We start from the raw sequence: 105,085 nt of genomic DNA, 5'->3' as shown, positions 1-105,085 counted from the left end.
CTAGTCTAGGGCTTCATTTTGGTTCAAAAATCACGAAAAACGGTTGAGAAACGAGTGAGAAAACTCGAGTTGCAGGTTTCCCAGTTTTCCGGCGCCGGCGACGGCGCCGGAGACTGAACGGAGAAGGTGACGGAATATTCCGTCAGAGTTGATGGAATATTCCTAACGCCGTTAACGGAATCTGTCAAAACTGACGGAATATTCCTAACGGCGTCAGTTGACGCCGTCAGTGTGCGCCGCACGTGCCTGCGCGTGGCCGGCGCGTGTGGCCGTGCCTTGGCCGGCGCATGGGGGCGCGTGCGGCGGAGGAAAATTTTTCTAAAAATATGGTTATGATCCTGAGGTTGTGTAGAGCACGTTGGTATATTCATTTGTCCATTTTGAGCAATGTATGAGAAGTTATTACGAGAAGTTGGTTATGTGCTTTAAAGTTAACGTTTTTATAGTTATTTCGCATATAGGTGACACGTACCCCGAGGACGAGCGTTCGCACTCGAGGCGGGGGGGCTACGACCCTTCCACATACCAGTGAGTGGGCTTTTGTTTTCCGTATATACCTATATACATTTATATTCCTAGAAACTGTTTAAAAAGGGTTATTTATGTTATGCCATGCACTTTATTATTATTATCGTTTATGCATAATTGCATGCATTAGTAGTGGCTTGCATATACATATGCATATTGGGTGCTGCGGACGCACAGGTAAGTGTCAGGTAAGTGATATTCATATTTACTTTCAGCAGTAGTTTGAGATGCTTAGAGAGCTCATAACCTGCACCCCCGGTGTTAGTGCTCCCGCCCAAAGTAGGGCACAGTCCTTCACGTGATGTTCACCTCCCGCACCACACGCTCAGCTTGGATCCAAGTTAGGTGCACAGTCTTGTCGTACAGACCACATTAGGTGGTTCTGACTCGTAGGTGACCCGCGATTATTCGCACAGCCTTCACGTGATCGTAGCACTAGAGCGTATATATATGTTACACCCAGGCCTGTCGTACAGACCACATTAGGTGGTTCTGACTCGTAGGTGACCCGCGATTATTCGCACAGCCTTCACGTGATCGTAGCACTAGAGCGTATATATATGTTACACCCAGGCCTGTCGTACAGACCACTTTAGGTGGTTCCGACTCGTGGGCAGGTTCAGTTGTTGAGTTTGAGATTTGAGCTCTATATGCAGCCGTACAGGTCACGTTAGGTGACTCCGGCTGCCAGATTGCATGTTATTGACATACTTTATACCTGAGCACTTGCATTGTATTATGAGGTTCTGACATGGCATATTCTGGAGCATGATTGGCTCACCCTTGAGCATGTTTGGCATATCTATACTTACGTATATATGTTTATTTCTGGGAAGTATACAGGTTTTACGGCGAGGGGTTAGAATGTATTTTGCTAAATGGTTTTCAAAGAGCTTTGTTTTTGCCCACTCACGCTTTTGTTTTGCGCCCCTCCAGGTTCTAGTTGATTAGCAGTTTCGGTGGTATTCTCAGAGGATTCTCCCGGCTTTTCTGACAGATACTCACCAGCGTAGGGTCACCTTTGGGTGTACTTATGTCGCAACTTTCTTTTGGACTGCTGTAGACCTGCTCTGAAATTGTCTTTCACTTACGCTAACACTTGTTTAGTACTTTGTATGCTAGTTTTTAATTATTCGTACTTTTATATTATTACTTTATTGGCTTCCGCACGTGCACATGGCTACGTCACCTTCGTGTGACGGCCAGCACGCTCCGATCACGGTCGGGGTGTGTCATAAGATCTCTAGGAAAAGGATCTGGCGAGGATCCTTTTCCCTAACCCACGTCAATTACCGGATCCTTTTCCCTAACCCACGTCCATTACCGAATCCTTTTCCCTAACCCACGTCCGTTTACTTACTGTCATGTTAATTATTACGCTTTACAATACTATACTAGCAATTGTATGCATGTGCTTATTAAAGTTTTGAAAATAAATTTTACAAAAAGAAATGGCCCTTCAAGCATTTTGGTGACAACCTTGAAACGATTTTTCGTCGCTGTCATATATTTAGCAATTATTTATGGATAATTGTTTTGTCATTCAAAGTTTATTGTATTTGGGAGAAAGACTTGAAAGACAAAATGAGGGCAACTGATATGGATACTTGGTTGTGAAGCTTTGAAAAAAATAGTAAAATTATTTTGCGTTTAATTTACTATATTGTTCATAATTTTTATTTTGATTTTAATTTCGTTAACAGGGTTAATTTAATATTTTCAACTTTTTTTGTTAACAATTTTTTTTTATTAATAGATAATTTAGGGCATGTTTGGTATCTTAATAAAAAAAGGATTCATTTTCAAAAATATTTCTTAAGCACAGTTGTTTATAAGACCTAAAACCTTGTTTGATATGATATTCAAAATAGGAACAGATCAGATAAAAAGAGAAGAGGAGAGAGAGATGAGTTAAAAAAAAAAAAAGAATTAAAACCGACTTTTTGTGTTTTTCCCACAAGTAGACTAGTTTTTCAAGTTGGTTTTGAGTCCATTTTTAACAGTCTGACGAAATGAGGATTATTGACTTGAGAGTCAAATTATATGTTGAGAGTTTTAACGAAAAGTCTGCGATACTGTTTATTTTAACGAAAAATCATATTTTTACATTAAAAAGTCAAATTTGGTACTATTCATTTTTCCTTTTATTTTGTCATTATCGTTAAAACTCAAAGCTTTCAAATCATTTTTATTAGTTTTTCTTTATATTTTTGAGTTAAAAAATTTGTGTACAAGTTGAATACCAAAAAAATCCGTAGATACTCGATATGATTCCAAGAAAGAAGATTTAATTTTGAGTAAATATACTACCCTAATCAATTTCACGTGTGTATCGTGTATGATCATTGGCACTTGACGACAAAAACGACTCGTCCTTCGCTTAAAGGGAGGGACCCCAAAACCAGGAATATGACCCTCTTCAGATCCTATTTGTGGAGATTCGGAAGATTAATCAATAGTGTTTGTTCATTGTATATCGCGGTTAAAAATTATTTTTAATTTTTAATTTAAAATTGAATATAAATAGTATCTAACGAAAATTGGTCACACGATGTACGATGAATGAATACGAATGATTAATCCTCAGATCCTCATCCTTCTCCCCAAATCCAAACCTTCTCAATTATTTCACTTTACACACTTTTTTGACTGGTAATATCTAATATTAGGGATACTAAACTTGTAGATAAAGTTTGCAAATTAAATTTTATGTCACTAACAGGAATGAGCACGTTTATCAATATTTATGTAATAATTTAATAATTAACTTTTATATCATTTAATTTACAAATTTAATCTCCATTGCATTGCCCAAATCGAAAAACATCCTCAACCCCATCAACATAATCCCATACCAAAAGCACTCCTCTTAATTGCGTTTTGCACCTCTTTTTCTTTGAAACTTGTTGCATTTCTGGATTTTTGTTTTTCCAACCATATTTAGAGCTAGTTTGGTATTGCTATACTTTGAAAAAAAACTGCTTCTGTTGTGCTGTGAGAATAAGCAGCAGAGTGTTAGGTAAACTTTTTTGTAAAAGTGCTTTTGAAAAAAAAAAAAGCAGTATTATAATGTTTGATAAACTTTTATGTAAAACAGATATGAAAAAAAAAACTAGTTTTTCAAAGCTGGGTTTTGCAGCTTTGTGTTTTTGGCTTTTTTTTCACCTAAAACTGTGAAAAAAAATTGAAGCTGAATGTTTACTAAACATAAAAAAGCTCCCAGCTTTTTTTGATAGCCACTTTTTTTAGAATAAGCTCAGTACCAAACTAGGACTTATTATCACACGATGTATAATTTGGAGGTCACTATCTCGACTAAGCTATCTCGCCTATTAGGGAAGCTGAATTGAGAAAGTGTTGCCAAAACGAGTTGAAAGCAGTTAGTTCGATTGGTTTACATACAATGCACCGTATGTTGTCTACAACTTTACTTTTGATTTCTTCGATTCGTCATAAAATTTGTTGAATGAGAGGACAACGTTCGCATGTTATTAAATAACACCACACATGGTATCTCCGATCAATAAGAAAAAGATCAAAATTGAAGGATTAAGAGATCGTCGATGACTTGAGAAAATTGTAGGATTAGAAACTTGTGACATAATCTAATGTACTTGTAAGATCAACATTTTAATCCCACCAACCATTGACCCAAAAAAAAAAAAAAAAAAACAGAGAAAAGGGAGTCTTCTTTTGGAAAAGAAAATAGTACGTAGTATGAATCCAAATTAATAGTTGAAGACCTTGTTTAGCATGTCAAACGTAGAAAGGTTCATTGCTTTATTATTTGAAAATGTCTTCTTTGTGCACTTGCTTGAACTAATAGTCAAATAAGTGATATTAGAACTAGGAGGCTTGTATTAATCTCAGTTGGTTTTAAAATAGATGAAATTGTAACAATGTTTCCTCATCTTTAATGTAATTGGAGTAGAGGTCTATGAACTAAAAATCCATAACTATTGGTCTCTTAAATCTTTCAAACGTGCAGCTATTGTCATATTCGTCAACTCTATTTGAACTTCCGTCAAAATGAGTCATGTGCCACACACGTGATGTTGAATCAAGGGGCAAATATGAAAAACAAAATGAGAAAAATTGTAGCAAAGGTCCCTCAACTTTAACCTAATTGGAGAAATAGTTCCTTAACTTAAACCCAATTGGAGCAATGATCCATCAACTTTAACCCAATTGTAGCAATGATCATTCCAACATGACTCATTTTGAAGGAATTCTGATTGAATTGACGAAAAATACCAGTCTTTTTGATGAATTAGAGACCAAATGGTCATGAATTTTTAGTTGAGAGACCATTGTTTTAATTGGGTTAAAGTTGATGAATTATTGCTACAATCTTCTCTTTAGATTATGGTATTATTGAAATTTGGATGAACCAAGGTGCATAGGAAAATAGGTATGAATTAAGCCAGTCGAGTTCGAGTATCTCTATTTTGATAAAAAAAAAAATTATGAATTCAAATAAAATTTCTCAAAAGTAATAAAAAATTATATTACTGTATTTTTCAGTCTTCGGAGTCACAGGGCGGCATTAGGTAAATTTGCACCAATTATGCAGTGATCATTTAAATATAAACAAAAGAACATTCTAATCTTGTAAATTGAAAGTACACCTAAGTGCGTACCCAAGTTTTTGCCTAGAGCCCTCCTCAAGTTCGAAACATCCTTCCGTAATTTAGATTAGATTAAAATAGGGTAAAGTACAAAAAACTGCCTTAATTATTGGGATCATGACAGTTTCATACCTTATCTTTTAAAATTGACAATGTCATACCGTATCTTATGAATTTGTGACAATGTCATACCTCCGTCAATTTTTCTGTTAGTTTTTCTGTTAAATGCTGACGTGGCAAGTGATAGGGACCACTTTCTATTAAAATATTATTAGAAACTAAAAAAAAAAAAATTAATATTTTTTAAATATTAAAATATAAATAAAAGTAAAATTAAAAAAAAAAGAGTAAAGTACAAAAAACTACCTCAATTATTAGGGTCACGACAGTTTCATACCTCATCTTTTAAAATTGACAATGTCATACCGTATCTTACGAATTTTTGACAATGTCATACCTCTATCAATTTTTCTGTTAAGTACTGACGTGGCTTGATTCGGAACCTACTTTCTATTAAAAACTAAAAAACAATTATTTAATATTTTTTAAATATTAAAATAATAATAAAAAGCAGAAGGAAAAAAAAAAAAAAACCCCTCATTTCGTCCCTCCCCTCCCCCTTCCTCTCTCCTCTCTCCTCTCCCCATCTTCATCTTATTCCCCCACCTACAAATCCCAACAAAAAAAAAAATAAAAAATAAAATCCAATTTGTCTTCCCCCCACACCCACACCCACACCCGCCCACACTCTTCTACCTCCTGCAACCCAGAAAAAAAAAAAAAAAAAAAAACCCCAGATCCCGTCGGCAGGAAGATGGGTGAACAGAGAAGGTGGAGGATGGGTGCGGAAGAGGATGTGGAGAATAGATGAAAGTGGTGGATTTGGGGTTTGATGGGTTTTCAAAATTTTTTTTTGTTTTTTTCCTTCTTTTTCTTCCATAGGGGAGTTGACGGTTTAAAAAAAAAAAAAATTTCCTTCCTTCTTCTTCTTCTTCTTCTTCTTCTTCCTCTTCTTCTTCTTCTTCTTCTTCCGCAGGGAGGGTGTTGATGGGTTTTGAAATTTTTTTTTATTTTTTCTTCCTCTCCTCCTTTTCTTCCTCTTCTTCTTCTTCCTCCTTCTCCTTCTCCCTTCTTTATTTCCTCTTCTTCCTCCTCCTCCTCCTCCTCCTTCTTGTTCTTCCGCAAGGGGTTGTTGGGTTTTCAAAATTTTTTTAATTTTTTTATTTTTTTGGGTTTGCAGGTGGGGGGAAGAAAATGAAGATGGGGAGAAGAGAGAGGAGGAGGAGGGGGAGGGGGAGGGGAGGGACGAACTGATGGTTTTTTTTTTTTCTCTACTTTTTATTATTATTTTAATATTTAAAAAATATTAAAAATTTGTTTTTTAGTTTTTAATAATTTTTTAATAGAAAGTATGTCTCCAATCAAGTCACGTCAGTACTTAACAGAAAAATTAACAGAAAAATTGACGGAGGTATGACATTGTCACAAATTCGTAAGATGCGGTATGACATTGTCAATTTCAAAAGATGAGGTATGAAACTGTTGTGACCCCAATAATTGAGGTAGTTTTTTGTACTTTACCTTTTTTTTTTAAATTTTACTTTTATTTATTATTTTAATATTTAAAAAATATTAAATATTTTTTTAGTTTTTAATAATATTTTATTAATTTTTTAATAGAAAGTGGTCTCCGTCTCTTGCCACGTCAGCATTTAATAGAAAAACTAACAGAAAAATTAACGGAGGTATGACATTGTCACAAATTCGTAAGATGCGGTATGACATTGTCAATTTTAAAAGATGAGATATGAAACTGTCGTGACCCCAATAGTTGAGGTAGTTTTTGTACTTTACCCATTAAAATATTACTCGAAATTAAATCCCGTATCCGGAATGTAAAGCCATGCACAAAGGCTGAAATGACCATTAGTTCTTCTTTGTTTTCCCGTTAAATTGAAAACTGATATAATTACCAAACGGCCCAAAAGAATATCCCAAGAAGACTAGTTTAACTTCATCAATTTGCGAGTAATATAATTTGCTCAAATATTTGGCATTTTATTTGCTGCAATTAGCATGACAAGAATGGAATTGTTCAACTTTCCTTGGGATCTCATTAAGCTCCCATGACAGAAAAATAGCAAGATATACAGAACTAGGGAAAAGGCAGATGATTACGACTAAAAATGGCGATAATCATGCCGGTTTATCCAAATTACAGTACTGAACGTTCTCGGATAATTAAGTTTTTCGGGGACAAGAAAATTACAATGCTAGATTAGCTAGTGATATAACAAGTGTCCTATCTGTATGCTAATACAGATCAAACTAGCTAACCAGAAATATTCTGTTCAGTCCTTCCCTAACAATTTAAAGTGAAAAAGGCGACTTTCCTCAACTTTCTCTAGGGTTTCTCCTCATCTGACTGAGAGCATGGCGGTCCGGGTACAGAATCAACAAAGAACTCCTCCACTGATGCAAGGTAAAGCCAGTAAGTTATGTTTGAACCCGTCCGACCAATATTATTAACCTGTAAAAACTATATATAAAATAAAATAAAAAGTAGAATAACTGATGCAACTCCAATTACCTATATCCTCTGGCTCTGGGGAGTCGAGTAAAATTTCAGAATCAGACGGTAGAAATGGGGAACCGGGATAGTTTCCCAAGGCTCCTAAATCTGCACAGAAAATCAAGGCAATGAAATAACTAAACCGTCAGATATAAGAATTATGCAAAAGCAGCTTCATTTCAGTATTCATGCTTGGATCCGACATGTTACTTTATGTGCCTACACATGTAAGACTGAAATGGTGTAAGCCTTTCAAACAGCTTTAAATGTACCAAAATATTTGCTGCAACAAAACCTGCAGTTTCATGTTTACTCAGAAAACCCTTGCGTAATTTAAAAGCTAGTAGAAAAAGGAATGTTAAAAATTAAGTTCCGATGAATACAGAAAGTTACATTCTTGTTATACCATCGGAGAAAGATATGAAATGCTTGTATCAGATATTGGAACTTAGAATATGCATGCTTCTGCTAAATTTTGGAGATAACTCAAGCGTGTCTAGATGGAAATTGCAACTAACAATAGACACAGTTTTACCTATGTATCAAAATTTTATACAGAGATCTCTACAATAGCAGAAAATCATATATTCTATGCTAGGTACTTCAAATGCTTTATGGCCGGAAAAAGTATTAACACTTAATGACCGTCTTAAATGATCCAAATAACCTTCAATTTCAAAAATATAATGTAAATCTGCCAATTGCTCAACACTACAAATTACCTCCCAAGTTTGACAAATCTGCTGTAAGATCTGATAAGCTGAAATTCCACTGAATTTGGTCCAGCGATCTCAAAGAATCCCGAGAATTTCCAGCTCCACCATCAGGTGCAAGTTGCAATCCAACAGAACTTGCCACATCAGATGTAAATGGTGTATCAAGTGCTGTGTCTACTCCCATTCCAGATATTTCTGAAGCAGAGAACGGGAAGTGACCACTCGATGCAACTGATGTAGGACTTACAGGCATCTCCGATATGGGTGACATGGCGCTGTTTGGTGGAATGACAGGAACCACATCAGCACCACTGCAGTCCATCATAATACTTCAAAAAGAATAGATTAACAAAAAATAGTGGCCATTAGAAAAACTTTTATCTACCAAAACAGGATACAGGTGCACGAGACAAGGCAATGTCATCCAATACACTTGTTCCATAAGGAAAAGAAACTGTTTGAACCAATGTAATTCCTAAAAGAATGGGAAAAAGAGGAGGGGGGGGGGGGGGGAGTGGTTTATCAGAGGAACAAAAAGTGTCTCTAAGGTTTAGGTAACAAATTATTTGTCATATTAAATGAGTAATCAAAGAGAGAAAAATTCTCACTCATTCCCAGAATTCATCCGCATGGGATGAAAGTTGCTTGGTGCAGGTACTCCGTTAACTACATGACAGTTAGATATTGCACATCCCATGGAATCGACATGGGGCTGACCTGCTGCTGGCATTGGAGGTTGCTGAAGGACGGGGTATCCCATAGGTAAGTTGTTAACTGCACTGCAAACAAGTGGCAATGAATACTAAAGACTATCACATAAAAATATCTTACTACAGATTGCCACAAACTGACAGGCATATATAGATCCTTATACCCCACACAACTTAAAGACATAATAATCCTTTGACAATCACTAATGAGAATAACATTGAAACCTTAAAAGTCAAACGAGAGTTCATCCAGAGTTCTTAAAAATGGAAGCATAGCTCTGTTAGCATTGAGGAACCAAATTATGATTCCTATGCATCCACCAAAAGAGATGGACATAAAGTAGAGCTAACAGAATGAATTCATGCATTTAACTTTATCCCACCATGTTGCTGCAAGCTGAAAACTCACCAGGCATAGGATGGATCCCATTTTGTATAGGGGCCAAAGGAACCTTCGGAGGCATGGGATTATACTTCAAGAGATGATAGTGATGTTCCAGTAAATGATTGAAAAGGAGGATTTGTTTTTTCAATTTTAGCCTTATGTAATAGGCCCTGAAAAAGTCAGCATTTTCTTCTTCCAACTTCTGCCATACTGTATCAACAAATCAAAATAAAGAAAGTCAGCATTTTCTCCCAACTCACGATCACAACTAAAAAGATAAACATGTAGCGTATCAGGGTTACATATTTAATCCATTGACCCCTCATTGATAGAGAAGAGACGATTATGTATAGCACTAGCAAAATGTCTAGTTATAAATCATAACATGTACAATTCCACTAAATGTAATGGCAGTAACGACAGTACAAATACTTAAAAATAGGTTTCGAGTTGCCTACCCAAAGTTGTAAATCCAGGATCTATCCTTGCCCGAGTCAAGAGCGTTTTAACTACCTCATCTCTATTCATATATAATTGTAAACACCGCTCTATTAGATTCTGGACCTAAAACATTCATTTAACAGAATGTATCATAGCACAGATGAGAAACAGATTAGTCACGCTACTCCACAAACATTATTCAGAAAAGGAAACAAAGTAAGACATACGGAACATAATAGACAATGTAGAAAAGGAAAGAAAAGATTGCCAAAAAAAGTAATATATCCTCACAAGTTCAATATCTTGGCGTGATACTTTCTTGTTATCATTGCCTGAAGTGGATGCTGAAGCTGAATCTGTTGCGGGAGCCTCATTACTTTGGTTTTTCACTTGGTCACCTTGTGAATCATGTAAAACTTGAGTTGATGATTGATTTTCTTGCGTGCTCTGTGAATCCGAAAATAGGACTTTCTCTTTAGTCAAGAGAGAGATGTGCAAACAACCAGGTATGACACGCTAACAATGCGAAGAATTATGAAGTGGCACCTGTAAGTTCTTCATTTCATCTGAATGCAGGTGGAACACATGTCTTCAGTATGGCTCCGGTATTCTCCAAGCTAAAGGTTGTCTTTGCGATACCAATACTCTCACACTTATAAAAAACACCAATAACTATTCCATCAGTAAACAATACATATTCCAGATTTTAAGCATTTAGTTTATAAGTTTCTATGCGTATAAACGAGCAAAGATGCATTTTTAAATTCGAAACACTCATTCAAAGTCTTCCTCCAACGAGTCAGAGCAAAGCATTAACTAAAATTGGAAGTCCTTGTGTTGTGCTTTATCTACTTTGGTTTGGAAAATCCGCGAGTTTGAGCTTTCAAATACACAACAAGCACATGTAACAAGTCATTTCTCAAGGTGCCTATATTCTACCATTATAAGGCACTTATTGTCCCGCTAAAAACATCGAAAACGTATATAGATATATTTCCAGCTCATACAAGTTCTTTCGAAATCTTCGGTGTTTTCACTTCTGAGCAACAAAATTGAATCAAAAGCTTACATGGAATTTTCTGTTTTTGCCATACTCTTTAGATAGCAAAGAAATGCAGCGTTTTTTTTTAATTTTTTTTTTACCACAAAACGCCTAATCTTTAATATTTATGCAACAATTTTACACCCTAAATAACTGAAAAACTCTACAGAAATCATAAATAATTGAAAATACAGAAATTATGTGCATCCTTCAAGATCTCAGGACAACCAAGATTTTCAAAACCAATTAGTTTCAATCAGATCTCAGTCAAGTCCAAACCTTTTAGCCAATTTGCCACCTTTACACATTACATACAAGCTTAACCATTAAAATAAACTAATTTAATCATATAATTCAACTTAATAAACCATTAAAAAATTGGAGACAGAAAGACCTAGACAGAGAATACAATAAATTCAAAAAGAATCAATAGAAAAAGGAAATAGAAAGTGAAGATCCAGCACAAAATAAACTATACTACCTTAAAATCCCAGTTACAAAATCTCCAAGAAAACAAAACCGACACACTTTATTTCGACAAATTAAGGGAACCCAGTTCCAGAATCTCCCAGAAAACGGAAAAGACACTTTATTTCGACGAATTAAGAAAACCCAGTTCCCTTTTCAAGCTGAAGAGTCAACAAACATCGAACAGACACCTCTCTCTCTCTCTCTCTCTCTCTCTCTCTCTAGAAAAAGCTTGAGCAAGTACAAAAAGAAACAGACTTGGAAGCTCAAATTACAGACTATGGCTTCTACGTAGCTGGTATTAGTTCGAGATTACTTCCATTATATTTAAATAATAAAAAATAGAGGCGGAGGAGGAGGAGGAGGAAGAAGGAGTTGGGAGTTGAAAGGTTGCAGCAAGATAGCTATGGCATTAGCATGAGAGAGACTATTGTAAAGAAACAAAAAGAAGGAGAATAAGAAAAAGGAGTTGGGATTTGAGATGATATTTGGGTTTGGCTTTTATACTATTGGGCTTTCTATTTTCAAACTTATTTTTCCTCGAAATTTAGGCGAGAAATTATCTTGAAATAGAAATGTTTAAATGAATAAAATATAAATTATCAAGCTGAGTAAAATATTATTGGGAAACACTAGTAACTTTTACTCGGAAATTCTCGTTTTACTTCATTTCCTCTGTATATCATCTTGTAAGACTTCTTGATCAAAACTGTCTGACTTCTTGATCATCCTTTGAAGATTAGTTATAGGGAAAATCAATTAAATAAAAAATTGTTTAATCCTTCAATTAATGTTTTCAAAATTTTAGTTCTATGTGAGAAATATAATTTGTCTATTTATCAGACCATCATCTAAATAAAATGTCTACTTATAGGAGTCAAATTCAATTGATGATTGATGTGACAATCTAAACTAAATTATCAAATGTTATTTTATTATTTAAATAGAGTTTTAAAGTTTTGATTATTAAAAAAAAAGTTGATACAAAACTATTATTGGTAAAATGTTAATGGAATAAGTGACTACCATTAAAATGAATTAAAAAGAAATTTGACATTGATATCAATTTGACTCCAAAGCACAAAGCCTTCAAATCCGTCTGCAAATAACATTTTGGTTTGAGAGACTTTTGATGTTAAATATGCACAGTAGCATTCCACAGAAGATTTTGATATCTCCTTTAAAGATGCTCTTAGGTTATCTAACGACTTCCATTTTAGCAATCTTTTATATATATGATCTTTAAATGATTAACAAAAAAAATAGACTGAGTTCGAACCATTGTGAAACATTTCTGAAGAAGAAGAATAACTGAAAATGTAAAACAAAGAAAGTTTCTTTATTTATTTAGGAGTTTATAGGCTTGGGCCATGGGCTCTTCACAATTGTACGGAGTTTATTTTCTATTGGTTACAACGATAAATTTGCAATATGGAGAGAAGAAAATAAATTAATATTAAAATTGTTATCAAGAAATTCAAGTTACATCACACTTATAAACAAAGAAAAATAACATTCGATCGTTGTACTAACACACTATTTATCTATTATTTATTTTCATAAAAAATATAAATATATCATTTATTTAGTTGTGTAAATAAAAAGAGTTAATGGAGCCACATAAATGATAATGCGTCACTATTCACGACTCACGAGGCCTCTGTGGTGCAGGCAATTGTCATGGCTCACGAGAGCACCCTTTGTTTTCCCAAATCTTCTTTTATTTACTAAAATTTAATTTTTCTTTCTTTGAAATTGAATTCAATTTTTTTTTTTTGTCAATATATTCTTTTTGTTATTTTGTTACTCATTTAATTATGTAGTGCTCTTGGCTGCTTTTTTTTTTTTTTTTTTCCTCTAATGTTGTGTTGTTTATGAATGGAATTGACAAACCTTCTGCCAATGATACTTGGTTAAAATTGAGTATGACAAAACTAAAATATTCAATGCGAGGTTTATTTACTTCTCAATTTTTGTGTGTTATAAAACGAGTGATGTGTGAGGAATAAAAATGATACATATACTTTGTATACATATTTATGGTACGTAAGCATATCATTGTGTAAGCTAAATATGAGGAGAGCACCGTAGCATCAGTGAGACTAGTGATATTGATCCATTGAAATTTTGGCACACGTACAACTAAAACACATCTGCTACTGCTATCCAACGTCTCATTGAATAAGTTGTAGAACTACTCACACATGTTATACATTTCTCGAAAGTTACTGCACGTTAAGAGTTCAGTATTACTCACACATGTTCACACATATAATTTCAGAGCGAGCATTTGTAGACGTGAAGCTCAAGCTTGAATATCAAAGCAGATCCCAGAAACCCTAGTTCTAAACCTAAGTCCTAATCACTAGAATTCATACGTACTTAATCAACTTTCAACCAAAAAATCATTCCACGGTTCCTCGTTGTCATTCTTCTAATTCTATTCTCGTAATCAAATAACACATAAAACTCATATACTCTTTCCTAAGGGAGAGGGATAAAAAAAGAGCTTCATTAATCAAACCTGAATTACAAGAGTAATGTTATTCATACCATGTTTTCGTACCACATTTTCATACCATCTTAGATGGCATTTAACAACCACATCATTTGAATTAATCAGATTTTTAAATTTAGTTCATTATTTAATAAACTAATAATTAAGAAAAACTAGTTAATTAAATTATGATTGTGGTATACGAGAAGTCTTTCTCCTTCATTTCCTTGGGTTTTGCAAATTTTTCAAATGATATGGATGTCCACATCAAATATCACCTAAGATGGTATAAATGTGGTACAAAAACATAGTATGCATAGCAATACTCGAATTACAATGATCGTATGCGTGCATGCACAAAAGGTGGCTAAAAAAATTTGAATAAATTATACGAAAAAACTCCGAACAAGAAAAAACAGAAAAAGAGCGATACATGCCAAAGACATGAGCTTAATAGTCAAATAATCAGATAAGTCTTAGCTAACTAATGAATCATCAACCATGGAGAGGACCTGAATCTAACCACACAGAGAACCGCTTTAAGGAGGAGAATTATCTCCCCTCTTAATCTCTCATCTTCCCTTTCCTTATATTTGAATGATTACGGTTAAGTCACCTTAACATCTTATATTGATTTTTTTTTTTTATAAAAACAGTAAGACGAAAAGCAATATGTGAAGGGAGGGAAGAAAAAGTGATCAAAATCCTACTCCCTCAAACAAACCAACATAAGACCGATCAAGCAAGCATCTTAATAGGAAATACATTCGAAAGAAACGAACAAAAGTAGAAAGACATCGTGGGAGTGTGGCCATGCATCATTTAAAATTGGATTCAAAAGGCAATGCATAATCTACACTATGTGGAACATTCTTTGTTAACTAAAAAGGGTAAAAGATATTTTTGTTTTCTATCACAATAAATAAGTTAATAACAGTAATGTAATTTCATAAAATAAAATTTTGTTGTTTTTTTAAATCTCACTTATAAGTGATTTTATCATCTCTAATTTAAAAAAATAAAAATAAATAAAAAAAACAAATCTCTCTTCTTTTTTCTCCATTCCCACGTTCTCATTCTCTTTCTCTCTCCTTCCATTTTAAACACAAAAGTAAAAAATTTCCTACACTTTATTTGTGGGCATATACTAGTATAGACAAAGAACAAAAAAAATATGAGATTTGCGGTGTGGACTTGTGGACCGACCTCTATAAGAAAGAAAAAAGCGACCATCTTAATAATTAAAGAAGATATAAGGAAATGACAAGAGTGATTGTAATAATGCATGCAAGCAAATCCAAGTTGTTGATTGTTGTTTGTTTCACTCATTTTTTCTGAATACACATGCACTACACAGCATGGTGCATATATAATAATTATTTAATTAACATATCATATTTTTATTTTTGTTCAAGACAAACGTCTGATATCCAATTTTAACATACGTTTAGGGAAGTACGTAAATTTGGTAACATACACTTTTGCAAACTTAGGACATAAATATAATCATCCTTGTATTTGGTTTTGTAATTTTCTTAAGAGATATATGCCTAGAATAAGTTTTGATACGTATTATTTATAAATCTGACGAGGATTTTTTTTTTTTTTTGTAATTTTATTTAATAAAAAGGGAGTGCCAATTATAAAACTGTGGTCCAACCATGGAAAAAATCTCATAGCCCATCAAGCTGATTTCTCCATTGTAAATTTGTAAATATATGCTTCAAGATATTATTCTGCAAATGAGACGACAGGACCACATTTGTAGTTTATATACAATCATACTGAAATGAATTATGGCGGTTTGAAGACGACTTAGCCATTTTGGTCGTATGTAGATTCTGGATCCCAACTCGAGGAAATCTCCAACTCTTACTAAAACTCATGAGTCACTGCAAAACTCCAATTCTATACAGACTAATTCATGACAATTTATTCTGCATAATATAACGCAACTGGAAATCAGATAGAAGTTTTTATGAGAAAAATGCAAAAGTCATGGGAATCACTTTTTATTTATTTATTTTAATGTGAATAAATTATTCTTATGTAATAGCATCTCCTAGTGTCACTGCAACTCATCATTTTTTTTTTTTTTGTTTAAAATTAGTGCGGAGGTCTCATATTCGAAATAATATGTCTGTTTATTTAGTTTGCAATTTTTACAAATTTCCTTTCATAAAAGTACTGTCATAAAATTTAGTAGGGTGATCATAAAGTTTAACTAGTAATTGTGGTTTATGTTGTTTAAAATTAATGAGGAGGTCCCGGATTCGAAACACTATATGCGTTTTTTACTCTCTAGTTTTTATGAATTTCTTTTCGTAAGAGTATAAGTTAGAAGTTTAATAAAAAACAATGATTTTTGTTGTTTAAAATTAATAAATTAGTTCGAGGTCTTTTGGTTCCCTTCTCTCAATACAAAAGTAAATTAGTTTTTTAGCGTTTCTAAATTATTGAGTTTGAAGTGTTTTTCTAAATATAATTTTATCAAAGTCTTATGTGTAAAAACAGATAGTTTTTCTTATATGAAATTAGGGCACATTTTTAACGTCGTTTGGGCGCCTCCAAAATTTTAGGACCAGCCCTGCTCATCATATACAACGTTATTAATCCACATGTGATTACATACTTTATTTGAAAGTGTACTTAGAATATAGCAAAAAATGATTTAAGATAATTAAAAAAACGTATCTGATAGCAGTTAAAATAATAATAAAAAAGAGAGTTAAAAGTGCTTATATCGGAGTTAAAAAATCATTAAAATCGGAGCTAAAATAACCGTTAAATTGTGATTTTTCGTTTATAACCATCGAAAACTTTTGTTCCGTTATGTAATCTCTTAATGTTTATTTTTTACGATTTTTTATGTATGCAATCTCGGAGTGTGTACAAATAAATGTGACAGTTGGATCATTGAAAAAAGTTTCGTAGAATGTATATCGTGTCAAAACGGTAGATTAAACAAACTCTTAGAGTTAATATTATACTTCCAATAAGTATAAAATAAGATTTTGCGATATCCACTGGTGTAAATATTTTAAATTGAAGATCGAATTCGTTCATTTCATTCTTATAGAGTCGAGGAGTGTAGCTGTAAAAAAATATCAAAACCAAAACTAAAATAACTATTAAAATGTGATTTTTCATTTATAACTGTCGAAAACTTTTGTTTTGTTACCTAATCTCTGAATGTTTTTTTTTTTTGTGATTTTTTATGTATGCAATCTTGTATTATTTACAAATAAGTTTGATGTTTAGATCATACAAATTAGTTTCGTAGAATGCATATCTCCATTAAATTTGCCTAAATTTTGAAGCGGAAAAGTAATTTGTGCTAAATTTTTATTTATGTTTTTCAAGTATTGATTATACAATATTTAGTTTGTATGATGACATTTTCATTGTATAATTATCTTTTTGTTTCTTTATCGCATATTTTACATGGGTTATTATCTATTAAACCAAACAATTATTTATTTAATTTTTAAAAACGTATTCTATTTAAATACATAATATTTATTAAACCAAACAATTATTATTTTATTTTTTAAAATCGTAACAAAATTTTGGGGGGATTTTTGCCGTCATTTTTTGTGACATCCCGTCCCGGGATTATTAAAACGTACTAGTGAAATGACATTTTAGCCCCTAGTTCGTTTCGTTATTTTGTTGGTGGGTGGTGTGGTGTTGGCATGTGTTGGGCCACACACACACATACACTGTCCCTATCTCCCTCTCCCTCTGTCTTCTCCCTGTCTCTCTCTCCCCCGAGCTCCCATTTCCACTGTAAACGTACGGACACACACCAAGAACCATTATACCGTAGCAGATCGAGGAAACCAAGGGTGCAGTTGTGATCGTGAGGTTGAGGGGAGCACGAATATACCCTTTTCAGGTAAAAACATCGACGTTTTCACGTCGATTTCTTAAACTCCGATTTGAGTACTGTTCATGCAACATTAATTTACTTAGTTTTTGGACATTTGAAGCTTGTAGATGTGTTGGTGAGGTCCCAAGGAGCTTGGGAGTGCATCGTTGGACTGATTTGGACGTCGAAATCACGAACTGTAAGTTTGGCCGAATTTTCATATTTTGGAAAGTTTGATTCCGTTGTTTTTAGGCTCTAAAACTAGTCCAACGTGGTAGTTGAGGTTTAGGGCTTCATTTTGGTATAAAATACGTGAAAAATGGTTGAAAAACGACGGAGAATAGTGAGTTTTAAACTTTCCCAGTTTTCCGGTGGCCGGAGTCCGGCGAGGTTAGATCGGAGAAGAAAGGAGAATATTCCGTTAAGTTTAACGGAATATTCCTAACGGCAGTGACGGCGTCAGTTAGGTTTAACGGAATATTCCGTCAGTTTAACGGAATATTCATGACGGCGTCTGTTGACACCGTCAGTGTGCATGGCACGTGGCCGCGCGTGGGGGGCGCGTAGGTCCATGCCTTGGCCGGCGCGTGGGGGCGCGTGCGGCGGAGGAAAATTATTCTAAAAATATGGTTATGATCCTGAGGTTGTGTAGAGCACGTTGGTATATTCATTTGTCCATTTTGAGCAATGTATGAGAAGTTATTACGAGAAGTTGGTTATGTGCTTTAAAGTTAACGTTTTTATAGTTGTTTCGCATCTAGGTGACACGTACCCCGAGGACGAGCGTGCACACGCGAGGCAGGGGGGCTACGACCCTTCTACATACCAGTGAGTGGGCTTTTGTTTTCCGTATATACCTATATACATTTATATTCCCAGAAATTGATTTAAAAAGGGTTATTTGCCTTATGCCATGCATGTTATTATTATCGTTTATGCATCATTGCACGCATTAGTAGTGGCATACATATATATGCATATTGGGTGCTGTGGACGCACAGGTAAGTGCCAGGTAAGTGGTATTCATATTTACTTTCAGCAGTAGTTTGAGAGACTTAGAGAGCTCATAACCTGCACCCCCGGTGTTAGTGCTCCCGCCCAGAGTAGGGCACAGTCCTTCACGTGATGTTCACCTCCCGCACCACACGCTCAGCTTGGATCCAAGTTAGGTGCATAGGCCTGTCGTACAGACCACATTAGGTGGTTCCGACTCGTAGGTGACTCGCGATTATTCGCACAGCCTTCACGTGATCGTAGCACTAGAGCGTATATATATGTTACACCCAAGCCTGTCGTACAGACCACCTTGAGTGGTTCCGACTCGTGGGCAGGTTCAGTTATAGAGTTGAGATTTGAGCTCTAGATGCAACCGTACAGGTCACGTTAGGTGACTCCGACTGCCAGATGTTATGATGTTGATATGATTTATACCTGGGCACTTACATTCATTATGAGGCTTTGGCATGGCATATCTTGAGCATGATTGGCATACCCTTGAGCATGTTTGGCATGTTTATACATACGTTTATATGTTTATTTTCTGGGAAGTATACAGGTTTTACGGCGAGGGGTTAGAATGTATTTTGCTAAATGGTTTTCAAAGAGCTTTGTTTTTGCCCACTCACGCTTTTGTTTTGCGCCCCTCCAGGTTCTAGTTGCTTAGCCGTTGCGGTGGTTTCCCCTGAGGGCTTTCCGGCGTTTCTGACAGACACTCCCCATTGTAGGGTCGCCTTCGGGCGTACTACTGTTGTCTTTTTCGTTTGGCCTGCTATAGACCTGCTCTGAAATTGTATCTCACTTACTAGCACTTGTTTTAGTACCTTGTATGCTAGTTTTTAATTACTCGTACTTTTATATTACTACTTTATTAGCTTCCGCACGTGCACATGGCTACGTCACCTTTGTGTGACGGCCAGCACGCTCCGATCTCGGTCGGGGTGTGTCATTTTTTTCTGTCGATTATAATTGACAATAATAAAAATTTTCTGTTGGTTTTTATTTTAAAAAAAAATGTTTTTGTTTGTTTTAACCGACAGTAGTGAAAATTTTCCAAAATAAAGCCCCTCCATCTCTTCCTTGCAGCGGTGCCTTCTCCCTTCCCCCTTCCTTCCCCCTTTTCTCCTCTCCTCATTTCCTTCTCCTTCTCCTCCCTTTCTCCTTCTCGCTTGAATCACCATGGATGAACAAGGCAGAAGCTATGCAAGCCCTTGAGCACAGAGACAAGCAAAGCACTGTAAGTCCTTCCACATGCTTCCACCTATGATTTAATTTATGTTTTTGTTGGATATGAATAATTCATATTTTGGAAGATATCAATAAAGGCGCCATCTTATTGGGATTTCATAGATATTTAGGGATTTTATAGTTAAATTGCTTATATATAATGTTATAAATACCCAAAAAATTTGTATTTGCGTGAAATTTTTTTTTATTGAAGAAACATATGGATTTCAAATGATCCATATATCAAATTCGTAACTTTATCATTTGACATTAAATTTTTAAATTTTTTTTTTTCAAATGTCACTTACTACTATGGTTTAGTTGTATGATTCTCTATTTGCAAGTGAAAGATTTTAGATTCGAATCTTGTAAGTAGTAAGTTCATAACCGACGAGTTTTGTAGAAATTAATTATGACTAGCTCATTTTGTGGCTATACCCAAATCTCATCACATTTGTGTTTTATTTCAAATAAATTTTATTAGTAGTAATTAATCAGGTTCAAATTAATAATAAAATAAATAAATTTTGGGGGGAACTCTGTAGAATAGATTTATTGAATCGATTATTATTCTTGATCGTAACCAACGAGTTTTATTCTTGAAAGTGGTTTATAATTTTTTTATTACTAATATATTTTCTGTCGGTTTTATCCGATAGAAAATGCTCTTATTTATTCATTATTAATAAATTCTCTGTCGGTTATATCCGACACAAGTTTTGTCGGTTTTAGAGTATTTTTTTTGTCGGTTTTATCCGACAAAGAATGCTCTTATTTATTCATTATTTATATTTTCTCTATTGGTTATATCTGACACAATTTCTGTCGGTTTTAGAGTATTTTCTGTCAGAAAATTCATTTCCTGATGCTGGTAATTATGTCGCTTATTACATCCGCCACTGCATTCATTTTCTGTCGGATTTTGCTTAATATGCGACAGTAATATATGTTTCTTGTCGGTTATCATAGCAACACTAACAAATGGTTTCGTAGTAGTGAAAAAAAGAGAGTTAAAAGTGTTTATATATATATATATATATATGTAAGAAAAGTACCCGAAAAATCTTTATAAATTTTTTTATTAAATTATATTTTATGTGTATCTAATACAAGTGCTTATTTATGAGCATATATAAATGTTTTTTTAGAAAATTATTTTCAAACTAGCCCTTTAAAAATACAAAACTCTAAACTATATAAACTCCTAGTTTACTCTTATATATTACGCAACACCACATATATGAATGTGACAATCGCCAAACTTTTTTCTAGAAGAGGAGTTAGATTGAACACAATAAGTGTTGTATAACTAAACACGTATGTGAGTTAAGAACAGTAGAGCTAGCTAATTAGGGTTGTCAACTTTGAAACTTTTAAACGAAAGGATGACATGTCTGGAGGCAGTTTGGTCTAAAACCATGTGAGATTGAATGATGGTTTTGGTACTTGGAAGTCAGTTTTCTCCAGTAAATTTTGATCTTTTTCTTCCTTGATTCATAAGACGTACGAGTCTCATCGCATCGCAACAAAGAAAGCAACAATAATAGCATATGTATCAATATCATGCTCCTCTCAACTTACAAAAAGCCAACATTTCTATATGGCCGACCAAAAAAGATATGAACTCCATTTACCTACCACATCAAAACCACGTAAATCTAGCAACAACTCTAATGTCTATTCTGCCACCTCATTTCTGGCCGCATTAGAACCATAATTAATTTTAATTTTTTTTCTCTTTTAGTGTTACACATATATTAGCCACTTTAAATAATTTTCTTGTAACAGATCGAGAAACGAAAATATTTTTGAAATTTTAGGTACATCAACCAAATGTAGTGCATATTGACACATTGTTTTTATCTTTTAGTAGAGCAATGATGTTAGTGGGCTAAATAGTTATTTGTTAAAGGAGAAGGGGGATAGGTAGGGGATGAACTTGTACTAGAATGTATATGTATGATTGTCTTCTGCCATTGGCGTAAAACTCTATATGCGACAATGTTTTAATTGTCACAAATAAATAAATTTAGAATCGGATCAACTATGGACTAATAAAATTGACATGACCTTCCACATAAGCTGGTATAAAAAAATTCGTAAGAGAACTTAGGAAAGTAAAAATGATGAAGGGGTGGTGGGACGAATTAGAGAGAAATGAAGAAGATTATGGGCTCGTTTGAAGTTTTTTAAAATGACTGAAAAACGTTTTTAATGAAAGTGTTTTTGGAACCAGTTCTTTAGTAAAAATGCAAGTGAATCTTGAAAAAACACTTTCACCCAAAGCTATTTCAGTCATTTTCAAAAGCACTTCCAAACGAACGCTATATATATGAAAGTAAAACTTGAAACTAGTAAGTGAAAACAACTTTAAAATGCTTTCAATATTTAGCTTTCATTATTCCCTATACATTTCTTCCACCATCATTCCGAGGTCATCATTCTCATTCTTGCGTTCTCTCTTTCCTCCATCTCTAGTTCAACTATAATGAAAACTAAAACAATTAGAAACGAAATTAATGATTATCAAATGATCCCCTAGTTCTCTTGTCGTTGGATAGAAATCTTTGTTTTAGTATGAGTAGTTTTGAGACTGAAAAGCGTATGCAAACTATACACGTGAATCATTGTGAGAAGGAAAGCAGAAGAGAAACACTTTTCTTTGTCTTTTGCCTTGCTTGCTCAAAAGTTTGTTTCATCAGCAACAACATGGCAGCATCAGATTGATTCATATTTCCAGGTTGAAAGTACTAAAATAGTAAAAATGTAAGCAGATAAATTATGTCCCGTTGTATCAAGACGTCCAAAATCTAAATTTCTTTTCAGTGAAAATTATAAGAAAATTTATTGGGTATGGAAAAAAGTTTATAGGCGTTTTCAGTCCACAAATAAAGAAAGTAGAAGAAAAAACAACATGTACACATCGTGGACGTGGATGAACTGTTTTGGTGTGTTTTTACCTAATATTATGGGTCCCAAGGTTGCTCATACCCATCAAGAAATTATTGGAGGGAAGGAAGGACCACTTCGATATTTCATCTTCTTCACACTTTTGTCTATGTTCTTGGTAATTTTTATTAACCACTCAACGGTTGTGTTAGTCTAAAATAAGGGAGCAAACCACATTCCTTATGAGTTTGGGAAGAAGTTGAGTTACAACGAACTGTGATTTGTATAGAACTCATCTCGTGAGACACACATTAATAGATGACTATTTTTTTTAGTGCATCGATATATTTTTATACTAAGGGGAGGGAGAGTTCGGCCAAGCCATATGATAACAACCTCATTTGGTATCGAATTCGTCATCCACAAGATTCGAATGTAAGACCTTTCACTTTTAGGTAAAAGAAGAATACCATTAGACTGTAATATTGAGTGGCCATAATCAACGACTATCAACGACTATTAGACATGGATAATTGCTTCTAATATTTCTCTACACTAATTGTCATTATTAGTAGGGTATGATTGTTCGTCATGTACTCCTTGTTAGATTTTGTCTTTAATTAGTACCTCTTTCCAACAACGACAACTCTATTCGACAAAGAAAACAATGACAACTCTATATACATACACATCTCTAAATATCATTAGATTGAGAACTAGTTTTTCGCTATAATTTTTTTTTGAGAAAATACTTCAATTTCGAATTTTATGATAGTATGAAATGCTTTGTGCCTCAACAATGGCAGCTGGCCCATGACACAGTTAGGCCCAAAAGGGAGAAGATCACCCGGGTGCTCTGCATATCTGCCCTGAAAACGGTGTCGTTTGGTTTTAGAGCCTATGCCCTATCCTCTCCTAAAACTATAAAACCGAACGCTCACATTTCGCTAAACCCTAAACCCTAAACCCTAAATCCCCATTTCTGGGGACTCCTCGCACTTCTGCACCACACAAACCTCCATGAAAGCGACGTCGCTTTCGGCAACTTTCATGCCCGTCGGACTCTTACCCCAACTCCGACTCCTCAGCACCTCTGTTCCGGCGACCCGTTACCCGCCCATGAAATTCGCGCCTTCCATTTCGTCCTCTCAGGCCGTACCCATTTTGTCGCGGGTCTTCCCCTTGAGGCTTAGGTACGTAGGGTTGGGGCTTCGTCGCTCTCTGCAGACTGAGCGAGCATTTTCAACTCGGGCGTTCCGGGGCTCCAGGACCGGGTCGGGGTCCGAGTTGCCACGTGCCTACGAGAGAAGAGCGGGTGGAGCTTCGAAGAGTCTGATTGAGGACGAGGCTGAGCTCAGTGACTGGGTCAGCGAGTTAAAGAGTGACTCGCGCGGCGAATCGGAGGGCCGTAGGGGGACGGTTGGAGAGAGGGGTACCGATAGGGAGTCTTATCCGATGAAGAGGAGCAGGAGAGATAGTGACTCTGGAGATTTTGGTGATTCTAAAAGGCGAGAATTTCGATCACCGAATCAGTCTTTTTCGAGAAATTCGGGGATGAGTAAGCGATTTGATAATAAATCTGAGGGTGATAGGAAAGAGAGAGCATTTCCACCCAGAAACAGTCGTGGGAATCCGAATTCAAATGGCGATTTTGGAGATTTGAATAGGCGAAGATTTCCGGCCCAAAATGATTCATTTTCGAGAAATGCAGGGACAAGTAATCGCTTTGATAACAAATTTCGGAGTGATGATGACAAGGAAGACAGATTTCCCCGTAGAAACAATCGTGGGGACTCGAATTCGTTTTCAAAAGGGAGTTCGAGTTCAAAGGTGAAAGGGGAATCATTTACCAGGAATAGAGGTGGAAGAGATTCGGGTAAAGAATTGCGAGTAATGGATGATACTGAAGAGGAGGAGGTAAAACCATTTGGTGGTATTGGGGATTTTCTTAGTGAGGAAGAGAGTGACACTGCTGCTTCTGATGATGATGGTTTTGGAGCATTAAGAGAAAAAAATGCAGCTTCTTTGCTTCGTGGTTCGGATGATGAAGCGAGCAAAAGGGTTCTGCCTAAAAGTTCAGCTGGAAGCACTGACTCTTATTTGAGTGAATCACGGTATGTTCAACATCAACATTTTCATAATGGATCGTTGACAAGTATCTTGTCTTAACTTATTTTGAATGATTGCAGGTTTGATCAATGTTCGGTCTCTCCACTGTCCTTGAAAGGAATCAAGGACGCAGGATATGAAAAGATGACTGTAGTGCAAGAAGCTACTCTTCCAGTAATATTGAAAGGTTTGTTTCTTTACAAAATCATGCACCGACTTTAGGATGAGAACGCCCCCGGGGGGGGGGGGTGGGGTGGAACTTGTTTTGAACAATGCCTCTTCATGAGGATACTGAAAGAAACAGAAGCTTTGTTTAATCAGGATGGCCTATAATATAAATAAGATCAAGTAACTACTGTGTCCTCTTAATGATGTCTGTTTTTGTTTTTGCCTCTAAGATTTGATTGATATCTTTGCGTGTCCATGTTATGGAACTGCTTATTCTACTTTGTTATGTTTTGTAGGCAAGGATGTGCTGGCCAAGGCTAGAACAGGCACTGGAAAAACTGTGGCGTTCTTGGTATGGAATCTCATTTGTTTCTCTGTGCGAATGAATGTTCTCGTGTTAAAAAAAGATGCAACATGTATGATAAATTCCATGCTACTTTAGTTCACTTGAGGCATTGGATCTGTATCATCAGTTTATGCAATTGCAGGGGACTTTTCATCCTACTTGACATTGAGTTTATTTGTTTCAGCTTCCATCAATTGAAGTTGTTGTAAATTCGCCTCCTATTACCCGTGATAACAAGCGACCACCAATTTTTGTACTTGTTATATGCCCAACCAGGGAGTTGGCAAGTCAAGCTGCTACTGAAGCCAATAAGTTGTTGAAATATCATCCCTCTGTTGGTGTCCAAGTTGTGATCGGTGGTACACGACTTGCTTTAGAACAGAAACGTATCCAAGCCAACCCTTGCCAGGTAAGTTTTTTATTGCTGGAGAACTTTGTCATTTACTGCATCAGCCTGTTTCATTAACTTCACTTGCTAAATATAAACTGAGCTAATGATTGATTGCACATTGACATAGGTCTAGAATTTCGTGAGCTAGTCTAATAGGTGAATTACTGAATCAAGTTAGTTTATAGGCTTTTATAAAGTTGACAAGGTTTAATTGAGATGAAGGTTCGCATTAGATTCCACTACTTGATACTGGCTCTTTTATTACTGATACGATACCAACTGAGGACAGAGATGAAAATTTCTATCAACATAGTTTGATCCGTGTTTAATTGGCACTGTTTATATGCAATGTAACACGTATAAAACATACAGATTCTTGTCGCTACACCTGGAAGGCTCAAAGATCACATTGAGAATACCGCAGGTTTTGCAACTAGGCTGATGGGTGTCAAAGTCCTTGTACTTGATGAAGCTGATCATTTACTGGATATGGGATTCCGTAAAGATATTGAAAGGATTATATCAGCTGTTCCCAAACAACGGCAGACACTTTTGTTTTCCGCCACTGTTCCGGAAGAGGTTTCTCTCACTACTATTTTTTGTGGTAATGTGGATTTTCAGTAAATGCGAAAAAAGCATACATTTAAATACATTGTAGATGAACACTGGTTTCTTCCTAATTGTAGGTCCGTCAAATCTGTCATATTGCTTTGAAAAGAGATCACGAATATATCAATACAGTTGAAGAAGGCAGTGAAGAGACACATGCACAGGTTGGCTTTTTTCTGACATGTATGTACATGTATGTGTGTGTGTCCGTATTGATATGATATTTAATTTTGACAATTTGATGATTAATATTTATGTTTGATTCTTGTATGGATGATTTCAGGTCGCACAGACGCATTTGGTCGCTCCATTGGACAGGCATTTTTCCTTAGTATATAGTCTTCTTAAAGAGCATATTGCAGATGATGTTGACTATAAGGTAGGTATTGTATTACCCAAAGCCTTGGCTTGTTCAATTGATCCACCAGACTTTCAGGTGTTTTCATTAGTATCGATTTAATACCATAGATATTTTTCTTAGGAAGCATGGTTTGTGTTGCCCACCATTTTGCGATCTTATATAACATATGTGAGCTGTATCACCTTTATTGCTATCTTATGTAACATGTGATTCTCATATTATGCGCAGGTTCTTGTATTCTGCACTACCGCTATGGTAACACGACTGGTTGCAGACCTTCTTGGTGAGCTGAACTTGAATGTCAGAGAGATCCATTCTAGAAAGCCACAGAGTTATAGAACCAGGGTTTCTGATGAATTTCGGAAATCAAAGGGTCTTATTCTTGTGACTTCTGATGTATCTGCACGTGGGGTTGATTATCCAGATGTTTCCCTAGTCATACAGGTAATATGCAAGATTTAAATAGAGGTTCCTTTGCCATTTATTCAGCATGCAATATTTAAATTGTGGCTTTCAGTTAACCGAGTTCCATGTCTTTCAAAATCTTTTAGCTAAGTTGTTTTACCTTGTTTAAGCATCATAAACAGTTTTAGTACATTCTTTTGCAACTTCAGCTGCTGTAGATTTGAAACCAAGTCCCTTTATCATTGACCCTCTACCTTTTTTTTGCAAATATAGGTGGGTGTGCCAGCCGATAGACAACAGTATATACATCGACTTGGAAGAACTGGTCGTAAAGGCAAAGTGGGGCAAGGGATATTGCTACTGGCTCCTTGGGAGGAGTTCTTCTTGTCCAATATTAAGGATTTGCCAATATCCAAGGCTGCTGTACCGTCAGTCGATCCAGATACTACGAAGAAGGTGGTTTTTTCTCCCTCTCTTTCTCAATTGTTTCTTCCCTTTTTTCCTTGAAACATATAGTTTTATGTTTTAATGTTGGAATTGTATCTAACAGGTGGAACGAGCACTGTCCAAGGTGGAGATGAAGAACAAAGAAGCAGCGTACCAAGCATGGCTCGGGTATTACAATTCAAACAAGAAAGTGGGGCGCGATAAGCATAGGCTTGTGGAGCTTGCTAATGAGTTTAGCCGAAGCATGGGGCTGGACAACCCTCCGGCCATTCCCAAGCTCGTTCTTGGCAAGATGGGGCTTAAGAATGTCCCTGGATTGCGTTCCAAGTAGCTCCGTTAGCAGCCAACTTAGTCAGTTGATTCAGTTGTCCCGATTACTAGTTAACAACTGAAAAACTTAAATTTAATGTTAGAGATTTTGTAGTTGAAGTTGAACAACGTATGCTGCTATGCTATGCGACACAGACAACACAAACTTTTAAACACAAACTATTGTTGTTTAAAATTTTTTTCGGGGTACATGTGGAAAGTTGAAGTTTGTATTTCTAAAGCTTTAAGTATTTAGTTTGTTGTACAAGCGAGTTTGCGTGTCAAATGATGAGTGGGGAAGATAAGAAGGGAAAAATAAATGGGGACGAATATAGCTAGCATTCCTCTTTCGACAGAAAATGATTCTATACCGAAAAGTAATAGAAAACTAAACTTGGGTTAATAAAATTTCATATTTCGACAGAAGTCGATTGTTATTTCATTTTCTAGTATATTTTGTGACTTAAAACAAATTATCCTTTAATACTTGCTCCGCTCCATCAGCTTTTGTGCTCCAGCTTTACCAAGTCCTTGATCAAAAACAGTCCGACGTCCCAACATTTCCAGCTTCTTACTCGCACTATCGAGATCATTACATTTTCCTTCCTTGATCTCTTTGAGTTTCGCCTCAAATCGCGACCTGAAGAGAGCGATCTCTCTCTCAACCGCTTCAGCTCGAGAGAGGTCATTGTGCAACGAAGCTCCTTGCAAGAGCCGATAGCCCGTTCATTGGATTCCATTTGAGAATGTAGGTGTCGTGCATGCTCAATATGAGGTTTCTCTGCGTTATACTCCCTAGTTGTGTCCTCAACCCTAACCGAAGTTGGATAGAAGCTTGTAAAAATCCCCTCCTGCAAGCCACCGTGCTCATATAGAAACTTGACGTCCTTCTCCAAAGACTTGGGAGTCCATGTCAATACTGTGCGGGCTATCTGTCCGATATAGGAATAACTGGAGCGCCAGAAGCAGTTCTCGTGACTGTCTCCGTTGCCACTACAGTGGGAAAATCCTTGCCTCGGCGCCAGCTTGGTACTTGAGAAGCGACATGGTTAACAGCACCTGAACATCCTTGCTTCCAGCGCCTGCTGGTACTTGTGAAACGACATCTCTACTGCGATGGATCAACAACAATGAACATAAAATTCGCACTTGCATCGCGTGTGCCCAGTTTGCTGTTCATCACTTGGCCTAAACCCATTTGGGACGTAGAAATCCGTCACTTGAACATAGCCTAAACAGTCAAATTCAGTTTCTTGGGAGCTAATTGAATCAGATGGTACAGTTTATTTCGGATTTGGAACCGGAATTGGCAGTTCCATCACCTTCGCCGGATTTCTTTAGTGTTACACCCTTTCTCTTTCTCTTGTTTGATGAAAGCTAATAAAAAGAAAGAAAAAAAAAGAAAAAGAAAAAAGAAGAGATTAAGACTCCAGAAAATACTGAAATGATTGTTATATAATTTCTACAGCTGAAGAATTGTTCCAACAAAAATCCCAGTTTTGTCTAGTGACGTTTGCCTGAAATTATTCATCCAGCAGCAATCAGAATAATCCATCTCCGTTGTGGAAAACAGAAAAAATAAATGCAGTTCACCCTCCGTCGCTTTTTTTATATAAAATGGCCGACGGTGAACGGTGGACGATGGAGGCACTAGATTTGGGTGAGAACAGAACAGGCACATAAAGGAGTGGAGTAACTTGTAGGGCAAGTATTAACCAAAGAAAAAAAGAAATAACTCATACGGTAAGTATATAACCAACCTTAATTATAATGCTGTCCCAAAAAACCCTAATCCAAAGATATTTCATCCATACCCATCCCTCATCGTAAGTCGTAAACAATCATATCACTGATATTATCTTATTTTACTCACATGTCTTATTTTCTCATCCACCTTATATTCTCATTTATATTTTATTATAAGATGATTGAGAAAACAAAACAGATGGCTGGACTGCGGACATAGCAGCACTCAAGACATAAGAAAATACAAAGCACATATATGCATAAAACTTTAAAACAAAACATGATCATTTTAGCAAATAAGAATGTTTACTATGAAAAACATGTATAATCCAATCTCTCTTTTATAACTTTCAGGCTGAACCAACCCTAGTTGTCCAACTCATGTCACGTATTGCCTATTAAGCTATTAGCAACAAACGTATGGAGTTTATCTACGTATTTAATTTAAGTGGACAACAAGCGTAAAACTCACTCTGAAATAACATCTCTTAAACTCTAGTGAATCTCATTTTGGAAACTGCATTTTGAGGGTTCAAATCCATAAGCTTGAACTGAGACCCTACCGGGTTTAGGGTTCCAGTCTATATATAACCCAAACCCATATCCTACAGTGTCATTTAACTAACGATGAACTACTTTGTTTACATATTTCAGATTGCAGATGCACTTAGCAAGCTTTCGCATTTCTGCAAAGGAAAACAAAATCCGAGATCATGCTTTGATGCCTAAGCATGGAGATGTTTTTCCAGGTTCTCGAAATACCAGCTCAAGATTGCCAGCTCGTGTTCCCCGACCATAGGTGTTTTGAGAACCTGAACAAATTTCTCCAGAAAAATGACGCATCCACTGTACCAGAAAAATTAAAAGAACGAAAGGATTGTCAGTGAAACCGAAAATGTTTCAATTTCATCTATGGTGCTGTTAATTGCTAAACTGTTGAAAATCTTGGACAAAGAGTACATAAAAGAGATGGTACACATATTCTGATCGAAAAAACCCTAATACATTGTGTGCAAGAGATTCCTGGTCGAACAGTGTTCTAACAGTAAAATCCTAAACTCTGAACCTAAACCCAAGTTTTCTACTTCAGTAGAGTTACAAAGTGCCTAACCCTAAAACGGGCAATAAAGTCGCAGAGTCCCGCCTTCCCCCTCACCATCACATCACCATCATTTTACCACCGATCTTGTTCTTGACGAAAATGGAGTAAGTAAATTACTTTCAAGTATACATAAGAACTCCAAGCAGGCATGATGTGATCAGGAAGATACCAAGCAATCATGGAATGAAACAGTCTAATTCCTTCCCCTCTTGAGTATGGGGCATGAGCAGGAACGCTCGGTGCTGGGAGGGACAGTCATTGTAGTTTCTTCCACCATCATCCCCTCGCTGTTTGGGTAATGCTAAAGGCGGAAACTCCTCATGTATCATCTGATAGTTCCCCTGGGCCACTGATCTGGCAAAATGATCAAACTCCCCCGTTAAGATCATGGAAAGCATCACAATACAATCCCAGTGATGTGAAAGGTCGTGAACAACAAAATGAAAAGGAAACCACTCCAAATAAAATCTTCAGAAAAGTTGGCCACAAGACATTGGCATGGTACCCTGAACGATCTCCTCCCTCCCTAAACAGCTACCTTTGGAGGTGGGGTGAAGAAGGCTGATCAGGTGAAGATCGTCGAGTAGAGCCACCATGAAACCCTTGTTCATCAAATACCCCATTCATCCGGCTCCCTTCATTTAGCTGTGCTTCATTCAAACCTGAGAATCCCACTGGTCCAAGAGAACCAAACTCAAGTTGATCTGCAGGTGGCCCGTAGCCAGCATTATGATCATAAGGATACAGCATGACAACAGGTGGCATGGAAGGGCCATTTGATGATACCCCACCAGGGTTCATGGCTGGTACCGGATACATGCCATATGCAACATTGGTCGAACCACTCTGTGCAGTGTTTGCACGGATAGGACCATTTTGAGATTGATATGACCGGAATGAGTCCTGCCTATGTGAACTCCATGACCTTTCAGCTCTGCTCTCACTAGCTGCCAAACGGTCTACTCTCGAATTTTGCTTCTCAGCTTGACCACGACTGTGGTTGCGCCCAGAAGCTCGTGACTTTGAATTGGCATTCCAGTTCCCTTCTCTATCACCGTGGTGGTCATTTCTATCATAATTGTAATTCCCCCTTCTCGTATTTGAAGGCCGGTCCCGTACAGGAACCTTCTGAAGTAATTAAAGGAGGTAAGAGAAATAATCCGGCAGCAGGTTCTAAGTTATAATAAATCTAGGAAAATTGATTCTATATCATGTTTAACCAAAGACTTAACTTTCCAGAAACCATAAACTGGTCCAAAAAACAAGATTGGTAGGTGCAACATGCTTAATTAAAAAGAAATTTAAAATAATAATTAAGAAAAGAACAGGTTTATGTTATCTTACAGGATTTGGCAGGTAGGTCCCAGTCCCAGTACGATATCTTGGAATCTCATCTGCATAACGTTGATAACCACCAGCAGGCCTGTTAGGAACAGATTGGAGAGGAGCAACAGGGACCAGTCGAGGTCCATAACTCATAAGCTGAGTGAAGAGATTGACGTTGGCTGAAAGAGGTCTCCCGGGACCATCCCATGGAAACCTTCCTTGTAAGTAAGCAGGGGGCACCGTAACTGGTGAAGGATAAATGACAGGTGAAGTTTGGCAAAACCGTGCATATTGCAGATTCTGATAATGGCTAGGGAAGTCACTGTGAAGAATGTCAGATTTATGCTCTGACGGCTCAATAGGAGCTACCCTTCCCATAGAGCTAGAAGTACTTAACACCTCAGGTTGATCAGCTCCCTCAGATGAATCAAAATTCTGACCAGAATCACTATTATCTGCTCCCTCTTCTCTGCTAAATTGGCTTGTTGATACATCTGAAGTTCCTGTTTCTGACGAGAAATAATTATAAGGAAGCATTGTAACAAATGGAACTGGAGGCCCCGTAGGATAAAATGTAAGCATTCCAGAATCATTTGTAGCTCTCTGTCGTGAGCCGTGACCTAAGAACACTGGAGCAAAAGGAATCATCGAATCTGATCCACTTGTCTGAGTTTGTTCAAAACCGGTCATTTGATGCCTTGGAAAATGCAAGGGAGCAACAGGTTGAGGTCCTGTGCTTCGTTCTACCATTTCGGCTCCTAAAGCTGTAGGTGAATTCCAATCTCTGTTGTCATCATCTGCCTGGGTAGATGAATGTTCGGACACACTCTTACCTTTCCCATATGCAGCAGATGGCACTGCTGAAAGAGCATTTCGCCTACCACGTTTTTCCCTTGTTGACTTTGAGACCTTTGCTGATGATCCTTCCCAAGAACTCTCAGAGGAGGTCTTACTTCTCACTGAACTTGCATACGTGGCAGACCTAGAACTCACGGTTCGATCATCAAAGTAAACCTCATTACCTCTGTTATCTTGGTATTGAAAATTATCCACATGCTCTTCCCCCCTCATCGACTCTTGGTTTTCTTTGGTAGACTTCGGTTGAGCTTGCATAGAATTTCCTGAGGTGCCTACGCGAGATGATGGATGAAAGTTATAACCAGCAGAGGTTGACTGTTGCTTGTCATCTTCCTGAAGCATTTCATAACTTCCATTATCCAGATCAAACCCACCAGTAGATCCCCTCTCTTGCTGATGCCAGAAATCAAGCTCCGTTTCGCCTGAGTTCATTTCCACAGATCCAAAATTTTCATTACCAGGTTCCACTGAATCTTCAGGATTTGAGGTCAACCCCATCCCAGGGAAATAAGGGGCAAGCGACGGTGGCACAACACCTTGCGGAAATTGCATATTTGTTCCCCAAGGAGTCTCCATCAAGGGGAAATTTGTAGGAACCATTCCACCCATATTTCTCTGGGCATATCCCATAGAAGCAAGAATGGAATGTGGGATTGGAAGTGGTAGGTGACCGGAACCCAAATTGAGTGGAAGATGAACCTGCCCATTAAAACCATGAGCTGCAGAAGATGCCATCATGTTAACAAGATCTTGCTCCTCCTGGTGCATCCCTTGTGCCGCCGAAATAGAAGCATAATCGTCAGCAACGGCACTCATGCCTGATTCATCATGGTAGTTATTTGAAACAACAGTAGCATCAGGGCTTTGGCGGGATGAGATGGATCTAGCAGATGAAGGATCATCAGTTGAAGATCTATTTCTGTGGCTTGCCACACTATCAGAATCCGGGTTTTTCCCCGTGCTATTATCCAACCTTGTCGCAGTTTGGCCTTTCCCACTCTCTGGGGCTCTGTTGCACCTACTTTGAGTGGAAATTTCACCATATGTATCAGTAAGCTCAGGACTAGAGCGTGTCCTTGCAAAAAGAAACCTCCCTTGTAAGTCATTCACCAAGTTATCAGGTTTAGCACTTCTCTGACCTTTATCAATGTGAGCACCCAGGTCAGAATTCGTTTCCTTTCTAGTCATATCAGAGGCCCTAGTGAGGTTTGTGTTCCCATGAATCCTTTGAGTTTGAGAATGAGTTACTGTAGACACACTACTGATACCAGAGGTGCTTTCTAAAGAATAACTAGCATGCTGGGAGGGAACATTAATGGAGCCATGCATCCCCCCACTTTGAGTATCTCGACCAGAGGATCTTTCCTTTTTTTGGTTGCTTGAAATATTCCTGAGATTCTCAGATCCATGTAAATGGTCCGGATTTGAAAGTCTCAAGCGCCTCAAATCATTTCGTGGCGCATCAGGTCGATGACCACTCCCATGTCTATCCCAAGTGTTTAGAAAAAACTGATTTACTTCGAAAAACAGATCCTCTTTGGCACAATCAAGCAACCTGGCCAGCCTTTTAGCCCCAAACAAAAATGCACTGCGTATCCTAAAAAAATTACCTGGAAAACATACATATGCAATTAGGCATACATGATTGCAATAACCAACAATTTGCACGGACAGACAATCAAGAAACAAAGTTACACCTTACAAGCAGCATAAAAATATTACGGAAGGACAAATGAAGTTTACATGTATAGTTGTATACAAAAAACAAAAAAAGATTCTTTCGATCTCCCATGCAATAACCCCATTCTCTTAAATGGGATATGGTTCTTCTATTTGAATGAGGCTATTTCCAAGTAAAAATCGCATATTGTTGCCTTCCACATTATCATGCAAGTGCTTACACAGCTGTTTTCAGCTATACTGTATTCTTTTTCCAAAGGCTGCACTGGAGTTGAATAATTTATACCTCCAAATCTTTTGCGGATGTAAATGGACCCTTATCCTTTATCAATATAAAAAAGGCATAAACACAAAACTAACATAGGCACATTGTACATGTTCAGTGACAAAAACTGGAGCCTATTGGGAGTTTAGCGGCACATGCAAAAAGCCAACAGAAAAATCATGGTTTCGTCATCTGCTGTTCTACTTTTGGTAAAGAGGAATCTAAATCAGGTTCTTAATTATTTGAAGTCCACTATTTTTCAATTTATAATAACACAGTTATCTCCCAAATAGGAAACACCTTCTTGAAAATTAACTGTTTGACTCACTTGTAATGAGCGTGACCAATAAATTAAACAAGTTATTTCTCATAACACAGCCCAATAAGATGTTGACCAATTACAAAATATAAACTTTGGGAAGCCCCTTAGGAAGAGTTATCCAAAAGCATATAGTTTTGGAACAACATACCTTTACTAACACTGCGTCCCAGGTTGTTGTTGATTCTCAAAGGATCAATAACATTAAAATGTTTGGAAACAAAGGGTTGGCCCTGAGTTTTTTGACCACCAGGGGAAACAGCATACACTGAGCTACAGGCATCAAGAAACAATTTGCTCAGTAGTAACTCTCCACCATCTTTTCGAGGAGGTTCCGCTGCGACATGAACAATCACAAATTAAACCAGAAAAGGATTTAGAAAACGAGAAAATTGGGTTGAAGGTCAAAAGTTTACATAAGTATTTAAAGCAAAAATTCAGTACCAGATACATCTGGAAGTGAACTAATGGGGACAGGACCCCATAGGCTAACACAAAAATTATCCCAGTCAAATTTACTGAAAAACACCAGAAAACGATACAAAACCTGCACCAGCAAAGAAAACCATTCAGTGTATCCACAAAGAATAATGTCAATATAATAACCCAAGGTAACAAAATTACCTCAAGTGGTCCAGAAAATGAGTTGTTGAAAACGCGAAATATATATAAAACTAAAGTTTCCAATGCGTAAGTTGAGATAAGCCCATGATGAGCGCCCAGTATTCGGCTCTCATAATAACACCAGGCCTTTATCAGTATGATACTGCGCTTGAACAAATGATTCTGATTTATCAAATGATCAACCTGCAGAAGTAGACAATACAATTAGTCAAATCATACAAATGCCAATGACCGAAACAAGCATACAAATGTTAACAGGGTATCAAATTAACAATTTACCTCCTCAAGGAAACAGAGGGTGCACAGGCCACCGAGCTGATTGAATGATATGTCTACAACAATGTTTTCCACAAGGCACTTGATTATCTTCACCTGTAGTACAAAAAGGAGTACTAAGGCTAAATCTAGTATCAAAAAAGCAAATACAAGATATAAAAGGAATCAAACATTATAACAATAAAGTACAAAAATTAACAAACATCGCCAAGAATCTCAAATAAAGGTAATAGTATTAGTGATGCTAGGAAGAACTTACTTCTGCCTGAATGTACTGAACCTCTTTCACATGGAATTCAGCATTCTCGTTCCTCTCCTCATTCTCGAGCATATCACGAACTTGATGGGCCCATGTGTCCTTCATATTTGGACTCTTACTGAAGGCTGTCAGGTCAATATCTCCATCAGGCAAATACGTTTTCAGGGGTACAGACCCAAAAGGGAACACCTGCACATATTCATAAACAAAAATAAATGCATGACTCATATGAAACAGAATACATATGCACCACTAGAACAAATTAACAAAAACTTTTCATAACATAACCATAACCATTGAACCAACTTTGTCACCATAAAGGACATGCTGAACAAAAAAGAACCGGCATTACATGTCATTTCCAAAGTCTCCAAATTTTACACGGTGTGAGGTCTACACACCACTCTGATCATATATTATTGATCTCCCCCTTAGTTCTCATAAACTCAATCTACAAGGCTTGTGCTTTCTCCCTTCTGCTTTTAGAACCTTAAAATTCCAAATAATCCTCATCCCATAGAATTTATTGGTCTTAGAACATTATGTCTTTCAAAATTATCTGTGATAATACAATATACTAACAATACTAAGTTAGAGTTAACCAAGTTAAGTTAACTTACACATACTCTTCAAAGATGACATCAATATCATGACCGATTTCTCCCCTATAGAACCAAATGAGCATATTGCAGCAAAAATTGAAACAAAAATGTAGTTGCAGCAAAAAATAAAATTAAAATGTAGTCACAGTTTTTCGAACAAACAAATATTATGTGTATACACGAAAGTCCCACCTGGCAGGGGAAGCACTTCATAATGAGCCGCTGCATATAAACGGCAACGGCATTTCGGCGCTCTTCGGATGGTGAATTGGGCTGAATGCAGGCAATAAGCTCTGCAGTTCGCTCCTCCGCCTTCAACCATCGCTCTGAGTCGAGCACTCTCATCACTGATGCAGCTTCATTGGGCAATAGGCCATTCGGCAACAGCCCACTTGGTGGCTCTGCCCACTCCTCATGTTTGCCCATACAAGCCTAAGCTTTCCCTTCACTTCCACACCAAACAATAAGTCTTCCTTGTACCCAAGAATCCCAAAACCACCAGAAAAAAAAAAGCTAACTGTTTTTCCTCAATCCCAAAAATCAATGGCAACAACTAAATTACAAAAACACAGAAAAATGAAATTCTTTGCTCAAAGGTAAACCCTTTCCCAAAAAAAAACAAAGGAAATAACCCAGATAGGAATTTTCGGTTTTCCTCTTCACGGGTTCAAATTTTCATTTGTGCAGAAGCACTATGGTATTCAGAAACCCAGTATTTAAAAATAAAAAACCAAAAAGCTAAGCAAACGATTAATATAAAATTAAAATACAAAATCAAATCCCCAATCTGATGAACAGATATGAAACCCTAGAAAAAACCAGAGGAGGATTGGAGGATTGGGGGATTGGTAAAAATAAAAGATGAGATTTTCGTAAGCCTAGAGGAACTAAGAAAACCAACTATTGGGTAGTATCGGCAAATCAGAAAATGGGGGAAGAAGTAGGAGCTCGGCGAAGAAGAAGAGGAACCCCGGAAGAAATGTGGGCAGAAAGGTAGGGCATTTAAATTGAGTAGGGCTTTCAGGGTTTGATCAAAATTAGATTTTTTTTTTATTTTATATTTTTTTGGGTATTTTTTTTGTTTTCAAAGACGGAGAGAATATGGATTGGAGGAGGTGGTCAGCTTGGGGTGCATTTGTCAGGGTATTTTCAAATGAAATTGGAGAAGGAAGAGAGCCAGAGAGAGAGGAGGAGGAGAGAGGGCATCCAAAACAAAAAACCAAAACAAAAACAAAAAAAAAAAAACAGTTTTTATTATTGGTGAAATTAAAATTAATAAAATTATTATTCCAATGATCTGGGATTTAGACCTGGTTTGGTATTGAGGTGATTCTGAAAAAAGCTGGTATCAAAAAAAGCTGGGAGCTGTTTTTGTGTTTGGTAAACATTCAACTTCAGCTTTTTTCCACAGTTTTGGGTGAAAAAAAGCAAAAAACAAGAAGCTGCAAAACCCAGCTTTGAAAAATCGGCTTTTTTTTCACATCTGTTTTACATAAAAGTTTACCAAACACTATAATATTGTTTTTTTTTTTCAAAAACACTTTTACAAAAAAGTTTACCAAACACTCTGCTACTTTATTTCACAGCCGCTTATTCTCACAGCATAGCAGAATCAACTTTTTTTTAAAGCACAGTAATACCAAACCAGCCCTTAGTGTGCTTCAACCTAGTTTTGGTTTTAATTAGACTATGGCCTCCAAAGTGAGATGTGTCTTGCTATATACACCAAAAAATCTCATCACGACCCAACTAAAATAATTTGCAAACTTTCTAATATTAACCACTCTCTGGTAAAGATAAGAAAATAAAAATACCGACAACACGGAATACCAACCTACCTTTTATGACGATCGGTGATATATTATCACCTTGCGTAATGAATTACTAGACGTGATCATTGCCCCCAAAAGTTTTAAATAAATTTTTAAATTACATAAAATCAAATGGTAACCTGCACGTGAAGACTTCCTTAAATACTACTTAAATGTCATACAAGAAAACTCCTATACATTACAGACTCTTTATTTTTTTTAAATTTTTTTTGAAAGGTAATCTTGCCACCAACCCGCCCCATATTCATGTCTCACAACAAACTTTCTCATTAAACCCAAAACAATTATTTTTTTTGGTCACTCAGTCAACTTGAAAACTATTTTGTTTGGATACGGTCATTCACATACTCAATTTTTTTTTTCATACACTTTTGTTCATTTTTTGTTACTGATCTTCTTCAATTTTATTTATTTGATGACAAAAAATTAAGAGGGATGTGTGAAGTAAAAATAAGCATGTCAAAAAAAAAAAAAAAAAAAATTGGAATGAATTACTTGATCATCATATTTTTTTTCATTGGGCCTGGATAAGAAATTATTGGTTCTAGTATTCGATAGAGTTGATTGCTTCTCATTTATTAAAAAGAAAAACAAATAAATAAGAAACAAAAAATACAAAGATTAATGCTAGGAAGATAAAATTTGTAGACAAAATTTTGTAAACTGAATGACATAGAAGCTTATTATTGAATTATGGGTAATGCTAGGAGACTAAATTTGTAGATAAAATTTTGGAAACCAAAGGACATGAAAGTTGATGATTAGTTTATTACTTCAGCGTTGATAAATGTGTCCATTTCTATTGGGGATACATTATTTAGTTTGTAATTTTTGCCTCAAAATTTAGTCTATGTGGCATTACCCTTGAATTATTACATAAGCATTGATAAATGTATTCATTTCCTATTGATGACACATCATTTGGTTTGCAAATTTTGTCTACACATCATTTGGTGACACATCATTGTGCACTCCTCATACGTGTATTTTTCTTTCAAATATAGATAGATTGTAGTGCACAATGAGATTTTTGAAGTGTCAATAGCAATACCCTGACAAAATTCTCTTTATCAACTAAAAGATGGTGAAAATATCAAATTAACATTGTCAACAAAACTAAAGAAAAATAACCAAAACAAAAGTTATAAGCTACATAGTAAATTAAACACAAAATAACTTTATTATTATTTTTTTCTTCTTATAGTCTCACAGTCATGTAACCATATTGCCTTCATGACCTCTTCCACGTTTTTCTTTCAAATAAAATAAGAGAGGGTGTAGCAAAAATAAGATTTGATAGGATTTTTATTTGACTTTAAAGAAGGGTTGTGATATTCACACACCCTTAATCACTCTCCCACACCCTTTTTATTTTTTAATACTTTATTCACCTCTACAATTTGAACCTCCACCTATACATATGTTTTTTATTTTTTATTTTTACACTTTAACTCCTAGACTCCTAACTTCTCCTCCACCTTTCCCCTATCTCTTTTCCTTTGTCCTTTCGCACCTTTCCTCTTTTTCTCTATGACTTCACTCCCCTTTTCCCTTTTCCCTTTTCTCTTTTCCTCTTTGTTTTCGCTCTACTTTCCTCTGTGCCTCTGCTCCCCTTTCAAATCTATTGCCCTTCTTTATTGCTACCAGTGGAAAATCACAATGGATGACTTGAGAATAATATATGAAGAACTCCAACTAGACATCGAGTTGCAACAAATATTGGATATGGCATGCAATGAGGATGGTGTGGAAGAAATTTCAGAATGTATTCCTCCTCTTAACACTTTTGAAGGTAAGTTTCTAAAGTACTTCTAAATTATTAAGATTGATTTTGGAATTTAGGGTTTTGTTCTTCTTTTTCTTTTTCTTTTTTTTTTTTTTTTTTTTTTTTTTTTGTTAGAATTTGAAATACAATTTTTCATCTAAACCTACGACTAGGAGACTAGAGAATCTCTTCTTTTTTTTCTTCTTTTTTTTCATTAATAACCATAAAGAGTAAAGGTACTTTCATGTTACCACGTGTTAGTGAAAAATTGGCAATTCTTGACAAAATGCCTGAGTCTGTAATAGCTTAGATTTGTTACATATTTTCAATTGTAATTGTTTAAGTCTAGGATGGTCTCTCACACTTTTGATGCGAAGATGTTACGTGAACCAGATATTATACAGGTATGTTTGCATGCATGCATCCAACTACATTCATCTATATCTCATGATATTGTATTTGAGATAGGTCTCTTATTAAAACTACTTTCAAGATAATTTGATTGTATTTGAAAAGACTTATCTGATTGCATGTTGGTGAGACTTTTCCAACTAAATGGATTGCATGGTTGTAATTTTTTTACAAGGGTTGTTACCGTGCGTGTCAAATTCTCATCAGTTTAGGATTTGTGGTGTTATAAGGATTGTTATCCAACTAAACCCTATCATTAGTTATGGAATCCTTATCAGTTCCAAACTGTTGCATGTTGGTGAGAGTTATCCAACTAAATGGATTGCATGGTTGTAATTTTTTACAAGGGTTGTTACCGTGCGTGTCAAATTCTCATCAGTTTAGGATTTCTGGTGTTATAAGGATTGTTATCCAACTAAACCCTATCATTAGTTATGGAATCCTTATCAGTTCCAAACTGTTGTCGTGCCTTGAGGTGTTATAAGGAAGGTTTGGAATTGGTTTTTGGGTGAGCCACATATGCATGAATTTTGTGTTCTTCGTGAAAAGCAACTAAAGGCAGCAATGTGTTTTTGTTAAAGAAAAAATTATTTTTATGTTGCTGCCATTTTGCGGTTTCAATAGCATGCGTGTTTAAAGAGAAAATATTATTTTCATGCTAGTTTCATTTGGTTTTTTATTGAATGTTAATTATGAAAATGTGCCTTGTGATTTTCATAATTGATTGGTTTTCAAACAAACACCTCATCATATAAACATTATGCATGATCGGGTTAGTATCTTGCAAAATTCGAGGGAAAGGTGATTGACGATCGCGTTAGTATCGTGCCACTTCAACTCGAAGACTGAAGAAAGATCGAGTAGCAAAGCGTGATGACAAAGCTGCCAACTGCTATAAGTGTCTAGTTGATGAGTTTTGTAAGTCTTTATGTATTCTTCCTTTCTTAGTGCTTCCTGGCTTGGTAGCCCGAGGATTTTCCCAGTGGTGGGTTTTGCCTCGTTAAATCCTACATCATGTGTGTGTTCTTTATATTTATGTTGAATATTTGTGTAGGATTAAGTTTGCATAACTATTAATTTGAACTATAATTTGGATTAGTTTTAAGTAGAAAGTTAATTTATATCTCTAGGTTAGATTAGTACCCATCCTAGGACTTTCAATTGGCACCAGAGCAGGTCACTAAAAATACCTAGTGAGATCCGTGGGTAGTCTAGGATGAATCGGGCTATGGGTTCAGTTTCTCATCCACCACATTTTGATGGAGACAACTACGCTGCATGGAAGGCAAAGATGAAATCATTTCTCTGGGCGCTTGACGACAGAGTTTGCCTTGCGGTTGAAGAAGGTTGGGAACCTCCAACAATTAGTGAAACAAAAGGCGAAGGACAATTTTCTGTAACTATTTATATGCTTAAGCCTAGAAGACAATGGAGCGAAGATGAACGCAGCATTAGCACATTCAATCAAAGAGCATTGAATGCGTTGTTCACTGCCGTTTCGCCTGAGCAATTTAACTACATCAGTAAATGCACAACGGCGAAAGAAGCTTGGGATATTCTTGAAGTTACTCATGAAGGTAACTCTACTGTCAAAGAATCTAAGCTTCAAAATCTCATCACACAATTTGAAAATATGAAAATGCTAGATGATGAGAGTTTTTCTGACTTTTATGCTAAGCTTAGTGTAATTGCCAATGGTTGTCACAATCTTGGTGACAGCATTCCTGAAATAGAGTTGTTACAAAAATTCTAAGATCTCTTCCTTCAAGGTTTCATGCGAAAATGACAGCTATAGAAGAATCGAAAGATTTAAGCACTTACAAGTTGGAACAATTGATTGGATCATTACAAACATATGAGTTTGACTTTATCGAAGTCAAGAAAGAAAAATATGTTGCCTTCAAAGTCAATAATGAAAAAGTGAATGAGGATTCATTTGAAAACCTGACTCAAGATGAATTTGCTCTTCTCACCAAACAAGCTAGGAAATTTTTGAAACTCAGAAGTTCCAGGGGACATGAAAATCGAAACAACTTTGATTCAAACTCCAAAGTTCCTCATTCTCGAGATGTCTCTCATGGAAATTCTTCTAAGTTTGTCAAACTTGGTGAAAAGAAAAGTTCAAATGACAGAGACAAATGTTTTGAATGTCAAGGGTATGGACATCATGCTCATGAATGTGCCAATACTCTTAAAAAGCTGAAGGATGAAAAGAACAAGGCGTTAACCTCCACTTGGAGTAACAGTGATTCAGAAAAGGACACGGCATCTGAAGATGATGATGAAGTGGTTGCATTTGTTGGAATCTTGGATGGATACGAGACTGATGACTCGGTAGTTGAAGAACCTGATTCTGTAAAAGTCTTACAAAAGTATACTGCACTTTATGATATCACCATGAAAGTGAAGAAAGAAAATGATGAACTGAAAAATAAACTTGTGCAGCTTGAAAGCGAGAAGAAGGAAGTAGAAATTGAGCATCAATCTCAAATGGAACATGCAGAGAAACTACGAGAGTCAATGTTGGAAAAGCTACATATGCTAGCATCAGAAAAGAAAGTAGTGATAAACCCTTTGGAAATTCGTGTACCACTAAAAATAAGCCAAATTCTGTGAGCACCTTTGTTGATCCAAGAAATTTTATTAGGTCAAAAACCTTCATTCCTATTTGCCACGTCTGTGAAAAAATAGGACATATCAAACCTAGATGTAACAAACTTCGAAAGGAAGATCGAACTAAGCACACCACCCATTGGATTTCTGGAAAATCAAATCTCAAAATGAGATTTGTTGCTCATCCGAAGGGATGAATAGAATTTCAAAAATAATGCTCAATTCCATCACTCCAAACTTAAAGCAAGTATGGAGAAGAAAGGAGACTCAAGTTTGCTTATTGGATAAGATGTCACCATCATCTGATGAAGACAATCTTACATGTTTGGTGGCTTTCACTACCCTCTCAACTTGTCAGTCTGATACTTGGTATCTCGACAGTGGTTGCTCGAGGCATATGACTAGAGACAAAAGATGGTTCACAACCTTCACCGAGGATTGTAAAAATGGAGTAGTCACCTTCGGAGATGGAAAAAAAGTAAGGATTGTTGGAAAAGGAGAAATCAAAACTCTAGGAATTCCATGCTTAAAAGATGTCATGTTAGTTGATGGACTTAAAGCTAACCTAATTAGCATTAGTCAAATTTGTGATGATGTTGATGCTGAAGTATTTTTCAATAAGTTGAAATGTAGTGTGAAAGTTGCTAGTGGGATAGACATTTTTGAAGGAAAAAGGTCTAAAGACAATTGTTATTGTGTGAATGCAAATGAATCACATGTGCCAAATATATGCAACAAAGCAACTGATGATGTTTTGGATTTATGGCATAAATGATTAGGCCATATGAATTGTAAGGATATGATCAAGCTTTCCAAGAAGGAATATGTGAGAGGTTTACCGATGTTAGCTAGAGAACTTGGAATTTGTGGAGAATGTCAAGTGGGAAAGCAAACAAAGAGTTCACACAAGTCAACAAACTACATCTCAACCTCACGACCTTTGGAGCTGATGCACATGGACTTGGTTGGATTGGTATAGACCGAAAGCATTGGGGGAAAGAAATACATACTTGTCTTGGTGGATGATTTCTCACGTTTTACTTGGGTTGCATTCTTGCGAGAGAAATCTAATGCATTCAAAGCATTTTGTGGCTTGTTGAATAGAATTCAAAATGATAAAGTTGCTTGTGATAAACCTCAGAACCGATCATGGAACTGAATTTGAAAACACATCATTTTCTGAGTTTTGTGATGAAAAAGGAATTACTCATAATTTTTCTGCTCCAATCACTCCTCAACAAAACGGAGTTGTTGAACGGAAAAATCATGTGTTGCTTGACATGAGTCGTGTCATGCTGACTAGCGCTCGTTTGACAAATCATTTTTGGGCTGAAGCAACTATACTGCAAATAGAGTTTATCTTCGACCTAGTACAAAGTGCACACCATATGAGATTTGGAAAGGAAAGAAACCAAACGTGAAGCATTTGAGAGTGTTTGGTAGTATATGCTACATTTATAGAGATAGGGAAATGTTAGCAAAATTCGATTCATGAAGTGATATTGGAATTTTTCTAGAATACTCTCACAAGTAGAGCATACAGAGTGTTCAACAAGAGAACTAAAAATGTCATGGAGTCCATTAATGTTGTTGTGAATGACTCCTCCTTAAGTATTGAACAACCTGCTTCAGATGAAGAATTCCTTCAAAATAAATTAATCGATGAGTCATCCACTACTCAGGTTGAAGTGCACCAAAATGTTGACTTAACAAAAGCTTTGAGAAAATGACACAAGCAAGTGCAAAAAGATCACTCCAAGTCCGACATTATTGGCAACGTAGAAGATAAAATGCTAACAAGAAGCAAAAATATTGTTGTAGTAAACTTCATGTGCTATATATCAAAGATTGAGCCAAAAAATGCCAAGGAAGCTCTTTTAGATGATGATTGAATAAAGGCCATGCAAGAGGAACTCAATCAATTTGTTAGAAATGATGTATGGTACCTTGTTCCCAGACCCAAAGAAACAAATGTTATAGGAACAAAGTGGGTTTTTCGGAACAAAACCGATGAACATGGTATCATCATGAGAAATAAAGCTTGTCTAGTTGCTCAAAGATACACTCAGGTAGAAGGTTTGGATTTTGACGAGACATTTGCTCCCGTTGTGAGATTGGAGTCCATTAGGTTGTTACTTGCTTTTGCATGTCATCTGCGTTTTAAATTATATCAAATGGATGTCAAGAGTGCTTTTTTAAATGGAGTACTTCAAGAAGAAGTATACGTAGAGCAACCAAAAGGGTTTGTTGATCCAAAACATCCTGATCATGTGTATCGGTTGAAGAAAGCTTTGTACGGTTTGAAACAAGCTCCTAAAGCATGGTATGAAAAACTCTCAACCCATTTGTTAAAGAAATGATATACTCGAGAAGCTGTTGACAAAACCTTGTTCGTTAAAAGAATAAAAAAGGATGTGATGATAGCTCAAGTGTATGTGGAAGACATAGTATTTGGCTCAACATCTGACATACTTGTCAAAGAATTCACTGAAGTTATGCAGAGCGAATTTGAAATGAGCATGTGTGGGGAATTGAATTTTTTCTTGGGATTACAGGTCAAACAAGTTGAAAACGGTATTTTTGTCTTTCAGAAAAAATATGCAGTGAGCTGGTTAAGAAGTTTGGTTTGAATTCGGCAAAACCAGTCTCCAATCCCATGGCAACAACCACAAAACTTCACAAGGATCCAAATGGAAAAAGTGTTGATCGAACACTTTATAGGAGTATGATTAGAAGTTTGTTGTATCTTACTGCTAGTAGGCCTGATATCAAGCTGATCCAAAAGAATCGCATTTGGAAGCTATCAAAAGAATCATCAGGTATGTGCGTGGCACAGTTGATTTTGGTTTACATTATTCCTTTGAAACCAATTATGAAATTGCTGGATTTTCAGATGCCGATTGGGTTGGAAATGCTGATGATTGGAAAAGTACTTCTGGAGGATGTTTGTATGTTGGGAATAATCTTGTTGCTTGCCATAGTAAGAAATAAAATTTTGTTTCCTTATCCACTGCCGAAGCTGAATACATCGCTGTTGGTAGTTGTTGTACGCAATTGCTTTGGATGAAGCAAATGATTAGTGATTATGACATTAATCAAGGCACCTTCTCTATTTTTTGTGACAATACTAGTGCTATAAACATTTCCAAGAATCCTATTCAACATTCTCGTACCAAACATATTGACATTCGTCACCATTTTATTCATGTTCTAGTTGAAGAGAAGGTTTTAATATTGGAGTTTATTGCCACTGAACATCAACTTGCAGACTTGTTGACTAACTAAGCCTTTAGACACTCATCGTTTCGAAACTCTTCGAAAGGCATTAGGAATTTGTCGTGTTCTTTAAACTCTATTTTTCACTTTTCATTTTTACTTAGTTCTTTATATATATATATATATATATATATATATATATATAAAATAAATAAATAAATAAAGGGGTTCATTTTTTTTTCTTTTGTCTACCTTTTGTCCCCCAAATTATCTGCTTCGTGCTAAACATAATATGCTTTGCCTTAGTGGTTGTTACTATATGTATGTTTATTGATTAAGCATGCCTACTTGGCTGAAACTCCGCACCCTGTGAGCTTTTCTGTCTAAATATAGTGTGTGCATTTTTCATACACTCTTATTTTTTCATGTGTGCGATCTTATGTGTTTTGATTCTCTAGAACTTGCTTTGAGACCTCTCAAAACTCTGTATCATATATTACTCTATTTTGGAGATGATAGTAGGCATTAGGACTTTCCACCATTGCCATATATGCCAGTGCCTTTAATTTTTTTCCCCTAGTTCGCCATTTTGAGCCTTTATGTAAGCTTTTTGTTCTTAAACTTTACTTTTTCTTCCTGAGCCTCTTATATTACAATTTCCCTCCCTTCTAAGAAGCTAGTAGAGTACGTTTTTCAAAGGTGAGAGATCAAGATTATTTAAAAGTTGAATATACAAATTTTGTGAAAAAAGTTCACTACAAATGAAGCACAAAAGAAGAGAAGAGGAAAAGAAGTCACTATGAATTAGAAGTGAACTACCACCCTTATACGAACTCACGTGTGTTGGTTTACATGAAGAGCAAGAATCATCTAAAATGAATTGTGCGGTGGTATGTCTCAAATCCAATCGCTCCATTGAGTGCTAAGTTACATGGTTCATTGTTGTATTTCTCTCTTGGTTTCATTTCCAACCACTCTATTAGTCTTCTTAGACTTTGTGTTTCCTATCTTCTTCATTTCGTTAACCAAGTACCTGAAGCCTCATTACCATCCTTCATAAAGACCTACTTGATCCAACGACGGTAAGTTTTGACGTGTGGAGACGAGATTGATTTGCAAGCCTATGGTAGAATTTTCATATAATGATCTTTTTGAGAGTAAACACTTCACCTCAAACACTTTGAGTGCCATTTGAGAATATTCCTTGTGAGTTTAGGGGTTGCTGTCGAGTTGACTTGTGTAATCGTATTGCATTTCTATAGTCACGATTGTTTTGGCTATCTCTCGTTCGTATTATGTTTTAGTGGACATTACCAAAAAAAAAAAAAAAAAAAAAACGTTTTTGTCCTTTTCTTTGCTTTATCCTTTCCGATTCTAGATTAGGTTTCTTATTTTATTTTTTTCTGATTATCTTATTGGTCTTTTAGTTGGTTTTGAACTTGAACTCATTTTTTTCCTTCTATATTGCCTTGGTTTTTTCATCTTTGTTTCTTTATTGCCGTGGCCTCCATCTTTGTTCTTTGCTGTTAACTTCCTCTTTGTTTTACACAGTTTTTTCATCATGGTTTCCTCACGCAAGTCTACACGTTCTCATGCTTTGAAAGACAAGACTCCTAGTATTACTCCTTCCTTCTCTTCTCCCTGCACAATGTCTATCACTCGAAAGTTGTTTGCGTCCCCACCTGCTTAAAACTAACCTAGAGATATAAATTAACTTTCTACTTAAAACTAATCCAAATTATAGTTCAAATTAATAGTTATGCAAACTTAATCCTACACAAATATCAACATAAATATAAAGAACACACACATGATGTACGATTTAACGAGACAAAACCTACCATTGGGAAAATTCTCGGGCTACCAAGCCAGGAAGCACTAAGAAAGAAAGAATACATAAAGACTTACAAAACTCATCAACTAGACACCCATAGCAGTTAGCAGCTTTGTCTTCACGCTTTGCTACTCGATCTTTCTTCAGTCTTTGAGTTGAAGTGGCACGATACTAATGCGATCGTCAATCACCTTTCCCTCAAACTTTGCAAGATACTAACTCAATCATGCAGAATGTTTATATGATGAGGTTTTTGTTTGAAAACCAATCAATTACAAAAATCACAAGGCACATTTTCATAATTGACATTCAATAAAAAACCAAATGAAACTAGCATGAAAATAATATTTTCTCTTTAAACACGCATGCTATTGAAACTGCAAGATGGCGGCAACATAAAAATAATTTTTTTCTTTAACAAAAACACACTGCTACCTTTAGTTACTTTTCACGAAGAACACAAAATTCATGCACATGCGGCTCACCCAAAAACCAATTCCAAACCTTCCTTATAACACCTCAAGGCACGACAATAGTTTGGAACCGATAAGGATTCCATAACTAATGATAGGGTTTAGTTGGATAACAATCCTTATAACACCACAAATCCTAAACTGATGAGAATTTGACACGCATGGTAACAACCCTTATAAAAAAATTACAACTATGCAATCCATTTAGTTGGATAACTCTCACCAACATGCAATCAGATAAGTCTTTTCAAATACAATCAAATTATCTTGAAAGTAGTTTTAATAAGAGACCTATCTCAAATACAATATCATGAGATATAGATGAATGTAGTTGGATGCATGCATGCAAACATACCTGTATAGTATCTCGTTCATGTAACATCTTCGCATCAAAAGTGTGAGAGACAATCCTAGACTTAAACAATTACAATTGAAAATATGTAACAAATCTAAGTTATTACAAACTCAGGCATTTTGTCAAGAATTGCCAATTTTTCACTAACAATCTTCCCCTTTGGCATTTCCTTGACAAAACCCTCAAATACAATATTTCAAAAAAAAATTAAAACTTATGCACTGAAGTCTATAATATGCACACATTAAACAAAACACCCATGACGTACAAAAGATAGATGGTGCAAGTTTATTAAGAAATAAGAATAATCATTCAACCATCCTTCATCGTCCAAAAGAGAAATAAAAATAAGCTTTATTAAGAACTAAAGATAATCAACCAAACATGATGTATCATCCAACTAAAAGAAACTCACTAAGCCAAATATTCTCCTGGCTAAACTAAAATCGCTCCCCCTAACTACTAACTAAAACCGCGTTTTGGTGGCTTGTGTTGAGACATAATTGCAATAAAGTAAGTATCTCTTAATGCAATGTTTTGGTATAAATTTGATATAATGCATATAATGCTTTGATATACATTTTACATATGAAAAGTATATATTCCATATATATATATATATAAATGTTTTTGGTGTGTGATATATAGGAAGTCAAATCAATGATCGATGAGCTAGATAAAATGCTCTTTTTGTTGGCGAAATGTTTTGAAAGTCAAGAAGACCTCATTGGTAGAGTTCGCAAAATAGCATTAATGCAATGGTATGTGACCATTATTAAAAGATCCAAGATAAATAAATCAATATATATATATATATATATATATATTGATATTGGTTGTGATAGAGGTGGGGATTATCGAGCCTCCAAAACTTCACTAGATCAAAGAAAAAGAAACTCAGGTTCTCGCCTCATAAACAGTCTATTTGAAGTTAGAGGTTTGTAAAAAGAAGCGTGGAGAATTTTGGAAGCTAAAGATAAAAAATTTGTTGCATAACCATGAACTTTTGAATGACGTGTGGACATCTTTCTTGTCGTCAATTTTCACAAGAGGAAATCTTACAGATTAAATAAATGAGTAAGGCTGGTATACCACCATGCCAAATTCTCTCTTCGCTTCAGCAAAGCAATCCTCATCTTCAAGTAGTTTCCCAAAATATCTATAATCAGATAGCTAAGGTTGTGAAGGAGAGGCTAGCTAGGCGTTGAGTTATTCAAGCATTATTAGAAGAACTTGGTAAAGGTGGTTTCACTTATAACATTGAGTATGATCGTGAAGGTCACTTGACTCATTTGATCTTTGCTCATCAATTGTCTATATAGTTGACCAAGGGCTACCCATATATGGATTGCATATATAAGACTAACAAGTCTAAGATGTCATTACTAGATATCATAGGAGTTTCAAGTTTCAACACATCCTTTTATTTTTGTTTTGTTTTCATGAAAAATGAGAAAAAAGAGGATTATGTGTGTCTCTAAAAATGTTTAGTAAGCTTTTGGGAGTTGATAATCATCCTATGATGATTATATCGGATAAGGAGTTGGCATTAATGAATGCTATACAGATTGTCTTTCCGAGTACATCCAATCTTTTGTGCATGTGGCATATTGAGAAAAATATACTCGCAAATTGTAAAGCTCATTTTGAGGAAGAAGCTGATTGGATTGATTTCATTTCTACTTGGACAATTTTAATCTAATCTCCTAATGAAACATCATCCAATGAAGCTTGGAGTAGTTTTGAAGTTAAGTACAAGGAGAAAAAATTTGTTTTGGCATATATTCTTAGTATGTGGCTTCCAAATAAAGAAAAATTTGTAAGTGCATATTCTGATAAAGTTACACACTTTAGTAACCGTGCTACTTCAAGAGCCCAAGGTGCACATGCAACGCTAAAAAAATATCTTCAAGTTTCAACCTGAGGTCTTCGCGAGGTAAAAGAACAAATATGCCTTGCTATTGAAAATCAATTTCAAGAAATCAAAACTCAACTTTTCAAGTGAAAAAGTTTAAGTTTCACACAAGTTTCGATTTCCCTTCTTCAAAGAGGTTGTTACTCATGTATCTAGATTTGCATTGACTAAGTTATATAATTAATATAAAGCATCAAGTTCCTGTAATCTTCCATCTCAATGTAAGAGTCATTATCTAAAAAACAATGGGTTGTCCTTGCGCACACATGATTAGAGAGATGAATATTGAAGTCTCGCAACTAAATGACATACATCCACGATGGAGGATTGATACAAGATTGTTTCTTAATGATCGTCATGCAAGCTTGAACAGTGAACAATCAAATAAGCGGCCTTTTGTTGGAGTTTAAAGATAAATATGAAAAGTTGCACCTTACTCAAAAAGAGAATATTAAAAGTCAACTTAGTGAATTTCTTGATACTTCTCTTCCCTTAATTCTTGAACCTAATGTTAAACCTCACAAAGGTCGTCTGGTAGGGTCTAAAATAGAAAAGAATCCAGTTCTACAAAGCGTGGTCCTTCAAATTTTGAAATAATGGAGAAGACTCGGAAACGTGCTCAACATATATGTTATTATTATTTTTATTTGTCTTTTAATATTGTCTACTATGGTCATGATCATATATATACGTATAAATTAATGTTCATTGTTTATAAGTGTGAGGAACATAATGATTTGCCAAATGAACTTTTTGTTAATAATAACTTAGGCCATATCCAAAGGAAGGGACTATATTTAGCCCCTATCCAAATTATAGTCCTGTAAGAAATTATTTTTTTAATGAACAGTGCCAGATCACATTCATATACCATCTCCAACCAAAGAAGGCTATTTTTTAGCCTCCTCAATAATTTATTATTTTAAATTTGTTCTTTAATTTTGTTTTGGTTAATTGAATTAAAATACCATATCAAAATAAGATTTCCGAACATATTTTGAGTGTCACTTGTCGCTAAATGAATAAACCTCCGGACATATTTTGAGTGCCACTTGAAGATGTGGCCATTTGAAAATTATTGAAAAATTAAAGAAAATATTATTGGAAGAGGTAAGAGAGGGGTGTGTATGAAAAGTCTTTGAGGTAAATAGAATGAGAATAATTGAAATAAAATGAGGTAAGATAGTATGGAAGGAAGAAAATGATGTGAGACATGGTGTAGAAATGTCTTAGGTATTCATAGAAAAAAAAAATAGAATTTTTAAATTTTTATTTAATTTCATCTTAAAAAAAAATCCAACTGAGCCCAATTGAATGACCCGATTGGTGATGGCCTTAGATGTGTAAAGAGCACACGAAGGTACACATATTTTGTTGATTTTTCTAATAAAAATATTAATTAAGTTTGTAATTTCTTTTCTTTTGTTTACATGTTTTCATTTTCTTGTAGGTTGGAGTGAATGGTTTGATTCATCTCTCTTTTTGTAACATTGACATCTTCTTCGGAACACAAAATTAAGGCCAACCATAGTGCATACATGAATGAAAGCTTGTAATGATAGATGATATATTTGTTGGAACATGAGGCTGCTATTATGGAGATTAAATGTATTTGGATTGCTTAGTAGTATTTTGTACAATTCATGTAACTTATGCATATATGCTATATCACTAGGTAATCGTTTTGGCTGATAAAAAAAAGGTAATCGTTTTATTTTTATTTGTTGTTGAACTTTTTTTTTTTAAATATATAATGTTTTATTTTTATTTGGTTAAGGTCTTCTGGTTAGGCATATGTGACTGAGTGTTTTTATGGTTAGGTGATTTAAAAAGTGTAAAACAAAATAATAAAAGTATTTTAAAATTCCTAAGGTTAAAAAGTAGGAAGGGCATATATGGAAGATCAAATAGTAGAAGATGAATAAAGTACTAAAAAAATGAAAAGGGTGCGGGAGAAGTAATTAAGGGTGTGTGAATATCATAACCCTTAAAGAATGAGTTAATCACAATAACACCCCTTTTTTTTGTCAAAACAATAACATCCCTTGAGGTATATCGTGTTTTCATAAAACGTCCTTCACGTTTGAAACATTACACTAATACTCCTTGAGGTTCTAATTCACTTTCAACATAACCCATTTAGGGTTGACATCACCTTAAAATATTTTCTTAAAAACAAATTTCTGTCATTATTAATTTTTGGGTAAATTACATAAAACTATCTCAACTATTGGGTCAGTCACAATTTCATACCTCATCTTTAAAAAATGTCAATGTCATACCTCATCTTACGAATTTGTTATAATTCCATACATTCCGTCAGTTTGTTTGTCAATTCTTCCGTTAAATAGTGACGTGGTTAAAAAAATTAATAAAATATTAAAAAATAAATTAAATATTAAAAACTAAAAAAAATAATTTTTTTTTATTTTTTATTTTTGCATGGGAGACCCACCCCTTATCTCCTCACCTTTCTTCCCCGCTTCCGTCTTCCCCAACCCAAACTCAGATCCAACCCCAAACCGACCACTCCTATTCCCACCAGGTGCCTCTCTTCTCTTCCTCTGCCGCTCTCTCCACGTGTCCATTCACCTTTCTGGAAAGCCCGGCAAACGCCCTGCTCCTCCCTCTTCCTCTGTGCCTCCTCTTCATCTTCCTCCTCATTCTTCTTGTACTTAGTCACATGGTCAACCCTAATTGTCCGGGAAAACATCCCGCTCCTCCCTCTTCCTCTGTGTCACATTGATTCTTCATCATTCATCGCTACACAAAGCAATTAATTTGTGTGAAAAGATGACCAACAGATTTACGGCCGTTTGGGTCGACAATTTTGCACAGGAAATTGCTGCCATCGATCATTTTCTCACCCATTTCCCCATCGTCTCCTTCGACACGGAGTTTCCCGGATTTCTCCATAACACACTCAGAAGTGCTTCTGACGCTCTCCGTTACCAAGATCTCTGCTTTAACGTCGATTCCCTCAAACTCATCCAATTGGGTATCACTCTCTTTGATGATCTTGGCAACATTGAGGGCACCTGGGAGTTCAATTTTCGAGGTTTTGACGAGGAAACCGACCCGTTCGATCACCCTTGTCAAAGCCAACGGCTTGGATCTTGAGAAATTCTGGAAATTTGGAATTGACCTGGAGGTTTCGAGGAAGGTTTTGCCGAGGTTTTGCGGATGCACAGAGGGCGGCTTCTATGGGTGAGCTTCCATGGCCTCTATGACTCAGCCTATGTGATGAAGCTCATGAAGGCCAACGCAAGCTCACCTACCAAGTTTGCCGCTATGGCAGGTATTCTATTTGAGAGGGTGTGTGACCTAAAGTTTATGGCCAAATTCTACTCGGGCTTGCTTGGGGGCGAAATTGGAAAAGAGAAAAGGGGGTTAGAAATAGAGAGAGCGACGGAGGAAGAGAAGAGAAGCACCTGGTGGGAAAGGGAGTGCCCGGTTTGGGGGTGGGATTTGGGTTTGGGTTGGGGAAGACGGGAGTGGGGAAGAAAGCTGAGGGGGATAAGGGGTGGGTTCCCCATGTTAAAAAAACAAAAGTATTAAATTATTTTATATTTTTTAGTTTTTAATAGTTAATTAATTTTTTTAAGTCACGTCACTATTTAACGGAAGAATTGACAGACAAACTAACGGAATGTATGAAATTGTAACAAATTCGTAAGATGAGGTATGACATTGATACTTTTTAAAGATGAGGTATGAAACTGTAACCAACTAAATAGTTAAGGTAGTTTTATATAATTTACACTTAATTTAAAAAAAAATAAAAAATTCTTTTAAAAATAAATATCATCTTAACCAATATAAAAGGCCTTATACGAAACAAAAAGAGAAGAAAGAAATGGTACCATGGGAGAAGAAATCGTAATGGAGCTAGGGTTTCGTAGGGGGTGGCGGCACGGCCGCTCTAGTCTCCCTTGGCTGGAATGGGTCGATTGGATTCCGTGTTGGAATCCAGTGAATTCGGATGAAGATAATTGGTTTTCTAGGGTGGCTAGAGTAGGATTGATAATTATTAAGCTTGAAGATAATTTTGATAAGATTGAGAGGGAGTCTGCTAATTGGATTTGGGTAGAGAATAAGCTAATAAGGCTTGTGAGGACTAGATCACTTAGAGTTGTTTGCTGTAGGGTGACCTTAGTGTTAATTCGGGGCACGCAACCTCCTTTTTGGATGCTAATTGTTGTTGAGTGGATTCCTATAGGGGGAATGGAGAGCTATGGCTATTGGGTTCCTCTTAGTCTTTGGCTAGATTCTTAGGTTAGTTTTTTATTTCTTCATTTTGCTAGTTACTTGTGGAAAGAAATTTCGATTTGTGAATTTTGGATTATATCTAGTTACTTTTATATGCTTAATGATTATAATTGGATTTCATATTTGGGTTTTGGGTGCATTCATTGTATTACTTGGTTGGTATCGAAACGGTTGAGATACCAATATAGCTTAGGTTCTGTCTACTACAGACATGTGTACTCATTACTTGCTTTAATTGTTTCATATCTGCCTTAATGTGCTTAGTGAATTGTTGTTTGATTTATTTCACCGGTTGGGTTCCTCCAGATATGATATTTATAAGGTGGTGTGTTGCAGAGCTGTTAGTTATGAAGAGTTCTAGTAGAGTAGGAGAAAGTTGTGCTGTTGCTGGTGATGTTATGGCATCCAGCAGGGCAGCTCAGGCATTGGTAAGTGATAGGCTAATTGTGGGGGTTTTAAGTCCAAGGAAACGCATCCAAGAGGAGGTTGTAGCAAAAGCTAAAGGTAGTTGAAAGAATTTGCTTGAGGAACTGAATTAATGAAGTGTTTTACGTGCAATTGTAGGGGTCTATGCAGGCCAGACTTTAGTAGCAACTTCAGTTTTTTGTGTTCCTTAGTAAGAGTGGACATTTTTTGCTTGGTAAAAACTGAATTAGCCGGGGGAATTTGCTTGTTCTGGAATGATAATTCTGTGACTGTTATGATTTTGAAAGCACATGATCATTTTATCCATTGTCAGATAAATGAATTATCGACAAATATGTCGGACTTTATCCCTTTTGTTAAAGCAATTGCACCCCTAAAGACTTTGCACCAGCACCCAGCTCATTTATCCACTCAAGTAAACAGTAATAGACCCTAATGAACAGTAATAGGCCAAAACATCTCCATCCCTAACAAAAAATAGCCTAGTCAATTTTATTAAAATATTATTAATTTTTATTATAAAATAATAATTTGGTGTTTTAATTTTTATCTTCATCTGACACCCCCTCCTGTCTTCTTCTTCCTCTTCTTCTTATTCTTCCCACTTTTCCCAGTTTTTTCTTCTCTCTGTACACCATCTTCTTCTTCTTCTTGTTCTTCCTTTTTTTTCTCCTCTCTATACACCACATCATCGAATCTACCCTGACATGCGCACACCATAAACCCCAAAAAATCAACACCTTCATATTAAAAAATTCATCGAAAATATACAAAACGGAAAAAAAATTCCAGTTGCAGCAAGATCCGAGTTAATCAACCAATCGACGACAATCCGAATTGCAGGAGGATCATGATTTGGAAGGGGGACATGGTGTTGAATATATGGATTTATTAGGGGAAGGGGGTTGATGGGGTTCCAGGGATTGGGATGGGTTCCAGGGATCGGGGTGGGGTTCCAGGAGCCGGATGGGGTTCCAGATGAGAGAGATTGTAGCCATGACGTTAGCAAGGCGTCAAATGAGCGGTATCCTTCCTCTGTCGATTTTAGGCCGACTTGTGGACTGGCTTGGGCTGGGTGCCAGTCTATTCCACCGGCTGGAGTGGATTGGCTGAGTCTCAGCTTGTTTTTTCCACTGGGTGCCAGCCTCTTTTGCTTCCGGTGGAAGTGCTCTTAAGAAGGCTTGGTATTGTATGGATTGTGATAGACCTATCGATAAGTTTAGGGCTTATGGGAACTTTTAAATTTCTGGTTAAGAAGTGGAACAAGGAGATATTTGGAGATGTTAGGGAACGTAAAAATAAACTTATCAATGACCTAAAGGAAGTACAAGATAAACTAATGGCCAATCAACATACAGTAATATTGAGTTGGAATTGAAAATTAGAGAGAACTTAAATGAGGTGCTGAGACAAGAGGAAATTATGTGGGCTCAAAAAGCAAAAGTTAAATGGTTGCAACTAGGTGATCAAAATACAAAGTACTTCCAAACGATGGCAACCATAAGTAAAAAACGAAATGCTATAGAGAAAATCAAAAGATTCTAATGGCTACTGGTGGTTCAAAGGGGAGGGGCTCGAATAAGTTTTTGTGCAGGAGTTCAAGCTGCATTTTTCTTGTAGGAGTGCACCTTCTTTGGACAAGTTGGAGGCCTGAACTGCAAGTCTTGAACCTTACATCGAGCATCGTCACAATTCCCAACTCTTCCAACCAATCACGAAGGATGAAGTGTGGAATGTTGTGAATAGCATTGGTCCTTTTAAGGCCCTAGGGCCTGATGGTATTGGAGCTGCATTCTATCAGGATTGCTGGGAAGTGGTTAAAGGTAATATAATTTCTATGGTCAGTGATTTCTTCCAAAACAACTCTAGTCTTAAACTTATAAACCATACAAATATAGCTTTGATTCCTAAGGCCGAGAACCCAGAAACAGTTAGTAATCATAGACCTATTAGTCTTTACAATGTTAGTTATAAGATAACAACAAAGATAATCATTAATAGACTTAAGCCGCTCCTGGATTTTTACATTTCCAAAAATCAGAGCGCTTTTGTCCCAGGTAGGTCTATTCAAGATAATATTCTCATTGCTCATGAGTTATTTGCTAGTTTTAAAAATAAGAAAAGACGAGTAGGGACTATGGGTGTTAAATTGGACCTCGAAAAAGCTTAAGACTTCCTTATTTTGGATTACATTAGACATGTACTCCTTAAATTTGGTTTTGAAAGTAAGTGGGTTAATTTAATCATGGAGTGTATTACCTCTTCCTCGTTCTCAGTTTTGGTAAATGGTACTCCACATGGGTATTTTTATCCTAAAAGAGGCATTCGTCAAGGTGATCCTTTGTCGCCTTATATATTTATCCTTTGTAAGGAGCCACTATTTCGCAATTTTAATTCTTTGGTAAACAATCATAAGTCTCATGTGGGCATCCTTTCTTCCCCGAGAGGTCTGAGAATTTCTAATCTTGTTTTTGCGGATGATTACCTTCTGTTTGCTAAAGCTACTACTAAGGGAGCTAGGAACGTTCTTAGGATTCTCAATTTGTTTGCTGATGCCGCAGGCCAGCAAGTAAATTTCCACAAATCATCTTTTTATTTCTCCAACAACACGGTTAACCAAACTAGAATTGACATAGTAAATATTCTTCAAATCCAACATAAACTACTATTGGTAAGTACTTGGGAATAAATAATATTTTTTTCGGGAAAGATCTTGTAAATGAAAATGAGTTACTAAAGCGGGTTAAACAAAAAATGGCTAGGTGGAAGGCTAGTACCCTTTCGAAAGCCGAAAGATTGACTTTTATTCGTTCAAACCTTATAGGTATGCCTAATCATGTTATGTCTTGTTTTAAATGTCCAAATAGACTTATGAAGAAGATTAATAATGAGTAGGGATTTCTTCTGGGGTACCCCATGGCCTATAATAGTTTATGTACACCGAAAGAAATGGGTGGTCTGGGAATCAGGCGCATTGACCACTTCAATAATGTGTGTTTAGAAAAACTTAGGTGGAAGGTGTTAACCAATGAGAATAACTGATGGGTCCAAATAGTAAAGAATAAATACCTTAGAAATGATTCTTTTTTAAGTAGCAAGATTAAGCAAAATCACTCTCTTGCTTGGAAATGTATTATGAATTCTAGAGACGTTGTGAAGAATGAGATGAGGTGGATTGTGAGTAATGGTAAGAACATATTGTTTTGGTCCCATCATTGAGCTTTTCCTTACCCGTTATTTCATCCTATTCCAGAGAATGCGAGAGTTAGCATTAATTGGGATCTTAAAGTTAGTGATTTTATTACTACTAATTGTTGGGATGTAACAAGACTCAATGAGACAGTTCATCATGACATTGTTAGGAAGATTCTTTTAAACCCTCTCCTTAATAGGGATATAGAAGATAAGTCAACTTGGGGAATTGCCAATAATGGTGAGTTCTCAGTTAAGTCTGCTACTTGGCTTCAAAACCAAACAAATAACTCAAATACAAGTTCTGTGGAAACTTACCTTACCTCCAAAAGTTAAAATTTTTGCTTGGCTTTTGATTAATGATAGACTTCAAACTAAATTGCGGCTAAGTAGGTTTGTTAATAATATTGATAAAATTGCCCTATTTGTAAAGGAGATGATGAAAATAATTCCCATCTTTTTGCTAATTGTTAGTTTGCGAAAGCAATATGGTCAAAAGCTACCCTTCAGGTTATGGACCTTTTTAGTAATAGGCATAATCAGTTCCAAGATTGGTTGGAAACTCTTAATTTTAATGAGGATGATGGTTTATTTGATTTAAGCAACGCTATTATGTTATGTTGGCAAATTTGGTCTGAAAGGAATAATCTTGTTTTTAGAGGAGTTCCTCCGAACCATGTAAGGGGGGCTGTGTGACATCCCACATCGCCCAGGGGAGTGATCCTTAAATGTATATTCTCATCCCTACTTAGCACGAGGCCTTTTGGGAGCTCACTGGCTTCGGGTTCCGTAGGAGCTCCGAAGTTAAGCGAGAAGGAGGTTAGAGCAATCCCATGATGGGTGACCCACTTGGAAGTTGTTCGTGAGTTCCCAAAAACAAAACCGTGAGGGAATGGTAAGCCCAAAGCGGACAATATCGTGCTACGGTAGTGAAGTGGGCCCGGGAAGTGAACCGTCCCGGGCCGGGATGTGACAATTTGGTATCAGAGCCTAACCCTGGTTGCGTGTGTGCCGACGAGGACGTCGGACCCCTTAAGGGGGGTGGATTGTGACATCCCACATCGCCCAGGGGAGTGATCCTTAAATGTATATTCCCATCCCTACTTAGTAGAGGCCTTTTGGGAGCTCATTGGCTTCGGGTTCCGTAAGAACTCCGAAGTTAAGCGAGAAGGGGGCTAGAGCAAACCCATGATGGGTGACCCACTGGGAAGTTGCTCGTGAGTTCCCAAAAACAAAACCGTGAGGGAATGGTAAGCCCAAAGCAGACAATATCGTGCTACGGTAGTGGAGTGGGCCCGGGAAGTGATCCGTCCCGGGCCGGGATGTGACAGGCTGCCATTGCCTGCAGTGTTGGGAAGGCATTTTGGAACACTAACAAGAAGAAGTCTAGAGTGGATTCGAGTCTTGCTAATAGTTGCATCAAATGGATGCCTTCGACGGAGCCAGATACTATTAAGCTAAATTTTGATGGCTCAATGTGTAATGACAAAAGCGGAGGCGGCTTTTGTTCTCAAAGATTTTGGTGGTCATGTGTTGGGAGCAGGATCCTTTAACCTTGATGGAGCTACTATTACTTTTGCAGAGGCAATTGGCTTAAAGGAAGGTCTTAAACTTGCTAAGGCCAAGGGCATTTGGAAGTTAATCATGAAGGGAGATTCCAAAGTGGTGATCGAAGCAGTGTTAGATAACTGGGATGTTCCTGGGAAGATTAAAACTATCATTGAGAAGGCTCGGTTTATTGTTGCTTCGTTCTGGCGGGTTGAGTGGAGACATGCCTTCTGGGAAGCCAATTTTGTCGCAAATGCTTTGGCACATTTTGGGCTTACTCTTACTTCGCCTCACATTTGGCACCTTTAAGTGCTTTACCTACTTTCCATTTTGACTGTTTGGGAATGGATGTACTAGAGATTTTTCTATCCAAAAAAAAAAAAAAAAATCTTAACCAATATAAAAAAATACATTTTAGTAGAAAACCTTTTAAAAATAATTATTAATTACTTGAGACCTCTTCGACCACCCTTGGCACATTGAGAAGGTAGAGAGGACCCCGTCGTACAATTTGAGACTGATCGTGACGACACTGGTGGCGTGTGCGAGAGATGCATTAGGCCTGGTTTTCGAAGCGTGTGGAGAGGGATTGGGCTTATAGTGGTGGTCCATATCAGGCAGCAAAGGAGCCAATTTTGGAGCTGAATGTAGCGATGGACTCTTAATTTCATGGTGAATTTTAGTGGGTAATTAGTCTTTAGGGAAAACAAAGTGAATCATCTTGGCTAGCCAATTTAGGTTAATAATCATGGTGCCCTATGAAACATCTCATGAGAGAGAGAGAGAGAGAGAGAGAGAGTTTTGGGGCTGCAAAATTTGGGGATGGTTTCTGGGAAAAATATGGGAGGAGAAGAAGAAGATGCACGACAAGGAGATGCTTGTGTGTGCGTGTGTGTGTGTGTTTTTTTATTTTGTTTGTTTTTTTTTCTTCGTTTTTCTCTTTGTTCAAAAAAAAATTTGTTTTGCAAACAATTAGTTTAAAGAGTAAACTTGTCCTTGAGGGGATATGTGAAAGTGAATTAGAACCTTGAAGCGTGTTAGTGCAATGTCTTAAATGTGAAGGGGTCTTTTGAAAACACGATAAACCTCAAGGGGTGTTAGTGTAATTAACTATTTTAAGAATATATCCAAATTCAGAGGTAGTTGATTATGATTTTAAAAAAATCCATGCAAGTTTAGGTGTAATGAAAATTTCAAAGATTTGTTAGGATTTTAATGAAAGAGGGATTTTGATGGATTTGAGAGAAAAAAGTTTATATAACCAAGACCAAAAAGAATCCCATCTCACCCCTTAGAATTTCAAATCCAGCAATTGCTTTCAGTTTTTATGGCTTTGCATGTTTCACTTCTGAGGGCTTTGCATGTTACAAATCAAGCACCTACATGAGACCGCTAACACAGACATTGCAGAAGCATATTCAAAGACTTAGTATCACAATCCAAACCAACTTCTTCCAAGTTCCGATTGTCCACTACATCGAGACTGACCCGTACCAAACATTTGGATGATCCTTAGAAGACATTCACATTATATTTTTCGAACTTCAGGTGGTCTTGGAATCACTTTGGTCCCTATTTCCATCCATTTGGTTATGGGAGTCTAGCTCTAGTTTTGGTTTTTTTATTGATTAAGAAAATTCAAATTTCTGCTTAAACCTAATTGGTTAATGGCAAATCAAAACTTTATTGATAATCATCAAAAATGAAAGTTTCAAAATAAAAACTTTGTATATGATCCAATATCCTAGTGGATAGAGTGTTGAATTTCCACCCGTGTGTTTCGGTTCGAAACTCCTTCATCTCTTGAATTATTGTAGTAGTTTCAAATTTTTGCCTATTGATACTCTTCAATTTATTCGATCCGACGACTAAAATTAAGAGGAATGTGTGAGAAATAAAAATGATTGTCAAATAAAAAAAAATAACTTGATCATCATATTTTTTTTCGTTGGGTCTGAATAAGGAATTCTTGGTTCTCATATCCAATAGAGTTGAAGGCAACCATGAGTTTCTCATTAAAAAAAAAATGCAAATAGATAAGAAAAAAATACAAATAGGTCAATGTGAAATTTAAACTGTCTATTAACAAAAGGTTTTTTTTTTTTTTTTTCTCTTCATTATGCACTTCTTCTCATACGCGTCCTTTACTTTTTTCTTTCAAAAGGGTTTTTGTAAACACTTTATTAAAAGATCAAATTAACATTGTCAACAAAACTAAAAAAATAACCAAAATAAAAGTTAGGAGCTACATGGTAAATTAAACCCAAAATAACTTTTTTTTTTTTTTTTTTTACACAAAGCATCACAACCATGTAACCATATAAGTTGCCTTCATTTTCTCTTCCACGTTTTTCTTTCAAATAAAATAAGGTGGGCTAGTATTGTCAAACTAGGATTTGATAGGATTTTAATAGACTTTAAAATCTGGTTGTTGTTAATTAGGATTTTAAAAGAAGATTTTAAAGGATTTTAAAGAACACATCCAAATCCAGAGGTAGTCAATTATGATTTTAAAAAAGTCCACAAAAGTTTAGGTGTAGTGAAAATTTCAAAGATTTGTTAGGATTTTAATAGAAGAGGGATTTTGATGGATTTAAGAGCAAGAAGTATATATAACCAAGATAAAAAAGAATCTCACCTCATCCCCTAGGATTTCAAATCCAGTAACTGCACAATTATAGAGGTCATAGAGAGAGGTCGTGGCAATAGTAAAGAGAAAGAGAGAGATGTGTAATTGTGAGGTGTGTTCTATTCCACCCCATTGTGTTTTTATTTATAGTAGTAGGGAAGGTTAATTCCTTACCCTTTTAGGATTACAACTCTTAATAGGTAATCAACTCCCAATAGGAATATAAGAGATATTATTAGATACACTAGGATTTACACAATCACATTCCTAATCTAATAAGATTGCAACACTCCCCCTTGAGTGTGTAAATACTCAAGTGAATGGTGCATCAGGTCTTCAACGATGAAGTAAATACAGTTGATGAAGTCATCGACACAATGAGCGGATGCGAGTCTCAAATCAACGAAAAAATGCATAAAAAGGTAAAACTCACAAAAGCTTGCTATGGTAGAACCCAAGGTGGGAGAGAACCCATAGACCAAGGAGAGAAGTGAGAAGTTGCATTAAGTCAAAATTATACAACTTTTGGATGCAAGTAGAAAAGCTCGCAAGGGTATGATCAGCCTAGGATTGGTTCCTCATGAAAACCTAGTTAGGTAGCAAAAACCCAGTGGGAAAAATGCTCCTAATCGTAGGGAAACTAATACATTAAGATCAATTAAGTATACTTTTGGATATTCCCCCTGAGTTTGACAGAACTTCCAAATGAGAGAACTACAAGCATTGCATATGAATAGTTAGGCATACAAATTCCTCGGACAAGCTTTTGGAAGGTTGACTTCGATAGTGACGTTGTGTAGAGGTTGGCAAGGTTGTCTGAGATCGGCTTGCATGACTTCAATCTCCTGATGCTTTGCTGATGTAGATGTAGGCGCAATATGTCTTGGTGTTGACTTCTTGATGTATCATGTCTTGGTTGGGTTGATACATGCGACATAATCTTCATGGATCGTCGTTGGGACTTAACGATGGATGAAAACACAACAAGTACTTCGAATATGCTCAACAAGAACTTCTAACCATGTCTCACTTGTGGCGTAATGAAGTGAGATGAGTCTTGGAACGATTCGAAGATTTCACAACTAAGGTCATATCATGGACCTCTAACATATTACGATATCCCTAATGGTAAAGACATAACCATTTGGGGATTTTGCCTTGTGCGGGTTTGATAAGTAACCAGCGTCAGCATAACAACAAGGCAAGCATCATTCTGAGGATCAAGGGGGTCAGATCCGCTTGAGATGCGTTGAAATTTACCCAAATTCGTAGTACCTTCAGGGTGCATCTTTAATACTAATTTAGTGGTTGTGTGTAGGTGCGGTACTGCATCTTTACCAATAGATCAACAACAAAGGAGATGTCCTGTCTAATACAATGAGCTAGTGCAAAGTTGAACTTAGATTTGGAATTTCGAATTCCATAACCTCTTCAAGGGTCTCATTTGCATATAACATATGAACGATCATAGGTATACTCCAAGGTAACACATTTGGGGCGTAATTTGACTGGTAGACCAAGGTACCATCAGAACAACGCTTGAACTTCACGTCAAGGCATAAACGAATTAAATTGAATCAATAGTATCTAGATCAATTCAATAAAATAATAAATTAATCATAAAAAAGAATGATTAAAACGTAATACTCTCCTAATTGAAAATCAAATTCTCTTTAGCGCAGCGTTAAGAGCGTGCTGATAACATATTCTAGGCATAATTTACTGAACAATTATGGAGGCCATAAAGAGAGGGCGCGACAATAGTAGAGAGAAAGAAAGAGATGTGTAATTGTGAGGTGTGTTCTATTCCACCCCATTGTGCCTTTATTTATTGTAGTAGGGAAGGTTAATTCCTTACCCTTTTAGAATTACAACTCTTAAAAGGTTTATTTATTTATTTATTTTTATCATTGTGCACTTCTTCTTATATGTGTCTTTTTCTTTCAAAAGAGTTTTTGTAAACACTAAAAGAGAGTTAAAAGACCAAATTAACATCGTCAACAAAACTAAAAATATAACCAAAATAAAAGTTAGGAGCTACATAGTAAATTAAACCCAAAATAACTTCTTCTTCTTCTTTTTTTTTTTTTTTTCACAAAGCATCACATCCATGTAACCATATAAGTTGCCTACATTTTCTCTTCCACATTTTCCTTTCAAATAAAATAAGGCGGGTTGGAATTGTCAAACTAGGATTTGATAGGATTTTAATAGACTTTAAAGTCCAGTTGTTATTAATTAGGATTTTAAACAAAGATTTTAAAGAACACATCCAAATCAAGAGGTAGTCGATTATGATTTTAAAAAAGTTTGCACAAGTTCAGGTGTAGTGAAAATTCCAAAGATTTGTTAGGATTCTAATAGAAGAGGGATTTTGATGGATTTAAGAGCAAGAAGTATATATAACCAAGACCAAAAAGAATCCCACCTCATCCCCTAGGATTTCAAATCCAGTAATTGCTTTTAGTTTTTATGGCCTTGCATGTTTAACTTGTGAAGGCTTTTGCATGTTTCAAATCCAGCACCTTATGAGACCGCTAACATAGACAATGCATAAGCATATTGAAAGACTCATTATCACAATCTAAAACAAATTCTTCCAAGTTTCAGTTGTCCACCACATTGAAACTTATGCCTCGAGCCCTCATGTTATGGAACATGTGTAAATTGGGGAAGGAAGGTAAGGGAAAGAATACTTGGTGGATGGGGTTCTACAGAGGGATCACAAGGAAATAAGACTTGGTGGCTGTGGCAGATTCAAGATTTGAACCTTGGGTGTCCCACTATTACATACAAGTTTTTTAGATAGAAAAGAGCACGAAGCGTGTAAAAAAATATTCAGCTTGTTATCGTTGATCGTTTGGTGGGCTTATTGTCGTCAGCCAAACCATGTTGCACACATATCAACAGATAGCGGCATATGTCGAAGGAATCTGATGAGTGACATAAAAAGAATTTGTCGAGTGTTGTTGACACAACCTATTAAGATATGGCTAGCGTACATCACATCAAACATTTAGTAGACATAAAAATGACTCATACCAAACATTCAGAGAATCCTCAGAAAACCTTTATATGTATATTTTTCGGACTTTGGATGGTCTTGGGACCACCTTGGTCCCTACTTTGCTTGGTGGATGGGAATCTGGCTCTAGTTTTGGTTTTTTTTTTTACTAATTAGGCAATTCAAATTTCTGGTTAAACCTAATTTATTGATGGCAAATTAAAACTATTAATAATCATCAAAAATAAATTTTTTGCATATGATCCAATATCCAAATGGATATGGTATTGGATTTTCACTCAAGTGTCCCGGATTCGAAACTCCCTCATCCCTAAACTATTGTAATAGTTTTGAATCATCCCCTTCCCTTAATAATAGTAATAATATTAAAAATTGAAACATTTGTTGAGAACTTGATCTCTTACAACATTTTGTAGGTTGAAAATTTTTCTTGAGGTTTGTGGAATCATGTTTTGGGGTACCGCAGAGGAAGGAGGGGAAGAGGAAAAGTTTTTCATTTATGTTTTGTTATTAAAAAAAAGGTATATATAAATGAGTCCAGATTTTCTGCACCCAAATACCCTTGTGGCCCCTCTAAATATGTGACACGTGTCCACCCACTCACTAATCTTAACTCTGTTATTTTTTTTGTTATCCTTAAACTTATGTTATCTATTAAATTTTTGGAAAAAGAAATTGCAAAAGGCATACACCGTCTGGACTAGACCAAATATCCCTTTGTCACGCGACTCTCCTTCTTCCTCGTTGTGGCTTCCAAAGTTCTCCATTTCCATGATCAAACATTGAACCATGGAGCCAAAAATTCATATGCATAGAGTAGAGCACGACCCTGGAGAAGGAGCAACTGTAAGTTAATTTTTTTCTTATTTTATTTGTGAATGGGACATGTGAAGGGGTTGAGATAGATTAGTTAGTGGAGATGGCTGTTTGTGTTTTTTATCATTGCTGGTGTTTGCCTAGATTTTGGTCTTTACTTTCATTTTAATTTTCTTAGTCTCCATGTCCAAGCACTGTACCGTGGAGCCAAAAATTCATGTGCAAAGTATTGAGCACAACATAGAAGATGAACCATGGAGCCAAAAAAAGCCCGTGCAAAGAGATTCATCTATTGACTTTCCTCCCGCAAATGACTATGTAGAGTACAAGTGCAGAGAAGCGCCACAAAAAGGTTCATCGAAACCACTGACGTGGTGCATGGTTTTAATTGAGCACAAACAGGTGTTCAATTACAATTGAAATGTGATGAACTACTACAAATGAAGAGGCTTTTAGTTGTTTTCTTGTCAATGGAGTTAACTTCTATAAAATCCTCATCGTCAATATGTTCGAATTCTGGAGTTTTTATCAAATAATATGTCATGGTCTCATCCAAAGAAACTAAACTACTATCTGATATCAACTAATCCGTGCTAATACAAATTGAAAGATCACAAAACCTTGATATAATCATAATAGATGAAGATGCCAACAACTCTGGCAGCAATGAAATTGGATACATGAGAAAAGGTCATGAAATATTGATGGCAACAATTCATGTGCTTATCAGCTTATAAATATCACAAGACCATACAAGAATTGAGTGAAATCCCGATTTTAAACCTAAGTAGTTTTACTCACTCAGACTCTACCATGCGTCTAGAACATATTAGCATGACTCTTTGAAAAATACATGGTCAAAATCATCAGTGCTACAATCCTTTGCCACTAAATCTCCAATATCATCTTAGTTTTCATCTTGTACGTCTATATGCTAACTTTTCTCTTGGCTTGTAAATTAAGATCCAAGCAAATCCAATTCTTCTTCCAGTTGTGTCTGCATTCATAAAACATGGAATGAAATAAAATATGTCATTGTTTATGTACAACTTACTCAAAATAAGTAGTATAAGTTTTTAGATTAACTATATTACCTGCGATAAGGTTGCCATGTTCGAGGAACATTACCGATAACTGCTTACGGTAATATAGCCTCCTATGTGGCTTTGCTAGCGTATATATAAGCATGCACACAACACAAATAAAAATAAGTTTAGCGAGTAACATACTTCAAATAATGATAAGGTGAATTACTAAATACACTTTAAAGTGATAATACCTAAGCAAATTGAAAGGGTTGTCTAAATTGCATGTGTGGAGGCATTACATTTTGCTCATGGACTGGAAAACTTGTGTTTAAATTATTGCCACTAGGAAGCTATGCAATGCATGGGTTGGACAAAGAAAATAAAAAATGACTCAATAAATTTAAGAAGGAAAAGAAATGATAAGCAAACACAAGTTAAAAACTAATAATGAAACTTGAGGAATACCTGAACAAAGTTTGTAGGTAACTGATTCATAGTTTGGATTGGCACACCCATGGTTAAATTATAAGCAGTATGTTCATGGTAGTTGATAATACAAATAAGTAACTAACTTTAACGCACCCTTGTGAAATTATGTCTACGAATTAAAGATAAAACATACCTGTTGGATTGGGAGGGTGGAAGCCATAACACTTTGTATGGCAAGAGTACTTGATGTATGCAATGCCTTTTTTCTAGCACTTTTTTTTTTTTTTTTTTTTTTTTTTGTGGCCTTTTCCAAAGCACTTTTTGGCCTACTAGATCTATTAACTGATCTTTCTTTAGTTTTAATTCCTCTTACTCTAGTGTTATGAATGCCATCCACATAAATACTTTCTTCAAGCGGAGACACATTATTGACAGCTGGGGAGAGGGCTTTAGGAGCTTTTTGAATTTTGTTTTCTTTGAAGGATTCTTCAACATCTGCCAATGTGTTCGTAAGTGCCCTTATAGCAATTTCATATGTTTGTTGAGATTCTGATGCCCTTATTGCTAATTGAATATTCAACTGGCATATCTCTCTATAACGCCTCGCTACTTCTAACTTTGGGTCACTTTCACTTGTAGTCATGCAAGTAGATTTCGCACTTTTATCCTTAACATTTCTTGGCCATCTCTTCATAATGTATTGAGTAGGAATACTCTTGATATTTTTTGTAGAGAGAACCTTTAAAGCATGATCATACAACATTCCGGCAAACTCGAACTTCTTACAACTACAAGATATGATGTTGTTGATTGAGTCATTTGTGAAAGTATGATATATATGCCTTCCATGAGGAGCAAGTCCATATTTGCTCACTGTACCACCCTCGCCCAAGAAGTTCAACACACAATCATGAGCTTTACATAGTTCATTCTGAAATACAGTAAACACTTTTGGTTGTAAACACTAGCTGTATGCTTTATGATTTCAATTGGAAATGACAACGCTATAGAACTTTGACTTGCTTTAAAGTCGGCCTTTAATTCTTCATAATGGCGATCCTCAACTAGTATCTGAAAATGGTTAAAAATACGCAGCAAATCATGTTTGTAATTGGCATACCTCTTTAGATAACTATTCATGCTTTCGCTATGTTGGGTGGTGGTGATATCAACGCAAAAAATGATGTCGCCCATAAACCAAAGCCCATTTCTCTTTTATGAGAAACATTCCACGTAACCAATCATCACTTTCGAGATTATATTTTTCAAGCATGTTACTCCAAGCATTTATAAACTATTCTTCCTCCTCATAATCATATAAACTATTCTTCCTCCTCATAATCATATATTTCAAGCAACGCTTTAGCCATTGCAGCATCTTGGTCTGTAAGAATGGTTTGTGGTCTTTTTCCTGACATGGCCTTGGCAAAAGTGTCAAACAACCACATGAAAATGGAGGTAGTCTAGCATACAACAATGCAACACCAAATATAACTGTTTGCTTATGATTATTCACACTAACAAACATAGCAAAAGGTCTTCCTTTCTCTATTTTTCCTATAGGTTGTATCAAAACATACCATATCACCAAAATAATCATAATCAACCATCATTTTTGCATCTGCCCAAAAAATGTTAGTTATCAGATCATCTTCATCCACTTGTATTGCATAAAAAAAATTGGGATCGTTCAATTGCATTTTTTTAACAAATATTCCAACAATTTTCACGATCACCAGCTTGTTTACTAAAAAATTCAATAGTTTCTTTTGGAGCAATTCCTGAACTATCAGCCATATCAGCTAAGGTTTTTTGGGCAACACTAATGTTCCTGTGAACTCTAAAAAAATGTGTCTTAGACGGACTTGTCGTCCCATGTGTATGCTTGGCAACAAAGTCAACAACAAGATACTTACTAGGCATGGGAGAATTTATTTGCAACCTTGTTTGGCACCCAAATCTAGTCTCAGGACAATGATGTTGAACATTAGCATCACGTTTATTAGGTCCACGGTAACCTTGAGCAGAGCAAACAAAAGGCCTGTCTTTGAACGTGCCGTCTTCCCTTCTATGCGCATTACTTCTTCTAATGCCTAAGCCAACATGATATGCATAAGTCTTGTAAAAATTATATGCTTGAACTTCTGTTTCAAACTCCAAACCAACTGTTGGAATGAATTCCTTTTGTATTTTGGAATGAATCAAAACAATATTTTCACCATCCGTTATATCATCTAACTTTTTGTCACTGCACTCGCCTTCAACAAAATTATTCATGGAAGTATCACCTTCGAAATCCAGCTTACGATGTGCTTCAATGTGATACTTCATAAAGTTCTTTGTGATGTCCATATTCTGAAAGTAAAAAGAAAGATTGTCCACAATTAATTGTCATGCTTCCGAGACCATAATTGGAATGGAATTAAAGACCAAAATCTGGGTAAAGGATAGCAATGGTAAAAAAACAAACAACCATCTCCATTGACTAATCTATGTCAACCCCTTCACATGTCCCATTCACAAATAAAATAAGGAAAAATTTTACTTACAGTTGCTCCTTCTCTAGGGTCGTGCTCTACTCTATGCATATGAATTTTTGGCTCCATGGTTCATTGCTTGGACATGGAAACGGAGAACTTTGGAAGCCACAGTGAGGAAGAAGGAGAGTCGTGCGATAGGGGGATATTTGGTGGAGTCCATACGTTGTAAGCCGTTTGCAATTTCTTTTTCCAAAAATTTAGTAGATAACAAAAGTTTAAGGATAATTGAAAAAATAACAAAATTAAGATTAGTGAGTGGGTGGACATGTGTCGCATATTGAGAGGGGCCACATGGGTATTTGGGTGTAAAAAATCTGGACTCTATATAAATGAAAAGAAAGTCTTTCCAAATCCATCCAAATCTATAAACAATGTCCACACAACTCCTCCAAAATTCATATAAAAATCCTTTCAAATCTTTAAGATTTAACAACTCTTATCAAATCTACGCTTACAAATATATTTAAAATCCTTTCAAATTCTAATTTGACTACATCTCTGAACTCTCACTAAGAGAATAGTTATCCAGAATCAATCGTTAAAGATATGAACAACTTCTTCAACGACAAAAAAATTATTTGAAGGTGCCACTAAAAGGCTTTAATGATCAAATTTTATTTTCAAAATTTAATAAACACACGCATAACATACGTTAGTTATGCCAAGTTTTCCGGTGTTGGGTGGAAATAGCAATTTCCAAGGCTATATCTAAAATTGAAAACTTGGCCAGCAAGGCCACGGAGGCATTGTAGAAGTCCATCCCCAAAAAGCCCAACTCAGTTTCCAATTCGGCAGAGTAGTCCCCGCTTCCAGCACCCCTTTCTTGTTCTTCTTCCTTAATACCCTCGCACCCTTCTTTTTAGGGGGGCTCAACTGCAAATTCTGGGTGTTTCAGACAGGGATTGCAGAATCACGACCAAAAGGTTTCAACTTTGTTAATTGTTATGCAATTCAGAAGCAACTTCTTAGAGTTAATCAATTTTTAGTTTTTGATTAGCATATACTCTATTGATATGAAGTTTGGATTCTTATTATTTTTTATCCTCCAAATAAATTCTGGGTTCAATATCTTACACGTAAATCTCATACCCCACATACTCAAATCTCCATTTATGTAATGAAATACTTACTACTACTGTTGATATTGATTCAACATTTGATATCACTGGCAAAGATGGTTTAGATAATTATTTGGGAGGATTAAGGAGAATTACTTTGGGAGGATTAAGAGTAAACCTTTCATTCTCCTTGTGGTAGAGCTAGTTGTGGCCAAAACTTGGGAAACTTTTAGATTTATGTGAGCTTAATAATTGGGATTAATCAAACTCTTTCGAAAAAGTGAAAAGATTAATTGGGAGATATGGATGTATTCGCAGAAGAAGGAAAAATGTTAACTTGGCAAACTTTCAGATTCTTGTCAGCTGGATTGGCAGCATTAGGGTATATATTAGAGACTAAGACCGTGTTCATAAAGCGCATGAACTTGGGTATATGAACTCCTTTTGGTTTTAGCAGGAAAGAAAGGAATCAATTAGTTAAAACAGAAGCAAAGCTTGATATATATTCAACAATTAGAATCCTGGTTCCGCCCTGATTATGGGCTCAAGGATTCATGCGTCTTCCCTTTCGTTTCATTTCTTTCCCAGGAAAGAAACAGCAATTTTGCAGGACTTTTTTACCATAATGGTAAGAGTTTACTGGTTTAGTACTGAGAAACCACATGATACAACGAACCTACAAATTTCTTTCTCGTTCTCTTCAATAAAGTTTAAATTTTATCTTTCTATTGGTCAAGCCATTTTCTTTTGAGTTGCACTTTGTTTTCCATTGTTTATTAGTGTTGGTTGATTTCCATGTATGAACCTTTTTTTCTTTATTTCTGGAGTTTTTTTAGTTAATTTATAAAGTGAATTTTGTTTTCCACCAGCAGCCATAAAACGAGAAATCCAGAGCTACCTCTCCAATTCTTAGTTCGGCCATTCAGCTCTAATAGACTCAAGTTGTGGCAATTGACCTAGGCCTGGGAAACTGTACTTTGTTCTACTTGCTTTGGTTTCCTGCGTTTCTTTTTCTTGTGTCTACATGGCGGATTCGGGTGAAAATAAAGAGCCTGGGGAAGGTATTTTTGGTTGTTGATGAATGTTTTTTGTATGCTTACATTGCATATGCGATATACACTATACATAGCTTTTTTTCGTTTCTAGTTTGCAACTTCTTCCGGAAGCCATCAAGGAGGCAAAACATTAGAAAGCGAAGGACTGATGAAGATGAAGAGGAGGATGATTCAAAATCTGGGACATCCTTATCAAACCAAAGAAAGGCCCCAAAGGCTGCTGGCAAGCTCTTTTTTCTAACGGACCCTCCAAGAGCTCTGTGTCTGATGACAGAGCAGTCTTTGAGTTTGAGTCTTCAAATGAAATCCAAGTTGAAAATGATAGCAGGGCAACAGCGACTATGGAGACTGAGACTGAGTTCTCCAGAGATGCACGAGCAGTTCGAGAAAGAGTTCTCAAGCAGGCAGAAGAGGCTTTGAAGGGAAAGGGCAAAACCACCGGCAATGAAAAGTTGTATAAAGGGATCCATGGATATACTGATTACAAGGCTGGGTTCCGAAGAGAACTAACAGTAGCCAGTGAGAAAGCAGGAGGTGCCCATGGGCCTCTCAGGGCCTCTGCTCACATCAGGACTTCTACGAGATTCGATTATCAGCCAGACATCTGTAAGGATTACAAGGAGACTGGTTACTGTGGGTATGGAGATTCCTGCAAGTTTATGCATGATCGTGGGGACTACAAATCTGGCTGGCAGATGGAAAAAGAGTGGGATGAAGCAGAGAAAGCGAGGAAGAGAAAATTAGCTATGGGTGACGATGATGTGGATGAGTCTGAGGAAGATGATGATGATGAAGATGATGGCTCGTTGCCCTTCGCATGTTTCATCTGCAGGCAACCATTTGTTGATCCTGTCGTAACTAAGTGCAACCATTACTTCTGTGAGCATTGTGCACTGAAGGTGACCCCTCTTTCTTAACATGTCATCCGCTTTCTTGTTGTTGCCATAACTTTATGATATTAAATTTTGGTTTTTGATTTATGAATCAAGTATATCAAGTAGAACAGTCTCTTTCTGTTTCTGTGTGATTCTTTCAAGCATTTTCTAACCTTATGCTTTTCATTCACAGCATCATTCGAAGAACAAGAAATGCTTTGTCTGCGACAAGCCTACTCTTGGCATATTCAACACAGCTCACGAGATACGAAAAAGAATGGCTGCGGAGGGTAAATAACCGCTAATACTTATTATTTCAAAACTTTAAAGATTTGTGGTAGGAATAGTTCTTCCCCTCACCCCCTTTGGTTAAGTGTTGAAGAGAAAGTTCACTTTTCGTTGTATGATAAAATTTGGAAATGCATAACAGTGGTGACAAAGCTAGTGGAAAACTTTATCCTCGTCTTTGCTAATCGGAATTAATAGTCAGCTTTGTTTGATTTGTGGTATCGGAAAGCATGCTTGTGCTTATTTACTCATTGTTTAGTATTAAAGAAAATTTAAGACAAAAAAGATATTGGAAGAAAATACTTTACAGTAATATTACAATTCTGTACTTAGGACGTAAGGTTGAGTTCATAGATACAGAGATGGTTAGGATCTAAGAGATGTACACGAAACAGAGAGAACGAAATAAGTCCTCTACTTATTTTCTCATGAACATCTTCTATATGCATGTCGAACCCCACCCACAAACAGTAATTTCAAACTCCCGTGAGTATCTTCTTAGTTGCCATCGCGCTGCTGTCCAGATTACTTTCATGGCTCCAGGAGTGTGGAGATGGTGAAGTAAGTAGCGGCCACAAGAGATTCCTTTGTTTTCTCACTCTCCGAACAACCGTCCTTGTGTATTTCCTTAGGACCTCATTCACAGCCTTTAGATAGTTGCTTGAGTCATGGTCTCGTAGAATTGTACCTTCTGAACCATAAGCTGTAGGATCACTTAGGGTTTCTAGTGGATGCGGGGAGTTCAAGAAAGTTGTAAGGACACTTGAAGAGAATCCACGTTGGGTCTTGTCCAAAGCATATAGGGCGTTCCCCGGAGGAAGTAGAGGGTGTGGAGGAGATGAGTTCTCATCAGGTTGGAGAATGAATAGTTTGCCCATCGGAGAATATAATATTTTCTGCATAGAAACACACACAATAAGAAGTGAATTAGAAAACTTGCCTGCACTAAAAGTTCAGTAGGTAGGTAATCGATATCAAATTCTTGGTTCTCATATAACATTTTATACTGCGTAGTTGAAGCCTTATGTGCATGAATGATATTCTCTGAGGTTAAATTGCTAAAATTTCAGGTTACTTTAAAGCTGTAACCCATAATTTGTGAAGGATGGTTACATTTTTTGTTAGACAAGGGTGTGACCGAAATGAACCACTTAAACGCTTGAGAAGTGTAGCCACATAGTTAGGGTAGTTGCAGGAGAAGGCTCTAGGGACGATATCTCTATGCATCATCACGGAATGGATTTGACTCTCATCCACGCTCAGTATGTCAAGTATTTTCTGGCCTCCGCAGAACACAAATGGTGAGCCAAATGTGACAACTGGCCGAAGAGTGGAGGGTTTTACACAATTCCTACTCAGCAGCATCAAGTGGACTAAGAGAGAAAGGCTTCCTCCAAGAGAGTGGCCTGTGAACTGAAGCTTCGCTCGCTCACCATGTCTATTCAAATGTTCGGTTATTTCTGGCATAAATTGCTTGTACATTCCCTTCGCTGCTTCGTAGATTCCTCTGTGAACAAGTACATCTGTCCCCTGTACAAGGATATGAAAAGGTTTGATTAATCATTTTTTTTCCTTCTGAGACAGTATCAAGGGAGGTCTATGTAAGACTCTATCTATGCTTACCTCAAATTTCGTAGGTTCGAAGAAAAGATTTGCCTGCCAGGATGCGAGGGAGTCGGAACCCTGCAGGTAAGAACAATTTGCATGTCAAAGCATTTACAAGTATGTTACTTGATATCTCCTTGTTTCAGAAATCAGAATGATTTTGCCACATGAAATCAGCCTATTTAATCCCACAATTGGATTTGAAAGGCTGTTGGAGAGCTATTATCAAACACATATGTAGTGGGATGAAGGGCAGAAAGTTTACCTGAATCACAAAACAACGAGTATACGTACTGGAATCATCACAGACAAACCATTCACAAGGTGAGGAGTTGAGTGACTGAAGGTCCTCTGCTGTTTCTTGTTTCTCCTTTTCCCCTGCTGCAACCATTGCTGTCATTGCTGATGCTGCCATGGAAACTGCAACCTCTGGCTTGTAGCTTCGAGGTGAGTACCCTCCTTCCTCTTGGGAATTTTCGCCATCACCCTCCTGCTGCAATTTGGACCCGGGTGACATCCTATCCTTATCGCATGACCGCACATAAGATGCGGCTGAGGCAGCAATGTTGTAAGCAACAGCAGGACGGCATGGATGCTTGTACTCAGATTCTACAGCTTTCTCCAAACTGGATTCACTAGCTACTTCAGCAGCTACAGGTACACGATTAGAGTCGTCATCTAGTTTTGCTTTGATTTCATCTTCTTCGGCTTTCTTTTCTAGTGAAGTTGTTACTAATTGTAGGTCAAAATATCTCTTTAAATCATTTTCCTGCACTAGTTAGCAGATGAATTTATTAATCTTGTTAGAAATATTGAAGCTCGATTTGTGAAATATGCTGAATAAAAAACGTACCTTGAGTTGTGGTATCGCATAGGCCATGTTGCATAAGAAGGATAACTTGGAAAACAGCTTGGTATCAGACCATGGCACTTGAACCAAAAACCTCCGGAAAAATTCAGGACTGATTTCTCCCTCATCGTCTTCTGCAGCATAATCCACCGCACAGCCACTCTCCTCACTGCCGCATTCACACTCACCATTTTCACCCGCTTCACAGACGCTGTCTTCATCCGCATTGTCCTTTTTCTGCCTATTCCTCCATTTACTTCTGATTTCTACAAGTCTCTCCACCCAATTGGTTCTTTTTCTCTCCTCACTGGCGCTCTCCCCGGAGTTCTCCGTACTCATGTCCTCCCCTACGCTCATATGATTACTCATGTCCGGATCAAAGAATGATCTCACCGAGTTTGGGAGAATGGAACTCGAAAACTGAAATGGGAAAATCCCCACGGAGCGGCTGTTCTTTAGTTTTGGTTCCGTCGCTGCTGCGTGGATACGATTGATGCGGCAACAAAGGTGGTTGTCCGACGAAGACCTCCGCATAGTAGCACGAATGTAAAGGTCTTGGCTGGAGTTAGACTGGCGGAGACCATTGTGCTCTTTGAAAATGTCTACAGTCCTGGCGGAAGCGGCCGAGGTAGGAATAACTAGTGAACCGCATGCCATGATTGGACCAGAACTGCAAGTAATGAAGGGTTTTCCTGGAAAAATATTCAAACTTTTTGTTAGCTAAGAACTCAGAATTATTTGATTTTTTGGCCGAGTTCTTGAAAGCAAATCTGCTTATGGTAATGGACTTTTATAATCATACACTAATCAGCTCCAAGCTCCTCATTAACAACGGTGCATTGCCGAATTACGATTTTGTGCACAAGACTAATTACCAATCTTGGAATAATGCGTTTTGTGGTAAGGGTTTTGAAGTCATTTGACATAATAATTAGACAAAATATAGCTATTGTCTTGACAAAAGACAGTGAAATCCGAGGAACATAATAAATCCGTTAGCTTGTAATATTCTGCCAAACTATGAACCCACATGCGTAGGGACAAAAATGGCGGGAAAAACCATGCAACTTTTTATGCTTAAAATGAGATTGCATTGGGGCAAAAACTATTCACCAATTATTCTTTAAAAGTGAGACTCTTTATAGATTTTTTCATCATTCTTCATCCGCTTTCATTCCTTATTTCTCCTAATTCCTCATTTAACCGATGTATATTTTCTTTATTAGAGTATCGCTAACACAAACTATAAAAACTTAAAATAAAAAAACGAAATGATCATGAAACGAACTTTTACTTTCTCATTTCTTAAACCCCTCAAAACCAAAAGAACATCTAGCAAGCACTGTAACTCTTACGTGTCATCAGTTTATGGAGATGAAACCAAAACACAACTACGTACCATTATGTCTCTGTCTGTGTACTTGGAACCAAAACAGTATTTGGTACTTTAATTGGATGTTGATTTCAATGGTTTTGCCTTGGCTCACCCGACTGACAAGATTATCACCGTCCCTAGCTTTAAACCAGCCGCCTTGCTATGATCTGTTTAGGAATTAATCGCACTTAAATTATTTTTCTAATCCCTTTTTGCCTTAACATCTTCAACCAAAACAAACCTGTAAATCTTTGTCTTGTGTTTGGAGTTCTAGGACATCTTCTAACTACTTTTCCTCTATAGAGATTATCGTGATTAATTAGTTAATTAACAGAAACTTAGAGCCGACAGTGTTATTAAAACAAACTCATTGACTCAAAACTCTAATTAGTTACGATCACAAAATTCTAGAACTTGAAACCTCATAATTTTTCTCAAGTTAATCAACGATATGAGACAAATGACTTGACACTAATTAAAATGATGTCTTCAAGCAAAACAACCGTTTTCAATCATAACAAACATCTGAACATCCTCAGTTGATTAGTATTCATGTGGTAATAGGGTAGTTAGAAGACAACTCTGGTAAAAAAATTAGAATTTAAACTTTTGTAGTGAAGTTCGTTTGAATTTAAGCCCAAAATTGAAATAAAAACCCTTTCATCATTCCTCTCAATATAAAATGATGAAACACGATGTGGCAGTTACATTTGTCGTATGAAATTGAATTGGAAATTGAGATGAGGGCAAATTGGATTGAAAAGAAACCCTTCGACGGCATGGAAGGCGTATAAAAACCAAATGAACCAAATAATAATCAAAGGTTTAACTAAAATTTTACACACTCATTAAAATCAACATCAATTAAAAATTAAAACAAAAAATTTCATCTAGAAAACCTCTTTCAATACTTCAGTGGGCTTAAACAATTTCAACAACCCTCTTAGATTTCTCACGGAGAATCCTGACACCCATCTTATTCGACTTCTTGGTTTCATTGTTCGACTCTATATCTCAATAGACGATTTCAGTTCGATCCCTGTTCAGACTGGGAGGTATGAAGTTGAGCACATAATGAGTTTAAAGATATAATAAAAAAGACTAATGAAAAGGGCTTGAAAATTCTGAGTTTTAATAACAAAAACAAAAAATGTGTTGTAAGTGAATAGTACCAGGAATGATTTTTTAGAGTAAAAATGTCATTTTCGTTAAAAGTAAAGGGAGTGTTTTGTTAAAACTTTATTTTTTTATTTTTTTATTTTTAACAAAAAATGACATGTATCATTTGAAAATGGTGAAAAGGTCTAAATGCAACGATTAATGCAAATAGGGTAATGTAAATTTGGTTTAAAATTTTGGTCTTCCTAACATTATCCTTGCAAATATTACTAGCATTTCTCTTTCAACGATTTATGTTTTTGGTTTAAACAAACATTACCAAAAGTAGCCAAATTAACAAGGAAGTCAAGAAAAATAATTAAGGGTTCCAACTCTTTTTATGCCCTAAGAGCATCTCAATTGGCAAGATGCAAATTTAGAATGCAAAAATCATATTCACATCTCTCCTAAATTATTTACTTCTTCTCCTTGAGAAATGTGGGGATGAAGCCAATGCATTTATAATTAACAAAATTTAGAAGAACCCAGAAAAGATAGAGATTAATTACCTCAAAGAACTAACCCTAGCCTTCACATGTCCTCCATAGCATCCACGTCGTGCGGGAGATAGAGGACTGAAAGAAGCTCTAACAATGGAAGCGGATCACCATATCCTTTCAGCCAGCCAACCGGAAGTTCCTGAAATTATTCTGCAGCGAGGAAATTCAGTACTGTTATATCAAAACTGATTCTGGACCGGGACAAGATTCTAAACAATCGGGTTTTAGGGATCAAAATCTTTTATGTTGGTGTTGAATTTGAGTTCGGACTTGTTCTTCCTTGCGGGTTCTTAATGTTTCTGCAGAGAGAGTGAGATCTGGCTTTTACTATAATTGGAGGGTTCTGGTTTTAATATGTTGAGGGGGTTACAGAAACAGCCATGAAGAATCTGTTCACGTGGAATTGTGGAATAATTGAGGAGCTGCCACCTTCGAACCAACTTTTTATGGTCCAAAATACCCTTATGATTCTAACTTTTCTTCTTGTTTTTAATTGGGTTTGGGGCTATTATATCATGAAATTCACCAACCTTAACTATATAATAATTGAAGTTTTGTTTAAAAGAAAATATTGGTTAATTGGTCTGAGAAGAAAACAGTATGCTACTAGCCACTATTGTTATTGTACCACCATTAGGTCCATTATATGAATCTTAAATCTTTGCTATAAAATGCTTTTAATAAATATCAAAGTCAAAGGAGAAGATTAAGGGTTGAGGCATGACAGTTGAGGGTCATGAGGTTGGAAGCTTCTCTAACTATCGCGCTTCCGATAAAATTTTGGCTCCATAACTAATCAAATTCAATTTTTAGACACTAATTTGATACTAATGTAAATCTCGTGCAAAATGCACATAAGGTTGTAAGTAGTTCCACATCAAATCATATGAAACATCTAAATATGATATAAAATGTGATAAGAAAATATGATACATGTCAAACATCTCTAAGCACATTTCTTACTATTTTAAAACTTGTGTCAAACCTACAAAAAGAAAAAAGAAAAATGTATTTAGTAATCAGGGGTGTTTTTGTCAATTTGAGCCCATAGGCTCTTTTTCACTTTGAAGAACTTGTGTGAGAAACATTGCGGGTATGAAAAGACGGAGTTCTCGCCCCCCTTTTTTTTTAATCTTCTCTTCTAATCTATTTGAACGGTCACAATTAAATCATATTAATATTTTGTGTTGATTTCTTTATAAAGAAAGAAAGATAGAATGAAAAGTGTAAGAGAAGGAGAAAGAAGGAAAGAAAAACAGAAGGGAAAGAATCCTAGTGTCAAAATGACAGCCAGTCAATCCTCTTCATGAAAAAGTTGTGTCACAGGGACAACTGTGCGGCTGCATGCGGCACCCACGCCCAGTAGCTTACACATTTCGTCCACCGACTGGTGTACTCTGCTGCTGCACCTCCTGTTTCCCTCTAAATTACAGCTGCGTGACGAGAAGTACACTCCAGATATTTTTCCTTCCTTCTAAAGCCCACCGAGGCCACGTCAAGCCCGTATCCGCACAGAAACAAAGCCTGTTTACATGTTTTGGGCCCTATTTTTGGACTTGGGCCCATTTTTGGATTAATTGGGTTCTACTTGACACCAAATGTTGTGTAGGACGGCTAAAATTTTGAAGTCTATTTTGATAAAAAAAAATTTGCGGAGTCCATGTTTGGGGTAGTGTGGGAAATTCTCGCAATCTACTCTCTCGTTTGTTTTTTATTTTATCTTATTCGAGGGTTATTAAACTACATGTGGATTCAAACTTGGATGCATAGGGAGCATTATGCTATTCTAGTTAATTTGGTCATGTCCAACTGATAACTACAGGTGTTGGATAATCGCCCGGGTGGTTAATTATGTTGTGGATGGTTTCATCAGTTGACATTTGATTGAGGTGTGGGAAATGGACATTTGATTGCTAGGGGAAGGATGTCAATGCAACTCGTTAAATATAAAGTTTCAACTTAGTGCATATTGATACGGTGAGGAGTTTTCATATAAGTTATAAACTCGCATCATGCTCATCATTTTTATGATTGAACCACGTATGAAGGTTTTTTCTTTTTCTTTTCTTTCTTTCTTTATCTCTATCCACGCAAAATTAATGAGGAGATAGAGTAATTGAAATTTAGACTTCAGATGTGAAAAACACTTTCAACAGCTATAAGTCTCTTGATATACTTAAAAATTTTATTTATGTACCGTACGTGCGATGAAGTTGGATCAAGGTACTTCGAATCGAAGAAAAAGGTAAGAACATATATATGCTTGTAACAAATTGCTTTGGGATAATAAATATATTAGGGAGCGTCATTCGTACTCATCGATCAATTCACTGTCTTACTAAAGTGTTCCAAGGTAATCTTAAGAATATTATGAGTAACACATAATATCCCCTTGTAGTCATCCCACAATGGTGGAGACTGTTTAGTTCAGTCCAAAGAGTCTAATTAAGCATGCCAATTCAACGCATAATTTCCCAAGTTAGCCTGAATATCTGTGTGAACTTGTATTTAATTATTTTCCTTTTTCTTATATATGGAGGGTCAAAGAAAAAAAAGACTAAAAGAGGGTGGGAGGTGGAAAACTGTGGGAAACGTCGATACGAAGTTACAAACAAGATGATGAGATTGCGAGATCCTTTAGGTTTGATATTAGGATTCCAAAATGCATATTCATTTACTTTTGATGCTGTACGAATGAAGCGATATTCAATGGTGCGGGGAGACTGGAGCCTCAACCAGAGTTGTGGATTTGATGTCGGTGGAAGGTATTTTCCATGACATTCAAATCCTAGTTTCTCACCTTAGATCCGTTGTTCAGGTATTCACCTCGGCAATGCAACAAGGAATCACATCTTGTGGCTGCATATATATTTAGGGTGCGTTTGCTGCATCAGACTATCTTGAACTGGACTAGCTTCAGAGACTAAGTTGGACTAACTTGACTTGGACTAAGCAGGATAATAATAGCGAAGTGTTTGGTGTAGTGCTAGACTAATTCATGGACTAAAATTATTTTAGAGCCCAAAATATTTTTTTTATCATTTTTAATTTACTTTTACTTTAAAAAACCAAACACAGTCATATATTATATTATAAAATACTTTTTTTTAATTTACTTTCCTTTCCCTTATCTTCATTGTTTCTATCAAACTCTGCATCCAACCCCTATCTCTCTGTTGCTCTCTTTTCTCCCAATTAGTCAAATCTCCCTTCTCTTTGCCCTTTCACTTCTTGCCTTCTCAACAGATTTGGGGTTTTTGCAATTCCCAAACTCCCCATTCTTCATGTTTTGGTCAAATCATGTGTTGAGACATCGTGTTGTTCGTCGTCGAATCTTCAAACAGCTTCTGGGGAGCGGTGAAACCGGCCTGCAGCAAGGCCCGACGAGCTAACCGGAGGCGAGTGGGGGATTGTGGAGTCAAGGGAGTGAGAGAAGAAGGTGACTTGGGGTTGGAACGCTTGGATTTCTCAAGACGCTGCAAAACCCAAAAACGGTGTTAGTAGTCTGACGCTTTTCGGGGTCTCTCGCTAAGACCCCCTAACGAGCTCTTTAGTCCATGCGAGTCCCACCTAATTTCATTAAAGTTAGTCCTTTCTGTTAACAAAAACTGGACTACGCTAACTCTTAGGCTAGTCCAGTCCAATAAAACTTAGTGAGGGCAAACAAATACACCCTTAAAGAGCAAGGATTGTATCAATAATGAATGGATGATGTTGAGCCATGGCTCTTCAACACCCTTGCTGCATGATGTTAATGTTTTCGTTGGTATTTGATTATTAATAAAATGTAAAATTAACGTTTCGTTTGAAAAAAATAAAAATTTACAGCAGCCAAAAGTAACAAAGAACCAAGTCTCTCAAAAATATTCAATCTCCTTTGTAAGCAAAGCTATTTGTACCTGAAAAGTATGAATACTACTTTTATAAGAAAAAAAAAATGAAAATAAGCAAAGTTGTTGTAGACATGCAAATTTCGGTGAAAATAAATGTTCACCAATACATTAAATTTCGACATGTAAAAGCTTCCATAGCATGTACATATGTCTCACAAATCCTACACATGGCATGTGATTCATCAAAATTAGACTACCAAGAGGACAAATGTCAACACTTGGCGGACAATAATATTTGACTTTAGTTTAAATTAAACCAATTAAGTAATTTAAATTTAAATCAAATGAAAATGAGAAATTGGGAATATTGATTTTAATTTTTTTTTTAAATTGATTTTTATTTGATTAAATCAAATATTAATTAATAGTAAAATCACATATCACGAACCAAGACACAAATCAAGTCTTGGTTCTTTTGTGGGCAAAACTGGAGAACTTATAAATACGAAGTTCCAAGATAAAGAAAGGGTTTAGAAAAATCATTCACACCCAGATGCTGAAGTTTTGAAACTCTAAAGCTCTCAAGTATCCAAATTCCCCAAATTCTCAAACACTTAGAAGAATTCAGAAAACTTTATGCATTATTTGTCAAACCTTTGAAATTTCATCAAACACTACTACCCGTGCAATTCATCTAAGATTAAGTTATTCTAACTCTCGAATCAACAACACACATCTACGTATCTTTGAAAATCGAACCAGATGGAACTTTGTAAACAAAGATTGTAACTTTCTGTTCAAAATTATACAAATTATCTATTTTATACACGTATTCTTATTTAATTTTAGATAAAATTTTGATGCTTACAGCTTTCTCTTCCAGAAGTTTGTACTTGTGGTAGAGTGTGCGTATGATAACTGCGACTTTCCATGCGGTACAACCCTACGACGACACGTCGTTCCTCACATTCAAGCCTTGATGTTACGTTCTACTTTGGAGTTTTCTTTTTTTATTAATTTAATTATATATTCCTTTGAAATTAGGTACTTTGGGTGGGATGGTGGTGGTCCAAACCAAAAACTCTAGAATTATTTGTTGTATTATTTTAGAATAGCTTCATGAATCTTATCATTACTTCCCCTTTTCTACAACACTCTGTCCTTGTTCATTTCTCTTCGTACCCTAAAAAAACAAAAAATTTCCTTTCCGGACGAAATAATTGAGTTGGGCAAATAATGTTTCGTCACCTATTTACTTGCTGGACGACATTTTGTTGGCACTATCCTTTGCGCAAAACCCGTTGCTTAAATGTTTAACTGACAAATTATAGTACTTCATCGGACAAAATGTATTACGTCAAGTAAAGTGCTTTGACCTACTTAGCCCAACGAATGAAACTTGCCCAAAGACATCATTTCGTTGAGCATCCAAAAATTAAAAAATGAGCATTTTAATATAGGTGCCTTGGTTTTTAATTACTTAGACTAAACATCTGTTCCTTTTAATATTTTGATTAAACATTCTCCTATAAATTTGGGGATTAATTTCATTTTATATTATTTGGTAAATTATCTCGTTTTCTTTACATTATTCCTGTGCATTTACAATTTAAAAAATTGTCATTTGTTGATAAAATTATGAAAATCTGAAATCTTCATATATTCATCTACAACAATGGTGTTGTATCTTGACTCATAAAAACGTACCTATAAGACAACTTGCAATTTAGAAAAAAGAAAAAGACAACTTGCAAAAGTTTTTTCTTTGAATAATTGGACAATACTTAATACCCATATATAAAATGTAGATACAAACAATAAAATAGAAAGGTACTAAAACATACATATTGGTACATTTGGAATAAACGTACCTAAAACCCATCGGTACACTTCAATTCAACATGGGCACATTTTAATTCAACATGGATACATTTCAATTTAGTAATGATACATTTTAATTTACTATGAAGGCGTTTCAATTTGGCATATGCACGTTTTAATTTAAATTTAAGTTGTGTTGGTACATTTTAATGTTTTTTCTTAAAAAAAAAGGTACATTTCACTTGAATCATAGTTGAATTCTAACGAAGAAAATAGAGAATGAGAAATAACATTAACCCTTAAAGTACGTAGTAAAGATTGTATAAAACAAAGTTAGAAGCGATTTAAATATATTATCCTATTGAAAATTCTTAATAATTTAATTCTCTCAGCCCTCAATTAATTTGGTTATTATCTATCTGGATATTGTTGGATTTTTAAATTGAGGGAAGGATAAAGATAGTAATGGATTTTAATAATATTATTTGAGGTCACTTAGTACTACGGTTTAGTGATATTCCCCTTAGTATAAATACTATCATTTGTCCAAAAAGAAAAATATAATATTATTTGTGGACTATTATGATGTAGAAATTAATTTAAAATAAAGCATCTAAATCAGGAATATACGTGAAATTGATGGTTTAATCAAAAGTTAAAGCACTTAAATCTAAAGTTAAAAAAAAAATGAAGTTGAAAAGGAATCAATCTAAAAATGTCTAAAATGAAGCATCTAATTCTAATTTATTAAAAAAAATATTTTGCCTGATGAAATAGTAGTCGAGCAATTAATTTAAAGAAAAAAAAATATGAAAAAAATTCGTCAAGCAAACGTTTAATATATATTTTTATAAAATTTGGAATTTAAATAAATATTTTGTGTTAATTATATTAAAATAAAATGTAAAAAAATATATATTTAATTATATTAACTGAAATAGTTGCACAAGTGTATGTTAAATATCCTAAACTCATTACTACTTGGGTGGCTGTTGGGATAGCGGTTGAAGGTGGCACAGAGGATCGGGAAGGCAAATGCTAGAAACTATCGTAGCCCGGGCCATACGTATCTTTGAAACTTCTCGTCTCGTTGGCCTTGCGCTTCTTCCCTATCTTCTAAGTACAGGTGCGCAACTTCTTCTCGTTGGAACACTTCTTCTTCTCGTTCGTAGTCCCATTGTCTTAGACTCTAATTGCTACAGTTTGGAAAACGTCCCACTTGGATCCTGAGAGCAAGATGTAGAAGATCCCTCGAGGTCCCGAGCTCAACCACTCCTAAGTAGCGTATCCCTTTGCCTTTCCGTTGCTCAAACATGTCCATCAGTAATTGTAGACCTCTGGATCAAGTGTCCTCTATTGGCGTGCTGGGAAAGGTTGGTGATGTACTCGTCTTTCTTCTGCAACATAGAAGCCTATGAAAAAAGAGAAACCAATTAAGATAATCGATCCTAATTTTAATATTTTTTCTAGTTTAATGAATTTGAAATTAAAATTTTGAACGATACATAAATCTCGTCAGCCACCTGATTGCCACAAGGCATGTACATCCCCCCAGCCTCAATCTCTAGGAAAAGCGAACTCTTCTCATGCCATTCCTCGACCCTGTAAACAAGGGGTCAAGAACCAGAGTGATGAAGGTACATCTTTGCTTCCCGATTAGCCTTATTTGTCGTTGATTTTCACTTTGGATTAAAAAATTAATTAAATTAAAAAAAATTTAATTTGAAAAGACAAAATTTGAATTAATTTAAAAAAAAAAACTTAACTGCCTGAAATACAGAACTATGAAAATTACCACACAACCATTCCCACTCGAACTTCTCTGCAAACTCCAGGTGTAGATAAGTAGGAGTGTAGATGTAAATAAATATCAAATAGGAGATAAAATAACGGTTAAATCTTGATCATACGTTTGTAACCGTATCATTGTCTTAGACTCCAACTGCTGCAGTTTGGAAAACGTCCTGCTTGGATTTTGAGAGCTAGATGTTGAAGATCCCTTGAGGTCCCGAGCTCAACCACTCCTAAGTAGCGTATCCCTTTGCCTTTCCATTGCTCAAACCTATCCATCAGTAATTGTAGACCTCTGGATCAAGTGTCCTCTATTGGCATGTTGGGAAAGTTTGGTGATATACTCGTCTTTCTTCTGCAACATAGAAGCCTATGAAAAAAGAGAAACCAATTAAGATTATCGATCCTAATTTTAATATTTTTTTTAGTTTAATGAATTTGAAATTAAAATTTTGAACGATACATAAATCTCGTCAGCCACCTGATTGCCACAAGGCATGTGCATCCCCCCCCCCCCAGCCTCAATTTCCAGGAAAAGCGAACTCTTCTCATGCCATTCCTCGACCCTGTAAACAAGGGGTCAAGAACCAAAGTGATGAAGGTACAGCTTCGCTTCCCGATTAGCCCTATTTGTCGCTAATTTTCACTTTGGATTAAAAATATTAATTAAATTAAAAAAAATTTAATTTGAAAAGACAACATTTGAATTAATTTAAAAAAAAAAAACTTAATTACCTGAAATATAGAACTATGAAAATTACCGCACAACCATTCCTACTCGAAACTCTCTGCAAACTCCGGGTGTAGATCGGTAGGAGTGTAGATGTAAATAAATATCAAATAGGAGATAAAATAACGGTTAAATCGTGATGATACGTTTTTCGTCTCGTTACCTAATCCTAGAAACTTGCATTTGGGTATTTTTTGCATGTCATCTTGAAGTATATACAAACTACATTGACTGTCAGATGTTGAAATTAATTTTGCAGATTGCGAAAATCATCGAAGGAATTTAATATGCCAAAATATCCCTCACGTTTGCTCGACTAAAGGTACCTAAACCCTAAATCATAAAATATACCTTTGCCTGAAGAAACTTGAAGGGTTTGTCGAGTAAAAGGTGGCACAACACGCTGATTTTTTCTCTTGGCGTCGAAAACTTTGCCCGATGAAGATAAGTTTGCCTGTCGAATGACATTCAATTCGCCGAGCAAGGGCTTTGAAAAACTCAAATCGTTGACCACTGTTGTCCGACGAACTGTTTTATTTCATCGGGTAAAATTACTTTGTCCGACAAAAATTGATTCATCGGCAAACTTTCGTCGGGCATATATTAATTTCTGATAGTGAGTGACATTAAATATCTGATATTATCAAGAGGTTTATCCAATCGCAAATTGGATATATTTGCAAACATGTCTCTCTGTTCTCTATAGAAGTCAAAGAATGAACAAACCCATAGGATTGTTCAAGATTAATGACTAATATTCCTCATAATTTCTCCTTCGATCATTTGAAACCATGCTATAATTGAAGTTCCAATTCAAACTTTCAAAGCAGTCCCATTGCCTTCCCAATTCCTTGTCAAAAGAATGAGACATTGTCTTTTCAGCTAAAGCGGAGAATTTTCTAGCGCTTATACTTCTATGCTTGGAAAATTTTAGAAAACTAATTAATTAGATATCCAATCCCGCCTCACCCTACCAACATTTAGGTTTTTTTTTATTTTTGCCAAACACCAACATAAAGCTTACATCATATATATGCAATGGTGTGGTTTAAAATAAATTTTTAATCTAAAAAATTTAGGTTATAACTCAAAAATAGTTTTTCTCCTTCAATGGTTTTGGCTTCAAATTTTATACCGAGATTATTAAAGAATAATTTTAGCCTAATTTTTTTTAAAGTAAAATTTATGCAGATTATCCTAATTTATTTTTATGAACATTTTTAATGTAGAGTTATTTAAATTTTGATAAATAATAATAAATCACTAAGCCTATTACATGAAACATGAAAGTCATAGAACAACAATTACTAATACAAATGATAATTAAAGCATTAAATAAAGATTAAAAATAATAATTAAAATACTAAATAAAATCACAAGAATTACTAATACTAATAATATGCTGTGTGAGAAAAGTGAATTTTGTGTGGATAGAAAGAAAAAAGAAAGAATTGTATGAGGAGAATGAATTTTGTGTGAATTTTGAATAAATAAATAGGCATTTATAAAGCTTTTGGGTCAATTTTGATTTAAATAATTTTTAATTGTTTTGCCGTTGGATTCGATTTTGGGCAATTAGATTTTTTTTTTGCTGTTAGGTTTGCTCATATTCAATCTCATGCATTTGATTTGATGTAAATATAAATTTGATCTAATAAGAAAACTAAATTTGGACCGTTGGATCAACCAACAGCCGTTGGGCTTGTGGGTAGTGGTTGGCAAGGGCACTAGTGCAGGACCCAGCATCCGATGCCTTGTCGCGTGAGATATGTTTGGTGTGTCTCTGAGCTGCAGTACATGCAGGGGCAAAGGCCACCACTATCATTGACTTATTTTTTGGGGGGAATTTGGTCCAAAAACAGGTTTTAACATTCATTTAAAGTTTAGCCCAATGATTAGAAGAGACTTGGAGGGGTTTAAAACTCAAAATTTGAGTTTGAACCCAACCAAACCAACCATTGGACATCGTCTCAGTGTGAGTGAAAAATAGGTCAAATCTCCATATATCAAATTGATCGAACCAAACCAATTTGACTAGTTCGGTCTGGTTTCAACACTAGAAAAATGTAATTCTAGACCAAATCAAATTAAACCGTAACTAATTGGGTTTGGTTCTTCGACCAAAAAAAAAAAAAAAAAAAAAGGGTTTGGTTCGTTTTGGCTTATATAGGAGCAACTTGAATAAAACCAAATTGTCTATTCTAATATTTTCTATTACTTTACACTCTCCGTTTGATTATCATCATTTATTCACTAATTAATATATTTCTTCTCTCACAATGATATAAAAGATTGTTAATCTTTCACTTTAGGAAACGTTATGTCGTTATGATATTACAGATTTAAGAATCAAAGTGGTGGTTGAAATGTTGGGACGATATATTTATGTGCTTGAAATTGTTAACATATATTATTGTTAAGTTGATGATTTTGTTTCAACTGTCAAATATAAGTTGTGTTTCACTAATTTTAGCTCAAATCGAACAAAACCAAGAGAATTCGTGAGAATGTGAAGCACAAAGTCCCACATCGATTAATCACAAACATCAAAGGGACTTACAAGTAATTGGCTATATTCTATATTGCCAATTTGTTTTATTGTCGAACCTACTTATAAGTAGTTGACTACATCCTGTATTGCCAATTTGTTTTATTGGCGAATCTCAACTTTCTACCTAAGTAAAAGAGCATTTTGCTTCTAAAAAGATGAGTTTTTAGCACCAAGCCTACCCTAGCTTAAGGGTGGCTCCGCTCTAGCTAACACCCTCACTGTTTGTTTGCTCATACATAAGAGAACGCGAATTCCTATTTCGAAATTTGTTGTGGAGTTCCTAAATCCTAAAGCTACTAAACCCTAGTTTACAAGAAAAGAGAAGTTGAGACTGGAAATGTCTAGAAAAGTGATGTACCAGGGTTTATACGGAGGAGTTGTGCCCCACTTTACAAATGATCCAATGAAATTCACTATCAATCGAATTCATAGACAATGGCAAGAAGGAAACTCATAACACTATAATTTTATCTCTTGAAAATTTGGATTTGCCCAATCGTGTTTCTCTTGAAAATTTGGATTTGCCCAATCGTGTTTCACCATATAGCCCCATTATTTTTCACCTAGTAGTACATATCAGTCATGACCTTTCATTCTTTTGCATGCCCATGAATGCATAAGTAACAACCAAATTAAAGGAAAGGAATCCTTTGTCAAACTGCTTTAAATTTCTTATTTTTGGGATTAAAGAGAGCATCTTCTTTATATTTTCAAACAATTATTGTTGGAGTTTTTGAGCTCCTTTAGTCCCACATCAGGGAACTCAAGAGAATTTGAGGTCCTTATATTAAGTTAGTCACCTTTATTAGTGATTAGCTGTTGGACTATTTGGAATAAGGATTGAGGTTTGGACCACACTAATTGTGTGGATTAGGTTTGATGATTATACCATAATATTAATATTAATTAATATTAATTAATCAAGACAAGGGCCTTGGGCCTTGGCACCTAAGAATTAAAATTAATCAGATCATTAATTTTAAATTTGAATTAAGTTTTTAATTAAAATTAATTAAAAACGTTATGATTAATAGACACAACTCTTAGTTGTGTAGCTTCAGATACATTTAAAAGGTATTTGAAGAGGTATGAAAGAGCCTATATAACTGGAGTCTCAGTTCCATCGTAGATTATCTTTTTCTTTTTCCTTCATTTCCGTACAAACTTTCCAAAGAGTAAACACACAAAGCAAATTCGCTAGAATTCTATAATTCAGTGCGGGTTGTAGAATTAGGTAGGCCTGGCAAACGGGTCGTGTCTGTCGTGTTCGTGTCGTTTTCGTGTAACACCTGTTATCTTAACGGGTCGTGTCGTGTCACACCCGTTATCTTAACGGGTCCTTAACAGGTCGTGTCACTTTACCCAACGGGTAAAGTGACCCGACCCGTTATGACCCGTTAAGAAAAAAATATATTTTTTTACAATTTGCACATACCACACATTGCGACATAAATATTACTTGAAAACATTAAAACATTTCTCGTTCAAGTACTATATCTACACTCGAAAATGACAGCCTAATAAAAAAAATAATACATACACTACTAATCTATTACAAATATTAAATGTATATAATTATTAATATTATAGTTGATTCATACTTTTATTAAGTATATAAATTCCACTAGTGTAAATATTTTAAATTGAAGATCAAATTCATTCTTTGTATTCATATAGGGTCAAGGAGTGTAGCTGTTAAAATTCATCAAAATCAGAGTTAAAATAACCGTTAAATCTTGATTTTTCGTTTATAACCGTCAAAAAGCTTTGTCTCGTTACTTGATCTCTGAATGTTTTTTTTTTTTGTGATTTTTTGCTAATGTGATCTCCAAGCATATACAAACAATTTTGACGGTTTGGATCGTTGAAATTAGTTTTGGAGAATTCGTAAAACGATAGATTGACTAACACTTAGAGTTTATTTATACTTTCATTAAGTATAACATAAGATTTTGTGGTATCCACTTGTGTAAATATTTTAAATTGAAGATCGAATTCATTTATTGTATTCATATAGGGTCAAGGAGTGTAGTTATAAAAAATCATCAAAATCGGAGTTAAAATAACCGTTAAATCGTGATTTTTCGTTTATAACCGTCAAAAAGCTTTGTCCCGTTACTTGATCTCTGAATGTTTTTTTTTTTTGTGATTTTTTGCTGATGTGATCTCCAAGCATATACAAACAATTTTGACGGTTTGGATCGTTGAAATTAGTTTTGGAGAATTCGTAAAACGATAGATTGACTAACACTTAGAGTTTATTTATACTTTCATTAAGTATAACATAAGATTTTGTGGTATCCACTTGTGTAAATATTTTAAATTGAAGATCGAATTCATTCATTGTATTCATATAGGGTCAAGGAGTGTAGTTATAAAAAATCATCAAAATCGGAGTTAAAATAACCGTTAAATCGTGATTTTTCGTTTATAACCGTTGAAAAGCTTTGTCCCGTTACTTGATCTTTGAATGTTTTTTTTTTTGTGATTTTTTGCTGATGTGATCTCCAAGCATATACAAACAATTTTGACGGTTTGGATCGTTGAAATTAGTTTTGGAGAATTCGTAAAACGATAGATTGACTAACACTTAGAGTTTATTTATACTTTCATTAAGTATAACATAAGATTTTGTGGTATCCACTTGTGTAAATATTTTAAATTGAAGATCGAATTCATTCATTGTATTCATATAGGGTCAAGGAGTGTAGTTATAAAAAATCATCAAAATCGGAGTTAAAATAACCGTTAAATCGTGATTTTTCGTTTATAACCGTTGAAAAGCTTTGTCCCGTTACTTGATCTTTGAATGTTTTTTTTTTGTGATTTTTTGCTGATGTGATCTCCAAGCATATACAAACAATTTTGACGGTTTGGATCGTTGAAATTAGTTTTGGAGAATTTGTAAAACGATAGATTGACTAACACTTAGAGTTTATTTATACTTTTATTAAGTATAACATAAGATTTTGTGGTATCCACTTGTGTAAATATTTTAAATTGAAGATCGAATTCATTCATTGTATTCATATAGGGTCAAGGAGTGTAGTTATAAAAAATCATCAAAATCGGAGTTAAAATAACCGTTAAATCGTGATTTTTCGTTTATAACCGTTGAAAAGCTTTGTCTCGTTACTTGATCTCTGAATGTTTTTTTTTTGTGATTTTTTGCTGATGTGATCTCCAAGCATATACAAACAATTTTGACGGTTTGGATCGTTGAAATTAGTTTTGGAGAATTCGTAAAACGATAGATTGACTAACACTTAGAGTTTATTTATACTTTCATTAAGTATAATAAAAGATTTTGTGGTATCCACTTGTGTAAATATTTTAAATTGAAGATCGAATTCATTCATTGTATTCATATAGGGTCAAGGAGTGTAGTTATAAAAAATCATCAAAATCAGAGTTAAAATAACCGTTAAATCGTGATTTTTCGTTTATAACCGTTGAAAAGCTTTGTCCCGTTACTTGATCTCTGAATGTTTATTTTTTATGATTTTTTGGTGATGTGATCTCAAAGCATATACAAACAAGTTTGACGGTTGGGATCGTTGAAATTAGTTTTGGAGAATTCGTATGCCATCAATCAAGTTCCGTGTGTGTGTGTGTATATATATATTTATTAAGTAGATTTAAATCTATTTATTTTGTATGTATAAATTATAATTGACTGGTACACGGAATAGTACATACATCACGTGTCACGTGTGTCATTATAAAAATAGTGAGATATGTCATGAAAGTCATGTGTGTGATAAAAAGTTAATAACTTAAAAAAAAAAAAAAATTTCTCACCACTTCTATTAATTTTCATTTTTCCCTCTTTTTTTTGTTTCCTTTTCAACTTTTTCTTATCATTTTCAATTTTCCCTCCAACATCTTTCCCTAATTCCCTCATTTTTTTGTTTTATTTTCAACTTTTCTTAACATTTTCATTTTCCCTCCATTTTTTTTTTCAAAAAGGGCGGCAAGTTGGCAAATGCATGATCATGATTCATGCATATTAAATTATTAATTAATATGCATTATAGTTTTTATAAAATTTAATATATATATATATAATTAGTATAGATAGACTTAATATTTTGGGGGTATAATTATTATAGTATATATAATAATTATAATTATTATAAATTTTATAGTTAATTTAATATATATATATATATATATATATATATATATTTATTATAATTTTTAGGGGTGTAAAATTGTAAAATTAATGCATATAATTATTACAGTATTTTTTTAGGGTTATAAAATTATAAAAATAATATTCTGCTTATCGTGTATCGTGTTTACCCACGTGTATACCCGACCCAACTCGTTATCTTAACAGGTGCTTATCGGGTTACCCGATAAGACCCGATTTGTTATCGTGTCGACCCAAACACCTGTTAATTTCGTGTCGTGTCGTGTCAGAAATTGCCAGGCCTAGAATTAGGTAGTTGTATCCTGGTCAAGCAGATGTTGTAGAACCACAAGCACAAGCGTGGGATGGAAATACTGTTTGAAGGACATAAGTTTTGCACTAGCCTCTACCTGTGGTTAATCAAGTTAGTACCATTTTTAATTCCTGTATTTATTTCTATATTTCATTTTGTATAGCAAGTATTTGTGGTTAATAAAGTATTAGAATTTCAAGTTCTGTTATTTCTGTTATTTTTATTTATTGAATTGTTCTCGAACAATTATGACTATCGTGACAAAAGAAAACTGAGAAAATAAGCTTTTTAGTGAAGATGATGTAATGCTACAGATACTATATTGTCATTTTATTTTCAATTTACTGTACATATCAAAGAACTGTTGATATTTTCCTAACATGATTTGGAAAGAGGGGTATTAGAAACTAAGGATTTATTTTTTTTATTTTTTTTATCTGAAGATTAGAAATTAAGGAATGAGATTACCGTTTTTGTGCATTTGTTTTACCATTTATTTCCTTTTTCTATACTTACTGGAAAAAAAAAAGAAGGAAGTTTTGTTACTGTTAGGCCCCAAATTGAGAAAATGGGGCATAAAATTACATTTTTCTTCATATGACTGACAATTTTTTAGGAGCATCTTTTCACTTAGAATTGAAGAAGAATACTATTAGATTGTAGTACTAAGCAAGAAGAATAAATTGGTATCAAACTCACAATTCAAGAGAGTCAACCTAAGATTTCTCACTTACAAGTGAATATGAATACTATTATATCGTAATACTAAGTGATATGATTGTGACTTAAAATTAAGTGACACAAATAGATTAATGGTTGAGAAGTAAAAATTTGAAAAAAAAAGTATGGCTTAAGAATGAATAGGCTTTGCCACTTAATACTACGATCGAATGATATTCATCTTTATTGGTAAGTGAGAGGTCTTATGTTAGATTCTTATCAAAGACGAATTTGAACCACATTATTACTAACTCATTGTGAGGCTTTAGCCCACTCCCTCACCCCATTAGACCTACTCCAATCAGTGGAGTAAAACTCAAATTTTAGATTCTAAACCTACCATAACTTGCTCCAACCCTTGGACCAAATATGAGTTTTAACTCAAAAATTTTAAGGCAAATTTAGTCCAGAATTCCCCCCAGATTTGTGGGACTGACCCACCATATATGTGTATTTTTTTTAAATTTATATTTATAAATTCATTGAATCAAACGATTAAGATCTAATATGATTAAATCTAATGGTAAAGAAAAAGATCTAACGGTCCAAATTTAAATCCAATTGCTAAAATAATTAAAAAAATTCTTTCATGTGTTTCATATTCTTTCATAGTATTCCACGAGTTTCACGATGTCGGTTTAGTGATTTTTTTCAATATTTATCATAATCTAAATATGTTTAGGTTAAAATGTTCACAAAATTAAATTAGGATAGTCTACATAATTTTTTTTTTATGTTTAAAAAGTTACTTTAAGAATCCTAAATAAATTTTTTAATAATCTCGGACTTAAAGTTTAACCCATAAGGGTTAGAGTAGAAAATATATTTTTGGGTTTTAACCCAAAGGTTGAAGATGATCTTAGTGTAGATAATATTGTTTATTAAAAACAAAATATGAATAGGTTATTGCAACAAATTATTCTTGTCCCATAGAGTTTCAAATTGATTATCTGGCAAAAAAAAAAAAAGGTTCAAATTGATTAATGTTGTCATTCATATTTGGGTGATTCCGACTTTACTACCCTTAAGTTTTGCCAAAATCGAACTTTACTACATTTACTTTTTTCGTCTCATTTCATACCTAAAGTTTAATTTTCTGCACTTTGATACTTCCGTTAGTTTAGCCGCTAACTTTTTTGTTAATTGATGATGTGGCAAGTCTTGCCTAGTAATTTTGACTTTAATATTCTTAAGTATCGTGAAATTTACAATTTACTACCCTTTGTTTTTTTCGTCTCACTTTTATACCTAAAGTTATGTTTTACTCCCAAATTCATGTTTTCGTTAGCCTAGAGCATCAACGACTCCATTAAAACATGACATGGCACTTGATTAGATGATAACTGTGCAGAAACGTGACATGGTGGGCCAAGCAACATGTCACGTTTTGACTGGACAGTGACTGTGCAAAAAGGTAATACTATGGGCCTCGCAAGGTGTACAAGATGGTTTAAGCAGAGATTTTAAAATACATTCCCGCCAAATTAAAATTTTTCAAAAACTAAAGAGCAGCATATGCTACCATGTGGACAAAAACCCAATTCCAGCAAAAAAAAAAAAAAAAGACTTTTTAATTTTTAATTTTGCTAAAAAAAACATTTTTATTTTTTTAATTGCTCCATAGGTCCACGTAAGGCTACAATGCCACGTTTCTATACAGTAGTCAAGCATCATGTCATGCTTTAACCCTTGACGCCCGATTTAATAGAAATATGAATCCGGGAGTAAAATGTAACTTTAGGTATGAAAGTGAGACGAAAAAAAAAAAATTACTAAGTATAACAAAGTGCAAATGTCATGTCATTACCAGAAAAGTTAACGGCTAGGATAAAGAAAGTATTAAAGTGGATGAAAAATCAAACTTTAGGTATGAAAGTGACACGAGAAAAAGTAAGGGTAGTAAAGTGTGGTTTTGGCAAAATTTGAAGGTAAAGAGAATTACCCTTCATATTTTGTCCCCGATGTGTCTTAAAGTTCGATTCCATAAATAAAAATAAAAATTTGTTTGTGCCTACATTCAATCCTTTTCTGTGAAGCTCATTGATCTAAATTTTAGGTTTTAACGCAAGGATTAGAGATGGTCTTAAGATAGATATATCATGATGTACCAAATAATATTTGTCTAGAAAAACAAAAACACGTAATTGGTTAGCTGCATTTAACCCTTAAGATAAATATATTATTGTGCATAGAAGAATATCTAGCTGCATTTAATCCTTGATTTATCGGAAAAAGTTGGAGGTAATCAGGTAACTACTGCGGATATGAATAATCTTATCTCCCTCAATGCGTGTAGGGTGCTTTTTTTTTTTTTTTTTTTTATTTTTTGAACAACCGTATTATCTACATTAAGGGGCAGGGGTGGAAAGTGCTAAGGCCAATTGGCTGCAACTTGGTGAGTGAGACAATTGGCCTTAGGTTCAATTATTGCCAAAAGTGAATTTGAACAATATTATTGCTAGCCCATTGTGAGGCTAGACCCACCCGCTCCCCTTTAAGAGTTATGTGGGCTGAAAGTGCTAAGGCCAATTGGTTGCAACTTGGTGACAAGAATACTTGCTTTTTTCAAACTATGGCCTCTATTCACAAGGAGAGGAATGAAATTACTGAGGTTAAGAATGATAATGATTTTTTGTGCTTCATTGGGGATGCTCTTGAGCAGGTTTTTGTCCGTGATTTTAAAAAGAGGTTACTTGTGTTAGCCCTCCTTCGAATGAGGATCTATGCGCCCTAGCAGATATTTTACAACCTTGCATTTCTGGAGATCAAAACATAAATTTGATGGCTTCTGTTTCTGATGATGAAATATGGGATGCAGATGCAGTAAATGGTATGGTGCTCTTAGAGCAACTCCACCCCTAAAGACTTTGCGCCAGCACCCAGCCCATTTATCCACTTCAGTGAACAGTAATAGACCTTAATGAACAGTAATAGGCCAAAGCATCTCCACCCCTAAAAAAATGTGCTGGCATCCAGTCTAAAAATGCGCTGGCACAAACGATCTCCACCCCGCTTTCGTAATTTTACTCCACATTTCTCACTTATCCATCTCATTACCCGTAATCGGGTCATGAGTAGTGTGAACCCAACATTCACACAACGTAACATCTTCAATGAGCTTCCACGAAGTCATTTTTTTCTCTCAAAGTGTACAAAATATTCAAATGTAGAAAGTTTAGAAAGTGTAGAAAATATTGAAATGTGGTGTAAGGTGGAAGATGAGAGTTAGGTATTTATTAAAAAAAAATTAATTTTTTAAAATTTTTTCCGTATTTAAAAAAAAATCATAATTTTTAATAAATTTTAATGTTGTTAATTAATCTGGACTGTTGGATTTGAAAAATATTCAAATCTAACAGCCAACGAGCTGCCACGTGGCTAACGGTCAAAATTCTGCCCGTTGGGCCTTTTTTTTTTGTTTTATTTTTATTTTTGGTGAAAAAAACGTGGACCGTTGATTTATGATCGGACGATTCATTTTAAAAGTCAAATTTAAATTTTTTTTACCGTTGGAAATCCAACGGTCTACAAAAACTAGCTGTTGGAAATCCAACAACAATGAGGAGGGCCACATAGCCCTCATCCGGGTGAACACAAGTGGGCTGACAAGCGGGCCCCGCCTTCTGCACCCTTGTCTCCTACTCGCGCCCAATCGCGGATGTGCTGTACGCGCTAGCCAAATAGGCCGGCCTCTGGGTCTGTCCAAAATGGGCTGGTCTGTTGCCTGGCTTGGGCTGGGTGCCAAACTGTTTTGTGGGCTGGAGCACTTTGACAGGGTGCTAGCCTCACTTTTGGACATGGTGCTGGGCTATTCCACCTCCGGTGGAACTACTCTTAAAGCCCCTGGTCCCGACAGACTCAGTGCTGGCTTCTTTCATGGTTGCTGGGGTCTAATTAAGAACTCCGTTATTTATTTGATAAAAGATTTTTTTTCATAACAGAATTAGTTTAAGACTCATAAATCATACTAATTTCACCTTAAGACTCATAAATCATACTAATATCACTTTGACCCCTAAAATTGATAACCTGGAAGCTGTTAGTAATTACATACCCATTTGTTTGTGCAATGATAATTATTAAATAATGACTAAGCTTATTACAAAACGATTGAAACCGCCCATGGATCTTTCTATCTCTCAAAATTAGGGGGCTTTTGCTCCCAGAAAAGCTATTTAGGATAACATTCTAATCGCTCATGAAATGTTTGCAAGGTTTAATAGAATGAAAGGACAAATTAGAGCAATGAGTGTCAAGTTGGATTTGGAGAAAACATATTATTTTTTAAATTGGGACTACATTAGGTATGTTCCGCATAGATTTCGTTTTAATAATCGTTGGGTTTCTTTGGTCATGGGCTACATTATTTCTCCATCTTTCTCCATTTTAATTAATGGTAGTGCTCATGGTTATTTACCCGAAAAGAGGAATTAGACAAAGGGACCCTCTTGTTGCTTTATATTTTCATTATTTGTGTGGAACCTTTAATTAGACATCTTAATGTTTTTGATGGTTATATTAAGTCCCATGTTGGAATTTTGTCTTCCTCTCGAAGACTTAAAAGGGTGAACTACCAATTTAGTCCCTCAATTATCAATTGAGTGCAAAAATTAGGTCCCTAAACTATTTTTTTTTTCCAGAAAAATCAATCATTGAATTATAAAAATCTATCAATTACACCCCTAATATTAAATTTGAAGCTACTATATTCAATTCTTCGTCAATTTAAGTCACGTTACTTGCATGTGATACACGTTGGAAGGTAGATTGGTAATTTTTCATAAAGAAATAGTGTATGGAGTTAACGTTGGAGGGTAAACTAGATATTAGATTTGCAACCTATATGAAATGTTAAAGGCTTATGGGTGAGACAATGACAGTATTACACTCTAAAGTGTGTCAAGTGACTTAAGTTGACAAAAAATTGGATAAAATAGTTTTGAATATAATAGTATGGATGAAATTAGCAATTTTTAATGAATTTAGAGACTTATTTTACCAAAAAAATAATCTAGGGACCTACTTTTCATTGAATGATAGTTCAAGGACTAAATCAGTACTTCACTGACTTAAAATTTCAAATTTACGTTTTGTTGATGACTGTTTGCTTTTCGCAAAGGCTACTCCTAGGGGAGCGAGAAATATAATTTCCATTCTTAATCTTTTTGCTAAAGCGGCAGGTCACAATATCAATTTTCGTAAGTCATCTCTTTATTTTTCAAACAATACTAGTACTCAAATTAAAAATAATATTGTTAATATTTTACAAATTCACCATAAAACTACGAGAGGTAAGTGACACACCCCGACCGAGATCAGGGCGTGCTGGCCGTCACACGAAGGTGACGTAACCATGTGCACGTGCGGAAGCTAATAGAGTAGTAACATAAAAGTACGAATAATTAAAAACTAGCATACAAAGTACTAAAACAAGTGCTAGTATAAGTGAGATACAATTTCAGAGCAAGACTATAGCAGTCCAAAAGAAAAGTTGCGACATAAGTACACCCGAAGGTGACCCTACGCTGGTGAGTATCTGTCAGAAATGCCGGACAAGCCCTCTGGGAAACCACCGAAACTGCTAATCAACTAGAACCTGGAGGGGCGCAAAACAAAAGCGTGAGTGGGCAAAAACAAATCTTTTTGAAAATCATTTAGTAAAATACTTCCTAACCCCTCGCCGTAAAACCTGTATACTTCCCAAAAAATAAACATATATACGTATGTATAAATATGCCAAACATGCTCAAGGGTAAATCAATCCTGCTCAAGATATGCCATGTCAAAGCCTCATAATGAAATGCAAGTGCTCAGGTATAAATCACATCAATAACATAACATCTGGCAGCCGGAGTCACCTAACGTGACCTGTACGGCTGCATATAGAGCTCAAATCTCAACTCAACAACTGAACCTGCCCACGAGTCGGAACCACCTAAAGTGGTCTGTACGACAGGCCTGGGTGTAATACATATATACGCTATAGTGCTACGATCACGTGAAGACTGTGCGAATAATCGCGGGTCACCTACGAGTCGGAACCACCTAATGTGGTCTGTACGACAGGTTTGTGCACCTAACTTGGATCCAAGCTGAGCGTGTGGTGCGGGAGGTGAACATCACGTGAAGGACTGTGCCCTACTCTGGGCGGGAGCACTAACACCGGGGGTGCAGGTTATGAGCTCTCTAAGCATCTCAAACTACTACTGAAATGTAAACATGTATACCACTTACCTGGCACTTACCTGTGCGTCCACAACACCAAATACGCATATATAAATGTATGCCACTACTAATGCATGTGATGATGCATAAATGATAGGAATATGGTGCATCGCATAAAACAATAACCCTTTTTAATTTATTTCTGGGAATATAAATGTATATAGGTATATACGGAAAACAAAAGCCCACTCACTGATAAGTGGAAGGGTCGTAGCTCCCCTGCCTCGAGTGCGAACGCTCGTCCTCGGGGTACGTGTCACTTATATGCGAAACAACTATAAAAACGTTAACTTTAAAGCACATAACTAACTTCTCGTAATAACTTCTCATACATTGCTCAAAATGGACAAATGAATATACCAATGTGCTCTACACAACCTCAGGATCACAACCATAATTTTAGAAAAATTTTCCTCCGCCGCACGCGCCCCCACGCGCCGGCCACGCGCAGGCACGTGCGGCGCACACTGACGGCATCAACTGACGCCGTGAGGAATATTCCGTTATTTCTAACGGATTCCGTCAACGGCGTCAGGAATATTCCGTCAGATTTGACGGAATATTTCGTCACCTTCTCCGGCGAGCCTCCGGCGACGTCGCCAGCGCCGGAAAACTGGAAAATTTTCAAACTTAGTTTTCTCACTCGTTTCTCAACCATTTTTCATGATTCTTGAACCAAAATGAAGCTTAGACCAAGGAGAACAGCGTTAGACCACTTTTAAAGCCTAAAAACTACGCGATCATACCTGTCCACACAATCCAAAACCGGCCAACTTCGACCACGGTGATCCCGACTTCCAAAATCGTCAAACGAGCTACTCCGAGGCTCCTTGGGACACCACCAAGCTACCTACGAGCTTAAAATTTCCAAAAACGTGCTAGATTAAGTTTGCATGAATAGTACCCAAAACGGATTACCTCGAATCGACGTGAAAACGATGTAGTTCTTACCTGAAAATGGTATGGCTGTGCTCCCCTCGACCTCACGAGCTCGAATATGGGTTTAGTTCCCTCGATCTATGATGGTTTGGGCGAGTTTGGTGTTTGTCCGTACGTTTATGGTGATGGGAAAGGAGAGGGAGACACGGGAGAGAGAGACAGGGAAGAGACAGAGGGAAAGGGGAGAGTGACAGTGTGTGTAAGTGTGTGTGTGTGGTCCAACACATGCCACACCACACAAAACAACCAATAACGTGACAAAACAAACTAGGGGCAAAGTCGTAATTTCACACGTACGTTAATATGAATTTTGGGACGGGATGTCACATAAGTATCTTGGTATCTCCACTATTTTGTTTTGGAAGGATCAAGTTAATGGTAATGAATTATTAAAAAGGGTCAAGCAAAAGCTAGCTATTGGAAGGAAAACACTCTTTCTAAAGCTAGAAGAATTATTCTTATTAATTCCAATTTAATAGGTATGTCTAACCATGTGATGTCGTGTTTTAAATGCCCAGATAAGATTTTGAGTAACCTCAATAAGGAATGCAGGGGTTTCTTTTAAGGAAGGGACATAAAGATCTTCCCAGTGGTCTGGGATACCGTGTGTACTCCCAAGAATATTGGTGGACTAGGAGTTAGACGTATGGATTATTTTAACAATGCTTGTCTTACTAAGTTAGGCTCAAAGGTGTTCATTGACAATACTAATTGGTGGGTGAAGTAAAAAGGGCATATCTTCGTAGTAAGGAATTTCTGGAAAAAAAAATCAGACAAAATTACTCCTTTGCTTGAAGGTTTGAGGTGAAGGGTGGATAATGGTCAGCACATTTTATTCTGGACCCACAATTGAGTTTTTCCTTACCCTTTTTTCCATCTTTTACCTAATATTGATGGCCAAAACATTAAATTGGGATTTGAAAGTGAGTGATTTTATTGATAATAACTGCTGGGACAAGGAAAAGCTCTTTGAAGTAGTCAGCTATGAGGTGGTGAAAAAAATCTGTAACATTCGTATTCCTATTCAAGAAACCGATGACAAGTTCATCTGGGGCCCTACTACCGATGGTAAGTTCTCTATTAAGTTGACTACTTGGATCCAAAAAGGAACATTGGTGCAATTAGCTAGACATAAGGTAATTAATAAGATGTAGAAGCGTAATATCCCCATTCCTCCAAGTGAAGATGTTTTTGTGGCTGTTTACTAAGGAGAGACTTCAGACAATAAAAAGATTAAGTCTCTTTATGACTAATATTTATAAAATATGTCCTTTTTGTAATTTGAAAAAGGAGGACCAAATGCATTTATTTGTTAACTGCAGAGTTACTCAGCTGGTTTGGAATTTAGTCTATGTTGCGCCTGATAGTTTTAATACCGACAATTTTTTCTTTGTTGTGGATTGGCTGGATTCTTTAGGGTATGTGGTCAAGGAAGGTCTTAGTGATTTTTTTTTTTTTTTGGCAAATTTGGAACGATAAGAATAATAGAGTTTTTAGGAGTATTATGCCATCGCTGCTGAGGATTAAGTTCTTGGCTCTTTCTATGGGCGAAAGATTTCTTAAGTCTAATAATAAGTCTGTCGAGAAGTATACCAATGATGAATTGACAATTATTAAATGGCATCCTCTGGACAAGGATTATGTCTAGTTAAATTTTGATAGCTCAATGGTAGGAGGCAAGGCGGCAACGGGTTTTGCTATCAAGGATCATAATGGGATTCTCATTGTCGATGAAGCTTTAAATCTTGATGAGGCCACCATTTCTAAGGTGGAGA

The 105,085-nt window shown here is 35.8% G+C and overlaps 6 protein-coding genes and 3 pseudogenes across 10 annotated transcripts; 5 read left to right on the top strand and 4 right to left on the bottom strand.

Moving 5' to 3' along the window:
- Window positions 1–7,193: 7,193 nt before the first annotated feature.
- On the bottom strand, window positions 7,194–11,966 carry LOC137733750 (uncharacterized). 3 transcript variants are annotated; one of them, XM_068472926.2, is made up of 9 exons: window positions 11,504–11,966; window positions 10,527–10,632; window positions 10,272–10,427; window positions 9,998–10,103; window positions 9,564–9,749; window positions 9,053–9,218; window positions 8,451–8,773; window positions 7,747–7,836; window positions 7,194–7,628 (listed from the first exon to the last, which is right to left on the bottom strand). In XM_068472926.2, exons 2-9 carry the CDS (start codon window positions 10,539–10,541, stop codon window positions 7,561–7,563), a joined length of 1,110 nt encoding a protein of 369 aa, XP_068329027.2. In that variant the 5' UTR covers window positions 10,542–10,632; window positions 11,504–11,966; the 3' UTR covers window positions 7,194–7,560. The 3 variants fall into 3 exon arrangements, with proteins under 3 accessions (XP_068329027.2, XP_068329029.2, XP_068329028.2); XM_068472928.2 differs by having other exon boundaries at window positions 8,451–8,719; XM_068472927.2 differs by having other exon boundaries at window positions 8,451–8,755; window positions 11,504–11,963.
- An 11,715-nt stretch (window positions 11,967–23,681) lies between these two features.
- Window positions 23,682–28,356, top strand: LOC137733804 (DEAD-box ATP-dependent RNA helicase 31-like). Its single transcript, XM_068472994.2, has 10 exons — window positions 23,682–25,084; window positions 25,160–25,266; window positions 25,544–25,599; window positions 25,778–26,002; window positions 26,357–26,563; window positions 26,671–26,757; window positions 26,877–26,972; window positions 27,183–27,398; window positions 27,633–27,815; window positions 27,910–28,356. The coding sequence occupies exons 1-10, from the start codon at window positions 23,991–23,993 to the stop codon at window positions 28,135–28,137; spliced, it is 2,499 nt and encodes an 832-aa protein (XP_068329095.2). The 5' UTR covers window positions 23,682–23,990; the 3' UTR covers window positions 28,138–28,356.
- Window positions 28,357–30,738: 2,382 nt separating this feature from the next.
- Window positions 30,739–38,398, bottom strand: LOC137734803 (uncharacterized). Of its 2 annotated transcripts, none has more exons than XM_088696462.1 (8): window positions 37,365–38,398; window positions 36,571–36,759; window positions 36,315–36,407; window positions 36,036–36,218; window positions 35,856–35,958; window positions 35,563–35,748; window positions 32,308–34,757; window positions 30,739–32,091 (listed from the first exon to the last, which is right to left on the bottom strand). In XM_088696462.1, exons 1-8 carry the CDS (start codon window positions 37,596–37,598, stop codon window positions 31,498–31,500), a joined length of 4,032 nt encoding a protein of 1,343 aa, XP_088552588.1. In that variant the 5' UTR covers window positions 37,599–38,398; the 3' UTR covers window positions 30,739–31,497. The 2 variants fall into 2 exon arrangements, with proteins under 2 accessions (XP_088552588.1, XP_088552589.1); XM_088696463.1 differs by having other exon boundaries at window positions 30,739–32,088; window positions 37,365–38,312.
- Window positions 38,399–42,408: 4,010 nt separating this feature from the next.
- On the top strand, window positions 42,409–42,933 carry LOC137734347 (uncharacterized). The gene has a single exon (XM_068473628.2). The coding sequence runs from the start codon at window positions 42,409–42,411 to the stop codon at window positions 42,931–42,933; it is 525 nt and encodes a 174-aa protein (XP_068329729.2).
- An 8,081-nt stretch (window positions 42,934–51,014) lies between these two features.
- On the top strand, window positions 51,015–53,074 carry LOC148695866 (PKS-NRPS hybrid synthetase cheA-like; annotated as a pseudogene).
- Window positions 53,075–60,955: 7,881 nt separating this feature from the next.
- On the top strand, window positions 60,956–61,330 carry LOC148695865 (uncharacterized). The gene has a single exon (XM_088697413.1). The coding sequence runs from the start codon at window positions 60,956–60,958 to the stop codon at window positions 61,328–61,330; it is 375 nt and encodes a 124-aa protein (XP_088553539.1).
- Window positions 61,331–68,449: 7,119 nt separating this feature from the next.
- Window positions 68,450–71,554, bottom strand: LOC148695864 (protein FAR1-RELATED SEQUENCE 5-like; annotated as a pseudogene).
- Window positions 71,555–72,230: 676 nt separating this feature from the next.
- On the top strand, window positions 72,231–74,976 carry LOC137734784 (zinc finger CCCH domain-containing protein 1-like; annotated as a pseudogene). Its single transcript, XR_015964000.1, has 4 exons — window positions 72,231–72,411; window positions 73,416–73,607; window positions 73,693–74,500; window positions 74,670–74,976. The product of XR_015964000.1 is annotated as a zinc finger CCCH domain-containing protein 1-like (transcript).
- Window positions 74,977–75,035: 59 nt separating this feature from the next.
- Window positions 75,036–80,593, bottom strand: LOC137734786 (alpha/beta-Hydrolases superfamily protein). Its single transcript, XM_068474069.2, has 6 exons — window positions 80,262–80,593; window positions 77,223–77,911; window positions 76,635–77,138; window positions 76,388–76,447; window positions 75,878–76,294; window positions 75,036–75,660 (listed from the first exon to the last, which is right to left on the bottom strand). Exons 2-6 carry the CDS (start codon window positions 77,874–77,876, stop codon window positions 75,241–75,243), a joined length of 2,055 nt encoding a protein of 684 aa, XP_068330170.2. The 5' UTR covers window positions 77,877–77,911; window positions 80,262–80,593; the 3' UTR covers window positions 75,036–75,240.
- Window positions 80,594–105,085: the final 24,492 nt, after the last annotated feature.

The sequence above is a fragment of the Pyrus communis genome, chromosome 7 (genome assembly GCF_041283825.1).
Source record: "Pyrus communis isolate YQ-2024b chromosome 7, ASM4128382v1, whole genome shotgun sequence".
Lineage (NCBI taxonomy): Eukaryota > Viridiplantae > Streptophyta > Magnoliopsida > Rosales > Rosaceae > Pyrus > Pyrus communis.
The sequence above is the reverse complement of the archived record's forward strand: the minus strand, read 5'-3'. Positions and strand labels throughout refer to the sequence as shown.

Bases quoted from the DNA above. Each gene is read 5' to 3' on its own strand.
- LOC148695865 (XM_088697413.1), top strand. From the start codon at position 60,956: ATGACAAAAGCGGAGGCGGCTTTTGTTCTCAAAGATTTTGGTGGTCAT.
- LOC137734786 (XM_068474069.2), bottom strand. From the start codon at position 77,876: ATGGCATGCGGTTCACTAGTTATTCCTACCTCGGCCGCTTCCGCCAGG. The intron at 77,139-77,222 runs GTACGTTTTTTA...TAACTAGTGCAG, and splicing joins ATGCGATACCACAACTCAAG to GAAAATGATTTAAAGAGATA. The intron at 76,295-76,387 runs GTAAGCATAGAT...ATCCTTGTACAG, and splicing joins TCGAACCTACGAAATTTGAG to GGGACAGATGTACTTGTTCA.
- LOC137734803 (XM_088696462.1), bottom strand. From the start codon at position 37,598: ATGGGCAAACATGAGGAGTGGGCAGAGCCACCAAGTGGGCTGTTGCCG. The intron at 36,408-36,570 runs GTAAGTTCTTCC...TTTGTACTACAG, and splicing joins TTCAGTACATTCAGGCAGAA to GTGAAGATAATCAAGTGCCT. The intron at 34,758-35,562 runs GTATGTTGTTCC...TATGTTTTCCAG, and splicing joins GGGACGCAGTGTTAGTAAAG to GTAATTTTTTTAGGATACGC.
- LOC137734347 (XM_068473628.2), top strand. From the start codon at position 42,409: ATGGGTTCAGTTTCTCATCCACCACATTTTGATGGAGACAACTACGCT.
- LOC137733804 (XM_068472994.2), top strand. From the start codon at position 23,991: ATGAAAGCGACGTCGCTTTCGGCAACTTTCATGCCCGTCGGACTCTTA. The intron at 26,564-26,670 runs GTTTCTCTCACT...TCCTAATTGTAG, and splicing joins CCGCCACTGTTCCGGAAGAG to GTCCGTCAAATCTGTCATAT. The intron at 26,973-27,182 runs GTAGGTATTGTA...TATTATGCGCAG, and splicing joins CAGATGATGTTGACTATAAG to GTTCTTGTATTCTGCACTAC.
- LOC137733750 (XM_068472926.2), bottom strand. The intron at 10,104-10,271 runs GTGAGGATATAT...TGAATGTTTTAG, and splicing joins CACGCCAAGATATTGAACTT to GTCCAGAATCTAATAGAGCG. The intron at 7,837-8,450 runs GTAATTTGTAGT...TTTTCTGTGCAG, and splicing joins AGATTTGTCAAACTTGGGAG to ATTTAGGAGCCTTGGGAAAC.